Genomic DNA, 140030 nt, shown 5'->3' with positions numbered 1-140030 from the left:
CCAGGGCATTGAGGGGGTCCGTTTTGGCAACCTCAGAATCGGGTCTGTTAGTGTCGTCAGGCCGTGATCTTCAGCTCTCATTGTAGCGGTTCATTGTAGTCGAGTGTGAAGCGGCTGGGATGAGAATCAGCACCTCCAAATCCGAGACCATGGTCCTTAGCTGGAAAAGGGTGGAATACCCTCTCCGGGTTGGGAATGAGATCCTTCCCTAAGTGGAGGAGTTCAAGTATGTCGGGGTCTTGTTCATGAGTGAGGGACAAATGGAGCAGGAGATTGACAGGCGGATCAGTAAGGTGTCAGCAGTGATGCGGGCTCTGCGTCGGCCTGTCGTGGTGAAGAAGGATCTGAGCCAGAAGGCGAAGCTCTCGATTCACCGCTCGATAGCTGCCGTGGAGTTTGGTGTAGAGACCAGGGGGTGCACACTTTTGAATATTAATATTTTGTTCTTGTCCTTTTGAAGAGTTTTGAAACATGTCTACTCAACGTCCATGTGTACATTTCACACTTCAGGGCCAACAGATGTGTTCTGGATTGGCTTGAACGATCAGAGGAACCAGATGCTGTTTGAGTGGTCTGATCACTCCCATGTCACCTTCACCCAGTGGCAGAGTGATGAGCCTTCTCATGCCACCAACTATCAGGAAGACTGTGTCATCATCAGTGGAAAGGTAACTCAGTTTTGTCCAAATGCAAAAAGACGGCCTTTTTTTTAAGCATAAAACACTTTCCTTTGTGGACACACTTGTTCTGCTCTCATAGTCTGTTCATCTTTTATGTAGGATGGGAAGTGGGCAGATCACATGTGTGAGAAGACATATGGGTATATCTGTAAGAAGAAGGCTTCCACCAAACCATCTGGAGGCACCCATGAGGAAGTCAACCCAGGATGTCAGCTTGTGAGTGATGTGCTTTACTGTAAATAGGATTGTAAGAATGAAAAAATGCATTTTTTAGATTTAGTCTTAAGTATTTTTTGTTTTTAGGGTTCCACAAGGTTTGAGTCATATTGTTATAACATTGGCACTGAGACAAAAACTTTTGAAGAGGCGAAGCAGGCCTGCTCGGAGGCTGGTGCTAACCTGGTGGACGTGGCTAACAGGTAACTAATTGTAGTTTTTAATTAAATTAATCAATCAATTCATTCAAGGCTTTATTTTGAAGTAATTTAAATTTTTTGCATTTTAATGCAGATATGAGAATGCTTTCCTGGTCAGTTTGATGGGTTTGAGACCAGAGAAGTATTTCTGGACAGGCTTTTCCAACACAGCGGACAGGCACAATTTTATATGGACAACGAAAAGAAAGGTCACCTTCACTCATTTCAATGTGGGCATGCCAGGTAGAGCACACATTTTTAAACTCTGTATATCTATCTATAAAAAAAACTTTTGCTTTATCTTTATGCAAGCTGCTTTTTATGTGCTATACAGTAAATATAGAGATGTCCTATATAATATCGTATACAATATTAATTAATTAATGAGAGTAATGAAACAATTCATTGAGGGGATATAATATAATATTATAATATAAAATATAAAATAAAAGTCAGTCAAGTGAGGAAGACTGGAGTTCAGGGACTTAGTATTAAATCTTTAATTAATCCATTTAGTGGCCTGAGCATTAGAATTTTCTTTGATTTTTAAAAGTAGACTGGATTAACAGATAATTAAGAAATATAAGATTTAATATCTGTTCAACCCTGTGGAGAAAGATGGGCTGCTGGAACTCTTGTTTTTTTCTTAATGTTCTTGTGTCATCTGAAGATTTAAATCAATTAATAAAAAAGTTCCAGCGAGATTTCTGGCATTTTAAAAGACTCAGATGCAATTAGTATGTAGTGCTGTTTAAGATGCTATGGGGCAAATAAAAAAAATTAACATGGTGAAGATTATACTTGTAAAATATCATCCCGTCTTTGTCAGTGGAGTGCAGCTAAACGGCTGTAGATGTGCCTTGCCTTTCAATGCCCCAAAATCATCATTTAGTCAATGACACTTTCCTCACTGTGTTTGATTGGTTGTAACATTTATTCCTCTTTTCTTTTTTTATTCTTTCTCTCAATGTGTTCAACAAAAGACAGAAAACAGGGGTGTGTTGCCATGACAACCGGGACCTTTGCTGGATTATGGGATGTTATCGCCTGCAGCAGAAAGGAGAAGTATATTTGCAAGAAGCAGGCAGAGGGTGTACAGCCAACAACACCTCCTCCCACCACCCCGGCCCTGAGCTGTGCTCCCGGTTGGAACCCCGTGGCCGAAAGAAATATCTGCTATAAAGTAGGTGACAAACTGACATGATCTTTGAAGTGAGCGCTTCTTATAAAAAAGAGCAAAAAAGTAACCCGTTTTTATCACAAATTAAAAAAAGACTTACAAAAAAAAAGATGAACTTAAGAAGACCTGGGACGACGCTCTGAACTTCTGCAAGGACATTGGTGGAGACCTGATGAGCATACACAGTGAGGAGGACCTGGAAATTTCCAGGTATGTTAGCTTGCACCAGCAGCTTGTACATAACATGAGTTCATATGAGGCAGTTCAAGTGATCATCAGTTATCTTGTTTTCTGCTCCCTTAAAGTCCTCATTTGTCAGAAACATTCTGGATCGGCCTCAGACTGCAGGGTCCCAATGAAGGTTTTGCCTGGAGTGATGGCTCGCCTGTATGTAGCTTCTCACTGCAATCACAAAATGATTTCCTCCCTGCTAATCCAAACCCTGACCTAATCATGTATTTGTCCAAAAACTGTGACATAGTATGGCTTTGAGAACTTCGACTTTGGGGAACCAAACAACCACAATGATAATGAACACTGCATTGAAGTCAAGTTTTACTACGGAAAGCACTGGAATGATCGGCACTGTGAGAGCTACAACAACTGGATCTGTCAGATACGTAAAGGTAAAAGCTCATTCGGATTAACTAAGGCCTATCCCTGCTGTTTAGATATGTGAGTCTGATTGTACTTCTATTTTCAGGTGCAACTCCCAAACCTGAGCCTGTCACAGTTCAAGTGGGTAGGTTTCAGCAGTGTTCTGTTTGTTTACTGCATTTCTTTTGCCAAACAATGTTGATCAGTCAGTCAATCAATCAATCACTTCGGCACCCTGTTTGAAATGTAGCAACAATACTTGAAGGGATTGCAGTGACGATTAAGCTTTATGATTGTGTCTTTATTTAGATTTAGATGAATATCAATATTTGAATATAATCTTTAACATAATTGGTTTCCGGTCTTGTGAAAAAGAAAGCACATCCTCTTCAGGACATAATAAAAGTCTTAAAATAAGATAAAGAAAGCTTCAGATGAACATAAAGGCCCGGTCACACATGTCCTCCACGGGCATATCGCGGCCGAATCACGGCCAAAACTGTCTGCCCGTGAAGCAGACGCTGTTGGACGCTTTGAGGTCGCGATTGAGACGCGATACAGCCGTACTTCACCCGTCGTTACACGCGGTAAGAAATTCACACGCGGTTGGCCGCGCGAAAAAGTTTTGGGCTGCCCAAAACTTTAGACCGCGGGTAATCGCGGGCGGTACACGTTGTACACACGCGGTAAAGACGCGGTACAGACGCGGAACGAACGTGCTGGGACGTGCTACGGCCGCGGTTAAGACGTGGTTACACGCGGTAGGATCAGCGGGTAATCGCGGGTGGAGCACGGTCATAACACGTTTGTTCCGCGTCTGTACCGCGTTGTTAGCGTGTGTACCGCGTGTAAGCACGGACAAACGCCTTTCTCCGCGATTTGCCGAGCATTCGTCAGTTGTGCTCCAGACGTCAAGGGGTGAACATGGATCCCCGTCACAGTAATGACCTCGTCTTGCTGCTCCAGCAGCATCAGAACCAAGTGTTACAGTGTTACAGCACTGGGCTGCCTTCATCTGCTGCCTTCGCCCTCGGCTTCTTGCTCGCACGCTGCTTCTTCTTCGGTGCCATCTTCACGGGACTGTGTCTTGAGCGGTTATGATTTCTACAGCCCGGTTCGGCTGCTTTATTATACCCGTGGTAGGCCGCGGTACCGCCGCGCTTCACCCGCGATAAGGACGCGGAACAGTCGCCGGCGTCTGTTCCGCGGGCATACCACAGGTAAACCGCGGGTAAGCCAATTTTGCACATTTTGCACAGCGTCTGCTTCACGGGCAGAAATTTTTGGCCGTGATTCGGCCGCGATATGCCCGTGGAGGGATGTGTGACCGGGCCTTAAAGAAATACTACACTCATTATTTATTGAACAAAACGTGAGACAAAATGCAGAAGCAGTGTGTCCACCACATGATTCAACAGTTTGTAGAACCATTATTAACAGCAGAAACTTGAAGTAATTTTTTTCTATACGATGTCAGACTTTTGTTTATAATAGCTCCCTTCAGGTTTTTTTTTTAGTCATTCTGATGTAGATTTGCTGCCTTGTTTGGGATAATTGCCCCGTTGCATGATCCACTTTGAGCCAACCTTTAGCTGTCACCGATCCTGCTGTGCATTATGACCAAACAGGTCCATTTAGGTTTGGTCTATCCAAAGGACATTGTTCCAGAAGTCTTGTGGTTTGTTCAGATGCAATTTTGCAAATCTAGCAGCTGTGCTGCCATGTTCTTTTTAGAGAGAAGAGGCTTTCTCCTGCAACCTATCAGGCCGGGACTCGAAACAGGACTCAGAAGCAGAGATAGATTAATGGCAGATGCCGACATTAATGAAATATCTAGATCAAAATCACTCTAAAGGGAGGAAAACAAAAACTCACTTAGAATAAAACGTAAAACAAGGTTCTAAGCAAAAACACGAAATCTCTCCTGACGGATGTAAACAAAAGATCATTCACGAGAAGGCAAAGGACAAATAAACAAACGATGCAACGATGACTACAGCTTGGTCAAGGTCTTGGAATACAGCTGGGGTGATCGATAGGACGAAAAACTCTGGCACAGGACAAAAGGAAGACGCAGACTATTTAAACACATGGGGTAATGGGGAACAGGTGGAAACAATCAGGAAAAAGAGAGGAGAGTTACTTTTCAAAATAAAACAGGAGACAAAAAATGGAACGAGACAAAACTTCACCATGGAGTGACACAACCCCTCAATACAAGTCATACTTGTTCAGTCTTTTTCTAATTGTAGAGTTAACACACATCTGAATGCTCCAGACCATCAAACTAACCAAACTTATGCTTTTATAGAGGTGCTAACACTGATGATCATTTAATCGAGTGCCTTTGATTAGCAGCACGTGGGTGCTACTTACACTCCTAATTTCTATGGAAGCAGTCAGAGTGAAGACAGTTTTTCACACATGTACTCACACTCTAATATGTCTTGTTTTGCTTTTCATCTGAGGTTATATTTATCTAATATAAGGGACCTGTTATGAAGCAGATTCAACATACAGTATCTAGAGTATCTTTAGGTGATCTGGTTTAACTAATGCTAACAACTAACAGAGTTCTTGCGCAGCAGTACTAAAATACTGGTTATTAATTCAGTGAGTCAACCCAGGTTTTCTGACATTGGATATATATGCGCGTTCAACTAAAAAAGGCGGAGCTGGCATCAAATGACCAATAACAACTCAAATTTTCAAGCTGATTGAGAAGCAACACAGGTGCTGTAAGAATAGCAAGAAGGAAAGCTGATCTCTTATCTCTGAACTTAACACGGTCCAGTTTTCAGCATAAGTTGCCACAGCGATACATCCTGGTAAGAAAAGTACGAGCTTTGAGAAACTGAAAATCCTGAACAGAACCTGAAGTCATCTTACTAAACCTTTTATCCTGCTTCGTAGTAACGACCTGATACATAAATCATGAGAATAGAAAGAGCTGTTTTGTAAGACTATGTACAGTGACCCTGAGATGCAAAACACCAAAGCAAGAGATGAACACGGTCAAATATGCACATGCACACACACACACAAAAAAAACAGCAAAACTGACCTGCAAAGGACGACACAATCAAAAACAAATCAATAAAGAGAAAAACAAAACTTTTCACAAATAACAAGAGAGAAAATGTAGAATTTCACAAAAGACAGCATAACCAAAAAGACAAAAAGACAAACAAGACTTTACAAAACACAACAACACAAAAATCCAGCAACAGATGATGATATCTCTGGCTCGAAGTACTCCAGCAGTTCTCACTGTTGTAGACTCTTTTTCTCTTTGCAGTATACAACACCACAGACGATGGATGGCTCATATACAATGACACTCACTACTACATCAACAAAGACAATTTAGCAATGGAAGAAGCCAGAGCTTACTGCAAAAGAAACTTTGGTGAACTTGCAGTCATCACGGGGGAGAGTGAGAGGAAGTTCCTCTGGAAACAAGTGAGAAATACATTTTATTACCAAATATAGAGGGTAAAAAGGGCACCATGTCAAATTCTTTCAGACTTCCTGACCTGCTTCTATAAATGTGTAAAAGTGTCCCTCTAATGCTTGTGTTTTAACAGATAGCACAGCTTTCTCAAACCCAGTACTACATTGGCTTGACAGTGAATTTGGATAAATCATTTAGGTAAATCAAACAACAATATTAAAGCAAAACACTTTGAATATTGGCTTTTTACTGGTGGCCTCATCAGCTCCTATGACTGGCATTTTCTTTCCTTCTTTCTGTTTCTAGCTGGCTGGATGGGACACCTGTAACTTACACTGCATGGGAACACAATGAGCCCAACTTCGCTAACAATGATGAAAACTGTGTGACTCTTTACAAAGGAATGGGTGAGTAATTTAGAAACACTCCATCCTTATCTAGTTTGGTAAATATTAGCTACTGGCGATTTCCACATGTGACTTTCCTCCCTAAATTCTGCATACATAGGCCACTGGAATGATATTAACTGTGGTACGGAGTTTCCCTCTATTTGCAAAAGAAGCGGTAGCTTTCTGAATACAACAATGGAACCAACTACAGTTCCTAAAGGAGGATGTGGACCTGAATGGGTTGCCTTCCAAGGAAAGGTAATTATGCATAACTACATATTACACAGATTATTTGTATGGTATATCAATTTTAACTCTGCTCACTCTGTAATTACTGTTTTTGCTGAATAATCACAGTTTTGCTCATCAGAGCAATACCTGTTTTTCTACTTATCTTATTCTGAATATCATTTTCCCAGTGAAGCACTAAAAAAGATTCTTCTTCTTTGTATCTTTAAGAGACGTGGATTACTCCCACTTCCAGAACTCTAATTAAACGATATCCAGTTGCATAAAAAAAAAAGCATAACACACATTTCTGACCAAGCTTGAATGAACATGGTCAGCTGTGAGCAAAATTATCTCGTTTACACAGTGCTACAAATTGAAGGGGAATGGGAGTAAGAACTGGCATGATGCCAGGACACACTGCCAACAAGAGGGAGGAAATCTGTTATCCATTGTCAGCGAGAAAGAGCAAGGTGAGCTACATCAGCCATGCTGCAACATTTTGCTAAAGATCAAAACCGCTTCTTTTTGTGTTTGAAAGTTTTAAATGTTCCATATAAGTGAAGGAATTATTGGGTCTTTCTTGTCAGCATTCCTCACAACACAGTTGTTGCTCTACAACAATGATTTGTGGATTGGCATGAATGATATCAACTGGGAGATGCACTTTATGTGGACAGACGGCAAACGCATTTCATACACCAACTGGGCCAAAGGGCACCCCACATCAAGGCATAATGGATACTACTTTACGGAAGAGGTTGTTACAAATGCAGCTTATATGTCTATAGCTTTCTTTCTTGCATTTACACCTCTAACATGCTCAAATACAATAAAATGACATAAAGCAACTAATCTGCATGCAAATAGCTTGAAAAGAAGCATAACATAATTGTTACAACTGAACTAACTTGATACCACTCGCATCTACTTTTAACCCTTTTTTTCTTTATCTCACTAATATTACCCAGCATAATAAACATATGAATGCAGCTGTAAAGAATATATATGAGCTCCTGTCTTAAAGTCAACAGTTAAAAGTTGGTCTTTAATTACCAAATCAATTTTTACTGAGAAAATTGTTCTTCTGATCCAACTACACGAACAGTAACAAAAGTAGATTTGCAGTTTTGATCATGTCATACCATTTCACTCCAGCGTATAGTTTTTCTTGGCTACACCGCAAAGAGAAATGTTCATCTTTTTAATTGGCTAGTTACAAATTACATTTCTGATTAAGAATAAGCCATTAAAAACATTAGATGAACTTGTGAATTGTGACACACTGTTACAGTTCAAATCATCTGACAATTTATAAAATAGTTAAAAATTTCTACTATCATTACCATTTATTGGTGTAATTGACTCTTGACCCTTCATTGCAGAGGTAATGCATACATTCTCCCCATTGGGATAAATACAGTTGTATTTGTAAGGTTGTAAGGGAAAAACACAGAGCTACCCTTAACCCTTTTAACCCTTTTCTGCCTTACAGCTGTTTGACTGTGTGATCATGGTAGGCAGCATCACCACACAAAAAGGACAGTGGAAGGTGGAGGACTGTAGCTCAAAACATGGCTTCATCTGTAAAAAAAATGTTGGTGAGTAACATTGTCAAAGCCATACAATCATAAAGAACACTGATACAGCGGCAATATAAATTTTGATAAAAATGTCTGTTATTTTTCACAGCTGGGTGTCAATAAACTGATTTCCCAATGGATTAAAGTTAATCATGCAACGTTGTTTTCAATGTTTAGTCAAGTGGATTATTTAATTTTTTTATCCAGGGTGAAAAGGGTGAGAAGCATCATGTAAAATTAGAGATTAACCAAACAAAAAGACTTTAAAGGTAGGGTAGGAGATCCTGGATTTTGAGTCCAGCGAAGCTGCATTTTGAAAATACACAGGTAAAAAGTCCCAACCCTTTTCTTCACTTTTCCCCCGAAGGCACGCCTCTAGAGTACATGAACGCGCACGAGCACGAAGGTGCACGAGCGCTGTTCTGACAGCAAGCATCGATCGTTGCCGTATTTAGTATTTAGTATATGCTAACTATATGTTTAATAATGCTAGGTGCTAGCCAAGCTGGCTCTAGTTTAGCTTCCTGCCAAGCTTCTGGACACGTAATTCGTTCACGGAGCAGGGTACGCGCACAGGGGGAAGGAGGGGGAGGGAGGAGCAGATTGCAGTTTGATAGACAGCATCAGAATCCAATCATCGTTAACGGTCCGTTCAGTATGATTGGATAGTGTTTTTCCTAGATTGTACGTTCTAGAGGCCACTAAAACTTTTCATATTTGTGTCAAAACTTTTAATTAATTGGTTGCAATGAGGGTGTGAAGAGTATTTCAAGCAATATGTAAAAAAATGCTCCAGAAAAAGATCCCCTACCCCACCTTTAAGTTATATTTATTTTTGTTATTTTAAGCTATTTGGTCACAGTCACTGCCAGAAAATGTCAAGTGATGAAATTTTCTCAAAATGTACCCTAACAATGAGCAGCTCTGGGCTCACTAGCTCCCTTGAACTCTGAAAATCCAAATAATTGATACTCATAAAGCAGGAAGGCTTGTCAAGTACCAACTAATATGTCTTGTCTATTCAGATTCTCAGATTGAAGTCCGACCCACCACTGTGTCACCAAAGACTTTTTATAATTTTGGCAATGACTCCTACAAACTGGTAGCCCAGAAGATGAGATGGGATGAGGCTAGGAGACAGTGCCAAGCGGATGATGCAGATCTGGCCAGCATCCTGGACCCTGTAATCCAGGCATACATGGCCTTGCAGACTGCCAAGCACAATGAGCCTGTATGGATTGGCCTCAATAGCAATGTGGTAAAGAGTCTACCTGTTACAGAATGATTTTAAGTTTAAACTTTCTTTTTGGTCTTACACAAAGGACTTTATATCTTTTCAGACTGGTGGCCGCTTTAAGTGGGTTGATAATTGGCTTCTCTCGTTTACCAAATGGGGGGAAAATGAGCCAAAAAACAACTATGGCTGTGTGTACATTGATGTCGACAACATGTGGAAGACAGAACCATGCACCAGTACCTACTATTCCATTTGCAAAAAGTCGTCAGGTCAGATGGTCTCTCAGTTACTTTATACACAAAAACTAAGGATGGTTCAATAACAGTTTCTGAGAACACATGGATTCTTGTGCCTTTTTTTCAGTCGTACCTCCCACTGAGCCGCCACAGCTTCCCGGCAACTGTCCGGAGTCAACGAAGCAAAGAACCTGGATACCTTTCAGAGGCCATTGTTATTCATTCCACAGTTCTCAGGTAGACAACTGGGCCCATGCCTCAGTTGAATGTCTGAAAATGGGTAAGTTATGAAGAATTTCACCAAGTAACTAATATATTATAATATTTGTGGGTTCTAACGTAATGCTATTGTGGTTGTCAGGTGCTTCTCTTGTGAGTATTGAGGACCCTAGTGAGGGGAAGTTCATTCAGCAGAACTTGGAGCTCCTACAGGATGGTGCCAAAAGCTTCTGGATTGGTCTTTACAAGTCACATGATGGTAGGGAATACTGGAACTGTTTTCAGCCAAAACATTTAACCGTAATCACTTCAACTCAGTTATCAACCATTCAGGTCTAAAATTTTAAATGTTATGATAAAAGGGAAAATGTCTCTCACAATAAGAGTTTCTGAAGAACCCTAACCCTAACCTCCAAGAATTTGTATTTTCCATGCACTACTGCAATTAACCAGGTTTTGTGTTTTCATGTTGGGAGCCCGTCCCGGAAAAGTGACCCTAACTCTAACCCTAACCCTATAAATGAAAGTATACCCTCTTTCTATTGTTGGGCTTCACTTATCAAGACATAATTAAAAAACTCATCTGGTTCTTACTAGGTTTTAAAATGAGGTAAATGTAATTTTCGATGAACAACAGAATTACATATTACACTGTGTCATTTTTTATTTAACAAAAATGAAGCCAAGATGCAGAAGCAGTGTTTGATAAATTAAGTATATCCTATGATTTAATAGCTTCAAAGTATGGCTTGTTTTAAAAAGTTGCAGGATAAAGTCTCTTCTCTCTCAAGGGAACATTGCAGCACAGCTGCACAGGCTTGAAATGTAGTAAATGAACAAACCAAATAAACTTCTGTTCTTTGGATTGACAAGATTATTGTGGAGATGTTTGGTCATAATGTCCAACAGCATGTTTGGAGAAAACCAAACACATCTTATTAGCACAATCACCTCCTACCAACTGTCAAGCACGGTGGTGGGGGGCTGATGATTTGGGCTAGTTAAATGTGTGGTCATCTATCTAGCAGCTAAAGCTTGGCAGAAACTGGATCATGCAACAGAACAATGATCCAAAGCACACCAACAAATCTGAAAAAGAAATGTTAAGACCTGGTAAGGACCAAATTATTTTCTATTATTCCCTATGAAATCATTAGAATAAATATATCAAAGTTGTAGTTTGACCTATATTTGATGGTATAAATGTTGCCATGCTGTCCATTAGTATCCTGATGACATAACAATTGATGAGTTAGTCTATTGTATTTGCAGTTTAGGTATTGTTAATATCATATTGTTATTGCAAGCAAACTAAAAAAAAACTGAAGAGTATGTTACAATATATTCATATATTCAGACCACAGAGTACCATACACAACTTATTTCATATTATATAACTATATAAAAAAGCTGAAGCATAATGAGTATAACTACAAGATATTTGTGCTAGTTTGAAGAGCCTTTAACCTTTAATAAAGCTTAATATCTTATGATAAGTAAATTAAGTATCCAGTACTGATCATATATAGTTTGTGTTTTACTTGTGAAAAGAAATAAAGTCGAAATGTACGATATAATAGCAACAGAAAGGGAAAGCTTCAGTACAAATACCTAAGAACTAAATCCAGATGAATGTGTTTTCTTCTACTGCATGTAACTTATCCCAAAAATTCCAAATAGTTTTTTTTTTAAATAATATACTGCTGTTTTGACAAAAGTAAAAAATCAGTTTGCAACACTTTAAGGAAATAGTTTTAATTATTTTCTGAAGATGCTGTTCCATCCTTACATTAAAATATTTCTAGTTTTTTTACTTTCTTTACGACCCTCCAGCAATATTGATTTTGTTCAAACACACAGTTATCCTCCTCAACTCTTACCAGCAAAATATATTTTTTAAAGTTACATTTTATCGTATGCCAAATGAGCAGCTTTTGGTCACTAAAGAGCCATTTCTCTGTTTCAGATAAGTGGATGTGGATCGATAACAGCGTTGTGGACTATTCCAACTGGAAAAACGAAATGCCAAAGTCAGACTCATGCGTTGAAATCCAGTCTGAAAGCGGGAAGTGGAGTACAACCAGCTGCAGACGATATAGATCTTATATCTGCAAAAGAATGAAAAGTAAGTTTAATCAGTTCTTCTTTCATTTCTAATTGACTTATCAGTCACTAAGACAGGGTATTTGTTATCTTTTTTTTTCCTCTAGTTATTCCACCCACAGAAAAGCCTCCATCTTTTGGTAAGTCAATAGAATCGACTTTAAATACATTCTGAGTAAAATGTTGCAAGCTTCATATGCATAACTGATAACCGACTTCTGTCTGTGTTGCCTCCTCAGTACATAGTGTTGAAGAACCTTCACATGGATCTGCTGGCATCACTGTGGCAACAGTACTGATTGTAATTGCCATAATTGGACTTGGTGCCTTCCTCCTCTTCCGTAAACGGATACCCCCACCTGTGCTGGGAGAGTGCACTTTTGACAATAAGTTATACTCAAACAATCCTAACCGAGTCCCCGTGGACACCAAAGGCCTTGTGGCCAACATAGAGCAGAATGAGCAGGCGTAGAAAGAACAAAGGTGGTTGGCAATAACATAATGATATGATCAGAGATTTGCATGCTTTATTTTGGATCATTTTAAAAGGAAGAGGATGTCAAAGAAATCTTCTAGTGATAACTGTCTCAAAGATTCTGATTATTGTCATTTTAAGTCCTTTGCAAGCACTGGTACCGCACTTATTAGGCACAAGATTATGTAAATAATAACAATCAAGCACGAATTAAATATGATCATGTGTTTCATGAAATGTGTAGAGATGTTTTAGATTTTTTTTTTTTTTTAAATCACTGTAACCAGGAATATTTACATGCTCTAAATCAAGAAAGGTGAATATGTTTTGAATGCAAACTGACAAATCTCCCTAAACTGGGGTGCTTGTTCATAATCCTCACTGGCTGTTGATCAGCTTGCTCCTTTTCTATGATAATGTAAATATGTACCAAATAAATGAAAATGTATAAAGCTGATTTAGCTTTTTTTTGTTGAAAAAAATCATCTTTTTGTCTAATAGTCCACATACATTTAATAGAATTATATAGAACTGTAAGATGCACCAAGCTTATATAAGAAAACCATAGCGGTTTTGAATCTGATCACAATCTACTATGGATGCAAGTTCAGGAACGTACATTTAGGCAAGATCGGCTATAATTGTCATAACAGTAAAGCTAACACTGCTTTTTAAAAGGTAAAGTATTTATTATTATGTGTTATATTTATGTTGCCTAGTCAGTATCAAATACTTCTGTGTTGCATCAAGTACAGCTGAGACTTACTGGACGTAAAGAAATAACAAAGGTTTTTACAATTCATCTTCTACTGAAATCCATCCAGTTGTTTTTGAGATATTTCACTTTTGATCAAACAATTTTCCACCAAAATCCAACAGCTTATTTATCCTTTGAGTTGGTACATGATTTTGTGGGAATCTTGTCCAAGAAGACTTTGAGAGGTGAGCTGAGGAACGAACCAGTACCCTTTCGATTTCAAGGCAGCCATCCTACCTCCATATGCATGCATTCCTGGATCTCCTAGATATCCTGTGCATTACTGTTAATGTACTGTAAGAAAATTATCTTAATTTAAGTCGTAGACAAATGCAGTCTAACAAAAAAAAAGAATTCTGTAATCCTTAGTGTTCATCAATCCAAACTAAGACAAACTATCAACGAATGCAGCATGACCTAATCTTTGTCGGAGTGGGTTTCCTTCAAAGACCACACTAAGAGGTTAACGTGCATCTAATTATTTCACCTAATCCTAAATTAGGTGGAATAAATATAATTAAAACGGCTAATCACATACTCTTTGTTAATGTGTTCATTATAAGAAAATTAATGACCAAAAGTGGCGTCCTTTAAAGTGTTCGGTGGACACATGGGAGGCACCAAACTTCAATCCAACTTTGAAGCATGGTGGAGGAAGCATCATGATTTGGGGTTGCTTTTCTTCCCAAGAGTCTTGATGCCTTGTAAGTGCTGAGGGAAAAAAATATTTAAATTCATATTATAAATGCACACAGGTAAATCAGAAAAATAATGAATAAAATATAAGAAACTTCCTGTTCCTGAAATAACCAAGTCATTTCAAACTATTTATTGTTCAGTTAAAACTGTAATGTTGATTAACTGAAACAGTTTTGTAAGGAGGAATGGTCCAGAATTCCTACTCATTGCTGTGCAGGTCTCATAAGCTGCTACAGCAAACAACTGATGGAGGTGCTGCTGCTAAAGGAGGCTTACTGTGAGGGATTACTGAGTGAGTTCAGTAAAGATGAGAAAAGTGGAACTGCTGGTGGGATATTTGTCTTGTCACATTTAGATTTTGTTTGATATAATTGTGACACAGATGGAGATAAGACAATATTTATTTGTAATGTTTTCAGAAATCCTGGGAATTTCAAAGGATTCACACCTATCATTGCTGGTGTCTGTTGCATAAATAAAACTTGCTATACCAACAATATAACAGAGCCTATAATAGATCAGTCAAAAAATAATTTAAAACTAAACCAAATATTTTTTGAGGGGAGGAGTTGGGGGATTGAAGATAAAATAGAGGGACTCAGACATCAAACGGAGTCAACACAACTTTGTTTTCAAACTTTTACTCTGTACCTCTACCAGAGCCTCGCCACCCCCATCACCTCATTGTTGAAACTGAGGCAGCATTCTCCATGGCAACCTCAGCCCTTTAAGGCTGTCGCAGCTAATCCTCAGGAGCTTACTCAACACTTATTTCTCATAAGAGGGTTTTACTAACAGCACCAATGCCGAAGAATTCCCCCCAGTCAACTGCTGGATCCTTTGTTTATCCAGTGAGGACAACCTTAACCTAAAGAGGAAATCAAACCTAGTTGCAGCAGCTGGGAGGGGCAGAGAGGAGACTGTAAGGCCTGGTTCATCTACTAAGCCTCTCATCTATTCAATGTCAGGTGTTACTGGAGCTTTCAGAATTTTTTAACTAAAACTATGTCCTCTTGTTACCAGGCTTATTTGATCTGCAGGTTGTCCAGTGTGGGAGGATGCTGGGATGCTCGGCATGTTTTGCTCTCATGTTTGATCCTTGATGACTAAGAGATCATGAAAAATAACAAAATGTTAGGTCTGAGCATCACTAAGGCTTTACGTATGGGTGCCTAACAGTACGCATGCCACATGTATTTATTCAAATCAGCTTCTTTATTTCTTTTTAACTTTTGATGCTTCTAAATGAGGAAACAGCAGAATGTTGTTCCATCAGACTGAAAAACAGTCAAAGCGTTTTTCTCATTTGAGGCAAAAACTAAAGAGGCATTCAACACTTCCAGTCACCTATATGGGACCTGTACATCACTTAAGGATCAGTATTTCTGGGCTGTTACTCTACATTAGTAGTAGTTTCTGCCTAGTCTCTAGCTTTTCCTGAGCACTAATTATTTTCTCCACAGTTCCCCCTCTCCATACCCACTTCTCCCTGCCCTGTGCTCTCTCTTACTTGCCTGCACTAATCCTTTTGTTGTTGACTGAGGGGCCCAGGCTTTGACTGACCATTCGGTACTGTAAGGACTGGTTCAGATGAAGGGTGCCCGCCGAGCCCTGCTGTCTTCCATCAGATCAGGCGTCCTATTATTAATGCCACTCTCAGCAAGAGCAAATCTCTGCTCCTCTGTTTCAGAAGCTTTCTATTCTTTCTTCAAATCTTTCTCTTGAATTCTCTTGTCCATTTTTTTCTGTCTGCCACTTTCTTGTCTACATTCCGTAGCCAGCCCTGGGAGCTCGACGGAGTCCGACAGCCCTGGATTGGAACATGCGCTTCAGGAGCACTGCTCCATGTTTCCTGCTCCTGCTGCATCTTTTTCTGTTGGGGAGAGCTCTTGAGGGGAAAAGGCAGAACCAGGGGTACCTGCTGGAGGCTGTCAGGGCCTTGGACCTGCCTCTGGGAAGTACCAGCGAGCCTCAGCTCCAGAAGAACAAAATCAGTGTCCTTATCGCCAAGCTGCTCCGCCATGTGCACTGTGCAGAGCGGACCGGTATCACTCAGGACATGTGCGAAAAGGTAAGGTCTGCACCTGTTTGAATGTTACCATGATTATGTCACTAAATAATAAACTAGGAAAGAAAAATAACTTTAGCCTCCCCTGTATTCTATCTACGCATACCATTCTTTACTAAACATGCTTGTTATGGCTGGAATGTGAGTGAAAGTGGAGACCTAAGCACTTGGCCTTTATGGGCCATTCATGCTGTCTGGCTTTTAACATCCATCAGTTTGACATAATAAACTCCATAGAGTGGATTTACAGGTACTACACAAGTTTGTTAAGGTGGACTGTTAATGCGTTAAAGAAATTCCGAGACCAGTGTCTGAAATAAGGTGCTCCTTCTAACTAGGAGAAGTGTTTCACTCATTCCCCTTACCTCTAGAATTTGTGAACTGATCTATTGAGCTTGTATTGAGTTCACAACAATGGCACAAAATTACCCCATTTCCTAGATATACAGTCCAGTGAGTTTAGGGAGAAAACAAGCAGACCCCTTTTTCATGTTGATTACTTCTATGATCTGGTATTTTACGACTTTCTGTTTTTAAGATCTGCCCAAACCTGCTCTGTTTTTCATGCTTGGTCTTATCCTTGTCACAGTGGCTGACACCAGACGTAGCCCTCTCTGTGTTAGGGGATGATGGGAAGGTTTATCTCACTGAGGAAGACTACCAGCGGATCTCAACTGTTCTGCTGTACTATGTAATTAACTTCCAAGATCTGTGTGTGTCAAATGGAGCTTCCCCTTCATCCCTTCCCTCCTCATCTGAGAACTTTCAGTTCTATCTTCTGGCCCTCACCAATCTACATCCAGCTGAGAACAACAGCTTCCTGTCACCCAGTGAAACAGAAAGCATTCTGCAGCTCATCAACCAGCACTACCACCCCTCCAATGAAAACACTTCCTCTGATTTGCAAGTAAGGAATATTTTCTGACAAATGTGTCTTTTCGCAAATATGCATACATTTAACCTCTGATTCCACAGTGTATTGATGCAGCTCACCTCCTAGAAGATGTTGACATTGAAGGAAATCCAGGTGCTGCAGTGACTACTGTGCCCAGACTAGCAGCAGCCATCATCAGCCATATCCTGCAAGGCCACTGTTTCAGACGGAGGAACCTCCCATCGCCTGCTTTCTTTACAGACTACATCTTTCAGTCTCTAAATTGCACAAGTAACCTGCAGATTATGGGTAAGTTCACAAGGTAATCTACGTGTGTTTTGTACTTCATTAAATACTTTTGAAACATATGCACTTCTGATAGTGATTTCACACTGACTACAACTACATAAAGACCTGAAACTCAGGTTGCTTTACAATTCTCTTATTAATAAACAATTTAAAGAACAAAGATTGAGAATGTCCCCTCATGTAGCAAAAATTTTCCAAAAAATACCAGGACAATCTAAGCTGCATTTTCAAGTATGCATGTCAACAGGATTTTTTTCTAATCTGATCCAGAAGGCTTTGTCCACTTATATCACCTCATCTTGACCAAATATGAACAAGTTTTAGTTGGTGAGACAGCAAAGATAAATAAACCCTGTATATGAAATGGCATACGTTTATTTTTACTGTGATGGATCACAAAAAATACACCTTTGTTTTTGCGCTGATGGACACAAATTCTGGTGGGTTTTTCTTGTTTTCACCCATTTTTCTGTGCAATCAATCCAGAACTTTAAAGTTCACATCTAATATATACAGAGCAATATTGGCCATTATCAAATCTTGCCTCAGTTTCAGAGTAGCATGCGTTTGTTGTCTGAGAAAACTAACTGACGCTAAATTTAACGATGTTCACAAGCAGGCAGCTAAAAGTGAACTGATACACAAAAAATATGTTCTGGAAATCCACGAGAGCTAAAAGAGGCTGTAACAGACACTGATGATAATTCTCTATGCGTTTGTCACGACAAGTGAAAGCTTTTGCACTAAATCCCATATAGCGGAGAAGTTTGAACTTTTCTATCCACACGACTGTGAAGAGTGACTCATTTGCCTCTAATATTCTTGTTGGTGTGTTAGAGGATAGATGATCAAACATTGTGTCTAAAGCTATTCCACTCTTCCTTGTAAATTTTATTTGAAAAAAAGGTCAAACTATTAACTGTTGTGAAAAAATTCTTAATTTCTTCATGTTGAATAATAATGACCATTCTTTCAGGTGTACATCACAGGTATGTGTCGCCTGTTTCGCTCGTGTGACAGAGCGGTAGTTGTCCAACTGGCCTTGTCAAGGTTAATGAAGATGTTATAAAAGACCCCTAAACTGTTACACTGTATTCCTCCATCTTGCCTGGATGAATTTGCACATTTGTGACCATCTTTTGCATTATTGTGAAACTGTTTAGCACTGCAAATAAAGAAATCCTGACACAAAACAGTGACGAATTAAACCTGATGCTATTTTGTGGCCATTGTATTTGCTTAGACCTGCAGGAGCTGCTTCGTCGGTTGGGTGTAGGACGCGAAGGAGCAGCGCACTCTCAAGCCAGGAAGAGGCGAAGCATCACAGTAAGTTCACCGAATGTAGCTGCGCATTCGCAAAACAGCTGCAACCACGAAACTGAGGGAATAAGCAGAGCTTGGGCACAGGTGAGGACAAGAGGATTATTCTATTAAGTTTTGGAGATAAAAAGTTATAATTGTGCGCTGAGAATCACTAAATACTGTGTGGCAGGATTGCTTGAATTTACATGCAGTTGCTATGAAACCTGAGTTGAACTGCTTCCTGCCCATCTCCCAATTTGTTTCTTCTTTTGAACCAAATCAGGCATGTTTTTCAGCCAATCAGCTGGTGGATATTTTTGCACTGGAGCCGCATTTGCCCATTTCCAAGGAGCATTTCAGACAAATTTGCCCTGCCATCATTCAGCAGTTGCTAGGCAATGCCTGTGGGACTACAGAGCAGAAAACAAGAGGGTCTCTGCCAACTGCCATCGAGAGTAAGACATTTCATATCTAATCGTTTCTCTCTGAAAACCACCTTCATTTTAAAAACACAGTGAGTTGGATTTGATGACTTTGCTCACTAAATTGAAATCAAAACTTTGAGTCTTGGTTACCAGTTGGACTTTGAATAAGTAAAAGGGTTATGACGTAAAGTAGTTTCATGTATTGTTCAAACAAAAAGAATATCAACAGAATTAAAGTATTAGACAAGTATCTCCATGCAACAGTTTTAAATTAATGCAATTTAGGTTTCAATTCTATTCTGCTTATATTTCTATCATTTATTTAACTTTGAGGATTCTCACAATCTCTTACATTAATCTGCTAAAAAAGAAATAGATATTTATATATTCAAAGTCCTTTCCCTCCTGCAGAGTATGGCTACAGCACAGCTGCTGTCCTGCTCATCACGGTTGGCTCCATGTTCGGTATCTGCCTCATCTTCTTCAACTCCTGCCAGGAGACCTTCACACTCATCCTGCAGCTGTTTGTCGGCCTGGCAGTGGGAACCCTCTCAGGAGATGCTCTCCTGCACCTCATACCACAGGTTGAAGCTACTGTAGCACTATAAGCGATCACATACGTGTCCTGATTCTGGATCAAACTCTTTCATTTTTGGGCCTCTTCAGATCCTTGGCCTCCATGACAGCACTCACAGTCACGATGACGAGCACTTTACTGAAGAAAAGGAGTATCTGTGGAAAATTCTGGGCCTGATTGCTGGGATTTACGGCTTTTTTCTTATTGAAAGAATATTCTCACTTTTAGTCCCATCTCACAGCCACGTAAGGCTTTTGTCAATCTAATACTCAAATCATAATGTATTATGGGAAAGAACCCGAAACTGTGGTCGATTTTATTTATCTGGCTTTTGGAGTGTGAGAGTTTCACAAAGACAAATACTTTTGTCATGACTGTGCATGTTGAGAAACAATGGTCCCCTGACTTTCCTCCATCTGCAGGGTCACTCCAGTGACCTTCCCTTAGAGCTGAACTGCAACAGTGAGTCACAGCGGGGGAAGTCCATCTCCACCATCCAGCTGGTGAGTCCCTTAACAACTCTCACTGAACTGTCGTTTTTTTTTAAAAAAAGCATTGTTGGCAGTAAATCCTCATTCCTCTTATCGTCACCTTTGTTTAGTTGGTGATAGAACAAATGATAGTTACCACGACGAGGCAGCTTTTGGGAATGAAGGAGCTAAACATCCAAATGCTGCCAAATGTCAAGAACAGAGAAAAAAAGAGATCAAATAAAAGAAACAAAAAAGCCAGATAACTACCTCTGGATTTTCAGACTCAATATTTCATTGAACATGGTACAAATAAAGCATATTTTAGATTTGATGCCAGCAACATGACAAACAAGCTGTGTACTGTATTGCTTTATCAAAACTTATCAGGCAACAGGTCGGTGAAAGATGATTGTGCATAAAAGAGTAATTCAGAAGTAAAAGGACTCTGTGAAAGTGTGTTCTCCTTTAAGCTCCTTTAAGATGGACTGAGGTGAAACGTAAAACTATCCTCTGGACTGGCAAATCAAATTTCAAAGTTATTTTGATAAATTACGATGCGCTGATTCCACTCTAGAAAGGAGAAGGATTATATGGCTTGTTATCAGCAGTTTAAAGCGGTCATCCATGTGGAATGGGAGTGCACTGGTGCATGCTACACAAATTACTTGCACATTTGTGAAGCCAGACTTAATCCTGTAATGACACATACAGGTTTTGGAGCAACATGGTTTTGCTTAATTCAGCAAACTATTTTGCTGAGTACAGAACTAATGCAACTTAAGACGACTTGCAGCTGAACTTTTCGATCAAGCACGAAGCCGAAGCTCTTTCAATGTGTCAGAAGAGGTGAAAATACACAGATTTTTTTTACAGGTTCTCACATATGGTTGTGACAAAATAACTCAACAGCAACTCCTAGAAAGAGCAAAACAGTCCCCAGGAATCCTCAACCGGAGTGAAATTTGGTACACAGATGAAACTTCCCAATAACTACAAAAAAGATAATTTGGATCTCAAACCAAATCCAGAAGGACTTTTTAAATTTACTTTTAATCTACTATTGTTTTGACACCACAAATGATGTAAAGATGAATTCTGGAGTAGTGGTCTTGTTAATTTATATTACATCATGTAGTATCTTTAGAATCTGGATATTTTAAGTATTTATCACTTAAAATATTAATTTCTGGTCATTTTGTTTTACACTAAATAATAAACCTGCTTTCATACTTGCTTTTATATTGGCTCTAAAAACTGAGGCAACTGTTGTTCTAGTTACGTCAGCTGTTGATAAAACATTTTGTATCATTGAAGTTTTATTCAAGTAAATATAATTTCATTCACCTCCATGTTCACTTCACTGCAACAATCCTCCACCCGAGCATCAGGAAAAACACAAACTGATGTGCCTGTGGGCTCTGTTTCCCAAACGAGTTTAGGGCCGAAGCAGCACATTCGCACCATTCTGACCCCATCGTCAGCTATCACTTCTTTCAGAACACATTTGCCATTAGTAACTCACTACATCCATGTAAAACAAAATGTACTGAAATTCAATGAAATCCATGCTGCACTGCTCTTATATAACAGGAAACGAGGAGTGGTGTGGGAGGGAGTAAAGAAACACAGCATGTAGGATGTTGGAGAATGAGAAGTATTGAGTAATTCACAAAGTACTTTATGCTTGTGTTGAGTTGTGTACATACAGTTGAATGCCTGCCTCATAACCGGAATATACTGGACAGAGAAGGGTCCCCAAAATATCCTCTTTTGGTTAACCTGTCTCACCCAGTTCTCTTTGTTTAACTATGACAACTCAGATTTGAATCAGAGGTTAAGAAAGTTGAAATAATTGTCTCTTTCCTGCAGGGACCGGTGGACGACTTAGAGTGTACAGAAATGTCTCCTGAACATACAGACACGAGCAGTCCTCCACGTCAGAGTAAGCTAAACGACTCCTTCAAAACGAGCTGCATACTCTCACCCAGATTAATGTGCTGTACTCTGTAATTAGTCGTCTGGCACGGCAGACCAATCACCACGGTCTGAGGATGAGCTTCAATAACAGACTCTCTTTGTGTTCCCAGGACAAGGGGTTCCTCTGCTGGCTGTGATGGTAATCGTGGGAGACAGTCTTCATAACTTTGCTGATGGCCTGGTTGTGGGAGCAGCTTTCTCCTCTTCAGCAGAGACCGGCATGGCGACCACTGTGGCCATCCTGTGCCACGAGATCCCGCACGAGATGGGTGAGAGGTCACTGTGATTAATTTCTGAACACTTGGCGACTCCAGATAACACTATGACCAACATGCTGCTGCTTTTTTTTTTTTATCTTTAAGGTGATTTTGCAGTGTTGCTCAGCTCTGGACTCTCAGTGAAGACTGCTGTGATGATGAACTTCCTCAGCGCTCTAACGGCCTTCATGGGCCTCTACATCGGACTCTTTGTTTCCTCAGAGGCAGAAGTTCAGCAGTGGATCTTCTCTGTCACTGCTGGGATATTTCTCTATTTGTCGCTGGTAGAAATGGTAAGGCAGTCTCTTAAAGGGATGGTCAAATGTTTATTACATTTTCAATGAAAAAACAAAAACAAACAAACGAATGTCAGCCCTAGAAAATGTCTCGGTTGCCCATTTTAAACTGGGAAAATTTGGGTCCCACCATTAAATCATAGTAGCAGCCCTGAACCAAAGGTGCTGACCTCACCTCCAAATGAAATGTCAGAGCAAACCTGATACACAGAGGCCTCACACTCCAGCCCAGAGGACCTAAAAGAACCTTCTACCGAGATCCTACCACAGAACACCCCAAAAATCTTGTATTAACAGATCAGAGGAGGGCCTACACAGCATTAGACAGGTGGTTTTAATGATGTGGCTGATTGGTGGATATGAGAGAAAAGCCCTGCTAGTCACTGTAGAGCCATGGATCTGAAAGCAGTGTACACTTCAACTCCTCTTCTCAGAGATTCACAGATTTTATGTAAAATATCAAGAACGTGGTAGCACAGACATGTAATCGGAGAACATAGCCGATTGGATTAGTGTTTCAAACTGCCACGTTTTTTCGTAGTTCTCGACTCACAATGTAATTGGTATTGAGTCTGCATCTATACACACCAGACAAGTGTTCAACCCAAAAACACTGTGCGAACAACAAAATAAAATGATGCCCTTATTTTGGCCTTACTTATCTAGTGCCATCAACAAAACAAAGAAGAAACTCCCCTGAACTTCATGGCAAAATACCTGCATAAATTTGGTGGTGAACATGGTAATCATTTGCCCTACACATGCTGACATGTTAAGTGCAATGTGGGCATGCTGAATTAAGCATCCATCTCGAAGCGCTGCTCTGCTTTAGTACAGATTATGATAATGATTTACTGTGTGTCTGTAGCAGGAAGCAATGGGACTGACAGGGTAGAGAACAGGAAAGTACTGAGAGATGTGCGAATGTATTGCTGATTTTTGTCTTTTCATTGGATGTCTTATCATAACTTATTATACTTTATTTTCTTTTTATCATCAGCTTCCAGAGATGAGTCGAGTGAAAACCAACAGACCGTGTCTCATGTTCCTCCTGCAGAACCTCGGCCTCCTGATGGGTTGGGCCTGCCTTTTGCTGCTGGCACTCTTTGAACATGAACTCAAATTCTGAATGCAGTGCGCGACTCTTCAAACAGAGGCGAGGAGAAGTAAACGTTGACTTTTCTACTTTTCATTGACTTGTTAATTATCATCTCCCGCTCTTCACAAATGCAGGTGTTAGCGCGTGCAGACGGTGTGTTTTAGTAGGTCAGTAATGCTACATGACGTCATAGTCTCGGCACTGGATCAAAATTTCATGGTATATTTCTAGGGGTTGGTCATCTTATTTTTTATTTTTTACACTTGATCATCTATTTTTCTAATTCGGGTGCTCATGAATCTGGATGCTATGTGGCTCGTTTGATTTGACTTGGCAGATGTGCACATCTGTTGTTCTATGCGATATTCTTGTTGCATCAAGACAATCCAATCATTTGATTTTTAAATCATATCTCATTACCAAGAAATAAAGTATTGCAGATTTGCCTTTTTTTTCTTCTTCCTCTATCTTTAAACGGATGGAAAAGGAAATCTGAGAATCCTCGAGTTAACATGGAGGTTTTAGTACGGATTTTGTTGTCCTTTAATTTTGTATTTTCACAAAAGACAAGTAAAATTTAACACCATTTAAAAGGACAACTGAGACAGTTTTAAAATACTACATTATTTAGCAGCAGGGTGAATTTTTTATGTAAATTAAGTGAGTATGTAAATGAGCTTTCAAGGATATGATTATTTTCTAATATCATTTGGCAAGTTTGGAAAAAGATCCAAAGCCTATATGGCTTAATAAAAACTCTGTTATTAGTTATGAAATAAGCCTAGAGGCTCTTTGTCAGGCTTAAGCTGCTCTCAGACACAGTTATTTATGAAGCCCTGTTTGGAAAAACGTTGCTCTCTATATATCTGCTTCTCATCTCCGAGGTATTGTTCTTTGTTTTTTGAGGCCTCACTGTGATCCAACGAGGGCATTTCCACCCACCTGAGCTTACTTGTTCTCTTCATCCACCAACCTGGATGACTAATGCTCGCTGCCGAAACAGACAGAAACTCCGACCCACACAGTGCACATGCTCTTTGGTGGTCAAAGTGGGCCAGCAGAAGGAGGCGGAAGAACACAGTATGATGAACGCTTCAGAACAATAAAATAAATGAAACACAATAAATCAACTTATTTCTTGGGGGAAAAAATGGATTTGTGATACTGGTTATTTGTGATGTAGTTTTTTTTTTTAAATTTTCTAATCAGCTTGCTGCGATTAAATTCTCGTCGTCTCAACAGCGATGTTTATGTAAAATTTGAGCAAACAACTACCAATCGCTTATGCCATTTGAACCAGGGATTAGATTCATTGTTTAGTTTTCCACGGTGGTTATGTGAATGTTCCCTTCTAGGCTCGTTATCAAACTGCTAAGTCAGTTCTATCGACAGATTCGTGGGATTATTTGTCTATCATGTCAGAAAAAGCTGATACCATTTACTGAGACTTCCCGAGAAATGTTCAAACAATAGAAGGAAGTCCACCGCATTTTCTCTTATTCCAGCAAATTTGCTGTTATTTTAGAAATGCCAACCCTTTTGGCATTTCCAGGAAAGCATCGACCTTACTCGCATTTGTGTAAATCGGCTTTTTAGCAGCACAGAGGTATTTTTTTGGCATGTGTGTGACTTTTCCCGCAACTGCTGCCAGGATTGAGGAAGGAAGCGCTTTTATCTGGGGCATGTTGGTGTGTACACACGGAGTAATCCCACTTGCTCAGCAGAGACCTGTCAGTAGAAAAGTTCGGCTCAAGAGGTCACCGGGGCAGAAGAACACTCGCAAACAAGCTACGAGAGAGACACTGAACAGGAAACATAAAAATGTTTTCCTATTGATTGGAAAGGAGCTGACTTTAAAATAATAACTAACAAGGTAACTCACTGTTATCACCTTTTAAACTCTATGACTTTTGTGCTCTGCTAAAACTGTCTCCCTTTTGTTTAACAAGTTTAAATCTGGCAGGAACCAAAAAATATAAAGAACAATCACAGACACCAATGAAACGTAAAAAAAACATACATCCTATCAACTTAAAAGAGACACGTTTATGAGGGTGCAGAGAAGTCTAATCAGATCTTCCAATGATGTGTACTTTTTGATGCCACTATGGCACCCTGTCTATTAGTCCGCACATCTGTAGACTTTCTTCATGGAAACCATGATTCAAAGCAAAGCTTGTCATCTACATGGTTGTTCTTCCTCTCTCAAAGTAAATGCAAACCAGTCATAGAAGATGTACGGAAACTTTACATTTCACTATCACTGTTCAGTGTAGCCAGAGGGTACACTGAAATATACCCTCTGGCTCTCCCTACTTTTTTTCTATATATATTGTCTTTTTGTTTGTTTGTTACCAGGCAACATGTGTTGGCACAATAATGTGTCTCATTCCTCCTTCATTATGATATTTCAAACCTTTATCAGCTCAAACAGTGACTCATTACAGCTATGAAGTCAAGCATGTCTGTGAGGGTTTGGTGATTAGCAACTTGGGGTCGCGATAGGGATCAAGCCATACTGTGGGAACAACCCAAATACACACAAACCAGCTCTTTCAACTGGTTTCTGCAGTTTGTCTCTACATTATATATAATCATATGATCCCTAATCATGTAGCACTCCAGATGGCAAATTTGCCAGATCCGGAAAGTTCTATTTGTGTTTGGTTAATGCCCACGTCTCTGAAATGCCACAGTATTGTGTTATAAATCTGAGGTAACCTTGATGACATCACTATGACACTATCAGGATCAATTTGGCAGACTTTAAAACAGCTCAGAGCCACCAGTGTCATTATATAACTGTTACCACAGGCTGACCAGTAATTCAACACCAATGGGAGGAATCAGAGTGCCTATTTAACATGCAAATGCACACAAAGCCACTAGAGGGCAACAATTGATAAGAAAAGCTTCCGAGCAGTGGTTTCAACTTGCTTGATGAGCAACTCTTTATTTACTTGTCCATCACAGCTCATCTCATACAGGAGCACAACAGACCAGGTGAACCTTTCCCTCACCTCAAACCAGCAGTAAAAGTTTGTATATTAGTCAAAAAGACTCACATTCTATAGCTGCTTTTTTTGCTCAAATGCAAAGATTTGTTGCTGTTCTCTGTTTTATACACTTTTAAACAGAATATATTTGTTTTTTGACACCAAAACGAGATATATGGAGACTTTAACTTGAGCTCTCCCTCAGATCCATTTTTTTTTTTTACAAGAATTAAGAAAATCAATCATTTTTAGAGAGATAAAATCAATACTATCTAAAGTCATTTCTATGCATTCATTTCTACGAGAAGGTTCCTCACAACAAATTCAAGTTGCAGTTTTAAACAGCCCAAAGTACAGGTGTTTCATCTCACTAAGGAGTTACAGCTCCTTAATAAAACCTTTTTGTTTGCTTAAATGTGGACTGGACATTTGGCTAAAAAGCTGTTTAATGCATTGGTTTTGGCAACAGTTTACCTTCTCCATTTAAAGATCAGTGAAGCGGGTCAGAGCAGTGTAGGTGGTTTCAAGTGTGCATTAACATTTGGAAGCTGTGCACAGGACCCACAACTCACTGTCAAAGAGGCTCTCAATTCAAGATAGATAGGCCATCATTAGTCTGAAGAAATGGAAAAAAATTCATCAGAGAGACGGCTAGAGACATTAGGAGTGGTCAAATCAACAGGTTGATGCATTCTAAGGAAAAGGAAAAAACAAGGGCGAGCACAGGGTTTAAAAATTTGAAGAAGACAACACGGATGATCAGCCAGAAAACATATAGCAAAAGCAACCGAGGAGTTTAGAAGGTAAAGAAGCGGAATATTCTGCAGCGATCACGTGATCTCTACCCAACAGATCCACATTTCACTTGCTGAAAGGAGTAGTTTGTGTGTTTGTTTATGTTGTTAATTTGTCCCGTTATATTTGAGAACCTGAACATTTCTAAAGGTTTCACAGACTGTTGTTCAACTGCTCCGTTTTTGCACTTTGATAATTTCATTGCAAATTTACTGCAATTAAACTACTACCACGATAAAAATGATGTTTCAATATAAATGTTTTAAGAGCTATGTGTTGCCTGTCCCCGCTCGTCGTTTCTATGAGGTGTTCACTTTCAGCCGCATCGTTCCACTTTGCCTTCCTCTGACTTCAGGTAAAAAAGGTCTATGACCTGTTGCCTGGACAACTCGACCGTGTCAGCGGAAGATAATGGATGCATGGATGGATGGAATTGCTTTTTTTTTAACTTGGTGTATGCCTCTGAGTGCTGTGTAAGTCATCCATTTTCAAGTCCCCCCCCGTCAAAGATACCACATTTTTGTCAGTGCAAGACAGGCATAGGGAGAGATGGAGCCACCACAGTTTTTGGACTAAAGGAGGAAGCCAAAGTACCAAGAGAGAACACTGGTACTACTGCTAACCACCACACCACTGTACTGCCTCCTCGATTCTTATACTGATCTTTACCCCCTGATGTCAAGAAGCATCGTGTATGTGACTGTTTGCTATTTACTATTGGCCCATCTTCGGCTTTTTGAGTAAAACAGCGTGGGGGTGCTTTGCCAGCTAAAATGCTTAAAAAAAAGTCTAAACAATTCAGAGTGTGCCCACTTCTCTGGACACCATAGAAATACAGCAGGAGACTTTGAGCTTTCTTTTTCACGACATGGTTTCAAAGTCCATCAACCCCAAAACTGATCTGAGGAAAATGTCTAAATGTCTGTGTACTCTAAACTTTTGCATTTTAATCATTGTTATCCTTTTTTTTTTTTTTTTTTGCTGGAATGCTGTTCATTTTCATCCTTTGATGCTGTGAGGAGGTGTTGGCGTTGGATGAGAGGAGCATGGAGCAGGAGAGCTCTCAGCCAGTGTGGGTAGGAGTGAACTGATGCGGAGGCTACATGATGCTGAAGGCTATAATATCCGAGAATTCACATCATCATCATCATCGGAATTTGAGAGAAACTGCAAACCTCTTCCGCACAATTGTGCCTCCTTTGGGAGTCAAAGCCCCTCCTTTGACTCCAGCTCAAACTTGAAGATTGGCGGTAGCAGCAGCAGCAGCATTTAACCACTCAGCTTACCTGTAAAAACATGTGCTTGAGTCTCTTTCTCGTCCACGAACGGGGCTTCTATCCAAGCCGAGACGTTTTGTTGAATATTTGCTTTTTCAAAGGGTGTAATGGTCGTCCATAATAGCCCAAAGACGAGGGAAGAAACACCTCCGGACAAACACATGGAGACTCTAGAATACCCAGTGTTGCAAGTAAGTTAATTTAAATAAAATGTCACCTTTAATATCTATTTAACAAACAGCCTGTTTGTTTTTTTGTTTGTTTGTTTCTAGCACGTTAAAAGATATCAAATGAACAGCTCACCTGTTCACTTCCCTCGTGCCCTTTGTGGCCACAACAGCTCAAATTAAGTTCTGCTAACGTAAACCTCGAGGAAAGCGTCGCGTGAGTGCGGAAATGTGTCATTTCTAACGGTTGATATTGTTCCAAAAAGACGTAGCCTACTGTTCGTTAATTTTCTGCTAATTAACTGGTGTGAGTAAGGTTGGTGTATCAGCATCTGCCGCCAGGATGGAGAATGTTTTTAGATATCTTGTTTTTTAGTTTTATACTGAGATATTTGTCTATCTAATGTCAGCCACGTTTTAAAGTGAATCCAGATTTCCATAAGTGATCATGATTTTATCATTTATTTACACACGTTGCATCAGTGCAAAAACATTTTGAATGTAAAAACGTTTTGTGTGTATTGTGTAATCTTGATGTCCTGCAAGGAAGATACTGATGTTGCCCTATTTAACACCTTTATTGAGTGTTAGCTAGTTTGAATTGTTAAATATATATTTCTGAAAGTTTAGGGTATTTTAATACATTTCAGTAGCTTTCAGACATATTAAATCCAAATTTCCACCAGGATTATGGTTGTTTTGATATAATATATTGATAATCATGATATTACATTACTTTGCTCTCGTGTTAATTATACAATACAAAATACTGAAGAGTGGTTTGAGCAATAATTTTCCCATGCACTCAATTGCTTTTGTTTCTTTTAGATTGTACAAAAGCTCAAACTACATGACTGGTTCTTGAAAAACAGTCAGAATGACCCTTTGCGTTCTAGTTTTATATGCATTATTAACATGTCCCGAGGGAGTGGGCAGGAATTAAAGGCATACTGGAAATGTATTTCTGGTTTACAGTTGCCATTGGCAACATATGCTGTATGAATGCTTGTGCATAACTTTTCCAGCCCATCATCATCATCATCAGCTGACAAAGTAGACCACCCACATAATTGATATCACCTGCCATAATGTTACACCTTAAACAGAACACTAATAATTTAACCAACAGCGGAGCGGGCATTTATGTTACGCATGAGAGGTAAAATAATGCATTTCTTTTAAAACTCTGAGAGAGTTTTGATCCATTTGCCTCCCGTTGATTAGATGAGGGACAACGTTTAAACTCCTTGTGCTTTGTAAAATTGCATTTTAAAGTTCAACTGAATCTCTATGAATCTTTATGAAGCTTTTCAGTATAAAATTCACTTGTGTTGTCACTCCATTGTAGGTCAGCCTGGAACAGAGTCTGTGCAAAGACAAGCGCCATAATGTTGGAAGTATAGTCGAACCAGTTTGTGAAATAACTGGCCAAGGCTTTGTTTATAGACCAACTTGATAAGCTAGTTGTAGTTGTAGTAGTCTAAATTGTTCACAAAAACTGCACCTATACTGTGGTTGCAGCTGAGTATTAGCTGCATTAGATCACCTCGGAAGATAAGGGTTTTGGGTAGTGAACGCACTTTGGACATGAGCCCTATTTGCTATTGTCTGACATTTTACTAATATTTATTCAATAATGAAACAGTTGCAGTCCGAGTTAGATACTTAATAATAGAATAAAATAATTATAACTCAGGCTACTAAATCTGATTATTTTCAGCTAAACTGTAATGCATTTTTGTACATGTGATTTTTCTTCTTTAATCTCCCAAACTGGAACTGGAAGAGACCTCATGATGGGTAGCATGAATAGAAGAGACAATGACGGCAATAGAATATTAGCTTATAGAACAGCTTTGATGTGCGTATGGTTCTTCAAGTTTTGAATGAAAATAGGCTTGAAAAGATGTGAACTTATTCAATGATTTATTCATTTTTTCCCCCATAAAGTCTCAAGGCAAAGGAGCTCGGAGAAAAGGGCGGTTTAAGGGTTCAGATGGCAGCACTTCCTCGGACACCACAACCAACAGTCTTGTCCGCCAGGTAAGGATGAAACTAAAGTTGTAATTTAACTTAAACTTTTAAACTGTATTCCTTTTTTCCAGTTTGAATCTGCTAGAGATCTTTGTTGCATGCCCTTCCCTCCATCCTCCTCCCGTAATGTTTTGTTAGCTTTCTTCTACCAGTTCTTTCGAAGCGGAAAATAAATTATACATACATCATCATTTGCCAAGGTGCATACAGTTCTGTCATTTGAGAATGTAACACTTGTTTGTGTGTATCTCAGTTGTTGTAAATAGCTGACAGTAAATGCAAACTAGCACAGAACTTCACCCCCAGTCATCATCATCCATCAGGGATAAGATGTGCATTGCAGTGAAAGCCCTTTGTAAACACTTCTGGGTACAGTATGTTAAGTGGAAGCCTCTCTTCTGTGCTGCATCCTCAGTGCTTTGAGTGCAGCTTCAACACAGTGGCCTGTTTTACAGCAGACCCTGCAAGGAAAACACTGGATAGGTCTGGTTTTTGTTGAGCAGACCTGCAAAGGAACAGGATGGGCCGGGTTAAGGACGCACACTCCAGCCTAAATGTTTCTGCCTTTTTTGGAGGAGGCACAGATCACTTTGTCTTTGGCACAGCAGCGGCAGAGCGACGGGAAACTGGAGGAGATAAGAACAAAATGGCACCTCTAGACACTTGTCTGCTTCATCTCACGGACAAAGAGAACCTCTCAACAGACTGTTACTCCTCAGCTGGAGCTGCTTAGTGACAAATTGCCAGATCTTACCATCACCCTTGGGAGATTATGCCCATTCCCACAGTCTTGTCCCCAAATGACGTTTTCCTCTGCAGTCAGAGTCATCGCTCAACTGAGCTCAGCGTGACCATCATAGTGCAATGTAACGTCACATCCTACAGAAACGAGAAGCCATTCAACCAGGAGATGGGGAAGGGTTGTCCAGAGTAGGAATGATGATGTTTAGGGTCATGGAGGACCATGTGCTGTATGTTGAGCAAAAAATACTCTTTTTAGATATTTGCAAGACAGTCCCAGAAATAGCAGACCAGAGACTTCTCTTTTGTTTGGATGATAAAGTAAATTGATACAACTGAATAATGGTAGATTATTCAGTTGGGTTAGCAGAACAGCAGTTTTGATCTGGCCTTATTTTCCTCTTGCTTGTGCTGACTCATACTGATTGTGATAATGTTTAGTTTTCCCACCAAGAAAAGGATTTGATATTAAAATTGCTAAACTAACACCCTCCCATAAAGGTACCGTATGTAATCTAAGTCCTCACTATAAAGAGTCAAAGCTGCATGACTGAGTTTTGAAATAAGGTATTCTATATTTTCTCATGCTCATCCTCCTGTCTGATCTGCTGGTTTTATGCCTCCTAGTCCTCTCAGTCTTGTAGGTGTCTTAAGAACATCTCTTCAGGGTTTTTATGTGATCGATCCAAGACAGGCTTCCAGTAACTTCTCATAAACAGCGCCTTAAAGGCAGAGTTACTCATTTTCCTACAGTTAGAGAGGGCAGAGGGCAGACAGAGACTCGGCTGCGAGAGAAAGGATGAGAGATGCTCCCTGCGGTCATGGCCTGATGCCCGGGGGGAGTGTGGAGGAGGAGGCTGGGAGGGCTGGAGGTCCAGGCCATACCAGCCCGCCCAGCCGTGGGAGAAGAAAGGTCAGTATTTAACTCGAGCTTAGTACTCCAATGAGAAAGAAGAGAGGGAGATTTGTCACAGATATGTTTGCAAACTTGAACATCCTTTGGTGGATAGTTGATTTATATTTGCATGGAGGTGGTGTTCTTCAGAATAAGCAAAGACGCGATCCTACTAATGGCAGAGTGTGTGATTTTCTTTCACATGCTTCTTGGTCATGATAAAAAATATAGAACTTACAGTCGTGGACTATAGATCATTGCTTGGGCTTAGTGGAAAGAATAGGTTTTTTTTTTTTCAAAATGTACGTATTGGCAAGGCAATTAACCCTCTTAGACAAGCTTCCTTGTAATTTCTTTAAGTAGTCTTCAGGAATAGTTCTCCAGGCTTCTTGAAGGACATCCCAAAGCTCTTCTTTGGATGTCGGCTACCTTTTGTTCCGTTCTCTGTCAAGATGATCCCACACTGCTTCAATAATGTTAAATTCCGGGCTCTGGGGAGGACTCCAAAAAAACTCTTGCTACAAATTTTTAGACCACTTCTTGTGTCATTTGGCATAGCTCAGCCTTTTCTCCCTGTTTCCCTTCCTTAAGAATGGCTTCTTGACAGCCACCCTCCCATGGAGACCATTTCTGATGAGGCTTCAGTGAACAGCAGATGGATCAACTGATTTTGACTTTTGTCAGGTCTATGCTGGATTTTTTTCACTTTCAGATACGGTTCATCTGCTGTAGATAGTTTTTTAGGCCTGACACTTCTTCTTTTGTCCTTCACTTGTCTAGTTTCCACAAAAGTTTTAAGAAGACACTGCACACCATGCTGAGATATGCCAAGTTTTCAGCAAATAAGTTTTGGGAATCACTTTATTGGTGCAAAAATACAATTTCATGGCTGTCAAATGTGGTTATCTTTGGCATTTTTCAGAGATACAACAAAAGAAATGAGAACAAATTAAGTTGTGCTGCTGGTAACAAAGTGCCTAAAGATACAATTAAAACTGGTTCTTTGCTAAGTTGTCTGTTATGTGTAGACACAAAACTGGTTCATCCATCGAGTTAGGAGCCTCTTTATGCCTGAATTAGTAATAGGTCAGAGTTAAGTAGCTTTACAAACAAAAAAACACATTCCTCTGAAAATGGTCAGGAACAGGGACTAAACTGAAACCGAGTGAAAAGCGGCTAATGTACACCGATTGCTCAAGACCACTTTAAATGTTTCTTCAAATTGCTTATAAGGAAGATTTAAAGAAATGAGGGGTGGATCAAGACTTTTGCAGAGTCCAATACAGTACAATTATTCAACTTGCCTATAAAGCCATCCAGCCAGCTGTTTCGCCTTTTTCCTGATATGTAGGCCAAGCTAAAAGTAGCTGTTTGTGGCATCAGAGTTGTCTCAATGTTGTCATTCAATCCAGTTTTGTTTTTGTTCCTTTGTACTACCTGTGTTAGCTATTCTGTCATTAAATATCATGTAGCTGTGATATGATGTGGCTTACATTCATCTCTACAATTCAATTTACTGGATTACGGCATTGATGGCTTGATAGCTTCTGTCTTTTCACATATTTACATGTCATGTCTTTATGTTTTTCTCTAAATTAGAAAATAAGTCTCACTAAGTATCCTTTCTGTCTGTCACCTAGCACTTTGATCAGAGTGTCTGCTATTGCCTAATGCACCCTGGGAAATGATCCAGTCCTCGTGACCCTGAATAATAATAAACTTTCTTTATATAGCACCTCTCCAAAAACAGAGTTAACAAATTGCTTTACAGAGAGTGAAAAACAAAGTGCAGAACAAACAACAGGATTAAACACACGGGGATGGATTGCTTAAAAGGAAGCTAATAAAAGTCTTTCCTTAGCAGCAAATTGAATTAAGTCTCTGACTTTGTAAGGAAGGATTTCTCCTGACGGGTTCTTTCAAACTCTAAAACCTCTGTTGAACACTGGGAAACTGTCAGACGAGCTTCACCTGAGGATGTCAGGCTGCTCTTTGGCTTTTGTTGGAAATAATACTGTAGGTACCAGGTTTAGATGGTCTTAAGACCCACTGACCGGTCTGTATTCACATAACTTTCTGTAAACAGACAGAAAAGCGCTCGCTCATCGGGAAAACCTTGAAAGAAAACGAGTGTTGGTCAGTAGTTCAAATGGCGATTTGCGTAACTCACAGAGCATTATGTAACAATTAACCTCCTGCTGCTTCCCACACTCGTTATGTTTATGTAAATGGTTGCACCAGACTGCCCACTTCCCCTCCGTGTCACCCGCCTCCTTCTGTCTCTTTCACCTCCATCTGTACATACGCATCTCAGGAGGTCTCTCATTACAGGAGCATACATTGTTATAGTTAAACTCTGTCTGTACATTCAGGTTTGTGAGATGCATTTGCTGATGAAAGGCCGTCCAATAAAACCCTTTCCCATTTCCTCAGTGATTGTGAGCATTTTTCCTTCTCATTATTCCCTAGATTATTTTTTTTTTACTTAACAGTAGAGAGGCGATGACGCAAAAGGCTAGTTATTCCTTTGATGCTTATCAAATCTGGCAACCCTTGTGTTTTTATGTAATGGATATGGTGCATACACTCAGCAGTGGTATGGAGGGGCTGCCACTGCCAGTCTTGGAAGGTTGAAGTGAAACGTTAACCCTGCATACCTTTTTTTGAACTTTAAACAACTAATGTCAAGATTTTTCCAATAGTACATATTTCCAGCTATCCATATGTGATTGCTGGCATCAGCTTGCTGTATTTATGCCTCGGGTAAAATACTGTTCTTTATGTGCAAATCTAGAGTCAAGAGACACAGCTGGAAGTTACTACTGCTGCTTAGTGGCACTAGGCTGCCATCTTGTGGTCAGAATTATTGTTGTGAGTATTTAACGTGAATATGGTCATGCAGTACAATTGTTTATCATTGTGAAGGATCTTTTTCTCACAGTCCTACAAGATTAATCTATTGCAACTAAATTTTTTTTGCGACATACAGAAAAATAAACATTTTAGTTTATTTATGAATCGAAAACGGCTGAACATGTCATCTATTTCAGTGTTTTAAATCATCCTGAGTCTTGCTTGGCTAATGCTGACAGTTTTAGCTTAGATGTTCACACCTGCTCTTTTAATTGCTGTAGAATAGCCTGGATTCTTTCCCTTTTAACTAATGTTATGGTGCCATACAGAGTCTGCACCCTATCCTGCATTTGACTTGGATTGCATCGGCTCCAGTTGGCAGCAGCTCTGACTTTTTCAGCTTTGGACCACCGTGATCCTCCATAAGCCCTGTGGCCATCTTAGGGGGATTCTGGAAGAGAAGGGTCTTTTAACTCTAAAGAGCCCTATGGGGTATATCTGTAGCTGCCTTGTTGTTCAGTTTCACAGCCTCCCTCTTCTCCTCACCCTGTTCCCCTACTCCTTTCCCACTTTTTAGCATTTTTAAAGATAATGTAGTGGGTGACGTTAAGTCACACTTTTAAAGACATCTGAGCAGAGCAAGGCCAGCTTTTTCTCAGTCTCATCACTCATCCTTTCCTGCTGTGTGTCAGCAAAGGCTAAATTATTTTGGGTTATGTTTATGCACTATGTGGACACAGTTACTAATTGCTATTAATATGAGTCATTGAAGTCTTCCAGTTAGATAATGTCCAGTAAATCCATTGTATTATATCATAAGGAAACATGTAGGATTTCACAGAGTAAGGAGAAAAATATAAACTGACCAGTTACACTTCACACATTTGTAGGGATTATCTTATTGTTTCGTAGTTACTGGACTTGATTTCTTGTGCCATGAATGGAAGAGTGCTTCCCTCGGTTGTTTCGTTCATAAAGCTGGAACATTGTTATTTTAGTTTCTGATTATTCTTCTACTGTTCTTGACTAATGCTTCAGTCTGTTCAATTTCAGAAAGTTCAAGACTGTATGTTCAAACTTGAAATTAGAAGTAGTCCATATAAAAAAAAAATGAAGATGTCCTCTTGAATGCGATAGAAGAGGGACCTACTGTTTTTTGTTGTTTCGTTCATGAGATGGATTAATTTAATTATCTTGCTCTTATGCCTTGAAAGCTCGCTCTTGCTGCTCCTGTGATTGATTTAGGCTGTCTTCTGGGTAGTGATGGAGATAAAGGGGAAGAAAAAACACATCTTTCACTGTTTTATTACTTGCATCACCACACTGGGCTTCTACCTGATTAAATGTAATGAGCTAAACTTAAAGCAGGTCTTAGTCTAGCTTCTTCATTGAATTACTTTGATTTTGGAGGGTGCACAGTGACAGTATTACGTAGTGCAGATATGGTCACTTACCGTATTATTTGCGGCTTTGGCAAGTGAGTGATGACTATTTCTCAAGGGGAACAGCCTCTGCCAAGTTATCTGATACATAGCTTTCCCTTCTCATTGTAAGGTCCTCAGTTCTGTTTATAATGACGCTTTTCCATCACAGCTGACACATCCCAGCCTGTGACATATCGGCTGTACAATGAAGAAGCTTCAGCGCGGATGAAAGACTCTGTCAGCTTTATGCTGGGCTGAGTGTTTGTGAGGCCTCAGGAGATGTATACTGATAATATCATTGATATGCACAAAGCTTTACAATAGACTGCACACACTCTGTTCAGTGTCGTGTCCTCAAATTGTATATACTCACCAAAGCAGCAATTTTCCTTGTATGGAAAGTCCTGTGAGCATGTACAGTATCAGTCAACATGAATGAGTAGGTGTGTCTAAACTTTAAATTGGCATCGACAATGTTTTTTCTACAGTCTATTAGAGTTGGCGGACTGACTGACAGACATCTGTTGTGGACATCTGCCATGCACAGTTTTTTTGTTTGTTTGTTTTCCTTTAAGGAAAACTGCATTTTTCAGTTTCTTTCCAGTCATTATGCATAACGACTGGAAAGAGAAATGCTGGTTGGTGGATTTTATCACCTTTGAACAGGCTTGCTGTTTCCTCCCCAGTTTATGCTAACTCATTGTTTGTTTATTTTTATTTATTAAACAGATCTCCCTGCAAGAAATAAGCACAGTGCACATTTAATTTAAAAAAAAACAAACATTTTTTTTTCAACAATTTTACCTCAAATTATCTGACAATATATCTCAAATTTAAACTGCAAATTCACTATGACTAAAGGAAGGATGGCACATTGCTCCCCCATAGTCTCCTCAATATGCTTGTCAGTATGGGATGTTAGAGGAAAAGTGCTGCATATATAGGCTACACCTTGATATTGATAAGTGTTGTATGAGTATTTGTGAGAATGGCTGAGCGTGAAACACATTGTGAAGCACGTTTTAGAACCCAGACAGGGTTAAAAGAGGTGTCCCCTGTAAATGTGGACCATTTACTATTTCAGTAAAACAGTAGCTAAAAAGGTCCCTCAGCCGAATGAATCAGTTATCATGGACAGTTCCTAAAATGAGCCTCGGCACTTGAGATCTAATTTAGGCGTAGAATATATGTTTGGTAACACTAGACATTTTCATGAGCAGCTGCCTCTTGCTTATAGCACAATCACTTCTGATTTGTGGAGACAGAAACTCGGTTTGTCTTCATCTTGACACAGCATTATCTGACAGAAGAAATCATGTTGTTATTCTCCTGATAAACTACAGTCTGGGCCACTCCAGTCAGAGAAGCAACATTGCAATTGACTGATGATGTCTTCAGCATCTAAATGTGCCGTGCATAATAATAAGACAGAGCCCGATGTGCATGGGGATGAAACAGGGGGAAAATACCTGGACTAGGGGGATTTTCTGAGACATGACACATATGCTATTGAAAACAATAAGGTATTATTTATTTTAACCTCTGTGAAACTGTTTTCCTGAAGAACCTTTTTCCTCATATCAAATCACGAATACTTAAAGCATGTGCAACTGTTACCAGCTGTATTACCAGTATTGTTGAGTTGGTTTAAACAAGGCTTCACATTGATACTGAAGTCATATTAGTTTGTGGGTTGATTGCGTGCCATTGTGTGCTCACCAATTATTGGAAATCTCTGTAAATCGATACTTTTTTAACTGATGTCAACAAAATGGCAGCCTGAATTTATTTTGATATTGCCTCGTCCTTTGCAACTTACATGACACTGATGATTTCACTGACAGCGACTTTGTTAACCTGCTAAAATGTCGCTAAAATTTGTCACCACCTCTGTAACACCAGTGCACGTCTGTCATTTAACACTTAAGAGAAATTGTGAGTTCTCTAGCTAACACGGCAGTAACGGCGCGGCAGAGCGTCTGCATGTCTGGACTTAATCACCTGAGCGTAGTAAAGGACAAGCATGGAGAGCAGGTTTGTGATGAGGAGAAAAGAAACAGTCACACCACCCCTGCAGTCACTACTCGGCACACATGCATGACTGAAGTGTGCAGGTGACCGCCCTTTTGGAGCACCCCTCTTCACGGGTTACTTCAGCAACCAGTAGCTGCCTCAACGTCTGTCCTAAGCATTCATGCACGAATAGTATGTAGGAAGGGAAAAGCAATGCAAATGAAGATATGACACAGTAAAAAGGGAAACGTAAGCTTTTAAAGCACATTGGATAAAAGGAAAGAGCAGGGGGGGGGGTCCTCCATTAAGAGGCAGAGGACAGCGGTCAATAAAGGACATTCAGAACTACAACTCCTCCCCATGCTGAGAACTTGTGTGTGATGATGAGTGCATCTAAATCCACATGCAGCTGAACCAGCGTGCCAGCCTGCATCTGTACGTCTCTGCCACAGCACAGCAGTGCTGCAGAGGATTTGGCAGCGCAGAGGATCTGCCGGACCGTGTACAGATTTGGGGGTGGGGTAAACAGTTTCACCACACTGTGAGCTGGTGGGTACCCTGCTGCAACAGTCTGGAGATGGGAAGGAAAGGGGAGAACCTGACTTTCTGAATTCTCACAGTTTCTGAGTCAGAGGAAATAGGTGCATGCCTGGGAGGAATGGACAGAAGTAGGGGGCTGGTGTGGATACAGCAGTCCTCTACTCCCTCCGGTCACCCCTCCATCAAGGCTCTCTCCTGTCCTTGTCGCCTCCGCGTCTTTTGGTTATCCACAAGCTTGTTGAAAAAGTCTGCAGACATGGATCGGGGCTGAATACTGTCAATGCTGCTGCCTGACGGGGAGTCTGTGAGACGGCCGTCCGTTCCTCCCCTCCCTGGTCCCCTTCATGCCGTGCTGTGGGCTGGGCCAACGCCGGAGAGCAGAGCTTCCATATGTGAGTTTGTGGCTTTGATGCTGATTTATCAAAGAGGTCAGAGGATGGAGACTTTGAGTGCAAATGAGAGATTAAGGAGCTGATGAAGTCAAGGGTTGCCATCATGTGTGACCTAATGAGCTGAATGCATTTTTTATCATTATTTCTCGATGAGTTATTATGTATGAATAATTCAGATTATTTCTGCAGGTGTGGCTGCATAACTTTCTAAAATGTATGGGCTACTTCGACACACAAATCTGATTAGTCAGTGGACATGTGTCAGCTTTATTCCTCAATGTTGATCATTGTTCCCGGAAGCAGATTGCTATCCTGAAACTGTCTCATAGAACGCTACAGAATTCAGCTGAAATATTTCACTGAGCTGACACTATTCTGCAGAGCTGTTCTCACTGTTCATGCAGCCGGACACAATAAATCTTTTATTTCATATTCATTCCAGGCATTGCACAGAGAGCAATGATAGTAATGCTTTTGAATGCAGTGGGTTCACACTATAGTAACATGCTCAGTTGATGGTATGACTTTATTGGGCTTCACTGGTTTATTTCGCATGCTCTTTGTGTACTAAAGCCTGGAAATAGAAGTCTGCTGCTGTGGCTGTTTTGCGTATTAGAGAAGGAAGAAAAATGTGGGTGTTCTGCTAAATTTGATTATACATGCTTTTATTTTCCATACTGTTGTGTTTGTAATACTGCCACTCATCTGTGGCTGCTGTCTGTAATCTCCCTTTTTCTGCTTCCTCTACTCTCCATTACATTGCTCATCAGAAGAGCAATGCAGAAAATGAGGGTGTTTTTTTCCCCTTCCACACAAATCTCCAGTACTGCAGATAAAAATGATCCTCTCTAATTGACTTTACCACTAGATGGCCACGTTACACTTTGACTCTCACTTACTAATACACACTGTTAGTACACGAACACTTGAGTTCCACACAGAGAGAAAAGGATTACGATTTCATGACATTGAATTTCATTGTTTCATTCATTGTCTAAAATTAATTGAGAAGTCATCCATACATCATGGGGACACTGTTCTGAAGCCAAAACAGCTTTAGATAGACTAAAATGATGATAATAAAGCCCAAAATAAGTCTTTCTAAGTGTTGAGCATCCTCATCTATATGTGATATTAGTGTAAGATATTGCACTAGTGTTAGTGTTTAAAGGTAAATGTTTACCCATTTATTTCTTTAATGAAAAACTAGCATATCTGCTGTTTTTTTTCCTCTTAAGTTTTAAGATGCACTACTCACATATCTATTGGTTTGACGTTTTAAACAGACAATATGAGATATTTGAAAAAGTCATGTTGTGCCCTACGAGATTATGATTGTTCATTTCTCTGAGTCTGCATACATTTTTAAATAACAAATAATGGTTTAATAAATAAAAAAATAAAAAAACTGTAGTTTATGGAAATTAATGATGGGAATCACTTTATATATGCAGTTGTGATGAACACCATAATAACAACTGTTTCATCCCTATTCAGGACCAAAAGATGTGCATGTTACCTTTCCTGTGAGACTGTGTGCTCACCCAGAATGAAATTAATTACTACTTAGTGCAGTGAACAAATAAAGATCCTCTAAATACACCCAAAAATTGATCGGTTCACAATTCAAATACAGTGAGCAGGAAATTATAGACACATATAAAATATATAAAATATATATGTATAGTTGTGACCTTCAGGTTCTGCCAAAAGTGTGTCAGTCACACTTAAAGAAGCCTTTGAAAAGAAACCAAGACATGTGAGCCCACTATGACATATTCTGTCTAGAAATGTGGACCTTAAACAGTCCAGCCCCTGAACTGGAACAAAAACTTCATCCCAGATATTTTAGAGAGGGAAATATGCCAGTAGTCCCGTGCAATCTACTGTAGTTGGGTTACACAACTTTATTTTGTGTGACACACGTTGCAGTAGGCAGGAGCAACATTTACTGTACAACTGAGTAGGCTTTAATTTAACTGATGAGTGGATTAGTCTAGAACCAGCTGCTGAAATGCCACACCGGAGCGTTCAAGCCCCATGTGTAAGGTGTTTGTTTTGAAAACAAATGTTTGCTCTGGTGGAGCATCACTGGCAACATGTGGTTTGTTTAACAACTGGGCACAAAGGAAGCATGTTGAAAACAATGTGAAGAGTAGTGTTGCAGCTAGAGCTTTGGGCAGAGTGCAGGGCAGGGCTGAACTCGAGAGCACTCCAGCTGCCGTGACATGCTGCTCTTTCTATGACGCTCCTCTCACATGTTTCCAATATGGAGCACCAAACCGCCGTTTCACGTCTGAAATGGGGCGGAACACAATTGCGCTCTGGATGGAATGTGGAGCATGGAGACCCGGCCGGATGGGACTCCGTCTGACAGACTGAGTAGCCATTCCCAGACACTCCTCACGGAAACTCAGCTAATTGAAGACAGCAGGCCCTACTCCATTCCCCAATTTGTATTCTAGGCTTCCCTGCTTGCCATGATGCAGCAGCAGTAGCCAGTATCCAAATGAGTTAAGTCACACCGACATGGCAAAGAAGTGCAAGAAAGTTTTTTTTTCTGTCGTATGCCAATTGGTAAGCTTGTATTATAGTGCATTTTCTACTGTCAGTAATGAGTGGAATATGGCATGTGCATAAACTGAATTTACTATCACATATTAGTTATTGATATAATCTTTAAAAGAGCATAACTGAGTAAAGCTTGAGTGAGGCTTCACTTACGCACACTCTTGGCACAGCTTGAACTCGTTAATGCCTAACAAAACATTGAAGTTGATGCTGATTCAAATGTTGCATGTTTTGCAGATCAAAATGGCAAATAAATAAGTTGATCTGCCCACAGAGCAAGTTAAAGTGCTTTTGCAGAGGGCTAATCCTTTACAGATATCAATTTCTATTCACTCGTGATGCACATCGAAAGGGAACTTTTGAATAAACTAGGCTGCAAAATATCACCAGAAGGTGGCGTTATAGGTAATGTTGCTAGTAGCTGTTATTCAGTAGAAGAAGTAGTTATCCTAACCAGAAACACATGTCGAGGAGGAAAAACAAACAATGACCACGATAAATATCTGCAAGAGGAAAATGGCGAGAGCTCTTCTTCTGGGAAAATCTACGATATTATATCATAGCCCAGATTTTTGGCGCTTTAGAGGGAGTTTTATTGATATTTGGTTTCTGTACACCTTTTCTTATTCACACCTTCTCAATATGAATAAAAAATGGCAGAGAAAACCTGACTATTTATGTTGTTTGCTTTCAAAATAGAAGCTGGTGAGGCTGACCCTCTCCTCAAAAGCTTTGTCTGCTCTGATTGGTCAGGCCCCTCCTACTGTTCTCTATCAGCTCTGCTTAAATTTAGATTTTTTTTTTTAAAAAAAGCTTCTAATTGGAGGAAAAGTAGTATACACTCTTGAGTGCAGGACGAGTCATTATTTATTTATTGCCAATCCAGGTCCCGATTCTGGTGTATAAATGATGTCTTGTGCAACAGAGATCATATAAAAGCATCTAGATATCAAATTTGATGTCATAGGGAATCTCATCTTAAAAACAACAAGAATGTGTGAACCACATTTCACAGCGAGACAACAATCAATTGTTGAGACATTTCCCTAAAACCAGAAACTTGGATCTCACATTGGGATTAGAAGAAAAGTTGGGGGATCATCAAATCCATCAGTTTTCGAAACTCTCTCCCAATCCGTTCAGTAGTCACAGATGAGAAACTAATACAAGGAGCTTTTACCTGCTGGAGTTTTTCTGCCTCTTTTTAAAAGATTGAGAAAGGGAAACTCTTGAGTATTACACAGATGGGTTTAATTTTTCTCAGAAACTAAGGAGTTTGTGTGTGCAAGTGGTAAGCTAAGCTCCCATGGTAAAGTGTGACCTGGAATTCCCAGATTTCCAGGCACTGGGATGCATGCCCAGGGAGGAATGTCAGGCCAGCACAGAGTAGTCTGGAGCAGGGTTTCCTTGGCTGGAGCTGCACGTTCTTTCACTTGTCCAGAGAATATAGAAATTTCAGGAAAGTTAATTAGCCACACAGGCCCACAGGAATGTCTTGGATTTTTACTGCTTTTACATAATCTATCACGTCAGCACCGGACTGGAAAGTGTGATATATATCTGTGGAGGTCTATGTAGAGTATATAGCTCTACTCCAGCCTGGAAACACTGATGTCAGTGAGACCGTGTGCACTGACCATGGTTCAGTTACGACCAACAGTCTGAGTTTTAAAATTCTCATTGGTCTGGAAACAGTGAAGTCATGGGCGGGAAGATGTGCTTCAGTGTTTACAAAATGCACAGTTTTATGTGAAAGTGACTGATAAGGGTTTGACATCATTTTTTGGCTTTTGGTACATCATTGAATCACTGCAGACTGGCCTTGTTTGTCTGCTTAAAATGACTTTTCTGTGGCTTAGCTATGTGTGCCAAGAAGGTTTAGCTAAAAACTTTTTTTTTTAATCTATCTTGGTCTCGCCTGTAATAAGACAATAAAACAGTTTAAACACATCTTTAGTAATTAGAAATGTTAAGGAATATAAAAGAAGACATAAAATAGAGTAAAAGGCTGCAGTGCTGGTTGGTCCAAAAGGCTGTACCGTGATATACATAGAAAGTAGCTCTTTAAGCTAGTACAGCTGAATTAAGTGTGATTAGTTTTGCTAGTATTTAGTAATTAACTTAAGTGTTATGATAATATATGATGCTGAAAGAAGTGTGGGGCTTACAGAAAGCAAGTAAGGATATGACCAAAGCCTTTAGGATTTATGGCCTGAGCACCAATTTGCTGCTATATCGGCTATGTTCTTACGTGAATGTTCAACCACGCCACTGAAAAGGCACACATTAGTATAATTACATAAGTAATAGTCATAGTTATATGTTATAGAGAGTATACCACATTTTTACAGCTATTTACCAGTTTTGTTATTTCTTTTGTGATGACTCTTTTCAGAAAATTCTTAAACTGAGAATAAAATGAAAAAGATAATTACGTGTAGCCATTTCTTCAATCATACAGTCTTCTGAGGCTAACTATGGTACCAAGTAATCCAACCTATGATTTTTTTTTCATTTTTTAAGTCTGGCTCTCTGAACCAAATTTCCTTATTTTTGTTGTGGTAATGTAAACCAACGCTTAGCTAGAAATCACTAGATTTCAAGAAGTCAAGATGTAGGATTTTGGAAGTTCTTATAAACTTAGTAGAGGAGTTCATTTAACTCTTTATTTATTTATTTAACTTTTTATTTCTTTCTTTATTTATTTTTATTTATTTCTTTATTTCTTTTTATTTCTTTGTGTATTACATTTTTTTAAGCATTATTACAAGAAAATCAGTAACATTAATAAGGAGTGTCAGGTGAGCAGGACATGAAATGACACTGTGTGCTTAGCCTTTGTATCCTAATGCTGACCGGTGTCATTTTGTTGCTGAAACACTTACAGATATAATGAAATCTGCAGAAAAATGGAGTCATTCTGACGATAGACTGATGGAGTTAGAGGCTCAGCTTGTACCTCAGACAGGCAGGGCGCTCAGGTCAATCAGAGCATCATTTAAAGCAGGAGCAGATGTTCTTTGAGGCCAATTAACAACAGAAAGAAGCGGACAACCATGTGCACCCAAGGAGGGCTGCTGGCCCATATGGACACTAGAAAATTAATTAGACAGAGAGACATTAAAAATGAATCAGGAGCTGTGTAGGTCTTGTTTCAAAGTGAGAGTTTTAATTATGTGTTATGTGTAAGTTGGTGTTTTATGATTTTTTAAATTTATCATTCTCAGATTGTTTTGATGAGTCTGTTCCCCGTTAACACTTTTTACACACAATAAAAACAAGATATGTGATTGAAAAATATCATGTACAGCTATACTCTGAAGCTGCAGATTAAATGAGTGAGCCTCAAATACTCTTATGTCAAAAGGCACAGCTACTGCCATTGATTTATCGGCCAACTGAGTTATTTTCTAACACAAATAGTAAACATTGTTTTGTTCCAGCAGCTCAAAATGTGAGGATGTGCAGCTCTTTAGCATGACGAATTGTTTTTGGCTTTTTAAAAAACAAAGCAATTATAAAAGCATTTGAGCTGCACTCAAAGTTAAATGTTATATTTTCATGTGTTATTAAGTACTGTGAATATTAGCCAAAATGTTGGTTATTCAAATGAATAATAATGATATCATCTTAGTGTTTAACTTTATAAATGAATTGTAGTTTTAAATTAAATATCTTTAACAACATAAGTTTATGTAAAAAAAAAAAAAAGAAACTAACAAACTGAGTGACACAAAATGGCAACTAACTGAAAAAGCTATAGAATACGTTTTAAAGAGCATCAAGTTTCAATTTTTTTTTTTAAAGTTTTTATTCCAGTTTAAGCACTCGTTCTGGTCTTTTATGCATAAGCTGAAACCTTTTCTGCCATAACTGATCCAGAGAGCAGTGGCTCAATTTCACTTGAGTGCAGCCACTCAAATCAGCATTTTTAGTATTTGCTGATCTTTTACAAGTAATCTGTATCGTCTTGTACCAAAAGAATGAGAGAACTGTGGAGCTCATTGATAAGAAGGAGGAAGCTGTGACAGAAGCGAGTTAGGCTGCAGAAGTAGAGCTTTTCCCCCAGAGGGGAGAAGGTCTGGGTAACATAGAGTCAAAATTGTTGTTAGGCAAAAGAGATTTATAGCTGGGTCAGAGAGCAATGGCTGAATAAGATCAAATGCTTAGTTGCTGCACATTTCCTTGCTGTCTGTCAGGGCTCTTAGCGAAGAGACACCATGACAACAGGTACCAGCCAGGCGAGAGGACGCACCCCAGAGAGATGGAGGGAGGAGGGGAATGGTGTAGAGAAGGTGAAGAGCAAGAGAGTGGGGATGAAACAGAAACGAGAGGAACGAGAGAATAAGGCACCTTCAGTAGATGAGGACAGGGTCAATTACTTTTAGGGTTGTGCTGTTGCACCCTGTTTATTTACTCTGATACGTTCATCCCAATACTTCTATAAACTCACCCTCGGGAGCAGGCCACCACGATCTCTTCTGCGATTGGGCACACACTGTGGCACAGCAGGGCGGGGTTAAACCTGCGCGGATGTTTCATATTCATACTAAGCTTGAATACATAATCAGTGCATCGGGTCACGGTGTGCTGTCGGCAGGAAGAGACTCTTTGAGTTTTGTTGGCTATTTCTTGCGTGATCTTGACTTTTTTGCCTCTTCAAGTTGCCTTGAAAACCTCGCAAACTTTGCCTTCACTCCTCCTCTGCGCGTAGTGCGGTGGGATCCGCCTTCACTGATGCTGGATTCAGTCACAGCAGGCGTTCTGGGCTCGCAGGTTTGCAGGGCAGATGATGACCTATGGCTGAGCTCGACATGCCCCCGGCCGTCACCCCGATCCCGCTCAGACCTGCACACGCAACAGGCTGTGGGGCTGAAATCTGCTGAGGAGGGGGCTCCCCTCGCCACGTTACTGCCCTGCTTTCGTTGCCATGATCAAACAAAACAAGAATAAAAATGTCTCATGGGTAAGTGAGGTGTGTTTGTATGGGAGCAGTTTTCTTCCTCCGTGCGTGTTTTTCGCATCTGTTCTGTAGTTGCTTCAAAACAACTGAAAGCTACCCTATGTGACATTTTGCATCACAATTGATAAGATTCTCTGGTTCAGCAGATTAAGTTGATAGTATTACAGTGCATTATCATTGATTTTTAATGCTTCTGTGCCCACTGGCTCTTCCAAAAAGAAGCTTAGAGATTTAGATATTATATAACTATGAGCTACGACATGCCCAGTTTATAAAATCTGGTTATCAGTCTTCCAACCTGGCCTGTGTTAGAAGAAATAGGGCAGATGCTGATTGGTTACAATCATATATGAAGGCAACTCAAGGCTGAATGTCCAAGAAAGTGATAACTGTGATAATAACAGCAGGTGAACCAGCATTTTCTGTCCCAAGTTTTTAACGCGTGTGTGTTTGATATCTGATTCTTTACCAGCGCAGACGGATCAGGGGAGATTATAGTGAGAGTGGGATTTGCCGGGATGAAATCAGCTACTTGGGAAAAGGGGGGTGGGGCAGGGAAAAGAGAGTAAGGGATGGAGGTTTACGGTTTACAACTGAATCCACTTTCTGTCTGTCTGTGGACATTCTCTCGATCGGATTTTGCAGTCGCTCCACCTCCAGCCACTCAGCTCAGTCTCTTCTTATGCAATTAAGAAACTCTTGCTGCGGTTACCTATTGTTAGGTACACTGTAATTGTGTGCTGATCCTGGGGCTAAATTGCCTATATACACACCTTATGTAGTCCAGGCGTTTGTGTTTGACACTGCGTGCTTATCATTTTTGTTGACTATAGTGTACAAGGGCGTGTGTGCATAAATAGAGATGTAATTATGTGTTTTCCTCCGGAGGGAAACACTGCTCCACTTTCCCTCTACCCATCCATATGGCACATATGTCATGCTGCAGCTTTCTGCAGCCCCACTCAGTGTCCTCACACTGAACCTGACCGTTCCTACACAAACAGAGCTGAAAAGTTAAGTACATCAAACCTTTTGAAAAAATGTCACAGTGCTGTCTGTTAGTATCACTGGAATCCGAAGACGACCTCTTAACAAGTTGTTGCTTTAATAATATATTTTCTTTTCTTTTTTGAGAGATTTCATGGATAGCTGCATGAAGTGAATATATCGACTTTAGAAGACACAGTTAAAGTTGGCATATTTCTATTAAGAGTTTAGTTTTGGGATTTGGGGAAACCTATTGTGTCGGTTTATTCTAAATTTTGTGCAACATGTGTTCACTAAGGGAGCCATAGCATTGTGGATCCTAACATTTTAGCAATTTAGTATTTCTTTGTTTCATCATCTAATTTGCTGTTTTCACAGACTCACTTGTTCAGTTATCAGTTAGATTCTTTTGCACTTGGTGTTCGTGGTTGCGTTTTCTCCAAAGAACACCTAGCTTTGCTAGTTTAGGCCCCAAAGAATATTTTTGTTTTTAATTAGGATTGATGTTTCCGCCCATCAGACACATGTTGAGCAAAGTTTGAAGTTATCTAAACCCTTAATGATATGAGGAATTGGATGTGCAAAGTTCAAATTTGTTCCGCAGCAGAGAAACACTCCTCTGAGGATGGTGTACCTTTTTACGATAAGGTTCATTGACATCTGGCAAAATGTGCGTATTTTAGCCTAATGATATGTTCAAGAGAAAAAGAACAGGGTTAGATAATCAAAATCTTTAAGAGAGTCCTCTGAAAACGGTTCAAATACTCAGAGGTATCACATAAAATTCCAGCCATTAGTTTCCAAACCATAACGTTTTATTTAATCAAGTGACAGGACACATTTTGAACGGACGGTAGCATCAGATTAAAGCTTACAGGGTCAACAAAAACCAACCGTCCTCTAAAGACTCTAAATGCACTTGTCAAAGTGCATGACAATACTCCCTAGAAGATTAAGATAGAGTATAGATTACAACATTAATGAAAAATAAAATGAAATGTAACAAAAGATAATTTGGTGTTCGATGAGGCATATTAAATAGATATACTGTAGTATGTTTGTTTACTTGGGCTATTTGTTGGTTGAGTTTGAAGTTGACTGTCATTAGTAATTAATTGTTGTCAGAATGTATACAAATATTGGTAATGGCTTCATTGAGCAAACATGCTGTAGGCTGGTAAAAGAAATGCAAGTTTGTAGCCCCTCTCTGACAAGTTTTTGATGCTGTGGGATAAACTGACAGACTAAGAGTCGACTTTTGTTTTTTTTTGATGCAACTGCAGCACCTCTGCAGTGCCCTGATCCTGTGTATCCACTTTTCTGTCCAATAAGCTTAATGACGTTGAGGCCACAATCATAATCGCAGGGGTGGGCCGTGCCGGGCGGATTAGAACTCCAGATGGTGCTGTTACTGCCTGACTGTCTGTCTGGCAACGGATGTACATCTGCAGGAGGTCACATGTTTTACAACAGTGGTCAGCTCTGCCCCCGCAGCTCAGCTGCTCATCACCACAGTGACACTAAAGCTGACTTTCACTGCTAACTGTTGAGTTTCCTGGGAGTATTAAGGTATGTTTGTGTATGTGGAGCATGTTTGTGTTTCAAGCTGCCTTGTAAAGCTGCAGATAGTTGACTGGACCATGCAACAGATGTCGCACTATCAAATTAAAGCTTAATGCCCAGCCAGCTAAAGAAAAACACTTCAGGGCTAGCCATGACACCACAGAGCTTTAACACTTGAATGTGTGTGTGCGTGCGTGTCAGCTTGTGCCCATGATAGTGTGTGATCTGTCTCAGAGACTGTCTTCAGCCGGGTTCACTCCATGATGCATGACACTTGATGTTGGACGAGCTCTTGAGGATGACCGCATATCACCTCCTATCCTCTAGATTTCTCCAGATTTCAACTTTCCATGCGGCGCAGCAGTTACAGTTATCCCTTTTTGACTAAGGCAGATAGATTGGCTTTTTTTATGCCAGGCGTCAGCTGCTTGCACCCCTGGGTCATGGTACTCTGAACAAAAACCAGGGGATTTGCATAATTCATTGCAGTCGCTGCGGAACGCACAAGCGACACAGGTGTCCCGGGCATTGCCGGAGAACGAGCATGCCTAAGAAGCCAAAGGTAAAAAAAAAAAAAAAATTCTTAACTTGTCCTTGTTTTTGTGTAAATCTGCAGCTTATGTATTCCTCTATCCTGAGTTTGTACTATTAGTCTTGGTCCTGGTGTGTTTTTAGTTTTTGCGGAATCTTTGCCGTGTGCGGTTTTATTTGTGGCAGCATCAGGAGTGTTAGGACCTATTGCATAGTTTGTCTGTGAGGTGGAAACATGGGGATAGTCTGCAGAAATTGCACTACGCACACTTTAAGTAGAGCTTAGTTTTTTATCACGGATTGTTTCTGGGCTGTGTCTTCCCTTTAGCTCACAAGGCTTTTCTGTTGGTGAAAGACAATCTGCTGGGTCGTCTTTCTCTTTCCATTTGCAGCTAACTTGCACAGGTCAAGTGAAAGAGTCTGTTCACGCAGCTAGATCCTCTGTTTGCGCAATGATTCGGATAATGTAGGGAAGAATGATGTAATCTGACATTTTCCACAATGTAAGGTGCCGCTCCAAACCTTTTAACTTGTGAATCCTCACAATTCCATATAAGTAATGTCTGAAAATATTTGTTTTTTTTTGTGTGTTTAATTTCATGACATTTTAGGGCCAATAAATTAACTTGTCATTTATTCTGAACTCATGTTTGAAACCTTTTTTCTGATTTCATGGTAATTGAGAACTGAAGTTTTGAGTGTAATACTTTGAACTCAATCTTTAAAATAGTTTTCTATATTTCATTCGGTTTAATAAATCATTGTTGTGTAAATTAATTATTGATTGATGGTAAAAACAACCATTAGTTCCTATTTTTGCATGCATTCACTTGATAACAATCTGCTTCATACTTTTTTTAGTTGGTAAATTTTACTGTTTGTTACGAGCGACACTAAGCTCAGAAATGGTAAAAATATATGTAAAAATGCTCATGTCCTTGTGACATTAAATGGAAATTTGCTTATAAAAGCATTGCTCAAAAGCCTATCAGGGTTAAAGTCTCCAAAACACTGTCAGACAATATGTTCTAAAAACAACCTCAAGGCTGAGAAGCACTGTAGGTGACAGTCTTCCCTTTTTAACGTTGCTTTAAAGCTACGAGTCGTTCCGTGTTTTTATTAAAGGCAGCTTTTCACAGCTTCTAACTGTCTTTCATGACAGTCATTTCTTCTACTCTAAATCCTCGATAGGTTGAAAGGCCGAAGCAGATTTAAATCTCCTTACTGAGAGAAGCAATCATTACAAAGTGAGTCAGGGGATCAGCTGGACACAAGCAATCACCCCTGTGGGTGCTCTTGTGTGCTGCGTGGATTGTGTCCTCCCGACCGTAAAGACGATCAGTCTACAGAGGAGTATTTGTCTCACACTGATCAGCTCAAACAGGTTAACTGTAGTAAAGTCAGGTTCCTGTCAGCGATGTCACATGAGCGCACAAGTGGATATGCAGTGCTGAAGTGTATGGAAATGACTGAGGCAACACTGTATTTTTGTGTCGTGTGAGAGGAACCCAGATATGTCACGGTGTGTCCAGAATTTGAGTTCTGAACTGGGACTGGAAGCATATTTACTTTTAGTATTTAGAAATAATGACCTTTTCCTAACATAAACCAAGTCCGAGTGCAAATTATTGAGTATATGTTTTGGTTTGTTTGTTTTTTCCGGAGACTCTTTTGTATCATGAGTTTCTCATTTGAACTTATGATGTTATGTAATCTAGTTTCTGTTGCTCCAAACTTTTGAGGGAAGTCAATCAGTGAAGGTTTTGGTTCCTGAAAGTTTGGTAATTAAGGTCAAGCCAATGCAGTGTCTTCTTCACTGTCTAAAACTAGCTGAAGAACAGATGTTCTTATGTAACCTAAAACCCCCGTCATTGAATTAGCAGGTATCAGGTCGTACATTTAGTTAATTAAAAAAGACTGGGCCACAGCTTTGTGCCAAAACTGTTTATGTCATATGAGGGAGTGGTTGTCTCTTTGTTCATCTCATTTTGTCGCCGGAGTGCTTGTTCACAGTTATTGTGTTTGTGTTTGCATAAACAGTGTGTGTCACCCTCCGCCTGTGATGTCCTGACCTGTGCGTGACTGTATCGGTCACAACAGTACTCATTTGCCGGCTGACGAGTTTTCCTATGATTCCATGTGGAACAGCCGATGTGTTGATGTGCTCAGCGAGCGTGAAGTGACTCATTTAGCACCATACGCTGCAGTGCAACCTCTGCACACTGTTGGACATGTCAGCACTTCAGAATTCATCAAGTGTTTGCTCCCTTTAGCTGTCCAGAAACTCTGAGCTCATGATCTTCATTCCTTTAGGCATGCTTGACTGGCTTCCTTTGTCTCCACGAACAAGACACATCTTAGGAAGGGTAAGCTCGGGTCAACTTTTAACTTCAAACTTTGAGATTGTTTTGCTGCCGGAAGTCTCCCGTTTTTTGACTGAGAGGATCATATTCAAGCTTAGAACTGTACCTTCATGATGTGAAGTGTTCGCCACATTGTACTTCTCAGCTTTGGTGCACTTGCTGGTGGGATGCCCTTGAGTGGAGAGGAGGAAACAGAGGTTGAACTTTGAGGCAATGGGAAAGAAAAAACAGCTGTGGTTTCTGTATCTCTGTCTCATCCTCCACCTCTCTATTTTCCTCACTCCACTCTTTCTCACCCAATTTCTCTTCTCCTTTTGAATGCTTTGCTTTCCCTCATTGTCTGTAATTATAGATGGTGCTGGAGCTCAAGCGGCATGACATGTGTCGTAGCTAGGTAACATCAGTCTGATGCAGGCTGCCAACCCTGGGGCTTTCATTAGACGTGAATCACAGTCACATCAGTCCCAGCATGGATTCTCAAGATTAGAACAATCCTCTGATTTATCTATTTAGTATCTTTACTGGTGCAAATAGTAAAGAATAGTAAAGAAAATAGTAAAGTGCAAACTGGTGAATTAGTTACAGGTACTGAAAAAATATTTTTGCATGTAGAAATAATTTCATGGATGTGTTTTTTTAACAAAACCTTGCTGTCTTAACAAAAATAGTTTACAATAAAGAGATCTTTTTTGAAAAAATCTTTGCTATAACTTCTGTTTGATATAAAACAGCTGAAAATGAAGTTTTTATTTTTTCAGTGTCTGATCAAGTAGAAAGAAACTTAGATTAAATTACATTCGGTGAGAGCTTTATTTGAGAAAATATTACTTTAGGTCCAGAAAAATACGGCAGACTTTTTTAAAGCTTGCAGTTTAAACTATAAGAGAGAGAGCAGATGCGCACCGGTTGTGATTACTGGAAGATGGGCTGTCTGAATGCAGCACCATGCTGTTGTAACAGATTATGGTAAAAAACTAACATTGCATTCAATGACAGCTTTTGTGGTGGATTTTTTCCAGATAAAGAGAAGCTTTTTCCAGCAGCACTTGAAGGCCTCTTGGAGGGATTCATTTGTGTAATAGCATTCTTGGCAAGACTAAGCTCCTTTGGAGAGGCTCTTCTGATTTTTCCTCAGTGATCTAATTGTAGTGTACTTTAGCCCATTAGTGGTCTATTAAGTTTACAAAACATAATTTGTATGGCCTGTTATGATGGCACTTTTGACAGAAAACAAAACACTGTTGATAGTTTCACATAATGTCTCTGGCACTGGCAATATGCCTCTTCAAAATCAATCAGTTATTGTAAGTATCTTGTGTTGGTCCTTCGTAATGATATTTATTTGTTTTTTGTACTGATGTAACACCGATTAACTCATGATTCTAAGTGCTTTACCACTGGCTTGTGTGTTTGCCAGTGTTCAAGGGTTTTGTTTTGTGCTGTGCATGTTAGCGGTTAGTGGGGGCCACTGTGGAGTCACACTAGCATGAAACTGTCCAACACCTGTGTGCACCTCTCATTTGGAACTAGGGCAGCCTGATTCCTCACGAGACTGAGAGTACACGGGTGTGATCCCTGTAGTGCTGTCATATGCAGGACAATGTAAACAGTGGTGTTTGCTGACTGTACGTGGCTCAGAGGTGTTAGTTTTGGTTTCTTTCCCCTGAGACTGAGGATGGAATTATGGATAGACTCTTGGTGGTGAATAATGAGCCAAACTGAATGTCCAGCTCTGAAGTGATTTAACTGAGTCTGAATCTACTATTCCCTTGAAGATGACTGAAGTGAAGGGCGGCTCATCAAGAAAAGAGGATTTTTAAGGATACTGTATGTCTGAAAAGCTTTACTGGTTCTCATATGCCTCATGCAGTTTTTTTTTTTTTTTTTAAATCAATTCAGAAAACCTCACTCAATTCAATCAGTAACAGCCCCACAATGATGAGGCCAAAATGAACAGCCACGGGCTGAATGAGTCATTTGGGATAATTTTTAAATACAACAAATCTTCATATTTTCATCCCAAAGTCAGAGTAAAACAAAACTGAGAAAAAAACCCAACAATAATTCAATTCAATTCAATTAATTTTTATTTATATAGCGCCAAATACAACAAATGTCATCTCAAGGCACTTAGATAATAAATCGATTAATTGTAATCATAATTATTCATAAAATAATCCAATTTGTTCATATAGAGCCAATTCAAAAACAATTTCCTAGCTAAGGAAACCAACAGATTGCACTGAAAACTTTTTCTTTTTTCGGTCCAATCTCCCGGCCTGAGCGTGCATGAGGCAACTGTGGAGAGAAACGACTCCCTTTTAACAGGAAGAAACCTCTGGCAGAACCAGACTCAGGAAGGGTGGCCATCCGCCTCGACCGTATTAGTGGAAGCGTTTTTTTTCTTCTGTGGTTGACACCCACAAGAAGAAAATGGAAAAAGCTCTCTTTCAGGAATTACTTCAATTTGAGAATATCTGGGATATTTCATCATATCTGGGAAGTCACATGAGTAACACGAGTTTATTGATTGAGACCGGAAACAGCTGTTAAGTCACTCATCTTAGTTTTTGTTAGGTCAGACTTGATTTCCAAAGCAGTTTTCATTCCCACTAGTGCATTTCAAGTCTTCTTTGAAACAGATAAAAACAACTTATAATCTATTGTGCGTATTAGTGGAAGCGTTATTATTTATTTTTTACCATTTCCATTCACCTTTTATTATTCACATCCTCTAAATGTGAATAAAAAAGGCAATGAAAACCTGGCTACTGAGCGTGCTACACTGTTCAACTTTAAAAAGATGACAGTGGGTTCGACAAATGTCCTTTTAATTTATCTGGACTATTGCTTGTTTTTAAATTCATTTAAATGTTTTCAATTGTTTCTATTTATATTCTTTTATGTATTTTTAATGATTCTTCTGCTGCAATGCTTTTATTTTATGTAAAGCACTTTGAATTGTTTTGTACATGAAATGTGCTATACAAATAAATTTGATTTGATTTTTTAGGCTGAACTCCAGATTGTAGAGGGTTATAGAGTGTTAATGGGTTCTCTATGTATATATTTAAATTGGTACATAGTGTGTATGGTAAGAAATTAATGAAAATGTCTCACCTGAAACACTTGATTGTTATTTCGCATATCCAATAGCCTAAAACACTCAGCACATAACATATTGTATTTGGAATAGTGACAGGCACGATAGAGACGCTCTGCTTGTCTGACACCACACATTTAAAAGGAACTAATTCAGATGGGATGTTCATACTCTATCTAAATCATTTCCATTATTTGTAAAACAACATATTGTTCAAATGAAAGTAAATCCACGCAAAAAATCATTTATTAAACCCTTGAATAGTTCATTCACGAAACTTGTTAAAGCAGGCATTTTCAGTGAAACGTGTCAGTGTCTTAACCCTAACCCTCCTGTCCAAGGTAACTTTGGAGGAGCTATTGTATGTAATGCAGGGGGAGACTACTGTTGGCAGTGTTGTTTTTCCATGGGACAGTTACATTAATTCCCCCCCATGGTCCAATTACTCCGTGCTGGTTTTGTAAGCTATCCATGTTGGCTTTTGTGTGCTTGTCAGTGTGAATGGCTGCTGACGTCACTGTGTGCATGTACACTGATCGATAAGCCAAAGGCAGTGCCAGAACTAATTTCCCAGCTCCAGCAGAACTGGAGGACATTGATCTGTCAAAGCCCATTTAGAGAGCTCATTCCGAGAGAGCTGATAATTATATTTGCAGTGAAGAACGCTGCTATATGTTGTGCTCTATTTATATCATAGTAAGATAAAGAAACCGATCTGGGCTGTAAGATGAAACAGACTCCTGGCTGTGAGTAAACATCCTGTCTTTTCTTTCACTTCGCATTAGTTTAGTTCAGCAGCATCTTCGAAATTTTGATCAAAACCTCACTTGATTTTTTTTTCCGTCGCTATGATCTTCTGACAGAGTGTGGCAACATTCATTCACATAAATCTTTTAGCGTGCATTCAGAGACATACATCAAGTTACAACTCCAGATGAAAAAGCTATCATCCTCAGCATGTTAAGGCTTTGGCTTCCAGGGCTGAAATTAATTAGGGTCTGCATTAGCCTACAACTTTATTTACATCGATCTTGTGCTTCCACAAAGAGGCATGGGGAGCACTACAGCAGCACTTGGATAGACACGTAACACTGTGCAAACGTTTTTTTGCGCTTTAGATGATTCATGTGCAGCACGACAGCAACTCTAAACATACAAGCGCGATAAAGATTTTGAATGACAAGAAGAGCAGGGAGACAAATGAAGCAATCTACCTGCCATACAACCTATAAACAGACAGTGCACACAACTGTCATGTAGAACTGTTGAGGAAGAGAAACAGAGGGTTCCACCATCAACTGATTTTATTTGTTTTTTCTTGCACTTTGATTAATGTTGGCTGTAAAATAAAAGCTAACCGTGCAATTATTTTTGAAAACCTGCCTTCAGTGGTACATTGTGTAATTCCATGCTTAATGTATAGAGCAAGAACCTTTTTTGGCAAGTCAAATGTGTTTTTTGACATTCTGTTGAAGAAAGAATGAATACATGAATCTGCAGATCGACTGATAGTGACAGCCCTGGAGATAATGGTCTATACAACATCGGTTACAGAAGCAGTTCAACATTTTGGGATATAAATTTGCTGTTAGTTGTTGAGGACTGGCAAAGGCCCAATACGATTCTTTGTGTGGATCCAGGCCACTGTCTTTAAAACTGAAAAAAAGGGGCATGAGCACTAGTTGATTGCCCCTCTAGTTTTATATAAAGTTAAAGTTGGTCGCTGGAAAAATGAACTGAACACTTATGTTGTATAAGACTGCATTGAAGTTTGGCTCCAGACAAATGCACCAGGACTTGAAACACATCATCATGGAGAAATGAGGATAATCATCCCTTTGTCACATGCTGAAAACACACCATGGATGATAATCCTCAGAATGGGGTTAACCCTGATCAAACACAATATAATCTAGGATTTAGTCCGAGCTGCACAGAAAACATTTTTTCTTACTAGAAAAAAATACAAATCTGGGTTTTAACAAAATTGTGAATAAAGCTCAGAGCATCTGTGACCTTACAGGTTGGACATATTATAGCACCATTCTCATCTGTGCCAGACAGTTTGTGTGTTTTTCCAAGGACTTATCTGCATTCCTCAGTTGTTGCTCCTGTTTTATGACAGGGACATTTTGATTAGTTACGGTTTCATTTTGGGAACTCATGACTAAGCTTTTAACTCGTACTTTACTTCCATTTGAATATTTAACTTGTGAGCCTGCATTCACTCTGAGAAGAGTGATTACAAAGCACACAGCAGTCACTCTGATGTCAGATCATAAAGAGATGGATCTGCTTTGAGTTTCTTTTAAGTAACCGCTACAGCTTTTAGATGCATCCCAGCTGCTTTGTCACTTGATACTTCACAAGCTTTTACTGTATATGGCTTTACTTTTCTCAGATGTAACACTTTATGATGTCTTATGTACTTCTATGCTGGCTAAGAAACTTAATTTTGGGTGTAAAGCCAAACACAAGCATGATAATGTGCCATCAAATGACCAAACGGAAAGTTTTACTGCTTTTCAACCCATTGGTGATGAAAGCAAATATGGCATTTTGTCGATGTAGTGGAGATAATTACTTCCTGACATTTTGGTCTCAGCAGCATGTGTTGAGACGATACAGTGAGTTCAGATCATTCAGCCTTCCTCTCTGCCAAGTGTAACCTCTTGAAAGCAAAGTGGAACACATGTAAACTCCTCAGATCACACGCTCGCACACAGACATAAAAAGCCTCTGCAGCTGCTTTTGGTGCTTTCTGGAATTTTCAGGCCGGCCCCGTTGGCCGGAGATCTTACTTCCTAACTAGCTGTGTGTGTGTCAGGGAGAGTGTGTATGTGGGAGGGGAGAGGGGCAAGGGGCTTGTTTTTGGGACTGGAGGACGGTCGCAGTGCTCTGAAGGAGTGCTCTCCCAGCGTGGGAAAGACGTTTGACTTTACTCTGCCTCTCAGGGACTAAAGTAGGCCAAAGAAGGACTCAGAGGAGCCAACTTTCTTCCCCGGCTGCAACTGTCTTTGCACAGGCTACATAGGCAGAGATATTCCTCTGTGGAGCGGGGACAAGGAGGTTTGTTGGAGCGGAGCAGTCTGGCCGTTTGGAGTTCTTGTACTCCGAGAAAAGATGGGCAGCAGCTGAGGAGATTTTCTCCCAGCCTGGCTGAACAGCACAGCGTCTATAGGGCAGAAATGTTTCACTCTACCAGTGAGGAGTCAGATCTGGTAAGTTTGTATAAACATGTGCTCTGCAGCTCAAACTCTAAAACTTTTCTGAGCCCAACTCCTCTATCGTTTGAACAAAGAGGGAGGGCTTGGAGTGCAGGAGAATGGAGGGTATTAATGCAGGATTTAAAGGGGCATAACCATACAAGTTCTGTTTTTCTTCCTGTTACTTTCGTGGAAAGATAGCGAGTCTTTCTCAAGATGCACTCTTTAACACTGTAGCAGCATGCTTTTTTGAGACAAAGGTACCCAGTATGAGTTTGTGAGCACCGCGGGATGACCACTACGGGCTTAAAGTAAGGAGCTAGGACGCTGGTTAACAAATGAGACCGGGGGGGAAAAAAAGAAACAGCCGAAATGAGTTTGGTTTTTATGTTCATAGACCAGTAGAGATCATAAAACCTGGCTTAGCCATACAGTTTTGTCTCAGTCAGAACAGAGACTCTCTGTACTTTTACCTTCCTTTTTGCATCACTTTAGTGCAGAATCTTAGCACTGTGAGCTTAAATGAGTAGATGTCATGTCCACAGAGGTTTTTAGAAAGTATTTCAGATATTTCCCAGGTTGCTTGTATAAATGACACTGTGGCGACCACCTTTAGTCCAAATATTTCCAAATGACATTGCCATCAGCTGCCCCATGTTATTAATCAACCTTAAAAAGCAAATTACAACTACTGAGTGTAGTCCGTAGTAACCCCAACAAACATAGTCAGAAAAATACCTCAAATGATTTTTGTAGAGTTACACAACTTTTCAATGTATTAGGCTGACTTTTAGGATATCTGTATTAAATGCATTTTCACTGTCTGTAATGGTTCAGCCATAAAATCTGCTGTATGTTCAGTTTTAATTTCCCAGTGTAAACCTCATATAGTGTTAATGAGAAGTTGGAGCAAGATCACACAAAATATAACGAAACAGTCAGATTCTGCGTTAAGAAGGAACCTTTAAGTCGTTTAAGGCAAAAATGAAGATGTTAACATAAAGGTAAAGTGGAGTAAAACTAGTAGTCATACATAATTCAGCGATGTACTGTGCTACGCATGTTCTCTATAGCTGCTTTGTATTTGTGGCTGTATGAGATCTACCACCTACTTAATCTATAACTGGTAGCTCTTCATTAGGTCCTAAAGAATCAGTCTTTCACAAACAGAATCACTTGTCTGATTATATTTAGCCTGTGTTCATGAGTTGCCGTTTAAAGTCTCCATGTGTCTTCTTCTGTGTGCTGAAGTGTTACTGTGTGAAGATTGCGCTGTCACTGAGAGCTGTGAAAGAGTGGGTTTACATAGCTGATTGAAAAGTGGTGCTTGGGAGATAAAACACAAGTCAGACACGTGATTCGAGACACTGGACCAAAAACTAGTTTCCATCAACACTATAAACGCATATATTCGATTTTATTTTATTATATTTTACAAAGACCTTTATTTACAAGAGAGTGGAGAAAGGAAGTTTCCTCTTGTTTTAGAAAATGCACTTATAGCTACTGTATATAAAACATGTGAAAAATGTTGTGAAAACAATTAAGTTGACATGGAGATACAGTTACTGTTTTTTTTCCACATTCTACATGTATTGCGTTGTGTTTGTTTAGTAATTTAACAGACGTACTGAGGACAGGGTAAACATCAAGGTCCTCTCATGAGTGTTCATTAGCATTTCTGAATTTTATGTAGTTAGAATTTATACTTTGACAGTCAACATAAATTACATGCGTGGACTTTCTTTTCCAAGCTGTAATTAGAATACAGTCTTCTAAAACTTGGCATATTTAGAGGGAGAGGGAATACTGGGGAAATCCCCATTTCTCTTTTGGCATCGAGATCAGTTTTTTTAAAACCATAGATATGCACAGAAATAGGGCCAGACTAAGTAATTTATCAAAGTACAGAGAAAAACAAATGAGGGTGAAACCCTTTGAGTCGTGCACAGTCCCAGTTGCAGGATGGTTTGTTTTGTCCCAGTGATGATGGTTGGAAGCTTGTTCTGCTCTCTGAGCCAGTTCTCATCAATCATCCACCGCCTGCTTCGTATACCAGGAAACTGCCTGAATATTGATGACGCAAGCATAAAACAGCAGCATAGAGCGGTCTCTGGTCTTTTTTACTGTATCGCCTTGATCAGCCCTCATCCTAATATGGTGCTGTGTTTCCACAAAGGAACCTGAGTGGGAAGGAATAGTTAGATCAACTGTTTCTCACATTGGGGGGATTTTCCGTTAATTAAAGCAACGCAAACACAAATTGATCTAGTTTTAGGCTTTAGCGATGGCAAGGTCAGATACTTCTTAATATATCAATTTTATACGGAATGAAAACATTTTGACAGCTTTTGTAAAAAGATAGCCATGAAAACAATGATGATTAGATCTATATGGTCCTCAGAGAATAGATTCCCATTACTTTGTCTTTCCAAACCTTTTATTTGGCATTACAAAGAAAGTAATACATTAAATAGTGAAAATGTGTAGTTTATATTGGATTAATTGCACATTTTTGCAACAAGCATAAAAACTTCTGACAGTTTCTCCACATAGCTATTCATCTTAAGGAGAACCAAGAAGATTGCTCTTCAGCATATCGATAGACATGTGACGAAGCAATGAAGTTTCTTGATATATTTCATCATACATCATGCCACAGGTGTCGCAACCTGTCACATTTTTACTGTGATGTGCACAGAGCTGTTACAGTTATCTTTACTCCACTGACTGCACGATATTTTCACGGATTTCTCACATGTTGTGAAGCTGCTAACACAATGTCAGAATTTTCTTGTTCTGCTGCCAAGCAACCAGCATTTATTTTCCTCTTCATTTTGTAGCTTCTTTTTTCAAATTTCCAATGATATACTTACATATTTACACCTGCTGTTTACACTTACAAAAATGTGCTCTTTATTAAAAAATACTAAGTTAAAAATGTGTATTTTGCTACAAAGCTTGGGTATATGCTAGCAGTATCGCAGCATTTACCTGGAGTGTTGATGCTATTCCGCTATCTCTCTTGTTGTTGTCATGGGTGTGTCTATGTTTACTTTCATTACGTTTAATCATTCAACATTACGTAAGTGGTCCATAGTTAGCACACTAAGCATGAAACCTGATGAATGTAGAATGGTTGTACTGCCATTGTAACTATGTTAGCTATGTTGATACCTTTGGGATGAATAGAATATTTTTTATTTCATTTCAGTAACATGTTAGCATGGTGGTATAGATGAAAATAACACATAAACATGCAATTTGAAAATGTCCCATTGTGCATATCTATCTTCCAATTCAATACAAATGGTGGTCCGGCTGCATCAAGAATCTTCACTCTGTAAATGAGGTGCCCCATGATTCATGATACAGAATAATTAGGTTTGATACAATTTGATTCTTTAACATCGATATTTATTTTCCATTATAAATGAGAAATTTATATAAATGTGGCATTGGTTAGTTAGCTTTAATGAGATAAGTAAATATTTATATTAAATTATATATGTATAATAGAAGTTAATAAAAGTCCAGAGAATGACAATATTTTTGTTACTTCGTGGTACTACGAAAAATGCATTTGATAGCTCTTGTTTTACTTCTTTGTTTATTTTCCTATAGTCTGACGCTCATTTGACATTGTAATTATGGTGTCTTTCACCACAGCTCAAATGTGTAGTATCATGTTACCATCAACAGCAGTCACTCTCAACCACATTTTAACATTTTAAATATGCAAGCAATAAATCAGACAATGAAGGCTCTAATTACCTTTAACTTTTGCCAAGTTGTGGTTGGGAAAAGTGTTCATTATCCTTTTGTTTATCTGTTGTTGTATTAGCTGTATTAACTCTGAGGGATTTACCATGACATCTCACCACATGAGTGTTCAGGCCTGTGCTACTGGTGCACTTTATTATGAACAGTAAACCGCGTTAAGGTTGGTCATCAGACATGTTTTGTATTTACCTCTCAAGCAATGATAGGTGTGTATAGGACACTTTCACTGTAAGATCTGAGCAGGCAGGCCAGCTGTTACACTGATTTAATACTATGCAGGCTCCCCTCACTCAGCGTGGTAGGGTTGTACACCCACTCTAACGTTTGACTCTTTGCAGCAAATCTTATTTAACCAGATTTGAATTGTAGAATTGGGTCATCGATCAGATTATGACACATTATATTCAATCAAGGGGTCTGCGTACTGATGTAACAACATTTCAAAGTTTTTAAATCGGGTTCTAGGTCGTAAAGGTTCATCTTTACAACCGCGAGTATGAAGCTTTTTTCTAGTTTCTTGATGGATTTATTTGTAAAATTAACTCAAAAACTACTTGACATTTACTGATAAAGAAAATATATGGTGATTGTTTCATTGTTTCACTTATCTTCTGAATATTAAATTATGTTATCATCATATTATAAAGTTGTAGGAAAAAAATTGTAAGCCTTTATAGTTTCCGTGTTTATTTTCATTTTTTAATTGCATGATTTTGAATTTTGCTGCTTTCTACATCTGAATTTATGTTTGCAGTAAAAGAGCTATGGCTTGTAAATTATACATAGCTTTTATATATCGTCCTGTCTGCTTTTGACTAAGTTTGTAGCTATCCTTTAACTATGGTGCAGTCGAGGATCCTGTCATGTGACTGACAGCCTGTGGGTCCATCAGTTCGATGGGATGATGCTCTTATCTAATGTACTGGCTCATGGAATGCTGGGTAAACACTTTTTGCAAAAGCCCGTCAGTGTCACCTTGATGTCCATGCAGCCTGTCCCTCTTTTATCATGCCAGTGGGATCATTACTCCTCCCATCTACGTCCCTTCTCATTTCTTTGTCCGTCACTTTCTTTTTTTTTTCTTTTACAGATGTGCTGACAGTCTGTTTCTCTTTCACTTTCTTGTTCACTTGGTCTTCATTCACCTTTCTCTTTGTCGAATGTTATTAACCACTTCTTGTAGCAGTCACACATTTCTGACACTTGGCTGTCAAGACTGCAGCCATTGTCTCCTTTTGACGAAGGAGACGCTGTTTGTGGAACAGTGATTTAATTGACTATTTGTTCCATCGACTGAAGTGGCAGTGATGGACAGATGGCTGGGAAAAAAAACGCTTTGGTTCTAGCCAGTAATGAGTCACGTCAAGTCTGAATCTGCTTGCACACTCACTCAGCCCATTGTCAGCTCGCTGCAGTCAGCTACAGTCCATCAGCCAGAACTGTAGATGGCTTGGCACAAGCAGTAACGTTCATTCTTCAGTCATGATGCGGGATGCAAGCTATACTGTGGACTCTAACCACACTGCCTCATTAATTTCACTGCTATTTGTAGTTGATTTTAAGGAGGAAAGTTCACTGTGTTTTAGATTTTAGCTTGGTATTGCTACTAGGTAAAGTTAACACTGTACAGTACAGGAAACTGTTGATTATTTATGACATGTCAATTGTTTCAATCATTTTTCTCCATTTAAAAACTGGACAGCGACATGCCAGTTTTTGCTGACTCACAAATGCCTGAACCATTAAGTTAATAAGTTAGGTGTGGGACACATTAGTCAGTTCTTTCTGCTAAATTTGGTTTAAAGTGAGTAATCTATGCATGACACAGTTATTTCAGGCGCAGTGAGCACAACTTGATTCATTTTGTTTCAGAAGAAAATCAAACTCTTTTTACAGACTCAGCTTGACTGAATGAGAGGCAAAGCAGAGAAGACAGGGTGGGACATAAAATACGTGGCTAAATGTGTAAACATCTTCCCCATCCCATGCAAAACCACAGTGTCAAGAAAGCCAGAGCCACTGGGAATGTTGGGAGAGAAGAGAGATGAAAGAAGCAGAGTGGGAGGAGAGAATGAACACTGGCAGGAATGGAAAAAGGTGACGTGCAAACAGGAACAAGGGAGATAACACTTGAGGAACTAGAAGGACAGGAGAGAGCCTGTTAGGGAAAACCGACTTACCTAAAAGCCATGAGAACTCTCCATAGAGCAAAAACCCAACCCTAATTTTCTGCATGACTACGGTTCTCCACATTTGTAGTGGACATATAGTCGTAGTAGTGGTTAAATGTGAAAATGGACGCTTTCAGAGCAAATTCCCTGGTAAGAGTACTTCTTCCACTATAGGTGATTCTCTCAGATATAGGAGGCAGCATCAGCTGACTCAGAGCCTCTTCTTTCACTGTGGCTGTTACCGCTGTGATTTGTATGTACTAATGTAATGACCACCGTGCCATCGCTGCTTGTAGAGGTCACTGGTGGTCTTGCAGCAAGGACCTGTGCTTAATAAATCAATAAAGGTGTTGGAAGACCAAAGGACTATTGCCCTTTTAAATCCTCCTTCATCTTTCTTTCTTTGATGCCACCCATTATGTGTATCTCTGTGTCTTTGCTTGCAAGACCCAAATTGGATCCATCCTTTCATCTTTTCAGTTAGCTTAGTTGTCTCTCCTTATGTTTCTCTATTTCCACAGACATATAGTATAAGAATAAGAATAGTAGGTGCTGTTGGGGTGGTCGGTGGGGTAGTGGGTTAAGCAGACGCCCCATGTACAGAAGCTACAGTCCTCGCTGCAGCTGGACCCGGTTCAAGTCCTGCATGTCTTTACCCCTTTCTCTGCCCCCTGCTCCCTGTCTCTCTTGAACTGTCCTGTCCATTAAAGGCATAAAAAAAAAAAGCCCAGGAAAAAGAATAGTAGGTGCTGTTCAGTGAGAGTAAAAGCCATGTTTGTGGGGCTGTATTTAGGGTTGGCACAGCTCTTCTTCGAGCCATGGTAAATGCTTATGTTTGTATAAAAACACTGACAAATCCGAGAATAATTAATTCAGTGTGTGGAACAAAAATATCTTTTTATTTTACTGGCAAATCAACTGAAACTTGCTGAATTCATTTTACTCAGAAGCACAAATGTCAGCCTCATTTTAGCACCAGATGAAATGTCACTAGATCACAGGATCCATTTAGTAGATGTCGAGATAATTCACAGCAAAAGTGACAAAGTTGATCTGGTGGGGAGGCTACAAGCAATGGACCAATATTATCATCACCATAGCTATTCAGATCGTGCTGAATTGTCTGATGTCAGTTCTTTGTTGCACATATGTGATGTGACTTGTGGCTTTTCCAGGTCATCCAGGATTGAAAAAGTTGGTAGGAAGAGCTCATTGTAAACAGATCCTATTTAAGCTTTCCATTAATTAAATTAACCAAGATTTCTTTTAGCAGAACACTGCATTTTAAACAGTTGGGTGAGCCCAAAGGAGAAGTACCTATGCGAAGTACCTAGGCGAAGACGTGGCATCATGGTGCTGTTAGATTATTATTAGTGGTCTTTGTGTGGGGGACACCGTGCTGTCAGTATCAGTGCAGCAGCAGGTCTAGAGGTCGGATGTGTCAGGCAGCCTGAAGCTTTTTCTGTCGTTATGAGTTTTTGTCTGTGTTGCCATCAGAGTGCAGCCTTCACAGCTCCACCAGTTTCCTCTCTGGTTTCCACAGCTTCACGTTCAGAGCATCTGTGCCCTGACCTCGGAGCTCTGGAGGCTACTGTCAACCCACAGTATGGAAGCATATGTGACCATTGCACAATGGTGTTGATTTGTGGACTGTTTTCAGAGGTGTTGTTGGGGTGGGTGATTATACAAATTTTCTCAAATAATCTGTTTATTTAGCTCCACTTCTGACTATTGAGTGACCTCTTCAGTAATTACATCACATTGTAATTTTCTCTTGTCTGCCATTCCCATTCATGTTCAAAACACAATCTACCTCAGATAATCACCTTCCTCATTATGCTAATTCTTTTTAATGGTTTGAAAATAAAAGTATTTTCTCCCAGCCTTTTCTTTCATGTAGGATATGATGTTAAAAAGATGTGTCCTGTTGAAAAGATCCTCGGCAACATAGTGCCGGATCATTGATTGTTCACGTCTAGCACTCTTGATTAGCATGTCATCCTTTGATGTACAGTTTGAGATTCATGATTTCTGCCTCCGCTTGTGCACCAGGCCTGTGTGACATAAATTCTGTCATCTGCTCCAGTCCACAAGTGTCTCCAGTGTCCCTCCGCAGCCAACTGTGTGCGGCCCAAAATTGTGTAACTGTGCAGACAGAGCAAGCCCGCTACACATGCGCCAGGATTAAACTCCCATTCAGAAAAAGTGACACCGTACAAAGCAGGAAACCAGCAAAAAACAACATGGAGGTTTGGTTTTTGGAGACACTTTGCAGGAGAATCACCATCATCCACAGATCTACAATTTACTTTAGACTAAATACAGCCTTAAGTCTCAAGAGTCTCAATCAGTTTGCGGACACAGAACCATGTTCCTGACTTTAAAACTCCTTGGGAAATCTTTGCTTGTTATCAACTAGCGAGCCCATTTCAACAGCTGGTCCCACGGAGTGACTCCAGACTCCAGACACAATGGGTCAGAGGAGCACCATCAGGCAGCAATGCAAAAGAAAAAAACAAAAACCCACAATGAATAATCTCCCCGACTGTGCTCAACTTCAGACTGTCCTAAATGGGAAATTTTTCATTAATGCTCTAATGATTTTAATTTGTCTCACTTGTAATGAATCAGCAGTAATCTAACAGGAGAGGATTTAGAGCAGCTTTGACCTCAGATTCCCTTTTGCAGAGACCAAAGTGAAGAGTACACAATTAAAAAAAAGAAAAGATATTGCATGTTTTAACTTATTTCAGACTTCATCTGTCTTGCACATACATGCGTATGTATAGAATTCCCTGCTGAATGTTAAACTCACTTAGTCTTACTCTTTGCTTGCCTTTTATTATAAAATGTCTGGTGGCATATCCAAATCTGTCATGTGATGAAGAACTAGAGGGGTTAGTTGAATAATCAAATAGTCTGTAGACAGCAAAACCTAATTTGTAGATTTACTCATAGATTACACAAAAATATGAAACATTCAAAAGTTATTTTCTTCTCAAATGTGAGGATTTAGCATCTTTCTCTGTGTACATCACATCTTTGTGAAGTGTGAATCATAGATTTTACGATGCCAAATTGGATTTTTGGGCAACGCAGTCAAATCCAAAAGATAAGTAACCCTATTTCATATTCAATGTTTCTTTGCGAGCATCATTGGGCATTTTGCCTGTGCACAAAATCAACTACCATGTGGTGTTTTGAATACGTCTCAGCTTGCTTTTGTTTTCCCCAAAACTACATGATTTACTTTTTCCAAAGTAATTATCGAAAATAATAGTTGATCATTAATGCAGACTAAGGGATGGTTCTAAAATTTAGAGGTGATAGAAACATTAAGAACAGTAAATGTACAATGTAAATCTACATGTACAAACAGGTGTGTTTATGTGTAAGAGAGACCAAAACTGTATGCACCATGAACAGTGTTCATATAGCACATGTTCTGTCCAGAAATGATTGCTGCAGAGACTAAATGAGCAGATGGACTGACTGTGAGGGGTAAGAGAGGAAAAAGAAGAGGGTAGTGCCAGAGGAGAAGGAGGAGGAGACATGGGTAGAGGCAAAGATAGAGAGGCAGAATCACTGAAGTAGCACAGGAGAGAATGTGTAAAGGAGTAAGCAGGGCAAGCACTGACAGGCTGAGACACAGAGTGAGAAAGGGAGCACTTACAGCAGCTTCTTTAGCATCAGGAGGAGAGTCAGACATGCAGCCACACCGGGACTCTCGTAGATAAACCGTTACACACCGCTTGCAGAGCTGCACAGGGATCCAACGGTGGAGGAGGAAAACAAGGCTGCAACGAAAGCTTGAGGGACAGGATGAGAAGCATCGCAGCCACCTGACTCACAACGGGTGTCAGCCTCAGCACCTGCAGCGGCAGACTGAGCATTCTGGCTATCAAGGAGACTGGGGCAGTCGGGGGAGAGAGCTGCTGAGATTATGCGTGGGGCAGAGAGCTCCAGTGGATTCCCCATCTTTGGCAATAACAGCAGCAGCAGGGGGAGCAGGAGCTTTGACTCTACAGACAGCGGCAGAGTCAGCTGGAGCTGCAGCAAAAGGAGGAGCTCAGACTCCAAAGCTTTCTATCTATCCACAGATGAATGTAGCATTTACAGCCAAGGTGTAAGAGGAACCAGCTGTCGATGTAGCTACTATATTGAATGTACCTGTAGCCAAAGCAGTCACAGTAGCTGCAGCACTAGTGCAAAGGTGACCACAGCAGTGCAGTTAAGCGTAGTTGTAGTAGCAGGGGGGGGCAGTGGCTCAGGACACTGAATGACCAGTGTGGCTGATGAAGGCCACCTGGATCCGCTTGCTGAAACGAACCAAAGGAGGTCGAGTCAAGAGCTCCGATGCCTGTGTAAGAGGATTTTTGAATGTGTTTACATCATGGGAGTTGGTGTGGCTTGTGTGCATGCACTTGTGTTTCATGCATTAGTTCTATGTTTCCCTGGTGTGTCCATCATCAGTGTTTGGGTCAGTGTGGCACAGCTGTGTATTACTTGGTGATGATGAGAAGTTGGGTGTTGTAATCAGTTATGGCTGTCAGATTCTGGGCAGAGCTCCATATCACCTCCGTCTGACCCACTGGCACGGTGTTCTCAATCACGCCTCATCTTTAACCATGACGCGATGGAAAAAATCACAGCAGGCCAAATATGTTCACCTGCATTTTCGAGGACAGATATAACTAATGAGGCGGAGGCTAATGTGCAGTGAATTGCCACTTCATGATTTTTTTTATCCTCATTTTGAGGTGCTACATAAGAACCTTTAGAAGCATTCGAAGAATCCTCAAGATGTTTAGTATAGGTGTTTGCTGATGCCTTGAAAGTCATTTAGAGGGTTGAATCATTGCCATGATTGTTATGACAACACAAGCAGCTCATGGATAGTTAATGAGCTCGCTTGCAAAATCGTTATTCATCTCAGGTACAAGGTGGGAATGATGTGGGACACGATTGATGAGCAGCAGGGCTTTGTGTAAGACTGAGGACATAACTATAAACAGCCTGTATTATCTACAACAACAACACTCCTGTCGTCTCTTTACATAAGTCAGGTACCGTAAGTGGAGAGGAGGGAGTGGTATGATCCTCCTTTGTATGTATGTGATGGCTGGGTAATTCTAATCAGGGACGGAGTGAGCAGGGCTATTTTTAACTCAGAAAGCAGAGTGTGATGGTGCAGTGAGATGAATGAAAGACCTTGTGTTGGTGGCATAGTAGCGTGCAGGTAAGGATAAGAAGCACTCCAACTCCACTTAATCAAAAAGCCCTGTTTTTATTCTCTGTCCCTGATTATCGACTCGTGTAAACTGATGACGTGTGTGCTGAGGAGGCTTTAATTTGTCCTTGTTGATAATTACTCTTAAGATCCACAAATTAGACAGGTGTTTTTGCGTGTTTGCAAGTATTTCTTTGTATTTCAGTGTTTAAGTCACAGAACCGAAATGAGCAAAAATTCAAATATTTGATCAAAATGTATTCAAGATCAAAATGAAGCATTACAAAAAAAAAAAAAAAAAGATTCTCTTTTGCTTGCAGAGCTTGTTGGACAGCCAAAGCCAGCTGAATATATTTAATCAGCCTTATTGTTTCTTCTGAGAAAAATACAAGTTTTTATCATGTAGCACCTCCTTAATTTTGTATGTAATCTGCATTTGTGAGGTAATGGTTACACTAATTCTGATAGTCGTGAATTGATATTGCAATATTTGTTATGCTCGAGATTACCATTTGCTATTTAGCCTAGCTTTGATTTAGCTTTGATTAAGAGCAACCCTCTGATCTTCAAATAAGAGACTTCAATTACAGCTCTCATTGAATGAACCCTGTATCACATAGGATTCACTTGGGATCTTTCCTTAAACTCACTTTATACTAAATATGTTTGTGCTAATAATATGGACTATGATAAATGAATAATAATCCTACCTCCCTCAGTGCAACTTAGACTGACTTGTATTTCATCACATTTGTGATTATCTTGATCCAATGTTATCCAACTTGTCTGTTTTAAGTAGAAGACTGATTTCTTTCAACTTTTAGCCTTAAATGAACTGTTTCCATTGAGGTGAAGGACTTTATACTGCAATAAAGATAAACAAAAGACAGACAAAATATGACTGGATTGAAAACGCCAAAGCACCTATGATGTTTTTTTTGTAATTATTATTATTATAATTTTTCTTTCACTTGATCTCAGTTGATGTAAATAGTTTGAGCAACCATTAGATTCATTTTCATTTACCTGTGTAAACAGCTAGATATTTCATGGTTACACTTTAGTGGCAAAGCCAAACACCACAGCATCACTTTTGGCCCATTTCGGTCTTAGTCACAATAAAAAACAAGTGTCCAGTAACAGGGAAGGGGAAAGACATTTTGGGGGATTTGAAGCAAGAAGGTGGTGGTCAAAGACTTTAATGGACAAAAAAACAATCATTGATTAAATTTCATATCCATGGCAGCTCAGATTTCTAAGTGTGCAAGTCTTCGCCTGTATCGGCAGACGATCATAAATGATTTGACGTATTATGCCTATTTCACGTGTTGACGCAGTCTTTCTGAAATCTCTCTTTTTCTTCAACATAGACACTATAACTGGTATAACAGTAACTTGAAAGTATTACTTTTTCTACCTCAGCAATTATTTATATCTGTGTATTTTTGTTCAGCGTGTTTTCTTATATGTTGGTGTATATGCAGTGTTGTGCACCAATGAACTGTGCTCCGGAGTGTGTGCAGTGCAGCAATCTTATGTGTGTTGGTATGTGTGAGTCTGGATGTTCACGAGTTAATTCATCACGACTACATATCACATCAAGACAAACTGGAATCTGGTGTTCGTCAACATTTCCCCTGTGTTTGTCACAGGGTGCTCAACTCTGCAGGCGAGCAGCTGAAAGAGGGCTAAGGATAGACAAAGAGCTGCCAGTGATGTAATGACATGAAAGACAGTTTCTGTCCTTTGGCACCCTTTCTCAGAGAAAGAGCATGTGTCCATGATTTGTTATAGATTTAATCAGCACTTGTGATGTCCTCAAGTTGCTGCATCAATGGTTGAATAGAATACCAGTTATTTTATCGAGCACAGCCTTTGTGTTCATTATTTAATGAAAATAACCGAGATTTCTTTCTTTCATCTTTCATGAGTTCTAACACTACAGACCGTGTAAGGGTGTTTGCACATTTGTTAGTTGCACAACCCAGGAAGTTCAACATTTCTTTGAAGCGGGAGGGCAATGAAAAGCTAATTAAGTTTTCTCAAGTGACTTCAAGATGCTGCGAGATCCACTGCTTTTGGTCTAGCACTGAGATGTTACCGTCTGTGTCTCCACAGGGTTCGGCCGACTCCTACACCAGCCGTCCATCAGACTCCGATGTGTCCCTTGAGGAGGATAAGGAGGCAGTGCGCAGAGAGGCAGAGCGACAGGCTCAGGCACAGCTTGACAAGGCCAAGGTTTGTATCCTAAACTCAGCCACACTATGGTCACTTTGCTCTGTTCCACCCTCTGGGCTGGTTAGGTACCCTGTGGAGTTGTTGACCTCGTGTAATGGTACAGAACAATGTTTAAATGAGTGTTTGGCCTTTTATTTTTAACAGGGGCTTGGGGACAGTTATATATGTAATGCTTAGGATATGGATTAGAGGCACTAGCGAATGTCCCCGCAAGTGCAGAAATAGAAATGTGACTTTGCACAGACAAAAACTGGTTTATTTTGCTTGAATAAGTGTTGGCAGGCATCACTCAAATTGTAACGTAAACTTTACACTGGTCTGTTTATTGTTGAAAAGCAGAGTCTGCTTCCTTTTTAGTTTTTTTTTTCCTCCATCTTTTTCCTACTTTCATAATAGCAAGCATCGTTCCGAGTCTGGGAGGGGAGGGGGGGGGGGGCACCATTCAAAGTTCAGTGTGGTGGTAGGACTTTATGTGGTAGAAACACAGAGAAGACCAATGTGTCCAAGTTTCTGTGTAAAGTTGTAGTAGCTTCACTGAGAGCACTGTAACTTCATCTCTCAGAATTTACGACTTTTACATGATAATTAGAAGTCAGAGGGTGGTTTGGTAATCCTTTCATAGACTTGCAGAAAGTGCTGCTGGACTCACTCCAACTCTATGAGAGAAGCAGGATATTAGAGCTGATTTCAGCTGGTTTCTCACATGAAGGAGGGCTGATGGAGGCCACCGATGTGAGGGGTTAGGGGCCTCGGAGGGCTCAGCTTCACTGTTTATCAGAGCCAAGCCAACCCTCGCCTGTTCTGCTCTTGGCCACAATTAGCAGCACATAAACAAACACACACACATGACAGAGCAGGGTTGGCTTTGCGCGACAGGAATTGCAATCAGGGCTCGCTTCCACAGTATCAGTAAAATCGCTGGCAATGTTAAGATTTATGCCTTTGATCTGTGAAATAATTCTGCTATCTTCAGTGTGCATTCTGTTCTCTTCCTGTTTTACAGCTCATTGGATAGCTCATTGTGTTCCTTTTTTCATGTTAGTTGAAGCAGGTGGCTGAAAATGGGCTTATTGTCTTTCATTGAGTGTTTAGTGTCTATAACAGCTAGTTTCTTCATTAGCCGTGAGCTTTGAGCCCATAGCTGTCCATCCATTCGAGCAGACATTTCCTCCTGTGCTATGTCTCAGAGAAGCTTATAGCTGGCGAAGACAGATCATTCCAGCAGATATATGTTGTTATTTTCCAGAGTCACCCTCTCCAGCACACAAATTAAAAAGATAAGTTGACTTTATAGATAACCTGGCATAGATTACCCCTGCTGGCATTTTACATGACAGATGACGAGTAAAAAATAGCCTCTCAGTGATCTGGTCACCAGAAAGAGAGCAGGCCGGGGTCAGAGGAAGTGCAGACTCTCTGACTGTGAGCCTTTATGGGCACTAAGTCACAGTCACTTCCCTTAGATCACTGCCAAACAAGTACTCCAAAGAGGCACAGTACCTCTGATATATATATTTTTCACACTTATTTATAGACATTAACATATACGAATGTGCAAACAAAGGACCGTCTGTCTGTCTCCAGTTAGAGCGAAGTGGGCACTCCACTTATTTCAAGTATAAAAATCTGTGTAATCAATCACCAAGAGTGGTACCAGTCAGCCAGTAAAAACAGTTGTTTGATATCTCTGGAAGGAGCTGAGTACAAAACACACAAACACTGCCATACGGGCTGTCTTTATTTAGCTTAGAGACTCGCAATATGTAATCTTTGATTGTAAATGTTAGATATACTAACTAATAAAGTACTTGAAAATATAATGCACAGCAATATTACAAAAATGAGTCATGGTCTCCACTCACAGTAACATCTGCTGGACAGGTTACGAGTATACTTTCAGGACCAGAGACGATCCTTTTCAATTCAATTCAATTCAATTCAATTCAGTTTATTTATATAGCGCCAAATTACAACAAATGTCATCTCAAGGCACTTAAATAGTATAGTCCAATTCAAGCCAATTGGAGTTCAATTCATTGTAATCATAATTATTTTCAAAATAATCCAATTAATTTGTCACAGAGTTCGACTAAAATCTGTCAAGCATTTGCACGTCATTAAGTGAGTGCATTGTTTCAGTTTTCATGGTGTTGTCAGTCGCAGCAGGCAGCTTTTCAAAGCCCACTGTTCAAGACCTGCTCAGCGTTAAATGGCAGGAAAACAAAGCCAGAGACTGATGAACAAAAGAGCTGATGAACAAAAGAGGAGCATTCAGAGCTAAATAACCATATATTTCCTATATAAGTTGGTAAATAAAGACCAAAACTGAGCCAAAAGGGAAGTTTAAAAAAAAGTGTGCTTAAAGCTTGTGAGCACTGACTCCAAGTTACCAAAGAAGAAAAGTGTTTCTTCTTGTGATTTGAAATCTCACATTTGGCTTCACTGCAACATTACATTTCAGGTAAATGGAAAGGTCGAGCAGCTGCAGGGTGAGGTTGTTCAGTAGTTCCTCAGTTTTTTCTTGATCCTGTTCAGGATTATCGTCACTCAAACGTTTCTTTGCACTTTTCTTATTGCCACTGGGTAAATATGATGAGTTGGGGCAGGGGTCAGTGGTTGACATGTCACTTCAAAGAAAAATATTAACTCACGTTGAGCTTTTCATACCCAAAGAGATACACTAAAGTCTCAGAAAAATGTGCTCTACTAAATGATAGAGCAGGACATTAAAAGGTTAAAAAGGTTGAGCGAAACATCAACAAAGGGTGCAGAATGTATTTTGAATTAGTGGACACATCCGAGCACAAATGATGTTGATAAGATCCAATGTTTGCTTACAAAACAAAATCTCGCTGTAACTATATTGCACAGGGAAAATAGAGTAAATAACTGGCAGCCGCAGTGGCTAAGTCAATATGCGCAAGCAACCTTGGTTAATAATAGAAAGATCCTTCCATTATAAATTAATAAAAGTTTTTGTGATACCCTATAATAGTAAATTTTGCAGGCTCTCAGTACAGCCTAAGGCCAGTGTGCAGGGGGCTGAGAGGAATTCATTTCAAATCGATCTATAGACTTCAAGGGGAAACAATGTGGGAATCTTGATTTATAGCATGAGGCCCAGAGTGCGTGCTGCTAATGGAAAGGCTGTGACATGTTACGTGGCAAATCAGCAGCAGCAAGGGCAGGTGTTCACTCAGTCACTATAAAAGCAGAGGAGACTGAGAGGTATTATCTAATGAAATATGCACGATGTGATGTGATATTGTTACAAGTATCGTTGGTTGTTAATTGGCTGTGGTCCATGGTGGTGCTATAGGGTTCACAGTTACAGACAGGGTCCCTCCTTAGTCGGTTATTATGTATCTCACTCTCAGTCTGCCTCCTCCGTCTCTCACTTCCCGTCTTCTCTTGTTTTTACACTGCTGGCTCTTCTCTTTTGCTACCCTCAGTCTGTAACTCACTGCCTATCCTTCTCCCTCACTCACTGCAGTCAATACGGCATCCATAATGAAGGCCTGTGTTACATAAGAAGCAGCACGGGCTCAACCTGGAGATGAAGAGGCACTGTACAGAGGCGTAAAGGTGCCATTATGTGCAGATCTTTCATTCACCAGTGATGTAAGGTGGCATGCCAAGACATGTATGTGTGGGAGATTGCCTTCGGGGCTGTGAAACGTCATTAAGGTCATAGAAAGTCTCAGCTGACAGGCAGCTATGATGGATAAAGGCAAGCAGGGCTGCAGGAAGGGAGGAAAGAGGTAGCCTTCTATGAGAAAAGTCAGAAAGTACACAAGTGTATAAATGTATAATGGGCTGCATACCTTTGCGCAGTCATGTGACTTTGTGTTTGCAAACCCCAAGGACTCTCTGTCCTCTGTGGGTCCCAGCACAACACACACTGGGATGGTTGCTCTCCTCAGTGGAGATATCCCACACATGCACACATACATCACCATCACTCCACTGAGTATTTACCATGGTTTGCTTTCATGCATTATTTCCACATTCCCTCATTGTCGCTCGTCATCATTTCACACCTGTTGTATTTCAGGAAGGCATCACTGGCTGCCTGTAAAACCCTTACTGAGGGGGAATTACTCCTGCACTGAGCACTGAGCTACCTGTTTGAAAGAATGCATCCTTTAATGTCATTTCATCCTTTTGGAGACAGAAGACACAATTTAAGTGTTGTTGTCTCTTAAAGGTAGGGTAGGAGATCCTGGATTTTGAGTCCAGCGAAGCTGCATTTTGAAAATACACCGGTAAAAAGTCCCAACCCTTTTCTTCACTTTTCTTCCGAAGGCACGCCTCTAGAGTACATGAACGCGCACAAGCAAGAAGGTGCACGAGCGCTGTTCTGACAGCAAGCATCCATCGTTGCCGTATTTAGTATTTAGTTTATGCTAACTATACGTTTAATAATGCTAGGTGCTAGCCAAGCTGGCTCTAGTTTAGTTTCCTGCCAAGCTTCGTTCACGGAGCAGGGTACGCGCACAGGGGGAAGGAGGGGGAAGGAGGGGGAGGGGGGAGGGGGAGGGAGGAGCAGATTGCAGTTTGATAGACGGCATCAGAATCCAATCATTGTGAACGGTCCGTTCACAATGATTGGATACTGTTTTTCCTAGATTGTACGTTCTAGAGGCCACTAAAACTTTTCATATTTGTGTCAGAACTTTTAAGTAATTGGTTGCAATGGGGGTGTGAAGAGTATTTCAAGCAATATGTAAAAAAATGTTCCAGAAAAAGATCCCCTACCCTGCCTTTAAAGTAATTTCAAGTCATGTATTTGTTCAGCTGGTTCACTGCAAGTCCAGTTTCGACTTTCCCTTAGTTTTGTTTTTTTGTTTCCAAAATACTCCACTCTATCCATCATCCCGTCACTAACCTGATCGTTCTTTTAGCTCACTGTTTTGATTGCACAGCCATCTCTTTGGTTAACACTCGAGTAGCACGCATCTTAAGTGTTAACGGAGGCTCAAATTAAGTGAAAAGAAGAGTTGATAGTTGGTTTATCTAGATAAACACATGGTCTGATAACTTTTGATACTTCACAGCACAGCAGCTCTTGTCTGACTTTGTTTTTTACTTTGACAGACTGGTAGTGCACTCGCTTGTCTGTGAAATACTGTCTTAGCAGGCATCTTTTACCACGGCTTTAATGTGTGCAAAGTATCATGTCACCGAAGCGGTCACACTCACCCAGACTGTAAGGTCGTAATTGTTTGGCAGTAAATCTTGGTGCTGTGATAACCTTTGACCCCACCAAGCTGTGTCTAAATTGTGTTGGAGGTCCTCAACGTTTGTGTCTTAATCCAGCGTGTTTTTTTTTTTTTTTTTGCTTGTTTTAGCTTTATTAGCATCCAGGGATTCATCAGGACGTCTCAACAGATGAGTGTTCAAATCTGTCATGTAACCCCCCGTTCATGCTCTACGGACCTTTCCCTCCTCACAAAATCAAAATTATTTATTAATAATAATAATAATAATAATAATAATAATAATAATATTTCCAGATATTAGATTTGATGATGCATTGTAAACCGCCTCAGGACTGGTTAGCGGCTGTCAGATATGTTCTATTTAGGTTCACCACACATGCAACAAAGGTGCTGTTGTTGATGCAGAAATCTCACTCTGTATCCGTGTAACATCCACAGGAAAACTTGAATCAGCTGGATTTTAACCACAGAATCGGCGCACTGACCGGTTTATGGTTTTTTTCACCCCGGGTGTTGTTGTACTGATGTAATTATATCTTTCTAATTAAAATCGGGTTCTGATGTTTTTTCAGGTAATCATTACACCCTCCCTAATGGACTTTGCTGATACAGCCAAAAACACAGCAAATAAATCAATAACCACATTGTTTTTCTTCCTCAGATTATGGACATTGTGCTAACAGTAAAGTGTAGGTCAAGACTTCCAGTGAATCAACTTTACAAGTGATAGTAACATAGCTGAAAAAAATATTCTGCTTTAAATAGCACATTATGAACCTGTTTCTGTTCTAAATCAGAACGAATTAAGAGTATCTACTTTTCCTCTTACATGTATCATGCAGACCTGAAACTGCTGTGGACATTACCTCACTCTGTTGGTACTTTTTATATTTGGGTTGCTAAAATAAAATCAGATTGTGCTCCTTCTATGATGAAACCACAACAGCAGGCCAGATTTGAGTGCCCTTTGAAAAGCGTTTCTCAGAATCTGTATAAGTCCGACTGCATCATAAGTATCAAAGCTCTGATCTACAGGGTTCATTTTGGGTCCCAACCAAATACACACCGTTTCTCTCTTTTTTACGCTCCTTTATTTGCAGTTAAATATTTATCATTTGAGTTTATGTGGGGGAGATTAGTCTAAGCCACATCCTTGTGCATTCATTTTGGCTGTTCAGTTGACTTCTGTCGGGCTTGTCACTCCGTCAAAGGCAGAGCAAATGTAATCTGGTCCAGGGCATGACCAAACTGCCAAATGTTGCAGCCACTGCTGCCAAACTGGCTCCAAGATTATGTCCAAAAGCATTTCATGTAATTCTTAAAAGGATCTGTGTCTTTACTGGATCTCCTGCCCTTGCAACTCAAATCCAGAAACTAGTTATTGTCCCTTCACATTTATTTTGAGATGTAACCCTGTTTTATAGAAATTGAATGCCACTGTAGGCAGAGGAGATGTACTCTGTTTCTGCTTGGTGCAGAAATATTAGGGTTTAAACACAAAAAGTTACTGTTTGAAACAGTGTGAATAGTTCATGTGACAGATAGCTATATCACACCCTGCTGAGATATATTTCTTTCAGTTTTTGCTTTATCTCAATAACTGTTTGTCCTAAAGAGGAAGGGCGGCAGTTATCAACAGGAAGGTCAGTATTGATTCTGCCATCGTAAAGATTGTTGGACTGATTTACACGAGTGCTGCTTGTGCTTCTTATGAACAAGTGCAAGACAAGAGTCTTGTTTTACTCAAGGTGTTGAAGCAGTTACCTCTAAAGATGCTGACATGTTGCACCTGAATTGAAACAGGTAAATGCTTTAATGTGTTGTAGACATGCAGCACAGTAGCTAAATCATTTGTGGAAGGAAGAACAGGTCTGCATGAGTCAGAGCCTGCATGTTTCTGTCACCCAAAGTTATTTTCACATCTCTGACAAAGACAAGAATCACAGCTAGGGGTGGCAATCTTTGGGCACCTCACGATTCGACTACGATTACGATTCAGGGGCTAAGATTTGATTATAAAACGATTATTGATGGGTCTTTAATTTATATATATGTTGATGCACTTTTTCACAACATTTCTTTTTGTCTCACTGAATAAGCATTCATAACTTGCCATTTTGAAAAACAGTGCATTTGTAATAAGAAACCGGAGTTGAATTCATTTCCATTATATTTTATTAAACTAATGGAAATGCGTGAAAACTGGAAGGTTATATCGGGTGGAATCGAGTTAACCCTTAAATTCCATCAAATGCTTGTGTGTTGCACTCCGGCTGATACGTTTCAATTCTAATTAATGACTGTGCTTCCACCGGCTCCGTCACAGCTGCGGCGCTCCGGAGCAACGCACCAGCACAGAGCAGATCGTGCGGGACAGGAAGTCGAGCGCAGAAACAACACATCTGGTTAATTTTCTAAATAAAAGACAAAGTGTTCACAGGGGATCATATTTCCCTGCACTACACCTTGAAAACATCATAATAACGTGGCTCTTGTCCAGTTCGCTTCCGACGTTGCTTCTTAGTTCCGCATTTTAGAACCGTCTGTATTACTTTATTTAGATAATCGAAATTTTGACGTTTGTGAATCGATTTAGAATCCTCCATGTCCGAATAGCAATGCAGCTAAGGATCGGAAATTTCCCCCCACCTGTGATAAACCAAATTATCTAACTTTAAACATATAGTAATGTCTCCCCTCTCATTCTGAAGCTATTTAACTTCTTTTGTTTTTTGTTTTGTTCCTTTTAGAGTCATTTAAATCTTCTGCACTGTCTGACATTTTCATTTCTCCTCCTGTTTTTCTGCCTTCTGCTAGACCAAACCAGTTGCATTTGCTGTTCGCACAAATGTCAACTACAGCCCGAACCATGATGACGATGTCCCCGTACCAGGCATGGCAATTTCCTTTGAGGCGAAAGACTTCCTCCACGTCAAAGAGGTAAGTGATTGACTTCCCTTTTAGTGTTCATATTCAAGAGAGTGATGCTCACAAGGAAGATGCTCCTGATAACTGTCTTGTATTATTTTGCGTAGAAATTCAACAATGACTGGTGGATAGGACGCCTGGTGAAAGAAGGCTGTGAAATCGGCTTCATCCCCAGTCCAGTGAAGCTTGAAAACACTCGCATCCTCCAGGAGCAGAGAGCCAAACAGGGCAAGTTCCACTCCAGGTAGGAAGCGTTGTCTGCACCAAAGTCCTTCACCTTGGCTTTTCGATTATTTAAAATGGATTTGGACTTGTTTGGTTTGGTTTGTTGATCTCACATGCCAAACACCCTCTCTTGTTTCAGTAAACTGGGAGCCAACTCATCATCTAGTTTGGGTGAAGTTGTTCCTAACTCACGGAAATCTACTCCTCCTTCGTCTGGTAAGTAGCTTCAGAGGCAAATTCTAAAGATTTGAACTTCACACTTATTTAAGTCTTTAGTCCTTTACACCAACTTTTAACTTTTAACTTTTGACCAACATGTAGCTTCACTACATTCTTCCAATTTTCAGTTAAGCAGAGATTAATCTTGCCATAAATGTACCTTTACATGTTTCATTTTTCTCTGTGTGTTATCTACATTCTGTGGTATTATTGATGTGAAATGTTCCCCATTACCTGTGGTCACCTGTGTTCACCTGCGTGTGATGATGCTCTTGTCTGTCTGTGTGGGTAGCCATTGACATAGATGCCACAGGCTTAGACCCCGAGGACAATGAGCTTCCAGTCAACCTGCGCTCCCCTAAAGCCAGTCCAAACACTGTCATATCACCCCTAGCAAAAGAGAAACGAATGCCCTTCTTTAAGAAGGTAAACTCTTGAACAACCCATCGTCTCTTCCTCTCTGTCAGCTGGCACGGCTCGGACTTAAATGCCTGTGGCCGCTCGGCCTCACTCAGCGCCCGTCCTGTTTGTCAACACCATTGTCCTTGTCCTTTCGGCGTGCACGCCGCTATTAGCATGCATGTCTCTTCTTAACCTCTCTCTCTTTCCTCTTCCGTCTCACCACAGCTAAGCAGAAGCAGAAGTCGGTAAGTATTGGTGTGCGGAGCAGCAGCCTCCTTGATCTAAGCTGTACAAACCCTACATTTCCTAAATAAGAGATCCCGCCCTTTTACTGACGTCACACCCACTTCATTATTCCTGCGAACTTCTGTGTCGTCTTGGTCTTGTGAGTGTGACTTAGTGAGACCTCAGTGTGAGCAGCTCTTTTTATTTGCTTTATTGCTCAGAGCAGGGTAAGAATGGCAATGTTTGATTAACAGTGGTGTAGAAGTAAAAACACCCTCATTTAATGATAACATGTAATGAATCATAACATTTAAAAAATCATCTGGTCCTTACCAGTTTTTATTATTAGGTCAATTTAACTCAGGTGAGCAACAACGCAACATGTTACACTGCGTTGTTGTTTATTTAACAAAATCTGAGCCAAAATGCAGAAGCAGAGTGTGAAAACGAAGTACGCCCCATGATTCAGCAGCTTGTAGAGTCGTCTTTACCAGCAATCAGTTGAAGTAACCGTTTTCTGTGGGACGTAACCAGTCTCTCACGTCATCTTCTTTATGATCATTGAGTTTTTCGGAAATTTATTCACACACAGCTCTCATATGGTCCCACAAGATGCATTTCAATCAGGTTGAGGTCTGGGCTTTGACTGGCCTAACACACACCTGAATGCTCCAGACAAGAAAAACTGACAAAAACTTTTATAGAGGTGCTCACACTTACTGATGTTACCAGTTAAACAAGTGCATTTAATTAGCAGCAACTGACCGAAACTTAAGATACAGTAAGACTGCACTCAGATTTTCACACACTGCTTCTGTATTTCTTATGAAAGGACTATTACAAAGTGTGATATGTCATGTGTTGTTTTTCATCTGAAGTTATGTCAACCTCATTTTTAAGACCTGGTAAGGAGCAGATGATTTATTAATATGTCTTGATGTGTAAAATCTGAAGATGGAAAGCGGGTATTTTCCATTTCACATGACTATATATAAAGCTACAATAAGAAGCTTTGAACAAAAACTGCAAATGGGTTAACGGCCTGTCCAGCATAAAACTCTCCTAACAGCCAAGAAATTGCTTGGCAAATTAAAGCCTCATCATTTTGCCCTTGAGCTTTTTTTTTATGGCTAAATCAAAGAAGATAATGAGCGTTAAAGCTGCTGGCTCCGACTCCTTATTTAGAAGGCAGACGTGTAGAGGTGAAGAATCAAACTTCTCACCTAAAACTCAGCAAAAATTAAGTATTTTTCACGTCATATCAGACTTTCCCTTTAACTCTATATACATGACCGTAAACTGTAAATGTTTGTCATTAAGAGCTGATGTAAGTACTTCCTGTTACAATATGTTGTATTTATATATGTTACGATCATATAAATCAGGCCAACAACATTCAAAGTCTTTTTTTTCTAAAATGACAAAAATGTTGCAAACTTACACAGAAATCTTTCAGGCAAACACAGGATGATATTAAGCCTTGTTTAGCTTATTTACAGTGTAATCCAAGAGTTAACTGTGGCTAGCAAAAGTATTTGGGCAGGACCACATTGTTCATTAATACCCTTATGTTACTCGGCAGCAGTGAGCCTCAGTTCCCACAACATCCCTGGGGAAGCTCAATGACGACAGCAAACGTTAGGCAGAAAGAGAAGCGGAGCAGTGAGTAAGAGCTGGTGATAGACTGCAAGAAGTGAGTCAAAATAAATCCTCTGAAACACAAATTGAGTGAGCAGCTTGAGCGTCAGGGTAGATAAGAAGTGACTAAGAAAATAACATTGTGGTGAATGATATAATCCAAAGTCCCTCCAGACCTGCTCTCTGCTTCACAGGCGTCTGCCCTCCTTGGTGCTTCAAGTTAGATCGCGTGCTGTTTTTGTTTAAAAAAAATGAATTATTTAAATGCTCCTCCAGTGGGATGACGTTTTCATGTATTTTTTAAACACGCTCCATCAGATGCCTGGGACAAGCAGCAGCAACAATTTCATTCCCAGTCAGATTCAAACAGAAGTGCTCTTGTTCATCGAAGATACAAGTAAAAAGTTTTCATTGAGAATGAAAATTTCAGTAACAAGTATTCCATCTGAAGCTTCTACCGAAAAATTATTGTGTATTCAAAGTATATTCAGTTTGGCCAAACATTTAAAGAAATAAATCATCACTGTGAGCTCAGTTTGGGTTTTCCTTGATGAAACCGTGAAATGAAAAAAACATTTCATTCTGAAACTACAGGCTTCCATTGAGAATTTGTTTTTCAAGATTAAAGCACAAAATATTTACTGGGAAATCCAGGAGCTGCAGTTTATGTCACTTTGCATTGAATTTTGAGTAATTTGGTGTGTTTATGTGCCATATTGTAAGGATCCAGCTGGCACAGAGGCTGCCCTTTTTTTGCCAGGTCCCTGCATGATAACACCTTGAGCGTCATGTTTTGATGCACGCTAAGACTGCTGGCCTCTAAAATCATGTCAAGAAAAAAAAGAAACTTGTTTTTAAAGTGTTTCAAGATTATTTTCGTGACTTGGAAATCCCACTGACTATCACTTCACAGAAAGAACAGCTTAATGTTTTATGAGCCAAAACGCTGGCTTTTTAAAGGTATTAGATTTCTGCCCAACACCTGGTTGTTAAGAGCAGATCTGACACACAATCCCTGCAAAAGTGATCCAGAGCTTATCTTTCTTTTGTAACTTTTAAAACTCACGCATAAATGCATCAACTCAGAATAAAAGAATTTGTTTGCCATGTGCAGGAAACTGACAGTAATCCAGCCGGCCCAGACCTAAAGATCTATATTGTTTATGTTGCTATTTGCAGCGTGATTGACTTTCTCTCAATGTGGTCCATTTCCAATATCGATAGCTCCCTCCTTTTTTTTTAAAAAAAAAACCCTGGCAGATGCTGATAAGAGGAGAGCGTTCCTCACGAGATGCTGCTCGCCTTCTACCTTCACAGAATTGAATTGCTGTAAATAAGATATTATATATTTAGTTAAGTTGCATACTGAATCATAATTAGTTTATGAACAGATTTTCTGAAATTTAGTAAATGTACTCTATACAGAAATTTAAGATTAAGAAACTTTCCCTCCAGATAACATGAAAACAAATTTCATCTGGACTTTAGCTATCGTGTGAAAATGCTTCAGACTTCACAGGTAACCAGTTTGTTTTCACAGGCCACAACAAAAAAAAGCCAGCAAATGCTCTCATTTTGGCTCTGGAACATGTTAAAGTCAATATTCACTCTTCCCTGAATTTAAAATCTGTAAACCTGAACACGGAAAAACGATTGGGACCAGCTTTATGCATAAAGTAACATGAGGCCAAGAGTCACCGTGGCACGAAAACGGAAAGACTAAACATCTGACTTTCATCTGACGAAAAGATATCCAAACTTTTACCTTTTGTTGTGGACGTCCCAACACGGTCGACAGTTTATTTAACATCAAGAATTTTTGTCCTATTTCTTTCTATTGTTTTCAAACACATAGTTTTTTAAAGGGCGACGCTTATAAGAATTATCATCTGTCTGACATTTAGAATATAACCATGTTATGTGCAATAATCACTTAATGGACTGAGCCGCTCCACTAAATTTAGTTAGTGTCTGCGCTGATATCGGTCAGGCGTCTGCAATAGGTCGAAATGTTGATGTCAACTGAGGCTGTTCCACAAACTGAGGTCCCACTTTGTCCTGACAGCAGCGAGCATGTTTCTGCAACTATGGCCCAAAGTTTTTCGGTCCTAGCCTCTGTTGATCTGCTGTCCTTCTCCCCCCTTTCTGACTAACCTTTCCTGTAATTTGGGTTTTTGTTTTGTTTTTCTTTTGGGTTTCCAAAAGCCATGAGACAAGATGTAAGGTCTGAAATATTATTGTTTACCCTAGCACCTTTGAAATATAACATCAGTAAACATAAAAAATAACATCAAAATTTGTAGAGCAAGTCTTATTATACATCAAAGCTCGCTTGTGTTGTGTCGGGCCCGCTCAGACATCTCGTTTCATGGTTCAAAAATGTCAGCGCTTTTAGATTGTCTATTTCCCTGTTGCTCCAACCCTTCATGTGATTTGTGACGGTGTTAACTTTGTCTTCATGAATGTGTAACTGTTTTCCTGCTTCCTGTATCCTTCAAAGACGGAACACATTCCTCCATATGACGTTGTGCCTTCCATGCGGCCCGTGGTTCTGGTTGGACCGTCACTGAAGGGCTACGAGGTGCGTCGACAAGTTGACGTTTCAAACACAACGACTTGGTTCCTCATTGTAAAAAAAAAAAATTTGTGGTCTTTATTCGTCTTGTCTCCTGAATCTTCTGTCCGCAGGTGACAGATATGATGCAAAAAGCCCTCTTTGACTTTTTGAAACACAGATTTGAAGGAAGGTAAGTTCCAAGTGACCTTTTAAAAAGCAGGCTCTCATCCCGCTTCCTTCCTCATTCTTCCTCTCTCCACATCCATCGGCTGGTATTTATCTGTCCCCTGAGGTTAGCAGAGGGAGTGTGTAACAAGTTTGTTTGGCCTGGAGATGTGTGCTGCTGCTTTAAATAGGCCTTCTACATGTCCTTAATAGGCTATAGTGGGCCCTGGAGCAGAGCCGGATTCTCCTTATTCAAAGTTGAGGCCATGAAGTTACACAACACCAAGATCCACTTAGACCATCAGAAGCTGCAGAGAATACTATTTCTTTGATTAGAAAAATAAAACTGGTTTGTCTTTAATTTGGTGTTAGTTTCTCTTACTTTTTCTCAAGATATTCATGAATAATTATCAAATACAACACTCACTTTCTCTGAGTATCCTCAGACATCATGGCATATCTGCCTTTGTTTAAGGATGTGCATAAGACTCGTTTTCCATCAATATACAGTGAAATATTGGAGTTAAGTTTCAAAATATCCCAAAAAAGTTCATTTTGGTTGGTATTATAAGGTCAAAAAATATTTGGTCTCTCATGAATCGTTAGTAGTTGAGCTTCAAATACATGTCCAGACTCAACAGTTTGTGAATATGCGGCAGGTAAAAGCCAGAGAGGGGTAACCAAACCAAACACCAAAGTGAGACAGACGTGCAGAGATGGCAAAGTTGCAGACATGCATACAAACTCCACAACAATGTCTCATGAAAAGTCCCAAATCCCATTATGACTACTTTCGTGTAGGAACTATTTTCTTTCTTCTGAATCACAGCCCGATATCTGCATAAAACCAGTAACTTACCCTGAACAGTTATGATGGCCTGCACAGTGTAAAATGATGGGATTTCTCTTCATGATTCGAAACCTGCAGTGGTGTTTAAAAAACAGATTTGCTCGAGCAACAGAGAAACGACGACCAGATTATGCCTTTCTTTTTACATTTCAAGTCCATTTTTTTGGTAGTAAGCTAATTGATTCTCTCTTCTCTTGTGTCAGAATATCGATCACTCGTGTCACGGCTGACATCTCTCTCGCCAAGCGCTCAGTCCTTAACAATCCCAGCAAGCACGCCATCATCGAACGCTCCAACACGCGCTCAAACCTGGGTAAGTTGGTTCTAAATCGCCGAAACCTCTGGAAACATCTGGTGTTTTGATTCATAATGTTTTCAAGGAGACCGGTTTACGTGGGGAAGGAAGGAAACAATTAAAGAAACTCTTGACAACAGCAACGATAACTCCCGAAGGCTCTGACTGGCCTTGTCTGGCCTCTTTTGTTGGGAATGAAAGATAGCAGCATAGAAGCATAAACGCACGATAACAAGATCAAGAACCGCTCTGATTTGACCGAGGTTGATGGGAGTTTAGATGTGATTGCAATGAAAGAGATTCCTGAGTCAAACAGAGGTGATGGGGATAATCTGTGCTATATATCAGCAGAAGCATCGGTCAGCAGCCACAGCTGAGTTACAAATCCCTGCAGATGTGTTTAAAGGAAGCAAAACACGTCTCGTATTTAAATATTTATCATCCCGCCATCATTGAGCTAATACCTTTATAACTTGATGATTTGACCTTTTTCCACTTCTTTTTTTTTAAAGCCCCATTTTCTAATGATGAACCGAAGAGTGAGACAGATTTACCCTCTCTGTCTGACCCAAAGCTTCTCGTATTTAGTGATTCCCACACACAGCCGGCTTAGTTTTTTTTTTACTTCATCAGACTTCCATCCCTCAGCAAGATGTCGTGTAATCTTTGCCGTCCATTTGTTTCCTGTTTAAATCTAATTTTATTTTATGAAGTTCATTTCAGAAAAAGTGATTTAGGCTGGCAGCTAATTTACTTTCAGGGGAAAATGAATTATTTGAGCTAAATTCAGCACTGGAAACTAGTGAAATTGTTTTACCACACTGGCCTATTTTCCTCAAATAATTCTACTTTGACTAAGCTGAGACTCCAATGTTTTGTCACTTCAGACTTTGCCATGACTGGTCGTCACGAAGCGTTGCTGTGATTTCCTTCTATTTGTTGGACTTGGCTTTTGCAGGAAAAATCTTTCAAAGAGTGGGTTGTGTGTTTTAGCAGTCAGTATTTGTTAAAGGTAACATCACATGACTCGAAGCTCCCTTCAGAGCTATTAGTGTCTACAGAAAGCCTTATATCATGATGTCTTTTAAATATTTCAGCCTCCATGGTGCAGGAAGATGGAGGTCTAGCACTGAATCAATGATGCATTTCAGTCATATTTTTCATGTCATGAAAAAACAAGAAAAAAACCTGAAGGTGCCTGTTTCTCTGTGTAATAAGAATAAATATTTGATAACAGTTTTTCTACCCAGCCGGCACCATAGGGGGTATCTCAACAACTTTTGGATCGATTGTTAAACCTGAGTTGTTGAACCTGGTTGTGAAAGCCATGAGATCATTTTAAGTCCATTGTTTTTATATAAAGAACAAAATGACAGTCTAAAATTGATTTCAAGTGTGTATCTATTTTGTATTATTTGTAAGAATAAAACACTAATTAGATTCATATAATGTTTGGAAGCTTTGAAAACAGCGGTAAAATATATTTATTATGTCATCACAGCTGGATGATTTAAAATATAACATCCTTGCTGCTTTTAATCTGCGCAGCACTTTGGTCAACCCTGGTTGTTTTAAATGTGCTCTATAAATAAAGTTTGAGTTGAGTTGAGTTTTAGGTCAGCTGTGTTGAAGCTTCCCATGTGTGGGCTTTTAATCAGTCTACACTACATTTTAGAGTTGTGGATAACAGCAAATCTCCTGTAAAGTCTTTCCTTTAAATAAGTGTCGATGTTGCTTTCCTGCCTGTCAACTTTATCTGGTATATATTTTTTTATGAATGGGAGCTTGATCCAGGTGTATAGTTAGCAAGCTCAGGCCATGTTATACTAAAGTATATCTTTCTTTTAACCTTTTTTGTCTATATCACAATATAGCAAATACATAAGAAAAAAAAATACATGTAGAACAATAAACAAGATGAAGATCAAGCTTGTGTATAAAATGTGAAACCCAAGCTTAAATGACACAAAACGTCTCCACTGGAAAACTATAAATCATGACAACGATTTTGCTGCAGCTGCAGTAAAAAGTTTTTTCTTTTAAATCAGAACCTCTGCTTCTCCCTTCAGCTGAAGTCCAGAGTGAGATCGAGCGGATTTTCGAGCTGGCCCGAACGCTACAGCTGGTGGTTCTGGACGCTGACACCATCAACCACCCGTCACAGCTGGGGAAGACTTCCCTCGCTCCCATCATTGTCTACGTCAAGATCACCTCTCCCAAGGTGAGAAACATTACAAGAGGGCAGTGCAAATATCCTGCGTACATATGCAGTGACGAAAAACAAGGACAAGGCGATGAATGAAGACGACGTTGCATCCACTCTCGTAGATTAGGTTTCAGTCACGTCAGGCGGTTTATTGTGGTTGTGTCTTGTCACGGCCCGTGTGGTTCATTCTGGGACTGAGCTCTCTCACTGGCTGCGATTTTAAATCCAGCTTCTCAGACGTGACTGCTGGTTTGAGAGCCAGAAAACGCAAGAGAGGCCTGATTCATCGTTCTGACCTTCGGCAAGTGTAAAAAAAACAAGGCTCATGATTCACAGATCAATAAAAAAAACAGCCATTTGAGTAACACACAAAATGAGAGAAGGCACCGCTAAAAAGACACGAGAGGCAGGCTTTAAATCAGAGTGTCAGCAGAGTGAATCACTCTCACAGCGGGATCACATAAATTGCTCTTTATCATCTGTCCCCTCAGTCGCACCCAGCTGCCACTTCATACATACACTGAAGGGATAATGACAGTATTTTTGTAGGCTTTAATTTAATTCTGCGAAGAAGTATTTAATTAGGTGGAAGCACAGAAAAGTAAAATCAGGTAAACGCGTCTGAGGCATCAACAGAAATAGTTCATCCTCTTCAGATTACCTCCGTACTGTGCTTTTAGACATTGTTTTATTGATCTAGTGTATCTCTGCACGGGTCTTTGGTATTACGGTGAGAAAAAGTTGGAATAGATATTTTCAGGCTCACACATAGAGCAGCATGAAGTCTGGGACCTAAAACATTTGTTCATATTCAACAATATGAGGGTTTTATGCCTTCTGGTCACAGAAGATTTTAGTCAAAGACTGGAGACTTTTCAAAGATTGCGGCGGTGCGGGGTCGCTACTCACAAGACTTTAGCTAAATTCCTTTTGAGATTTTTCTCATCATGCTCCCGGTGGAAATATACTGGAGTATAAACTGTTGAAAAATGGATCATAAAAAAGAGAGGCAGACTTTGGCTACAGCTGCCTTTCTGTGTGTGGTTTGGTCAGAAAAAAAAAAACTGCCAAAAAGAAGAAGAGGAGACACTGCACGATGCCGCGGGCCTGGCTTAGGACAGGGTCAGTATGGTCTGTCCATCCTACAAAAGTGATTGAAGATAAGATGTTATAAGTAGCGAATCATTTTGTGGCGTTCTCAGGAGTCTGTTGTAATACAAAATAAAAGAGCTCACTAAAGACTCACTCTTGTTCACACTATAACACACTATAACAGTTTCTCCTCAGTCCAGGAGAACAGAGGCTTATTATCACTCCTGCTCCTCCCTGGGCTCCCCTCCATGTTTACTGCCCGACTCGCTGCTTGCTCCCCGTGTGGGGCTGGAAGTGGCTATTGATATCTTTGGAGTAATTGAACCTCACAGATTGTGTGACACAAGACTAAAGACTTCTGACGACTATTAAACACATTTTATTTTTATTGGAACGTAAAAGTCCGACCTTGAGACCGCTCTGAGTTTTAGGACCACCTAACACAAAATGATGGAGATAACTGGCGCCAAAACGTTTTGTGCTTGTATAATTGTTTGGCGTAAGGTCAGCAGAAACTTTGGATTGGATTCGATGACAATTCACAGTGAAAGGCCGCAAGCCAAAAGGCTAGATGGCAGAGAGTTGCTTGTAACCTCAAATTCCTTTATTATTCACTTCATTGTTCAGTCATTTTTTTCCCCTCTTTTTGAGAAGAATAAAGTTACATTAATTTTTTTTTTTTGGTGAAAAACAGCCATGATTGTGTTGCCCTCTGTCTCCTTTCCCTTTAGGTGCTGCAGCGGCTCATCAAGTCGAGAGGCAAGTCTCAGGCCAAACACCTCAATGTTCAGATGGTGGCCGCCGACAAGCTGGCTCAGTGCCCTCCCGTGAGTGTCCACAGACCCATGTTACTTCTGATGGAAATCCAGAATTTATAATAACCCAGAGTTTTGTCCTTTTTGGCTCTGAGTTTCAGTTTTGCATATTTGAAGTCCTTCTTTTTTTTCCTCCCCTTCTTTTGCTGAAAGCTACATCGCTCTTGCCAGTTCTATTTCCATTCCTCGATAATCTTCTTAGTTATTATTTTAGAAAATGAAGCAAGCACCCCCAGCATGTGAAAGTGCAGCCTAATTTAATTCAAATAGCAGTCAATATCTTGAGGGAATTACACTTTGAGATTTTCTGAGAATTAATTGGTAATGCTTTGGTATTTATTTCTGTGGGCTGTATGTTTAACTAAATTCTGGCATTTTGTTTCTATTTTCATTTTTGATTGTAGTGTTTTTCAGAACTGGCCTAGAATCAGTCCTCCAGTGAAGTTGTGTAACTTAACCGTCTGGCTTTCTCGACCTTGTCATGTCTCCATTTCATTTCCTTAAACTGGGACCGTCTTGCTTTTCCCAGGAGATGTTTGACATCATCCTCGATGAGAACCAGCTGGAGGATGCATGTGAGCACATGGCTGATTACCTGGAGGCCTACTGGAAGAGCACTCACCCCACCAGCTGCAGCCCTCCTAACCCACTGCTAACAAAGCTGGCCACAGCTACCCTGCCCTCCAGCCCGACGCTGGCCTCCGGTGTGCAGGTACAGTTGCTGAGCAGAGTCAGTCCCCACCACAAGACGGTGGCAGTGCTGGACGAGGCCTACAATGGGCCTGTGTTCAGCAAAACTTTGAAGCATCATATTTAAGAAAGCTGTGAAGAAATTACTTCAATTAATCGCATGGTTAATCAGAACAGTTGAGCCAGTTAGAGGGAAAGCTTTGCCTTACATTTGCTATTTTATCTGTCAAAAACAAGATATTTTATTACCGGGGTGCACAAGTATGGCTGAGATTAAACAAACAGGTTGAAAATTCAGCTGCTTTTAGTGGAGGTACGTCAGAGAAATCATGAGGTATCACAAGGAGAGATTAGTACAAATGGAGGTATAAATTCAAGCTTTGTCCATTTTAAAGTAGCACTTGATGGTCCGTTACAGCTGCAGGATGTAACACAGCTGTTGTAAAAACACATATCCGTCAGAAGCCACCGATCATGTCAATGCAAAGTGGTGTAATCATAAAGAAGGGCCTAACAAGCATAAGACTGCATGTTTTTAAAAACTATGATATATGTGATGAACAAAAACATTTTTTCTGTTTATGTGTGATATAGTTTACTTTTTTACGATTTACACTTTTGAAGGATGTGCAACATAATGTGCATATTACAGTGCGAGATAGCAGAGGACATTTTGAAAGGCTGCAAACTTCCGAGATTGTGACGGTAAATTTGCTAAAACTTACCAACCTTTTTACATGAGAAGAATTTATTTCCTTGTTAGTCTAAAACAGAACTTAGGTGCCAACTGAGGCTTCATCAGATACTAACAATGATGTTGCAACGTGTGTTTCAATCTCTGATAAATGTTATCAGAAATGTTCTAATCTTTTTAAGAGACCTGTGGACCTGAAGCAGTGAAAACAAAAATCTTAACTATATCTTACGACTAAACAGGATATTTAGTCGTAGATGATTTAACAACCAACCCCTTCGTTGGTCATTTGACTAGTTTGTAAATGTTTTGTAAGTCCTCACCTCTACCTTTTCTCCATCCACTGCCATCACAATGGAAATGTAAGGCTGAGAATGAGGACAATGCTGATATTGATGAGGAGCAGGAGTGAGCTTGTATTTGCTGGTGTGGTAAGTTTGACAATGCCGTGTGATGAAGGTTGATACTGAGGTGTGCAACATGCAAGCAAACCCTCGGTGGAATTGAAAAGCAAGTGTGTGCTCAAGTGTGAGTTAATGTTTTCAATTGTGTGTGTGTGTGTCTGTGCAGGAGGGGGCGGGGGGGTGAGTATTGGTTTGTGTGTGTTTGCAGTGAGGATTCCTGTTTTTTTTTACATCCTGCTGACAGATGTGTGTCACTGATTTCAGGGCAACAGTGCAGAGCAAAAAGGAGAAAAGGCGTTAGTCGAGAGCAAAGGCTCCAAAGAGGAGTACCAGCACCATCATCATCACCACCACCACCATCACCACCACCAGAACCCGGACCAGGCTGATGCAGACGCAGAGGCAGAGGGGGAGGGGGAGGAAGAGGAAGAGGAGAGGCCCCTTAGGACAGAGTCCTCCAAGAGACCTCAACACATCCACCACAGATCATCTTCTACCAGGACTGAGCACCACAACCACCACCACCACCACCACCACAATAAAGCCAGGGGCCTCTCCCGGCAGGAGACTTTGGACTCTGAGACCCCCGAGAGCCGAGAGAGCAAAGACTCAGCTTACATAGAGCCGCGGGCTCAGCTCCACCACCAGGACGAGGAGGACGAGGAGGACGAGGAGGATGAGATTGACGAGGATCTAGGGGAGGGACACCCCCAGCAGCAGCAGCGCTATGAGCCGCTGCCCCACCGGGACCACAACCATCACCACCGCCACCATCACCGCAGCGGGGCGGACGAGGCCGGCCACAGCACGGGACACCACCGCTCCAAGGAGCGCGAGCAGGACCATAACGAGCGGAACAAGCAGCGCTCTCACCACCACCACCGGCCGGCACGTGACCACCACCACCACTACTACGACCGGGACAGAGAGAGGGACCGAGAGGGGGAGGTGGCTCCCAAAAAGAGGGGTGAAGCAGGGGAGTGGGGCAGAGACTCGTACATCCACCAGTGACAGAGCGAACCCCTGCTGAGGCTCCTCCGGATTCCGTTCTGTTCTCCCATCATGCTGCTAAACCCTGAAACCACAGCATCCTATTTATGTACACTTCTTTGTAAATTCTCTGCATCTTTTGCAGGATTTTGATTACATAGATACAAATATAAATATATGAATATATGTATGTGTGTATCTATGCATAGACATTGTTTATGTGTGGATATGCATGAATATTCTCAAATATGCATATTTTAAACCTGTGTTTGATAAAGCATGACACGAAAGCAGAATTTTTTTCTGTACTGAGCTGTGCTTTCTGTGATTAGCATTATAATTTTTATTATTTCTATTATTAATAATTTTTATTGCTTGCTACCACTTGAATATTTTGTTCCTTCAGACTACTGCAAGGGTTGACCAGCCAACATAGTTTTATGCTGTAACTGCGGATGAGTTTGGCAATTTGGGAAATTTGCTTGTGTCTACTTGAACCCGGTTTTCAGTTTATTGGGGTCACCAAGCTGAAATTAATGCACTCTAATGCAACAGTCCGGCTATAAATCTTCCCCTCATGAAGGTTGAAGCTGCTTTAGAGAGATGTAGGTTAAACTTTACAATAACTTTGACTTGCTTTGCATTAATACAGTGTTCCTTTTTGTAAGGTTTGTCCACGAACTGCAGCTTTAGAAATAGTCATAAAGTTGAATCAAAACCTCAGCGACACCTTCGCGATTTGGTGCAGGACCTTTGTATTAGACTGTATTAGGTTTAGTGAGGGACCGCTGGGATAGGCTCCAGCTCCCCTGCGACCCGACCGACGGATTAAGCGGGTATAGAAAATGGGTGGATGGATGGAGGTTTAGTGAGGTGTGCCGAACACACTGAGCACATCAACACCGTTCTGCCGTTGATACACTGATCAGCCAATACATTAAAACCCCAAACAGGTTAAGTGAGTCACACGGCTCATCTTGTTACAACACAATGTTCTGCTGGGAAAACCTGCATCCTAGCTTTGACACGGGTGTGTGTCACCTACCTAAACGTTTTTACGGACCAGTAACACACCCACCCCCGAATATGGCGACAGCTGCAGCTGCACCCAGCAGGACAACATTGGGCTCCACATAAAACTGCTTATGAAGGGCTCAAAGAAAACAAAAAACAGTCAGAGCTGTCTTCCCAGATACCAATCTGATGGGATCTGTGGGGCAGTCCGATCCACAAAGACCCACAGAGCCCAAAGGCTCTATTGGTAACATCCCAGTACCAGACACTCCAGGACAGGTGATCATAATGTCATGGCTGATCAGCGTATGTATTACCTATTAGTTAAAGAGCCAGCAGCAGGTTGCTGAATTTAGCACACAGACTGTAGAAAAGATGGTGAATAATCAATCGTACTGTGTCTATGTAAAAAAAAAGAAAAAAAAAAAGGATTTACAACACAGATGATCTGGAGCTGCTTCAGTTGGTCGGGTCCGGGTTCAGCAACACGTGCCCAAAAAAGGACGAGGTCAGCTGACCCTCTGAATATACTGAATGGCCAGGTTCTGAGACATCACTCTCATGGATTGGCCACCATAGAGTCCAGACCCGAAGAACATTGAGAATCTTTGGGATGTGCTGGGGGAAACTTTACGCAGCGCTCCGATTCCCCCATCACGAGAACAAGATCTAAGCCAAAAATGAAAGCAACTCCAGATAAAAATGAATGTTGTGACATTGTGTTAACTAATCGACATGGTGCCACTGTGAAAGTGTGCCATAATCCCAGCTAAAGGTGATCCTACAAAATATTAGTGATTTTTTTTTTCTTTTCTTTTTTTAGTTCTACAGTGTCTGGTTTGTTTAATCTGCAAAAGAAAACATGAAAATAACAACTTGAGGTGTTACTGAAGGGTGTAGCTGACTTTAGGTAAGGAGCTGCTGGCTTCATATTTAACACCCATTCGGAGGTGTTCCCTGTCAAATTGAGAAGGAAAACGTTTTTCCCAAAGTGTCAGACAGCTCTTTGGATTTCATGTTTTACTTATATCCCCTCAGCTTCTTCTTTTACTCTGCGTCCACAGTTTCAAACACTTACCGTAGTTTTAACATATTGTTGCCTCCTTTGAGGCGCACCTTAGTCTTACCTTACGAGACGAACAAGCTCAACGATAACTTCCTCTCTAACATGCAGTACTGTTCTTTGTATGGGTCCAGAAACATTTTATAACATTGGTACACCCTTTATTCTGCACTTTTACTGACTCACACTGGTTTCAAGTGAAAGCGATTTGATATGTCTCTCAACTCTCTGTAGGTCGATTAGCGAAACTCCATTCTGGTTCATCTTTTATCAAGTCTGACCCCTTTTCTAATGAATGTTGTTTAATTCCCACTTGAGCTCCCACTTCTTATACAAAGAATGTTAATTACAGGACATTTTCTTCAGTGTGTTGTACACTTAAAATATGCATTTACAAGACAAACTCGAATAATTCCAAATGTTTACCAGATAAGTTGTCTTTTCTTTCTTTTTTGTTTAATCTTTCTGCCATTTGTCACTTCCCTGACTGATACACAGGATCTATTCAAAGCAAATCAATGCCGTTTGGGATACTTTAAGAGCTTCCACCTGCCCAGTGTGCTGAATGATTTCATGTACTAATTCATGATACTAACTACTTCTACTGACCTTACGTTTGAGTCCATGAGCCTCTGTTTACACACAATCCCCCATGACAAATGTAATTACAAATCCCCATTTCTATGCTACGTTTGTAGCGCTACAGATTTTATAAAAGTGTACATGTGTAAGTACAGAATGCATAAATATGAAGAATAAAGTTGGCAACAAAGAACCGACACGACAGGACAAGATTTCAATGTGTGCTTTGTCAGAGGATCCAGACACAGGAGGGGTGCGGCGTCTATAAATAGTCACAAGAAACTCTGCTGAAAAATTGAGGTAGACTCACCGGCCTGCCTCCCGTGTCGTCATGACAACCTCGACATGAATGGCAATACAGAGGGGATGCGTCTAAAATAAGACGGCGCTTCTTCACACACAGCTGCCGCCAAAGCTGACAAACAGAGATGCAGCCGTTCGATAAGAGAGATTTTATGTTGGAACGGAGAAAAGAGCAGCTGTTTCAGTCAATAATACGATCCTGTTCACGTTAAAATGCAGGTGGGAGAGGTGCACTGCGGACAGATGTGTGCACGGACTCTGGGAGACAGACTGAGCAGAAGTCGGCGTGAATATCCTGAAAACGTTGCACAACATAAATATACACACATTACCCTAGGAGGGCAAAATACCTCAAAATAGCAAACTGTCACACTGGACCCATTAAATATTTGACATTTTTGCTTTAAAAACACGTTTTTATAACTGTATATCACCAATAAATCATTGCAGGTTTCGTGTTGACATGTAATTAATAATATTTTGTTTTGAAGAAAAAAAGTTCCATTTGATATGACCACACAGGATAATCTTTTATTGTTGATAAATACAGCACAGTTATAAAAATAAAATAAAAATGTCCTCATATGTTCTAGTAACTGCATTATGGTGTCTTCGACAGCACGGATTAAATATTCATGTTGAACTTACAAATGTTAAACAGAGGGGACTTGAGGTTATTTGTATTCAGACAACAGAGTGCGCTGACAGACATAAAGCTCCCTTTAAGTAAGGTGTATTCTAAACAAATGGGTCTTCCGTCTGGTGATGGCGGCAGACTCCAGAGTCAGACGACTGATCAGACGTCCCGGTTGTCTCCAGCACCACTGAAGACGGTAAATTATTAATACCTCTCACAGCGTCTCCCTGCGCGTAACTTCCTGGTCTACACTCGCAGATCCAGCGAATCCGCTGTCACCATGGCAGCTGTGTCGTCACTGTTGTTATGGCGACACTAGCACTGCTGCATTTGCCAGCACTCATTCAGTCTCCATCCCTCCCTCCTCCCCCCCCTCTGTGTTTATAAAGCTTATCCGTATATGGCCCGCAGTTTTGGAGAGCAGCTGTTGAGAGGCAGATGTTGTAAACGGCAGTGAGCTCTTTGTCAACACGGCCCGTCTTCGCACACACAGTGTCGTAATGTAAACACTATTGTTCCCGCCTTGTGGTCTCATGTCGGCACTGCGTGAGAAAACGCGCCCTCGGGTCAGTTTTTCAGAAACTTGGCGATAAAAAAGCCGATGGTGTCCCTGTCGGCTCTGCAGGGGAGGGGGGTTGTAGTTTCTGTCTGGTCCCAGCTCAGCTCAGGACTGAACCGCTGGAGGAGGCGCAGCTGCTCCGGTGACAGGCCGGCTCCCAGCATGCCCTCTGAGCCGATGTGAGGATCCTGAGAAAGGCGGGAAAAAGACTTAGTGATGTCACTTTGTATCTCTGGGTGGAGTGATGAGTATGTACGTGTGGCGGAGGTGTACCTGAGGCTGCAGTGTGAGGCAGGGGAAGGTGTCTAGGGCCCAGGCCACCTGCTCCTCATTCTCAGCCAGAGTCACGGTGCAGGTGCTGTACACCAAAACCCCGCCTTTCTTCAACAAGCGCACCGCCTGCAGCAGCACAAACATGAACATTTTTAAAAGAAAGCTGCTGCAGTCAATGTTTTCATAGTCATGGTGTGAAATTTTCTGTTTGTAGTGATGAAGCTATTCTTGGCTTTAAAGAGCCTTGCAGCGACTTTCAGCGCATCATTTTGTTTTCCTAGTCCGCAACTTTACTCTGCTGGTTCACTCACTAGTACTAACTATGCAACATTTTGTAACTGAGGTGGGACAATCAGCCAAAGATGATGCCAAAGAAACTTAAAGTAAAATGAACGACAGTTTGAAAACACTCAAAGGTATCAATCTCAAAACTTTTACTGCTGTTCATAAAGCGTGTTATCAAGCATGGATTGGGCTCGTTTTGCCTTTTGTGGCCACTGCGGGGAAAACACCTTGAACTGCAGATCTGCAAGTGTGTGTTTGTTGTTCTACCTCCAGGAGGCGGTAGTGAGCCCAGTGCAGTTTTGTGCTAAAACAATAAAAGCAAAGAACACTGTGAATAAAACCCCACAGTGAAGCCCATTATAAGCCCATTTTCAACACTGTATCCAGGGCAAAAATAGGTGAAGCAAGTTACTGGAAGGAGTGCAAACATAAAGGAAAATACAGTATTTTAGGCAGAATCAGGGTTTGTACAATTCTAATGAGTCAACATTTGGTATGGGCACTTTAATTCTTCAGCAAAGTCTGAAGCCTCTTCAACAAGCATGATAATCACCTTGTTGCTGCAAAAAAATACCTTTATGTCTCTCGAACTGTGTCATCTGTGAAGTTTTTCATAGATGCAACTAAAGAAATTGGAACAAATGATGTGTCTTTGTGACAGGCTGCTAGTAACAAAGTACCTGAAGATACCATTTAAAACTGGTCCTTTGTTAGGTTGTCTGTTACGTGAAGACAAAACCCTGGTTGATCCCCTGTGTTAGGTGCCTTTTTTATGCTTAAATGATGCACAGATCTGTGTTAAGTGGCCTGATAGTTACAAATGTCCAGTGTCCACTTTGAAAAACCGAGATTAAAGTAAAATAAAATAAAATATAGCTTGGCTGCCTGGAAGAAAATATAAAGAATTATTATTCTTATTTTTCCTTCACAGTGCAGAAAGTAGCTTCCATAGGCACAGTTTCTTGATTTTGTGCTCATTAGTATTTCCCACACTCACATCGCCCACCATCACTAAACTTCCATGGTCTAAAATCTCATGTACGAGATGACCTTGTTTGCCGTTGGAGGTGCCAAAATCAGCTGTCCTAAAAATTTCCCTGGAGCAGCATAGCCCCCACACAGCAGGCATGCAAAGTGAACATACTGTAGCACAGCATTAAGCAGCTAAACAGCCTGATATTAACCTCTGAAGTGGAGACAAAAACTGTGCAAAAAGAGAATGAAAACTGCACTCCCGTTCACCAGGTGATGATAATTTACTAAAAACTCCACATGTTGCGCCATGACTACAGAATTTTATCAGTTGTCCATAGATTGTGTTGGTTCAGGTGGACGAAAAAAAGAAAAGAATCACAGGTCCAACTCTCACTTGTCACATAATTCAGATTCTGGCAGCATGTGTTGCACAGCAGCATTTATCTTCAGAGGAGCCATCTTTCCTCAGAGTAACCTTGAGGAGATACTGTGGACACTGATGGAGAACTATGTGTTACTGGGATAAATGATTCCACCCAGAAGCCATCCTTTAGGCAAAATATTCACCCTAAAAATCCTTCACATTTCACAGCGAGTAAGAGAGAAATCTATCACAGATCGTAGCCCTCTCTGAAAAACACAGTACCAGGACGATTTCACTGAAGTGTTTGAACTATTTCTTTTCTGTTAGTCACAGTCTGGAGCAGATTTGTCAGAAGAAAAAGGAACAATCTGAGGACTAACTTCTGTAAAAATCAGTCTGAGGTGGATTTTTTCCTTTAAGATGTGAATTGCATCTCGTTGCAGTTTAACTTGCCCAATGCTGCCATCTACAGGCCAAAATTAGTTACTGTAATGGAAACAGTCAACAGGGAGGCAGGGGAAGACGTAGAGGTTTGTGAGAAGTGTGAAGTAAAACCTACAGCCTGAAACAGCTTGCGCTGCAGCGGCGGGTAGGAGCAGATCTCTTTGAGGCTCCAGGTGTTGGCCATGTTTGGCCTCTGCCCGAGGCCGCTGCAGGGGGCGTCCAGCAGAACCCGGTCAAAACTCTCAGGAGGGAAGGGAGGCCCTGGAGTGTGCGCACAAACAGAGCTGCTGGTTATCTATTGTGTTCCGTCACAAAGAGAGAGATGCTGTGCGGTACCTTCGGTCTCCTGCGCTGGGTCAGTGCTCGCGGCCCGAGTGCTGTTGAAGCAGTAAGCTTTGATACTTTGCAAATGCAGCATCTGGGCGTTCTGACGAATGCGGTCAATCTTGTTTCTGATTCTGTCCAAGGCCACAACCTCTCCCTGTGTGGGGAAAAAAAAGAAAAAAGTTTACAAGGCAAGAAAAGCACCAGTTAAGCAGGAGTGGAGGATGCAATCAAACACTTTAAACTAGTAAAAGTACCAATATTACAGTGTAAAATACTCTGTTCAAATAAAAGGACCGTTTTACATTTAATACGGAAAGTAAGGAGTTAATAAAGTAGATAAATACACTGCACATGCTGTACAGTTACCTTATGAAGGTATCTGAGCAAAAACACACAGTTTAAGCTCAAGTGGACCGTGAAGGAGGATTTTTTTAATCCACATTAGATCCAATAGGATGTGCACTGCAGATATAAATGTCTACATGATACAATTAATCCAAAACAACAGCAGCAGAAGAGGCTTAAAGCAGAGGGAAATTTCATAAAGTAACATCGCTGAGGCAACCAGATGGAGTTTTGTGCAAATATGAATTAATACCCCATATAAATCCTTTTTTTTTTTTTTTTACATGAGGCTCCCTAAAGTGAAACGACACCAGTACCTGATCGCCCATGAGCGCAGCGATGTGGCAGGTCTTCCCTCCCGGTGCAGCACACATATCCAAGATTCGTTCTCCAGGCTGAGGCCCGAGCACGTGTCCCACAACCACAGAGGGGAGGTTCTGGGCGGTGATGTTTCCAGATCAGTTACAGGTCACAACAGACTCAGAATTTGCCATTTACAAGAGAGTCGATTCAATAAAAGTCCAACTCTGTCAAGGTTTACCAGCCGAACGGTTCAGCATTCTGGCTTTAACAGAAATACCTGCAGGAACGCCAGGCTGGGAAGGACGCCATCGAAGGAGGGACTCCGGTAAAGCGGCTCCACCATCCGAACCCCTACACCTCTGAAACCAAACCGCCACCATTATATATTTATGAGTTTAACTGTGCAGCCGCAGTTATGGAAACTTCTGTGCCTTGTTGAAGCAGCACCCTCGACATGAACCTTTGTTGTGGATCTGAGCATCAGAATTACATGTTTGTTATGTTTATATTACATTCCATGTTTTGTTTCCATACTAAGAAAGCATGGCATCTCCTTCCACTGTTATGCGGATGACAGCCAGATTTATGTCCCACTGAATAAGAAAGACGCTTATTCTGTGAAACCCCTACTCAGGTGTCTGGACGACATAAAGGCCTGGATGAGTATAAACTTTTTAAATTTTGATGAGAAAAAGACAGAGGTGAGGGTTTTTGGTGGCACTACTGGGGCCCCCTTTGTAGATCTGGGCTCCTTGTCCCCGTTCATTAAGCCAACTGTCACTAACTTTGGGGTGAAAGTGGATACTGATCTCAAGCTCGACTGTCAGGTAAATTCGGTTGTTAAATCGAGTTTCTTTCACTTGAGGCACCTTACAAAAATAAAACCTATTCTTTCAAAGCAACACTTTGAAACAGTAATTCACGCCTTTGTAACCACTAGGCTGGATTACTGTAATGCTCTTTATGTGGGGGTTAGTGGGTCCTCCATCGCCCGTCTTCAGATGGTGCAAAATGCTGCCGCACGTCTTTTAACTGGCACACGTAAATACGAGCATATTTCCCCCATTTTAACCTCACTTCACTGGCTGCCCATACATTTTAGGATCAGTTTTAAAATTCTTTTATTTACTTTTAAATCCCTCAATGGTCTCGCACCATCCTACCTCTCTGAGCTGCTACAGCCCTAAGCTTTATAAATAAAATTGGATCGGATTGGATTGTTAACCCTTGAAAAAACAAAATGGCAACTAAAAGCAGAAAAACGTAAATGAAATGGGTCCAAAAAATCTTTTTAACAATGCATCATTTTGTCCAGATCTTGAAAGAAAACTTCTGAGGATTCATTCATTTCTTCATTCACTGCCAAAAGCTTCGTTTTGCACCTCTGACAGAGTTTTTCTTAACATCGGTTTCACGTTTGTTTTGAGAAATGGTGTTGCTAACTTTGAGGAGTTGATTTTCTGCTCATTTACATGTTTATAATTTCATTTTTGGGATATACTAGAAAAAGTACAAGATGCTTTAAAGCTCAACCCCTCCCCCCTCAAAAAAAACATGCTGTAAATTGCTTTAGCACTTCTTGTCTCAGGCGGTTTTAAATGCTGTGCCGCATTTGCACCTGATCTAAGGACTATGCCCAACAGTGTTCAATGTAAGGAAATGCATTTCTTTTCAGATGTATGAAAATATACTTCATTACATCACACATATGTTCCCTTCTTCATTTATCCAACTTCTTGGAACGTAGTGCACTTTATGGCGGCAAAGGTTGAAAGTTTTCAACAAACTTAAGTCAAATTCCCAAGGAGAGAATTCTGAACTCTTATGGAAATTTACAGATTTCAGGATGACTCACATGCAAACAAACATGTGTGTGAAAGAGTATGTTCAGCTCTGACTGATCCACAATAAAACATGAACTTTGAATTTCAGTAAAATCTTAAATGAAGGCTTTTTAATCAATTGTTTATTCATTTTATTAAATGAAAAAAAAAAAAAAAAGTGTTTAACTACCTGGCTGCTTTATCTGTGCAGAAGATGCTTGAGCGACCCATTTCAGCAACTCCATTTCCCACGAACGCCTTGTTCCCCTGAAAGCTGGTGGCTCCTCGAGTACACCTGCCCTGCAGGTCGGAGAAGACGGACACTCTGTCCCCCACCTTCATGTCTGAGGACAGAAACGCAAAGCAAAGACTACTGGGCATACATGATTGACACAGTGATGAAAGAGGATCTGGAACTGTGGATAAACACAGATAAATGCCTTGTGAGCCCACTGCGTGTCTTTGAGTCTTACATTTAGGGCTGGCGACGATCCCTGGGGCGAAGACATGAGCTCCTCTCAGTACGGCACTGCCACACTGAGCGCCCACCACCACCTCCGAGCTGAGCTGCGTCACCGGTCTGAGGACACAGGAGGACACATGCATGCACGGTGACTGACTCGTAACCCCGTCCTTCTCTTTGCTCCAGTGGAAGCCGTCAGGAACGTGAGGGGGATTTTGTTTGTGTCACAGCATTCCTCACATACCTCGGGCCGTCCACAGGAAGAAGTAGCACATCTGAAACTTGCGGGTGTGAAAGAATCTGAACCGACGCCTCCTCCGCTGACGGGCCGCAGATCTGCTGCTTCAACAACAACAAAAACAACAACACACTCAGTGACTCCAGTGAACACATCCTCCGCTGCGGGGGCGGCAACAAAACGGTCCTCTTTGCTCACCTTCTTCAGCTCCTCTCGCAGGCTGTGCCGGACCTCTTCCAGGGTCGCCAGATGAGTGCTGGCTCGCACACACGTGTATGAGGGCGGGTGAGACAGACATGTGAGCAGCATCTGGAAACGACGGTCCGCCTCCTGATGACCCACAGCCGCCAACACCTGAACGTATCAGAAGCCAAAGCTGCTTAGGCTACTGGATCGAGGCCCAAACGGGCATTTTTATAGCAGCTAAACGGGTAAAAGCATGAAGAATGAGCAACAACAAAGGCTCAGTAACTACTGAATAATTATCTGCAACTTTAATTTAGGATATCAAGTGTCATTTATTTTTGTTTTCAACTTTTTGAAAAAAGTTCCTTTCCCTGCACCTCAAAAAACAAAAACAAATGTATAGATAAAGGGTTTACACGGAGATTCGTTTTTATGACAGCGGTTACATCCCACAACGGCGGCAGAGCAAAATAAAACCATAACAGCCACATTCTCCAGTGATGCTTTAAACACCTTTGCCTAAAACAAACGGCTGACTAACTTCTTCTCGTAGCTTGTGTTAGCCTCTTATTTCTTTAGTTCCTCTCTTATGTCTCTAACACATAAGACATAAACGATGTTAACAAGGTTAAAAACTACATTTTTTACTGGAGTGGTACTTTAGCCAAAATAAAGGGCTGCACCTACCAACAAAAGGATGTTTAGATTACTGTCTTTGTGTGTGTTGGTGCGCTATATTTGCAGCAAACTTATCTTTTATCGACACATGAAAAGTAGACTTTCAGGTTTTATCAGATAAAACTGTAACATGACAGGCAGCAGGCCCACCAGAAACTATTGATCTGCATCCTAGCATTAGATTTTTATCTATTAATAACTCACTGTATGCTTTTTGATTTTATTGTCCTGCCTTTTTACGATTAAACCGACCACATGCTTCTCTATCGCTTGTCTTTTCAGTACCATAACACCAATAAACAGGTATTGTTTTGGTATTCCTCAGAGGCCGTGTTATGAAATGAGACTGTTTTACAGCCAGTGGACTTTCAGGTTATGATGAGGGGACATGGCATGGACAGAAAACATTATTCAACACTTCAACGAAAGCCTAACTTGACCTCAAAGGAGCAGTATTCACAAAATCTCCTCCAACAAAGTTCTTACCTCCTTGTTCAAAAAGACGCTCTTGAGATACTCGGTTACGTCAGGCTTCAGGGAGATTCTTGGGAAAACTGACATCTTTTCTGCGTTCAGTCCAAAGAGAAGCTGCCGACCAAAGCAAAGTGTTAAAACTCTGAACTGAGCGAAGATCACGTATCCTGGCGGATAACCACAGAAAAGGGCGGCTGTCATTTCCTGCATAACAGGGGTATTGTAAAAAAAGCTGTGAGCAGAATTATTTCTTTGGGGCACAACATGAGTCATTGGTGACATCGGTTTTTAAAACAAGCCCAAACTAAAAGAGTGACACAGTCGTGACTGATCCTGTTTTTTGGCTGAAACATAATAGTGTAAATGTTTGTAATTCATTAGTTTTATATACAGTTTGCATCTTGTTCTTATTTGTGTATTTTAAAGAACATCCGGTCCATGTTTGTTTTCCTGGTTTATAAGTCACTTTACAAAAGGACCTTGTACCTCTCAAATCGATCAACACGTCACAAAAAAAAAAAATCTAACCAACAAGTTAGCTGTCGCCTTAATTATTCAGGTGCGATTGAAGAAAACGAGACATTTTTAGTCCTTTTCTTTTCTCCACTCTTTTATTTTTGTGAGCTGATAGCAAAAAGAGAACAAACAGTAAACAAGTGCCTCCATACAATATGAATACTGACAAGTTATTCTAAGAATGAATAGTGCAAAATTTTCAGAGATGGTCATCAATACATTTTTAAAAGCAGTCCAGCGATAGCAGATTGTTGACCTGGAGAGCAATAATCAAATCTGAATACATCTTTAAGAAAATAAACATCTTTCAACACATGCTGAAACAACACAGCACAAAAAACAGCATTCATGGGTGATCACTCCGCTTTAACACAACCCAACAAGTGGGTTAACATGAGTGTAATTCACAAAGACAACATATACAAAGAAAACAAAAAGGCAAAGCATTCAGCTTTTAGTGGTAAGACTCATGAATTACACTTTTTGTTCAGGCACTGTGCTAAACCCTCCTGATTTAGAGGCTCAGAGCCTTTCTTCTATACATAAAGATTATCTGGGGTATCCACTGTTAGTCGATAATTACAAAGTAGCCTCAGTGTTATCGTATTAAGCCTCAAACTAACAGCCAAATCTCCTATGGTAGTTTAAACTGAATTTCTGCCCTAATGACTACATCTCAAACCTCGTTTAAACATTCAAAGCTCAAGTTCAGCTGCTCTCTGAGCTCCAGTTCAAACCTTTTAGAAACCAAAACAAAAAGCTCAAACGGGAATTGGTTGTGAGACAAGAAGTCATTATTAAAGCTTTAATTTATCATGAAGGATGCAGGTGAGCCGCTTAAAGCACACACCAGGGGCTGCGCGTCTGGTCTGTTGCTGCCGCTGAAGCGCAAACTTCCAGAGGATTTCACATTTTGCACATTGCGCGTGGAGGCCTGGTACGTTTGAAAAATCAGTCCAGGGGTCGTCCATCCTCTTAAGAAGTCGCTTTTACATCCAGAAAAGTTGGACGCACAGGACTGCGATGCTCACAAAAGTCCCAATACCTGCCCCGGCGGCAAGGCTATTCCCAGCGTTCCCAGTGTTCCCGGCTTTGCACTGTGGAATGGCAGACCACTTGCTGTTTATGTCGCATGTCACGGTAGATGGCCCCTCCAGTGTGTATCCTTTGTTACACTTGAAATTTAAAAAAGCCCCCCTTCCATATGGAGGCCGAGAACCCTCGGTCACTTCCCCATTTTTAAACTGGAGATCTTCACACTCAACCCGAACGCATTTTGGAGGAGCAGGACGGAAACTTCCGTCTTCGGCACACTTTAACTGACTCGCTCCCTTGAGAGTGTAGTCGCCCTCACAGGAGTATATCACAACTTGACTATAGTCGTAGCTCTCCTTCTCAGGATTGTACTCGGCATTTGCAACCGCTGGTGGAGGAAGGCAACTCACCACTTCGCACACAGGTGGCCTGCCAGACCATCCTTGTTCACCACAACTCAGCTCTTTACTTCCAATTAAATTGAAGCCAATTTTACATTTGATCACAGCTTTGGCACCCAACTCAGTCCCGTTAACGTACTCAACAAATCCGTTCCCTACTTCGGGAGAAACGGGGCCACAGTTGTTCAGCGCTGTGACGGCAACGCCCAGGCTCAGCAGAATGAAAGCGATGGCACCCATGACCGGACCGGAACCGCTGATATGAAGACAACAAGAACGGCGTATAATGTCCCTTTCTCTGGTAGGTTCGACCAGAAAAAGAAAAGATCCGGACGTGTCCAACCTCTGTATAAAAAGGAATCGAAGAATCGCAAAAGCAGAAGCTGATTGGACTCTCTCCAGATGCAACTGTTTCTTAGAGGTGAGATCAGGCAGGACTATGTGGCTCTGAGCTCAGGCAAACCAGAGTGGTGAGGCAAACAAGCGTGTCAACACGTGACGTGCACGTCATATCCGGTATTGCGTACCATGTAATACGTCTGAAGTAATTTCCTGTCCCACGCCCCTCATTGTCGATAAGTCTCAGCACTTTACGCAACTATCCCCATGAGCGGTTAGAAGTAATATACGCGCTCGGTAATATGAAAAAAAAAAAGGAATAAATAAGGGTCAACTATCAGGTATTCCCAGCAGCTTATGAGGAGACAGACCAGGAAGAAAAACAAACAGAAAACGAAAAGAAAACTAGAACAAGAAATATTTATTTATCTGTTTTTCCAAATTTATGTGGAGGGAAATGATCTCTGTAAAGCATTTTCCAATAGCAGCATACGATAATCTGACAATCGAAGGGGTCAATATCACATCTCAACAGAAAGGAGACGTGAAGGGATACTAAACCATAAACTGTGTTCAGTTTTAACAAAGGTCAAAATTGTAATGAATTTGGTGAATCTTTTTAATAGTTCTGTTTGGTATGTTTAAAGTATATGCTGGATAAATGAATCCATTTTCATTAACAGCACTCTCCCATTTATTGAAATAGTCTCACTGAAGCCAATATGTGTTTAAATATGTGTTGTTGTTTTTTTGTTTTTTTTTTTAATTATGCAAAACAGGTTGAAAATTAATGTTTTACTAATTGTTTTACTTAAACATTTGACCGGAATATTATGAATGAAAGTTCATATATTATTATGGATTTCTAAAATCTCCCATTTTCTAAAATTCAGATGTTGCCCTGATGCATCCGAGAAAAGGGACACAGCTTTTAATGCATCTGAAGAGCATCCTTTAAAAACAATGCTGCACCATCTGCTAACTGTGTAATAACTAACAAAGTGGCCATAATATTTAAAAGTCTGATATTATCATTATTTTTAATGATGTGTTTTGCTAACAGCTCAGTTCCCAATATGAAAAGAAGAGGGCTAATTGGGTCTCTCTGCCGAATATCTATTTTTTACATCAAATTGCCTTGTAGATCTTGGATGAAGTAAGAGGGCAATTGTTATATGTTCACACAACATTGAGACAATATTTTAACATTTGGAGGGATGTTTAAGCTCGTCAAAAGCTGTAAAGAAATCTAAAAATAATGCTTGTTCAGGAAAACTGCAGTTTTAAACCTGGAAAAAGATTTGTTTTGGTCCCTCTAACCAAATCCTTTGTGTCTCATTTTACTGTTGCAGAGATCCATTGTAGATTCTTCTTTAGCTCTCTATGCAAATATTTGCACGTTTTCTATGAACCCAGGGGGTCCTCGGAAATATGCTCCCTTCTTTTTAACAGTGACTGCTGAGTTCTTCTCAAATTGATTGATTTTTTTTTTTTGTCATTTATCATTGTTATTATTATTATTATTATTATTATTAGTTAGTAGTAGTATTTTCATTAGAATTGGTATCATTATTATTGTTGTTGTTAATATACAATCATTGTAAATATTAATAGTTCTTTGAGCTAGTTGACTAATTTGAATTTCCCCCATTGGGGGATGAATAAAGTATTTTTCTATTCTATTTTCTATTCTGTTCTATTCTTCTTATCCCTTGCCTCGTCGTTCTTTGGCCACAGCTTCTCTCTTGCAGCTTTGACTTCCTGTGTCGAAACTTCTGCATATCTGATGCCAGCTTGTTTACATGCACCACAGTCTTTGGAAGCTGTCTTTCTTGACTAACTGGATGATGATTTGCCTCGTATAATTGTAAGTTCTTTCTTTCCAACACGTCTACAGTCCATGGCACACCTGGAGCGATCTCGGAGAGAAGAGAGATCACTGGTATCTTCCTTTTCTTTCTCTCTCAGACCTTTCACTCAAAGATTCCACCTTCTTTTGTATCTTTCCTGTTCCACGCGTTTTTCCTTTGGCACTTTTATATCTTCAGTTAGTTTGCAAACTTGTTGCTCCGTCTCAACTGTTTTTTTTTCCTTCTGGTTATCAGTTACCTCTTTGTGGAGGACAGCAACTCGGCTACAGTTTTCCACCATTTTCCTATTAAGTTCTTCCATTCTTCTTTCTTGGATATCTAATCTTTCCGCTAACTTATTGACCGCTTCTAATATTGTCTTATTGGTTGTGACAACCTCCTGTGGTTCTTTGTCTTCAACTGGTCTGTTCTTTTTTTGTGTGTGTTTTGTGCCTTCTTTGGAGTAGTTGGTGGCGCCCCGCGGTTGTTCACCTTCGGAGTCTTGTCACTTACTAACGTACAGATTGGACTCTTTTATGAAAAAAGAAAATAATAACACCCGTATTCCTTTTTTGGGAAGATAAATGGTCTTACAGACATACTTCTTGGGAAAGAAATGACGCTTAATCCCAGCGTTGACTATCTTTTGAGGGACCAAATTATGAGCTGAGCAGCCGTACAGTCTTGCTGCTCAGAGCGCCGTCTTGCCGGAAGTCCCGTACTTTGCCAGTTTGGGCCGGAAGTACGTACATCCGGGAACGCGAGGACGCAGTACGGCTCAGCATTTTATATGGAAAGTAGAGGAACTAACACCTCAACTAATTTGATTCAGGAAAGGTAGAGGAACCATGGACCCAGTTTTTTTTTTTGTTGGAAACCGAGGTAACGAAAGCACAAGTTAATAAACAAATCTGTTATGACAGTCTTTTTTATGTCAAAAAGGCATATGATATGGTCTGGAAGGAGAGATTAATGATCACATTAAATATGAAGGGAGTAGCAGGTAGACCATATAACTTGATTAAAGACTTTTTATTCAAGTTACAATTGGGACATTTGTATCAAAAAAGTATATGGTAGATAATGGCATTCCACGGGTGTGGCATTAGCCCAATATTATTTTCTATTATGATAAATTATGTGTTTTTCTTTTAACTCAGTGGTGATGGACAATCCTTATTTTCTGATGATGGAGCTTTCTGAAGAGGAAAGAATATAAAGCATAATATGACAAAAATGCTGGAAGCAATTAATGTTGTGGGGAAAATGGTCATTTTCATGGGGATTCAAATTTTCAGTAGGAAAAACCAAAACTCTAATGTTTAGAAGGAAAAGAGATATTGACAGCCAGATAAGTGCTTAAAGGGCATAGTGAGGGCAGCTAATAGGAGCACCAAAGAGGAAAATATTTTAACCAGGCTGACGTACAGAATGAGACTTTACATTTACTAATAAAAAACAGCAATCAGGGTTATTTGATTACTGCAATATAGAGGAATCAGCGGAATGTGTGCTGTATAAATACTCAGAAGGACAAGAAAAGTTAAAGAAGGATCTGTCAGCATGGAGTGGAAGAATTGAATCTCAAGAATTTATTTACCATTGGGATAGGGAATCTGTTTCAGTATTTAGAGCAAACTGGGATGATCAAAGGAATTTAGTATTAATTCTGGTTCACACTCCAATACATAAGGTGTCGGCAATGTAACTTAAAGGTAGTTGCAACACGCAAATAAAGCAAAATAGAAGAAGATGCAGTACGGTTATTTTGCAGATAAACTCGGCTATCATGTAACTTCACGTTTTTCTCCACAATGATATTGTCAATAAAATGTCAGCAACTGTGGTTGTGTTTTAGACGCATTACATTTAATAATCAATATTACTAATATCTAATATATCTCTGAAATCGTCAAACGCCCATTTCTAAATAGACTTTAACTGCATGCATTGACCTCATATTTGAAGTTTAAACAACTAAATTACAACCTAAAATTATTCTAATACACAGTCCATACATTTTAATACTTCGAAAATCAGAACTTACAGTGCTATCTTTACTTCGTCTGAAGTGTTGTCTTCTCTAGCATGCAGCGCTACTACTTCCGTGTACGTCACTGGTGAGTCACATGACAGATGATGAATTCACAAATCAAGGATTTGTTTTCTTCAAAATGCAGGGAATAAAAAAAACACTAAATTATTATCAATTTACATAAAGACAATTAAAAAACATATATAAAAAAATACAAAGAAAGCACAACGTCAATAACAAAAGCACCAAAACAATGACAGGATTTTTAAAATGAGTAAAAAATGCTTTCAGCAGCTAATTAACAATTAATCAGTGTCACTTTTTGTTGTCTTTAAATAGAACAAAAACACAGTAGATTAAAAAAATGATTAAAGGAAGGTTTTCAAATATAGCTCTGAGAATAGGGAAAAAAAATCTAACGAACGTGTTCAACGTCATCACGTAACCGGAAGATAGTGAGCAGTCGGGGTTACTTACTTTTCAACTGTACCACTGGCAGCAGCTAACGGGCAGAAGAAGCCGTTACCAGCAGTAGGAGTTCGACGTTGCGCTCTATTGCCCGTGTTTGCACGATTTGCAGAGGATTTAACTGCACTCGATATTGACTTATTTCGTTACCACATATGTGCTTACGGTAGCTTCATTTTAGTTTATATCGTGACGTATGGAGTCTGCGTTTAAAAGCTTGGGGCTATATTTTGCGGACAAAAAATCGTCCAGCTAATGTTAGCCAGCCGCAGCCGGCCACGGACTGCACGGTGCGGAGAAAGAGCGGAGAAGCTCAGAGCTGCTGGTCGCTCTACTGACGGGACGCACATCGATATTGATCCAAACAATGGGCCTCATATTCGCCAAACTGTGGAGCTTCTTTTGTAACCAAGGTGGGTGTTGGAGATTTTTTTTGTGACGGCTCACCAACCACCCGCGAGCTGCTCAACCGTTGATAATGTGAACTGTTAGCACGTTAACGTAAAGTGAGCAGCGAGAGCCACAACAACAGATGAGGGGGCGAACTATCTCGGTACACATCTCTTTGACTTCAACGCTGTTTTGTCTGCCGAAGTCTCTTTGTTCGACATGCATGACAAAACAACCGCTTAAACTCGTGTTTTATCCACCGCATCCACCTCTGTCGTGGTTAATCTGTTAGTCAACCAACATGATTACATTAAGTCAGCGTGAGCCTGTGAGAGCGTATTCATGCAGTTGTCAATCAGCTTTGGCTCACTATCCAGGACACATCGTATTGCATAACTTGTGGACTTTCTGGAAAAGTTGTTTACAGTAGTACTTTTCGCCCTGATCCACCTTTCTGTGCTTCGGTTTGCTTCATCATGATTATTTAAAACACAGGGACAGCATTTAACGATTATTTCAGAAGTCTTCTGCTCCTCTTTGGCCGCTTTAACTGTGTGAATGTAAGGTGATTTGAATATCCACCTGAGTGTGGAGGGACTGGAAAAAAGGGAATTTTATAGTTTGAATTGCATTGGCCTGTGCGTTCTTGCTGCCTGTCTTAGACAGGCACCTAGTTTAATACCCTAATTCTGGATTAAACTGTTCCCAGTGTCAGGTTTCACTCACTTGAGGAGATTACAGCGTGGTCTGAGCGGCAGCCAAATGCATCTAATCTACACTGTAATTAGAAAGGCACAAATGTAACGAACTAGAGAAGAGGTGCTGGTGGCTGCAGTTTGTTAAATGTGCTTAAAATATCTTGTTTTGATTAAAGAAAATGCTGTAAAGCCCCTTGGTGCATCCTAGAAGAACCAGTTGGTAAAGCAGTCTGTGTGAATATTGGCTTTTATGTTACCTTTATAAAACTGCAGAAGAATTTAACCTTCAGCCTAAAAATAATCTGCTAATTTAAATCTAACCATTTTTATCGGTAACAAATTTCTTCCGCTTGTGATCATCAACCGGGTAACCCCTCTTTGAGGAAGCAATGCACACGCATCATCCCTTCAAAACCCATCGCAGTTCACCCTAATCATCAGAAGTGCGAGTCCTCTGACCAGGGCTTCCTTCCTCTGAGGTGTCAGGAGGTCAGAAAAGTCAAAAAGTTTGCCACTGATGTTTTTCGCCTCTTGCTCTGACCCCGCGTTGAGTCTGTCGTGTTTGACTGCTTCACGGTCAATTCAGAGTCCTCACTGTTCTGTGTGATTTTTATGAATGGTCAGACACGAGGTCGGGGAGAGCTGGGCAGGGAGGGAACGTTCACCCTGTATGATTTTTGAATGTGCTGCTATGACTGGCGTGAACATTTTGTACAGACTGAAAGCTGACCTATTATCATAACCATTGCCACGTAGTGTTTTTTTCTTTTAGTTTTGTTTTTTTTACACTGAAAGCACAGTTCGTGCTCTGCTGCCAATTATGAAAATTGCTCAGCTAAAAGACTGTTTGTATTGCAGAGCACAAAGTGATCATTGTGGGACTTGACAATGCAGGGAAAACCACTATCCTCTACCAATTGTAAGCACTTTTGTGGTATAATCTAGTTTGAACCTTCTCAAATATTTCACTACATTTCTGGTCACTCGCTGACTTTTTAAAATATATATTTTTTAATGTCTTTAAATCAAGTCTGATGAACGAGGTGGTCCATACGTCGCCCACCATCGGAAGCAATGTGGAAGAAATAGTTGTTAAGAACACCCACTTCTTGATGTGGGACATTGGAGGCCAGGAGTCTCTCAGGTCTTCCTGGAACACCTACTACTCCAACACAGAGGTAAGAACATTCTTTAAGGTTTGTTTTTTTTTCTGCTCTTGAAGTTTTTGGCGTCTCCTATGCGGACGAGTGTTGCCCATCAGCGGGTTTTCTCCCCGAGCGCGGCAGCTGGCGTGTTTGTTCAGAGCACAGACGGCGACAGGGGCCGCCCCAAGTCAGAGGTCAGCCTTCTCACAAAGGCTTGTGTCGGAGGAGCGAAGCTGGGGTCAGGAGAGGCAGATGTGTGCGAGAACTTGAACAAATTTTCACAGCCGAACCACATAAATGTAACGGAAACCTTCACACGAAATAGGATATTGTACAGATGTTCAACTTTGGCCAGTCATTCATGCCACAGATTCAGGTTTTTACCTATTTGTGAGCGAGAAAAAAAACAAAAGCAGTTGAAAGAAGTCCGTTGTTTTTATAGAACCACTACGAAACCAACAGATTATGTATCAACCCTTAATTTTACTGAGACTTGATCTAACTTGATCTAACTAATTAATGTTTTCTGCCTTATTTTTGCATGTAATTTTTATTGAATTTAAACTAACTTAAACATTTAAGTGTTAGATAAACATGTGCCATGTGAAGTTTGTGGAGACTGTTTTATATAGCTTTAGTTTACAGATATCCCCCAAACACCTGACATGCAGGTAGTTGGCTGTTGTAGAAGTTTAACACACACATATACGTTACTGTTTTGGAGAGAGGAGCAGAGCTAATGATAACAGGCATTTGCTAGATAATCGAGCTGAAACTGGTCTTGTTTTAGTTGCTTTCTTTGAGAGAACCGCAGGTAACCGGGTCGTACATAGCGAGAGCTGTTCATAGTTAGCCTAGCAAGCCAGACCCGTACAGCAAAAAGCTGTATGGAAGCTAATGGAAGGCAATATAGCTGTTATATAAGCCTGTTTTTTTTTTTTTACCTCTCTCTGGAACTACACACTGAAACGTCGCACCTCTGTCGTCACTAGGTAGCCCGGCCTCTGACCCCGCTCCTCACGATTTGATTGGCTCGATTAAGTTTTGATTTGGAACCTCGCAAAACGACCACAAGTGACTAGACTAGCCCCGGAGCAAATTCCATTTGCGGCCGCTAGGGGCGTCTAGATTTCTAGGCTAGTTCATAGTATCAGCACCCACATTTAACTGCAGTCAGTAACCCAACAGTGCTGCACGTCATCTGGACCCCAGTCATACACGCGGCGGGTCCAAGGTAGTCGAGTGAATGTTTGTGAAAAAAGTAAAGATCACACAAACGTGCGGACGCAGATTCATGCTGGTGCATTTCACCAGACTTGGAGGAACTGTGCAGTCTCTTGAATGACTTGCGTTCAACCTTTTCTTCCAAAGTCAGGTTGTCGCGTCAAACCCTGCTCATGATCTGGGTCACAACCATGTTTGGTAACGTGGTGTGACCCTTTCTGCTTCTTGAGTGGGTGATCTGGTTTCAATGTCCACCCTGAATGACAAAAGACCAAAGGAATGTTTGAAAGCATGTTACGCTCTTTCTTATTCAGAGGGCCCATTAGCTCAGCCGTCACCGCTGCTCATTGTGAGGGCTCTCGGCCCGGAAGTGCCCACCCGTTGTGTTGCATGCTGTAAATGTCTTTTGAAAAGAGGTCATTCAGTGGGGTTTTTTTGCCTCCCGCCCTGCAGTTCATCATTCTGGTGGTGGACAGCACAGACAGAGAGAGACTGGCCATCTCTAAAGAGGAGCTCTACAGGATGCTGGCTCATGAGGTAAAACTCCCATCATTACACTTCCCCGTGCGGAAACGGTCCGCACAGCACTGAGAATTGTGATGGTTGTTCTGACTCCACCGTAGTTTGACCTTTCCATTCAGCCACATTGTTGAAAGTTTGTGGGTCAGAAAGCGTGAAAGAGCAGCTTTGTGGTTTCATTGTTCTTTGTATTCTCCCTCAGGACCTGCGGAAAGCAGCTGTGTTGATATTTGCCAATAAACAGGACATGAAGGACTGCATGTGTGCGGCGGAGATCTCCAAATACCTCACCCTGAGCTCCATCAAAGACCACCCCTGGCACATACAGTCCTGCTGTGCACTAACAGGAGAGGGGTATGAGAGATATGCCTATTAAGTCCCTTCAAGGTTCCACCGTGTCCGACTTACAGATGTTTCTAACTGCTCTCCAGCTGGAAAACACAGCAGGGTAGTAAAAAAAATGTTTTTGTCCAGGAAGCTGAACACTGAACTTTTGTTTCAGAATACTGATTATGTTGAAAGGAAATACACGTACTGTTTTATTAATGATTTATTAACTGTCGCATCAACTCTTAAGGGTTATTGACCACATTTAAGGTTGAAATCTGACATAAGAAGCTGCTGCGACTCCTGCAACCACCAGATTTAGCTGTTTTCAGAGATTTATCTGCACATCAGTCACACCATTTGAAATAAATACGACCGATTGCGAACCAGGTAAAAAACAAAAAAAACAAAAGTGCATTAACAGGCACTGAAAAATTTTGTGAAAAGATTTATATTTTTTGTCCTGCTCTAGGTGCAGTGTGTTTTCAGTCATCTCTTTGATAGTTTGCCTTATTGTTTACATTCTGTTGTTAGAAAAAATCTCTGCTGAATCCGATATTTCCACCGTTGATCTTATCTTATCTTTTTTTTTTTTTTTTTTGGTTCCAGTTTGTGCCAAGGCCTCGAGTGGATGACCTCCAGAGCTGGACTCAGATAGCCCCTTCCTCCGCCACGGATGGCCTGACTACCTGCACCACCGATGAGGTGGCACATCATCTTGTCCTTACTGGCTTATTCTTAATTTTTTTTTGTTCTTTTTATTTAAAACTGAGACGACACAGAACGGCAGCATTCGCAGACGTGTGTAAACAGTCGTTCCAGTGGAGCCTGTGTTTCCCCCCTGACGATCAGATAATACTCAGAGGGACCTGGAGCGAGCAGAGCAGAGTATTATTTCAGAGGACTGTCCATATTTACACTACATACATATCATGTTGCATTTCTCCAAATCATATCAGAGTATGTTTAGACTCGTACACGGTGCAGCTCTGTTATTTTATTTTATATATATATATTTTTTTTTCCTCCGAGTTTGTTGGGGACAAACCGAGGGATTACACTCAGTATTGTAAAAGCAGCTTTCATGGGAAAAACGGTGGCACAAAGTTGTAACAACGCACATTGATTTTGTTTTTCTTTCCCTGTTCTCATTTCAGCACATCTGTTGATGTTTGTTACATAGAATTTCATTTATATAAGCTACACCGTCGGTGATTTCTCACACTTTCATAACTTGGCTGCCACATTGAAACGTGACAAAGTACAAAATGCTATTTTTTAAAAACTTTCAGCCTGTGTACGTTATAGATTTAGTTTTTTTTCAGCTCAGTGTTGGCATGTGACTTTGGAAGAAATGAAACTAACTCCGCGACGTCATTTCAGCTGCAAGTCAAAGCTCTGTTTTAACAACAGTATTTTTAAGTGGTGCATTATAAACCTATTTGATTTTGTTTTTCTGTTCAGGTTAGCATTTTGTGCTGTTTTGTACTGATATGGCATTATATTCATTTCCTGCTGCCGGTTGGGCACCATAATATTGACTCTTATAGATTTTGTACTTTTTAAACAAAGGGATCAGTGTAAGCCACTATCAAACAGGTGCCACGTGTTTATAGGAAGCGGTTGCTCTTGAATCACGGTTCAGTGGTTTGGTAGCTTAAAGATGAGCTTAGCTGTCATAGTACTTGATCCTCAGCCTTAACAGTTGTTCTGGGTGTTTGGAGGACCAAGTGTGGAAACCTGACAGTCTGCCTGTGATTTTTGACAAAAAGAAAATAGTTTCCTTCTTTAATCTGGTATATGAATTCAAACTTGCTATCAGATCTATGCACGTGTCACTTTGAAACCTTGTATAGCTTTTACAAGTTTTTAAGTGGCCAAAAAAAAAAGTTTCGGTGCGTCTCACTTAAAAGCTGGGGAGCGCCTCTCAGCGTCTGGTTATTCATCCTTGTTGACAGAAATCGGAAGGTGAACCCTGCTACCACCAGACTCGTTACAGCATTAAGGTTTACAACTTTTAGCTTGAGCAAACAAAGCAAGGAAACACATACTGTGGACATCTAGTTTGGATCATGTACTGTATGTTTTTCATTAAAGGTTTGTTTTAAACCTGTTTTTACTCATCCCTGTCGGTGCTTTTGTCGTCGTTTCTGGACACATTCAGCATTTATGCCACAGTGTCTGAAAACAAGACAGGAGCCGCTTTGGAAAGACCAATTTATTAACATCTGCAAAAATGTGGGCCAATCAAAAAGAAGCACAGGAGTCACTAAAACACATAACTCCACCTTTTTCTTTTGGAACAAAAGAAGCTTCTTGATTTCTAAAAGGTTCTCATCTGCTAAACTTTACTATACATTAATTTTTTTTCTTTAGATAAGCCTTTTAATGAGCAAATTAAAACACCAGGAAAACACATTCAAGAATTGAACATGTATGTCTAAATACATGTTTGCACTGGAACACACAAAAACGAAAACAGTAAAATGGTGAATGTTTGGTCTAAGCTGCGGAGTATTCTGCTCCAGACCAGCAGGGACATGAGCGTTAAAGAGCTACCATAAACTAGTTTCAGTAATAAAAGTAGGGTTTTTTTGTTTTTCAAAGGAAAAATTCACAGTAACATTACTGTCACATTTAAAACAAAACAAAACACAAAGGTAGCACACGATAAACAGATAAGCTTATAGCTGATGAGAGAGTCTCATCTGGTTGTTAAAGACTCGGCTCCGTGCCATGTTGGACTCAAACTGTTCACCTTTCATGGCTGCTGGTGTGTTTTGGAGACTCCTTTCAGTGTGTGCCAGAAATCCAACTTGCCGTCAGTCTCTTCTTCCCACACATTTGCATCAGAACCTTGTATTTAAGCGTCTATGAGGAGGTCTCTTTGGAGAAACCTGCATGTGTGCAGCTGATGATTGGAGCTCAGGGTTGAAACCTCACATTCTGTTAAATGAGTTTGATGCTGCTGTGAGGGGTCATCTTCACAGAGTCCACCGCCTCGTGGCGCACAGCTCGCCACAAACGAACTAAAAGCCGTCAAAACACGCATAAGTCTTAAGTGTGAAATGGCTCCGGATGAGGCGGATTAAAAGGAAATTAAAAAAGTATATGGAGCAGAGAGGAAAGATATGGATATTCTCTGGATGGGGCGCGTCCACAAGTTACACACACAGAGCTTTGGGACACCTGAAGGAGGAGAAGACAAATGTAAGCGGGTTGGGGTTTTTTTTTATTTTTTAGGGCAGACAAGAAAACCTGCTGTATGACGAGCAGTCTCACCTGTCTTCAGTGAAGCCGTCCATTTCTTCTTCGTCATCCAGCTCCATGTCCAGCTCGTTATCGAGACAATTGCGGCCATAGCCACTCAGGACGCTGCGTGTGTGAAAGATTTTCAAATGTTCAAACATCTCCCTGATCAGCTGGCAATGCAAATATCTTTCAGGCTCATCCGACTCCAGGATCAACAAATGGCACAAGCAATTGTTCATATTCAGCATTATTTAACAGCTCGTCATGGTTATTAGTAGCGTTGCTGTTGCTGACCTGACGGAGCGAAATGTGAAAAACACAATCCTCTTCAGCTTCTTGTTATAGAAGAAGTAGTTAAAGGACCAGAGGCTGCCCTCTTCCCCAAAAGGGTCCGAGTCCAGATCCGGGTTGTAGCTGAGAGCAGAAATAGAGATTATAACAGGTTCACTGACACTGAAGCGGGGGCGTTTCTGCAGCAAGGACAACCTCAACACCCACCTGTAAATGTCACAGCTCTGGAGGTTGATCTCATGGTCGACGGCGTCCCACAAGTCGGGCCCCAAAGAGTTGAACTCCTCTCCCACAGCTGAGAACAAGCTGCTGTTCACTGCATTAGCCACCTGCATAAGGAGAGAAAACACATGAAAATTATCACTCAGCCGTTTCAATTCGTCAATATGACTTTGCTGCAGAGCGGCAGGGATACTGACCCAGTTGAGACTGGGCTCTCGGCTGAACTCGTGAGCCCGTGCAGCGCTGAAGTCATAGTCCGGCCTGAAGGACTCGTTGAGCGTAGTGATGAGGTAGAAGAGAGTCTTCCTGCAACACTTGTCACTCAGGGGGTTTTCCCCATCCTCACTGCTCTTCCCCAGCCTGCACAATAAAGTTAGATAAAAACTTCAATGTAAACCGTCTCAACATGCCCGCCATCCCGTCCACTGATCAGGACTGCAGTACTCACTGTGAAGGGCTGGTGGCGCTAGTGGACTGAGGGGGAGAGAGCGCCTCCAGGACGTGCGGCTCCCCCTCCTGGCAGAACTGCTTGAACATGTGTTTATCGTCTCCTGCCATCTTGCACGAGTAGCTCTCGATCCTGCGGGGCACAAAGAGTAATAAAAAAAACATTCGTGTCCTAAACGAAATGTGTCCAAATAAACAACGGAAGAGCTAATGTGGGTGAAAATGTTGGCTGAATCACTTTAAATTACAGTTTCAGTCCATCAGACTCAATCATGCCCTTATGTAACCGACCACAGCCAGTTCAGGGCATTGAAACGCGTGTTTATCGACTTAATCTAAAGCCGTATCACCCGCTCTTTGATAACGTCACAAATAAATACTCAATGGGTGTACCAAATAGTTGCACTCATCTGTTCATTTCCTTTACTAACTGATACGTCTGTTCTATGAAACAAAAACAGAAAAGAAAAAAAAAGGTTCAATAAAAGGAAAAAAAAAAAAAAAAAACACAACAAAGGATCCAGCACATAAAACTAGACCTTGACACACGTTTATCTTATGAGTCCCTGACGAGTCTTCTGTGTTCATGTTTCTGGGTCAGACACCACTGGTACAGGAGTCATTTATTTTGCCCACACCCATGCAAAGGTTACACAAGGGCACATGGCAGTGCAGCTTGGGATTGACTGACTATCAAGACCCTTCCTGACCCTGCAAGGCTAACTATAGGAACATCAGAGGACAACACTGTGGAAATAGCAGCGCTCATATTTCCAACACAACACAGCTGACCTGCCAACAAAACTCTGCGGGTAACCAGATGACTGCAAGGACACAAGATCCACACAACATGCACACAATCTCTAATGACGGCTCTCACGTATTTATTCATCATGTATAAGCCATTTGCGTACCGTCTTTTATTAACATAAAACGGTGCTTCTAACAGCTAACTAGTGCATTCTGCAAAAACACTGTGCAACATAAAATTCAAATAAATGCAAAAAAGAAAAAAAGTAGAAAATTGTAGCAAATCTCTAGAGCTGGAGCCCACTCTTGGCTACAGCTGTACCACAATGATGAACCGCACTGCTAATCCACTAAGCAGCCCTGGCTGCAGCACTCAGTTATCATGTAACGTGTGTGTGTGCATGTACACACACACACACACATCACAGTCTTAACAACATCCTCCAAAATAACCACAGAGCGCTGTGAGAGGACACGGTGAACTGCGTCACTCTCGGTCACAACCAGCATAGCTCGGTTTCGCCACCCACTCGTCAAACTCTGCACTGACTGGGCAGCATAACTCTACAGCCCACCAGTATTTATGTAATGACACCAACACTGCATCTGTATCTTTGGACTCAGCTGGAGGGTTTACATAACCCAAAGCGCACCGATATACATTACAGTTTGCAGAGTCAATAAAAAGTATGGTCAGATAACTTTGTAGGTCTTTAGAGTAGTAAATTGCTCAGACATTGCATAACCCGCAGCTGGCTGCTTGCCCTACTACCCCGGTTGTGACAGCAAGAGTTATCTCTGCATCTTTACACTCCTTACACATCCAATCCCATGTTTCGTGAACTCGAGCCCCTGTACATGCCCATTACAGCGGCCTTGGTGTTATTTCACAGCCACAAAAATCAAGCATCCAACTTTTGTTTGCATTTAGAGCTCTAAGACAAGACTGTATGAATTTGTGCAGTTCATGTTTAAATGCCTAAAGATCCTGGATTGTGTCTGCTCAACTGAAACAACAGCAGTTAAACTAAAAACATCTCTAAAACGGCAGGCTTTTGCATGCAAAACCGAAATGCAAAACGCCCTAAATGCGATGAGATTAAATCCAAATGTATAAAAAAAAAAAAAAACATCTCCGTCAAAAAAAAAAAGGAGGAACACAGCTGAAGTCTGGTGTGACGCTCAAGTAAAGTAGAGTTTTGGCAGACCGTATGAGTCCATTATGCCTGCTATTACCTAAAAGATGATAATGTGTTGATGTAGAAGTGACTGCAAGTGCACCACTGTGGCATTCTCCTTACCTGCCAAATATGCGAGACTCCCCCGTTTCAACACACAGCCGGGAGCTGAGAGCTTCAAAGCTGGAGTTTTCCAACAGTTTCATGGCTGTCTGGAAATAAAGAGAACAGTTTGTTGACTTAAGTCACATTTGGACAATAGGCAGACCTTTACTCTACTTGGATTTGCCTCAATACTTTGCAACAAAAACAGAAGAGAAATAGACTAAGCATTCATAAATATATTTGGAGCGTTGACTTTTAAAATTGAACAACAAAATAAGCCTTTAACAGGAGGTAAACAGCCGTCAATGCAATTAATGAATGCCGTGTGGAAGCAGCGCCCCATGAGGACAGATTTGAGACCAAAACACCGTTTACGCGAACAGAAACCGCCGCCCCTCCCCCACCTTTCTGAACCCAGTGTGTCTTCCTGTTTCACTACGTCGATTTAATTCACTTACCGTCAAATATTTTCACCACAGGAAAACTGCAATGGTCTCAAAAGCCAAACAGTCCCCTTAACGGTCGGAGACTTGACCTCTGTAACAAACCGGTTGTCGAAGATTAACGTCCCGCTGTTGTTGTTCACCAGCTAATGCTAGTTGTTAGCTCGCAAATTATTTTGCTTCCGTCTTCTGCTCAGAGCCGCACTATTAATATGAACTTGAGCTTGAGTATCTTTCAGAAGGACTCGGTCGAGAATGAGTTATTCTGAGGCCTTTTAATTTTATAGAGAAACTGCTTTTCCCGATTAAATGCGATGAGATTAAATCCAAAGACTGTTGGCGTCCGTCGGAATCTATCTGCAGCGGCATCCCTTTCAACCTGATTTAACAAAGCAATCAATATTAGCAGGATCAAGTCGCTGTTTTTTAAGCGACTCGATCAGAAAAGCAGCGAATAGCTACCTAGCCTAATAACAAAAAATATAACTGGTTAATGTTGCTGCAATTTGTCGATTACTTCAAGAGCGGCCCTATTCTCATCAAAACAACGATACCTTCTGTACGAGACGGTCCAGCCCCTTTTTATTTATATACACTTCACTGACAGACCCGCCCTTTTTTGTAATTTTTGTTCATGCTCCATTGTGATTGGCCGTTTCAACCTGTCAATATAGATTGTGCCTGCCGTGATTGGCTACAACGTGTTCGATTCCACGCTAATGCTCTGTAATTGGAGAGCTCAAGTGCTGATACAAGAACAGATTCAGAGGGTTTAGTGCGATCAAGGGCATTTATAACCCATGATTTCAAGCCTTCAGATAGTCATGCTTTTTCGAATAAAGTATTGTATGATTCAACAATGGTTTTCTTCTGCAATATCAATGTTTCAATGGGATTTTTGTTGTCTGTTTGTTTTCATCGAAGAGACTTTTACAAAACAAGACAGAATACCCATAAAATCTAGTAATCAATCTGTTTTATTTATCCACTAAGTGGCCCGGTGGCCTAATGGATAAGGCATCAGCCTCCGGAGCTGGGGATTGTGGGTTCAAGTCCCACCTGGGTCGGCTAACGATTTAAATATTGGCACTAATAAATTAAAGAGTAAAATGGCATTAACTATATGTAAATTTTCAATTACAGCTGCAGTCTGCAGGATTTGTTGTTGTCATACGTAAAGTCCTAATCTTTGGCATTTTAAGAGTTTACATGATCTATCAGAACGCTTGAAGTTGAAAACGGTGACCTCCGTAGTCGCAAAATGCAAGAAATGCTTATTTTTTAATCGAAAAATAAAAAGTTATTCAACTTCCTGTCCCGCCCCATCAAAACACATGAGAACTCGTGCACGTCTGTGTGCACGCCAGATGCGTGTACACGACTCCTCATTCATCAACTCACCTGTCATTTGCGATCATGGAAGACACAGTAAGTAGACTAGCCCGTAATGAAGTTCAATAGTCTAGATAAATAAGCGTGGGGACGAACCTACCTTGTATCGCGCGTGCACAACCGGTGATTGACAGGCAACAGAGCCCAGCTCGTAACCTGATTGGTTACCTTTTACAGGTCCGGTCTGCAATTTTGTAAACAAACCTGCTGGCTTTGGAGGGACCTAGCGGGACATATAGGGGACCTAGAGAACTCATTTTTTTTTGTATTGGGGTATTTAATGTACTACTTTCAGAATCCCCGGACAGTTCCAGGCATTATGCTTGAAAAAGAGTTGCAGACTGCAGCTTTAATATTTGAAATATCTAGTAGACTTTCTTTCAACTACATATACTACCGAAATTCACATCTTCAAAATAAAACAATTTATTGGCATAAATACAAACAGAGCGCATCCATACAGTAGTTGTTGTTGTTGTTGTTGGTTAATCAGGTCTGGGTAATGTAGTCCAAAACATTCTCCAGGCCTGTGCACTCATTGTCCAAATACTCTATTATCAGATTACCCCCATTATGTAGGGGAGTTTCTGGATGAGCCAGCAGCGACAGCAGGTCGTCATCCATCTGGAGAGCCTCGCCTGTCTGAGGATGACAGAGCCGCAGCTTCTGAAAATGAAACAGAGACAGGCTCAATATGGAGACATGTAAAATACATCTCAAGTTTGGGGAAAAGTTGAATCATCCTCACCCGCATTAAATAATCAACACCTTCAATAGAATAATGAGAATCAGTGTATACATAAGGGAGGATCAAACTTTTATTTTGCGTGGAAGAGCACATGAAGTATCACTATAGGGAAATTATTTTCTATAGGGTAAATAGCTTCCTGTTAGAACAGAGCTCGCTTGCACCTGTGGGCAAAAAAAGTAGTTTCATAGAACACCAGCATTAACATGTGAGCGACAATCCATTCATACCTGTGGAGGAAACTGTTTTAAAGAACAAGATCAAGTAATAAGGCAAATCAAGAAAGAAGGAAGCTGATCAGCTGCTGTAGTGGTTGTTGTAAATGTGCTAATTATGTTTACTGTGATTATCATTAACGTTACCTTCGCTGTCAGTACATTATTGTTGTTCTTGAGGTCGGCTAGTGAGGCTGCATAATCCACCACTTTCCCCACACTCCATTTAGAGCAGAAGAACATGGGCTGGCTGCAGTCTTTGGCTTCTTTGGGAAGATACACCTGAAAATAGGTTCTTTCTGTCTAGAAAACCAAAAAAAAAAAAAAGAAAGTTGGTCAAAAACAATGACAGTTGCTCCACTAAATATATGCAACAGAAAATGTGAAATTTAAAACTTAAAGCCATAGGTGCTTGGTTTTACCTGTGGCAGCCCCTTGTCTCCTGCAGCATGCAGCTTCAGTTTCATCAGCGCTACCTTCGCTGCAGTTGCAGCATTCTTTGCTCCTCTGCGCCCTTTGCTTTTGGATCCACTCTTTGACTCTGAGCAGTCATAAAAGAGAGCCATAAAGGCATCTTTCAAATGTGTGAATTGGTCATAAAGGTCATTTAGTTTAATGCTGAGCCTATGTGGATCAAGGAGTGGCAGACAGAATAATGTCCTCACTGACCTACAATCTTCTGCACCAGTTCTTTGGTGGCTGCCATTCGAGGCTTTTGGACCTCCAACTTTTCACATTTGTGATCATCTTGATGACGATGGCTGTAAAGAAAGAAGAAAATAAACACTTTTCCCAACAGTGAAACATGTATATACAGTAAACCCTTGCTTTCTTTAAACCCCTCTGTTTGAAGACTACATGAGCATAGATCAGCTCAAAAAGATTGTTTTGCATTGTAAAACAGAGAATGAAAGAAATGAAAACAAGTCAACCTACGCTAAACAGAAGTGTTTTTCACATTGTGGACATATAACTGGAAGCAGCTCTTTTCCCTTGCAGTCTTCAAATGAGCAAGGATAGCTTTTGCTGCCACCTGCAGTCCGGGATTCCCTTTTGATTGGCTCCTGAGACAAAAAAAAAAAAAAAAGAAGATAAGCTTGTGAACAAAATTAAAAAAAATACACACAGTCTATATCTGGTTCACAGTTTGGGGAATTGTAACAGCAGCTGTGCTGATTCTATCAAAGAAAGACAGGCAGCACATGACAGTACGATCTACCTCTGAACAGGAGTGGGCCTCTCTGCTTCTGTGCTCAAGACTGTAGGAGTCAGAAGAAAACACACATTTCATCAAAAAGTGAAATTATCAGAGGTGAAAGGTAGCAAACAAAAGTTACTCAGTGCACCCACTGTCAATATTTCTTTACATCTGCCTCATTTCAGAACAAACATGCTGCTAATCTGAATAGGTCACCGTCAGTTTAAATGTGATTTTATACAAGACGAAGAGAGCTTATCTTCACAAATTAAATGCTCAGATCATTCTTTGGTATTTTATGCTTGAAAACTGTCACTAAACACTTAAAATAAAAAAGGTGCTGTACTTAGCTTTATATTTTATGTCAGATCAACCAGTAATATCAGTCATGCTCATGTATTAGTCAGACACATCTAGTTATGGATACATTTTCCAAAGAAAGTACATCAAATACTGAAGGTCTGAAGATTTTCAAGTAAACTTAACTGAGAGGAAGATTAAACTTACCAGTAAACACCACTACATGCATCACAAACAAATGGAAGAAAATCTAAAAGAACAACGTAGAAATGACATCATGTGATAGTCAAAACAGGGATAATTCACCAATAAATTGTACAAAGTTTATTGAACTGATTAAAACTTCATAATAAGGACTCAGAAGCTCTGACTTCACTGAGCTTGATTAACCTACATCTTTCTTCTTTAAAACATCTAACAAAAACCACCAAGTCACAGTACGGGTAAATGTTCCTCATGATAAAGATATTTGGTTTTGGAGGATGCAATGCTAACACACTGACTGTTGGCGTCACGAAGAGCAGCTTACCAAGTTAGCGGTTAGCCTGCGTGCTAATTAAGCTAACGTCTGCTAGCTGATGAACGAGCTATGCAAACGTTAGGCGTGTTTCATTTCATGAAAACAGAGAAAAAGTCACGCTTCAATATCTTTATTTCTTATAATTCGGATGAAACCTCAACAGACCTTTCAGATTGCAGGAATCGATCTGACAATGCTTCCCAATGTTTAATTCAGCCATTAGATAGCAGTGAGTCTGCCGATCACGTCAACACGAACTTTGACCCTCAACAGACAAGTCACGTGACAAAGTTTTTAAGAACTTCTTCTTTTTTAAAAAAAACAATCATTTAAACCTTCAACCTATATATTTTTTACACATAAGACATAATTTACATCGCTTTGTCGAGTGAAAGCAAATTCCAACTTTTTAGTACTTTTATTTTTCTTCATCGTTGCGAGTTTACACGCATTTATTAACTTTCTAAACACAATTATACATGGAACAAAAATGTTCTATTATTGATCACCTGAGTTAAAAAGTTTATCAGCCTATCTGGACCGAATTTCATAGTGGACAAAATAGGTCCGGATAGAAAGAGGGCGATGGGCGTCAGGTATCAATGCGTCACAGGTAATGGTGAAAGGTGCGCTCACTGGTTAGTTTGAACTGAATGCATAAAGTCGTCGAGCTGGAAAATCAACAACACACCCGCCTTTGTCGTAGGAAAGCTGCTCTCGGACTCGAAAGAGTTGTGAATGTTTTAAATATCCTCACAATTTACTGGCAAAGCCTCCAAAATGAGTAAAATCTCGAAGCTTTTCAAGGGGAGCTCGAGCTCGAGCTCGAGTTCGAGTTCGTCAAGCTCCTCAAAGTCCAAACACCACCGGTCGCGGGGAGGAGCGTCTCCTCAGGACGCCATTCACAGACTCCGGGAAACGGAGGAAATGCTGACGAAGAAGCAGGAGTACTTGGAGAATAGGATTCAACAAGAAATAACGATAGCCAAGAAGCATGGCACAAAGAACAAGAGGGGTATGTCCAAGGACTGTGCACCTGCTATCCAGCTCAGGCACTGACACAGTAGTTACACCTTCAGACAAGATTTTATCTTGTGCACTGTAGCCTAAAAGTGGATGTTTGACTTTTTTTCTTTTCTGTCAAAGTAAATCTCCTTAAATGCATTAAGGGCTTTCGTCGTTTTGGTTGACTTCCATTTGATTTAGCATTTAGTTATTTAATTCCTGTTTATGAAAACAACACATAAACTGGGGGCTTAAACTGAACTTGACACCTGTACCATTGTGTTTTATGACCTATTAATCAGTTTATTTCCAACGAAACATAGGGCATTGCTTTGATTTACGCATGACAGACTAAGTAGTATTTAAATGCATGTGCAAGGAGCTTGTAACAAATGAGCAACGTGGAAGTCTCCCTCCTTGTGCAGAGGGCTTACAGCACTGCCCAGTGTTGGCTGTTTTCTTAGCGGCATTGCTCAGTTAATCACCGAGACTTAAACATAAACCTCACCATGCAAAGGGAGGAACCACGTATCTTTTCTTTGCTCACGCCCAAAACTTCGACAGGATGAAGTTATCAGTGAGAACTGCACGCAAGTGACTTGTTTGACCTTTCTGTGCCAGCCGCCCTGCAGGCCCTGAAGAGGAAGAAGCGCTATGAGCAGCAGCTGACGCAGATCGACGGCACGCTCTCCACCATCGAGTTTCAGAGAGAAGCTCTGGAGAACTCACATACCAACACGGAGGTCCTGAAGAACATGGGCTACGCTGCCAAGGCCATGAAGCAGGTCCACCAGAACATGTAAGAACCTGGTCATACAAGAGAAGAAAGTGTTGAAGTGGTGCTTAAATAAACATTTTTTTGTAACCATTTGGAATGAGGGAAGCTGCTGAACATTTCAGTTATTCATATAGACAAAATGATAAGTTTAAACTTGATTTCAAGACTGAAATGTGTCTGTTTTTTCATCTCAGGGACATTGACAAGATAGAGGATATGATGCAGGATATCACAGAGCAACAGGACGTGGCCCAAGAGATCAGCCAAGCCATCTCTGGATCTTTCGGGGAGACGTTTGATGAGGTTTGCTTCCATTTTCCTCCCTTTTTTTTTTTTTTTTTTTTCTTGTGATCCAGATTTCAAAATATGTTAGGCACTTCCTGTGTCTCCCCCGTTGATCCGTTTCCTGCATGCGACGTGTTTTAGGACGAGCTGCTGGCAGAGCTGGAGGAGCTGCAGCAGGAGGAGCTGGAGAACAGTGTGGAGAGCATGGGCGGGCTGCCCAGCGTTCCCAGCTCCAAACTGCCCTCATCACGGCCCGGTCAGCGCGCAAGTGAGTCCTTCACACAGAACGGACATAAAACGCTGCATTTAGTCATAAGCAGTCAGACAATTTCACCTGCGAAATGTCGCTAGTGGGTAAAAGCAAGAAGTGTATATAATTAATCTTTAAAAATTTGTATTATTTTTAAAAAGAAAGAAAATGGGAAATTCCACCCTCTTCTTCTTTGTTTTTTTTCACTCAAAGAAAAATGTCCGATGGTGCACAAAAATAATATTTTAAGATCATTAATCCCAGAATAGCCACTATGATTATTTTTGCTCTCAATAATGGAGCTGATCAGCAACAAAAAGTTTGGACTTGTGATGATTTAACAGCAAGGTTATTAAATGTTTCTGCAATTATTATTATTTTTTTTTTTAACAGCTACCAAGAAAAGGGTCGAAGATGATGACGACATGCAAATGCTGGCATACTGGGCAACTTAAGACAGCCTCTAATGCCCACAAAAAAACACAGAAGACTTTAATCGGACCTCCTTTTGTCTCTTTATTTGACTTTTCATACTGCTGAAGGTTTTTAGGGAAATTAAGTTATGTAATTTTGGATTGATAAATGTTTTTTCTTGTCTTTTGGTGCTACTTTACTGTTTATATTTATCAAAACAATAAAAAAAAAAGTGAAGGAGTCAATAAGCTGTACCTTAGATTCATCTCCCTGTGTGTGTATTCTGTTTTCTTGTTTTTGTGATAATACTTAATTACAGACAAAACTACTTTTTATAGGCCTTAAGGATATAAGACCAAGGTTTTTTTTGTTTGTTCTTTCTTCTTCTTCATAGGACGGAACTGTATGTCATGCATCTGTAAAAAAATCATAGATTTTGCCTAAATGCTGTAAATATGTCGCTTTATTACTAAAACAATAAAGGACTAATGTGTCGGAGTGATTTGAAAAAGATGCTCCATGCATTTATCTTTCACTGTTTCAGGCCGTCTGCCTAACAGACGAATCGGACAGCTGCTCGATGAGTCCTCGCTAAGACCAGAAAAGTGGATCATATATTAAAAACTGCTGTTTGTCTTTAAAGCTTTAAAGGGTTTCACGTCATCCCTTACATCACAGATTTTCTGGTGCATTACAATTTTCAGGATCAGGTTTGCTTTCTGTCCCCAGACAAAAGGACTGTGTACTGAATTGATAAAAACAAACAATTAAACTAATACTGGGGGCTTAAGAACCGATAAACTGAGTACACACACTATCACATATAGATCTCATTTATCTTCAAGATTTGCTATGAGGAAACATTGGGGGTAGATGAAAGTCTAAGATCAAACCCACATGCCAAGAAGTGAAACTAGCTAAAATGAATGGATTAATAGAATAATGAATAACTAAAATTGAGTTGAGTAAAAACGATCTCTAATCATTTCATGTAGTTTAAATATAATATTCTCATGAGCTTTATCAACAGTTATAGAAAACTTAATGATAAAAACTGCTCTTGATCTCACTTGATTAATCGAGGGTTACATAAACATGGTCCACTACTCCACGAGAGTCATGCCTGCATTTAGAAATCATGAGAGACTAAAAAAAAAAAACTGTTTGCCCAACAGCTGCGCACAGGAAACATAATAATGCTGTTTAGTTTTTTGTGTCTCTCCAATGAAAGTGATGACCTCAATCTGGAGACCTCTATGAAAGTGTTCTGGCACTGAGCTTGACTTTGACGTTTGCGGTTTCTTTTACCGTTTATGAAAGTAAGCATTGACATTTAGCCTATTTGATGCCCTGCATCTGTAGTCCGTGATTTGTTCAGCACTTCCGGTTTTTCTGTTGTGCCCTTAATCTGAAGGTGATAACCGGAAGTAGCGTGTGTAGATTCCGGTTATCCGGTAACTTCTGTCATCAGAAGGAAGTTCTTCGAAAAACGACCCGCCCAAAGCGAATTAAGACCCCTAAATACATCGGCTCGAAATAAAACTAAACATGGAAGCGAATAAACCACTTCAGACGACAGGTGAGAAGGATTTTTTGTTATGCGGTTACTTTATAGACTGTAAAAAATGAATGGGCGTCTTTCTCGGCTGTTAAAACTAGCTTAAAGTTAGCAAACAGTTTCAGTTTAAACCACAGAACCGGATCTGAGCACGTTTCATATGTAGCTGATAGAAAACAGCTCGAACAATTGTTTTTCTACTTTATCCGACATTCTCTGAAACCATACACTGTCGCGTAGCTGGAGGTCATGTACATTTAATATTTCCCCTTTAATTAATTACATCATTGACATTTAATAGATAACTGACGTGTAAAGTGTGTTATTCGAAAAATTTTCATGAGTAAATCAACTTCCTTATTACATACACAAGTCGGTACAACACTTTTGACTTAATTGTAGGTCTCCAAAATCAAAATGCTGAGGACATGACCTTTTCGAAACTACACTTTACACACGATTATGCTTTAAACGGTATCAAATATCATCTGCATTATAGGAATTAAAACGCTCTCTTTGCCTTTTCCATATAAGGAAACGCTGAAAAATTTAGGCTGGGAGCAGCACAAGATTAAACCAATTGAAAAAGTGATCAGAAGTGAAGATATGGTCCTCTTCTGTGACATGGCAGTGCAGAGAGGGCTGAAAGATGATCAGAAAATAGGATCTTTTGTGAGCTCCACACTTTCTGAGAGCAAAGACATGTTAAACAAGACCAACCTAGAGGTTCAGAAATGTATAGATTTTCTTTTTCATGTGTACTGTGACAGTCATTTCCAAATTAAATTACAATAAAAAAAAAGACATTAAATAGCACAGGAGGATGGAAAACTTAGACATCATAAACCTATACGATTATGCAAATGAAGATGATGGAAAAGGACAATACAAAGGCCATATACATATATAGGCCTATATCCTTATATTTCCTGTTGTGTTTGAACACGTTTTTCCATTGTGGAATTTCACAAATAATTCAAGCAACGTCATACTTTAAAGGAGACCTATAATGCCCTCCTTTTTAAAAAAACAAACAAAAAAAAACAATTTGACACACTTTTCTGAGGTCTTATTCAGCTGTATTGGGCAAAACACCTGTTGGTTTAAGCACAGAGGCTCTGAGTGTGCAGTACAGCTGACATTTCCACCTCAAGATGGCTTCAGGTCTGGCAGGGTGGATGGGAGTGGGCGGGGCTCACAGGTGGAGACTTGGCAGAGACGGTGAAGTTAACTTAAGGAAGGACATACTTTGGAAATGAAAATCAGAGCGGGTCCTTGAATGAGGAACTTTCCAACAAAGAGGAACTAAAAGAAAAAAGAAAATGCCAGGGTTGTGTTTTTGGGGAGTTCTTCACTTGCAGGTCTGGTGTTAATTTGAACTCTTCATGTCTCATTCTTCATAAAGTAAAGTCTGATAACTGTTTGCTATGTGTACAAATGGTCATTTTGCAAGAAAATATTATAGAAAGTATAACAGCATTGACCTTCTTAGCAGCCAAACAAATCAAACAATGTAGCTCAAACTGTTTTGGTATAACTGGTATAAGGACTTCCTAAACTTGCTGAGTGCTTTTGGATGAAGCCTTTTGCATACTAACTAATATTTATGGACTTACTGACCTTAGCCGGAGATGCTTGTGCATTGGAGGAGGCCAGAAAGACGGCAGCTGCAGCCCAGGTGGTCAGCCATCTGCCAGAAATTCGTCTGGTGGTGGTGGGCTGGAGGTGGCCGGGGAAGAGCTTGACAGCCAACACCATCATTGGGAGGGAGGAGTTTCACTTGGAACGAGCGGCCGAGTTCTGCGTTACAAGGGAGACGGAGGTAGAGGGGCGGCAGGTGATTGTGGTGGACACTCCAGGCTGGTTCTCTGCCCAGGATACACCACCCTCTTATAAAAAGGAGCTTGTTAGAGGTGCCTCGCTTAGCCCTCCTGGTCCTCATGCCTTCCTGCTAGTCATCCCTGTAGGCATGTTCACAGAAGTGGACCGTGCACGCATTGAAGAGCATGTGAGCCTCTTTGGGGCGCATGTTTGGAGGCACACGATTGTGGTGTTCACCTGGGCGGAGGTGTTGCGGACCATTTCCATCGAGAGGTACATTCGCAGAGAGGGCAAAGAACTGCAGTGGGTGCTGGAGAAATGTAAGAAAAGATACTTTGTTGTTAACAACTCCATATTTGGGGAGAACCCTCAGGTGGGGCGCTTAATGGAGAGGGTGGAGAAGATGGTGGCAGAAGAGGAGGGGCACTACAATCCAGAGATGGAGCAAAGATCTCTGGATGAGAACCAGAATCCTGCCAGAGACGTGCAGGATCTCGGGGCCCGGCCCAAACAGAACTCTGGGCTGGATGTGTCCAAAGCCACGAATGTGGAGTCGCTTTCCAGTAAGTGATGAGTTTACGTTGTCTCTTTTACGAGGCATTTTTGTGAGTTAAAGATCCCACTGAAAGGATTTGAGTCATAACAGAAGCTATAATCAATATTTGTATTCCAAAAATGACTCATTTGACAGGTTGTGTATGAGTGCTAACACAGAATTATCCCCCGACTCTGCTGTTCCTCTAAACTCTACACTGCTTTGCCACTTTTGGCTTGTTAATATTTTCTGGCTAGCAATTTTACTGTTAGAGGTTCTTTCTCATCCGCACTGTATTCATCAGCTGGCCAGATTTAAAGTACACGTGCCGAAGTCTTGATCCGCCCCTCATTTCTTTATATTTAGCTTCCAAGCAGCCAGACTTTTTTTTAATCTTAGAAAGTGGTCTTACAGCACAGGTTCATTATAGTTCTCTGGGCTTTCTGAAGGAAAATCAGTGGCAATGGGTCTTATGGAGGGATGAATCCTCCTCAGACCCCAAACAGAAAGCAGCCAACACCCAAAGAAAAGCTTTAAAATGTCCTTCAAGAAGCCTGGAGAACTATTCCTGGAGACTACTTAAGGCTGAGTTATACTTCTTTTAACTGCCCTTGCGCTTGCGTCTTGCGCGTATGTTAATGGCTCGAGACGTTTATACTTCATTTTGCTTTGTCGGCGCTTGCGTGTGCTGCGTGGCGATTCACCGCCAGGACAGTAGGTGGAGTAGCGGGTTTTTTCAATGACAAGCCTACTATGATGAAAGCAAATTCACCGCCAGGACCTCTTCGAGTGGATTCATGCTTCTTCTTCTTGTAAATAGCCGGTATTTTGTCAGATTTTCAACACCTTGGGGGTCTAAACGTCTACTTTCTTGCCTGAAAATGTTTCAAATGTTGCTAAAGTTATATATTTACAGAGTTTATAGCTTAAGGGAAATCAGCTTTTCAGGCTGGCTGATTTGGGCTCGGACAGGAGTGAAGTGCACTGTGTGTAAACGCTCTGCATACTGTCAGATCGATGAGTATGCCGTTTTCAAGTAGTAGGCGGTTTCGAACACAGCCAGTGGCTTGTGCTTGCGTCTTGCGTAAAGTTTAGAAAATTGAGGTGACACACGCAAGCACGCAAGGGGGGGCTTGCAACCGCGCAAGGGCTTGCGTTGCGTCTTGCGTCTTGCGTTGCGTCTTGCGTTACCGACTATAAACCAGGCTTTAAAGAAATGACAAGAAAGCTTGTCTACGAGGGGTCAGGCTGTGTTTAGGAATAAAGGTGCTCAGACCAGATATGGATGTACAAACTCTGTTTTAGCCTTTTACGTTTGCACATATTTAAATAAATTGCTGCAAATATTTCCAATAATCACGACACAATAGAAAACAATCAGGGGTGGCTCAAGACTTTTGCACGGTACTCTACAACTCCAAATGAGGATGATGAAAACTGCAGAGTCATGACACTCCTCCGTGGGTTCGTCATGCCGAGCAGGCCGCACACTCATTTGATCCATTGTTTTTGGTCCGGGCTGCTTTAAGGAAGTAGCAGTATGAGAGATCAGCCTTGTGTTATCACTGCTTCATGGTAGGAGTGTTGCTCAGATCGAAGCAGAGATGGCTCATTATGTATCTAAGCATGTCGCCTTTCTTCATTGTAACTTCCTTCTCCTGTCTCCATAGCAACCCAAGAAACACAAACCTTGAAACAAAACTATAAGGGCACAGTAGATTATCAAAATGCATTAAAAAAAAAAAGCTTTTTTATGTGAACTGGAGTCTTGTTATAATGTTGTAATGCAGAGTGTATTTGGTGTGTTCCAGACTAATGAGTTGCCTTTGACTGACGGACCCTCCAAAGATGGCAGAGCTGCTTATGTGACGAGACAGAAAATGGTAAAAAACTGAAATGTTACTGAATGTATAAAGCGGTGTGATTTATCATATTTATTATAAAAGGTCAGACATGTTACTTTGTGCATTATTGATGATACACACCTTTTAACTGTCATGTGGTAAAGATTTGATCTCCTGTTTTATCCTTTTATGACATTTGGATGAATTTGGATGTTGGTCGTTGAATGTGAAGGTTGTGTGATGGATGCTTCTTTGTTTTTACTCTAAGCCCATCCGTACAGACGGTAGTCATCATTGTGTTTAGAACCTGTCACTCCTTTGTCTCAGCAAACACCAGAACTGCACTATTAAGTTATCGCTATGATTTTCTGTCTGACTGTCGAGTGAAATGATTTTCAAACCATTTGCTCTTGTTGTGACCAAACTGTAAATGCTTTTGTCATTCTGCTGTGTTTATTGTGTTGCAATGCACTAGAGCTGTCAGTGATGTCCTGGTAATTTGCCTGAAACTGATTGTTAAGGGTGTTTATTTTAGTTTGTGGCAGAGGGATACTTTTAAGGAAAGAATGTGCTACCATACAAATGATTAAATACTTTAATAAACTTATTGTCCAGTGAAAGATGTCAAATATTCACTAATTCCTCAGCTGTAAATTTGTGTTTTGTTTTCTTTGGGAGTGATGGTATGGTAAATTAAATCACTGGGTTTATACAACTTTACAGATTTTAAGGTGTCGTCTATATCTGTATGAGACTGAAATAAATTTTAGAAGCTTATTGATTAAAAAATGAACCTTTTATGAGCACTTTTGTACTCATGCAAAGGTTGATGCAGGAAAGAAAAATGGCCCTCAAACCGGCTTCTTGACTTTTGACTGAGTAAAAATATATACATATTTTAAACATTGGAAATGATGTCAACAAGGTGCACAGGGGCTTCAAGGAAAATAAATGTAAGTGCTACAAAGGTTAGCAATTCCTTATTATTAAGACACACTCTTTGGTGTGCACTTTAACTGCTTTTCTGCTATTTAAAGTCTGCATTGAGTATCTTTAAAAGAAGAGTTCCCGGCCTCTGATGGATGTGTCACAACTGGTTTAGTAGGATACTATAAGTTTCTCGGGACAACACTGGAATGGCAGCTTGTTAAGATAGTCTGAGACTTCCTGCCAGGAACAGCTGTTCACGGTCTGAGTTTTGAGGTTACTTCCACTTCGCATCAGAGTTTAATTTTCTGCGCGTTTGTTATTTTCCCCCTCAGTCTTTGTACTCCAGCGGCCTGTACTACGAAGCAGGTTCAATATATCCTGGTATCTTTTGGTCATCCGGTTCGACTTACCCTAACAATGGATATTTCACTAAGCGGTACCATGATGCTGGTTATTAACTCGGTAAAACCCAGGTTTTACAACCCTGGCTACGCGTGTGAAACAGGTGGAGTTGGCATCATTTGACCAATCACCGTTTTTAACTTGATCAGACTGAAGACGTCCAAATGTTCTTTGCACCGAAAGAACAAACGTAAAAGCTTTTTAAAACCGTCTTCAGTTATTTTCTGGTATTCAGGGTCTCAAATGCTGAACACACGGGTGTTTAACAGTCTAATGATTGTAGTTCATTTTAAAACAATTCATAAAATAAGTGTGAATATGATAAATGCTAGTTCTAAGTCTTTAAAAGTCAACAGGGACAAGCTTTAGAGCCATCAATCCCTGTTTTAGGGTACTTTCGCCTTTTAGCTGACACGTCTCCAATAAAAATGCTTCTGAGGGAAAATCTAACAACCTAATAGGTCTTTGACTCCGGTAGGAGTTGAACAGAGACTAGCTGTTAATGCATCAACGTCTATTTTAAATGTTCACTCTCTAAGGGAAGCGTTGGTAGCAGGGCGGTGCTTTTACATGTGTCGGTCTCTTATCTGGAAACCTAACCCGCTCTAATAATAATATATAAGTTTTATATAGCGCTTTTCCAAATGCTCAAAGACGCTTTACATAAGGAACAACCAGAAAGCAGAGACAAAAACAAGACAAGACCTGCTCTAGGGCAGGTAAGGTTTCACACAGAAGTGAACCAGCATCGTGATGCTGAGCCTGAGGCCACTCACCCTGCTTCGTACCGCAGACCCCAGGTTTCTCTTTGTTCAGAGCTGCGTCCTTTTCCTCGACGCCCTGTTTTGTCACGCCTTGCTCCCAGTTTGGTTTAGTTTAGTTGAACTCTGTTTGGATTTCTTTTTTTGTTCTCCTGGATATCGTGCTCTTGCAGCGCTTCTCGTCGTTTTCTGATAAAAATCGGTCTTCCTTCTCTGTGCCTGCATCCTGAGGGGAGTCTGCATTTGGGACCTACCACACAGACGCTGTGACACAGATATAAAGACGGTGCACAGAGACTTAGTGGTGACTTGTCTTCGATGCTGTGGCGTCCTTTAAACTGAGAGCAGAAGTGCCTGTGAGTTTTTCTGTGCACTAGTTATCCTGGTTGTGACTGAATTGTTGAGGGATCCTTGTTGTCTTTGCACATTTTATTCAGATTTTTCAATGCCATGGAAATGGTCTAAGCCTGTGGGATAATAAACCCCTCATTGAGGTCCCTGAGCTTTCTCTGCTGGCATAGATCATTGTCACTGAGATGGCAAGAGGTTAAAAAGGACTGAAGACCTGGCGACCACGTATTCTAAGATACGAAAACGTAGTTTCTCGTGTTTTATCTCACACCGTCTCTTGAATAATGATCATAACCAGTGGACTGAAAGACTCCAATGTTTATGTCACTCAAATGTATTTGCAACATTTCCCTGATTAAACATGTATGAACAAAGAAATGCCTGAATGTTTGTTTATAAGTGTTGCCAGAAAGTTCACATCCTTTGTTTTTTTTTTTTTCGTTTTACACATTTGAACCTCCTCTTAAAGTAAATTAAATTCAGATTTTCATCATCGGCCTGGAAGCAACTCTCCACATGACAAAGCAAACACAAACATTTTGGAATGTGTGATTGATTTATTGGAAAATAGGATGAAAATTTTCCATGAAGGGTTGTCACCAGTTACCACTTACATGTTTTCTTGGTGATGGGATTTGGGTCGTCTTTTGGTAAAACAACCTTCACCTCAGTCTGATTCAAATACTCTCTCACTTCTGTGTTTTCCTGCATCCACCTTTCCTTTAATCCTTACTTTACCATGTTTGACAGTATGAATGGTATCTATGAGGTGACTGAGTAGGGTTTTAGGGGCTCTGTCTCTTGGTAGTTCCAAACCTCTTGTAAAGACGTCTCAAAGGGTCTGAATACTGCTTATATGATTAACACATTTACCGGATTGTTTCGGGAACAGCATCAGGTGATCATTAGTTAGGATATAGCGGTATATTCTGAAAGGAGGTGTTCTGCACAAACACTTAGTGCTCATTTATGGATCACTGCACAGACATCCACGCCAGTCATGTAGTTGAAATGTTTGCTAATGAAAGGCTGCTTTCAGGCACCAACCACGATAAGCCACATATATAACCAATATATGTGGCTTATCGTGGTTGGTGCCTGAAAGCAGCCTTTGTATCTCTTTATGGAGTCCTTTTTATAGGGCCGAAAAGCAGCTCAAAGCATGAACGTGTACACACAGCATCAATTGCTTGCTTTGAATAATTTGCTACCAACAAAATAACTGCAGTCATGGTTCAGTTTAACTCCCTTTGGTTCTAGCAGAGCAACTATGAGTTCCAAAGCTGGAACTCTTTCCACCCGTCTTGCGTTAAATGTCACTCTTTTCCCTCGGGAGCTCAGGCTGCTGGTTTTCTTAATGCTCCATTAAATCTCAGTCCGTGCCCCCCC

The 140030-nt window shown here is 40.5% G+C and overlaps 10 protein-coding genes and 1 non-coding gene across 23 annotated transcripts in view; 7 read left to right on the top strand and 4 right to left on the bottom strand.

The window, feature by feature from the left end:
- The window catches only part of mrc1a (mannose receptor, C type 1a), a 17429-nt gene extending 4175 nt beyond the window's left edge, over positions 1-13254 (top strand). Inside the window, exons 8-30 of the mRNA XM_075452901.1 lie at positions 511-668; positions 780-896; positions 984-1099; positions 1191-1339; positions 2080-2279; positions 2371-2486; positions 2582-2663; positions 2758-2902; positions 2980-3018; positions 6172-6335; positions 6461-6525; positions 6634-6734; positions 6835-6974; positions 7312-7417; positions 7535-7704; positions 8440-8545; positions 9553-9785; positions 9868-10033; positions 10128-10280; positions 10362-10478; positions 12186-12344; positions 12430-12462; positions 12562-13254. Of these exons, the coding sequence (XP_075309016.1) occupies positions 511-668; positions 780-896; positions 984-1099; positions 1191-1339; positions 2080-2279; positions 2371-2486; positions 2582-2663; positions 2758-2902; positions 2980-3018; positions 6172-6335; positions 6461-6525; positions 6634-6734; positions 6835-6974; positions 7312-7417; positions 7535-7704; positions 8440-8545; positions 9553-9785; positions 9868-10033; positions 10128-10280; positions 10362-10478; positions 12186-12344; positions 12430-12462; positions 12562-12794 (3068 nt within the window). The 3' untranslated portion in view covers positions 12795-13254. The remainder of the gene's footprint in view (positions 1-510; positions 669-779; positions 897-983; positions 1100-1190; positions 1340-2079; positions 2280-2370; positions 2487-2581; positions 2664-2757; positions 2903-2979; positions 3019-6171; positions 6336-6460; positions 6526-6633; positions 6735-6834; positions 6975-7311; positions 7418-7534; positions 7705-8439; positions 8546-9552; positions 9786-9867; positions 10034-10127; positions 10281-10361; positions 10479-12185; positions 12345-12429; positions 12463-12561) is intronic.
- Positions 13255-15594: 2340 nt separating this feature from the next.
- LOC142369837 (zinc transporter ZIP12-like) lies at positions 15595-25045 on the top strand. Of its 2 annotated transcripts, none has more exons than XM_075452235.1 (12): positions 15595-16324; positions 16911-17228; positions 17297-17504; positions 18748-18830; positions 19090-19261; positions 19643-19815; positions 19898-20053; positions 20231-20311; positions 22151-22223; positions 22369-22527; positions 22621-22808; positions 23812-25045. In XM_075452235.1, the coding sequence occupies exons 1-12, from the start codon at positions 16076-16078 to the stop codon at positions 23938-23940; spliced, it is 1989 nt and encodes a 662-aa protein (XP_075308350.1). In that variant the 5' UTR covers positions 15595-16075; the 3' UTR covers positions 23941-25045. The 2 variants fall into 2 exon arrangements, with proteins under 2 accessions (XP_075308350.1, XP_075308349.1); XM_075452234.1 differs by having other exon boundaries at positions 18748-18911.
- A 3660-nt stretch (positions 25046-28705) lies between these two features.
- cacnb2a (calcium channel, voltage-dependent, beta 2a) lies at positions 28706-94841 on the top strand. Of its 7 annotated transcripts, none has more exons than XM_075452904.1 (14): positions 28706-29169; positions 31096-31188; positions 72627-72746; positions 80786-80908; positions 81004-81140; positions 81261-81337; positions 81633-81766; positions 86106-86186; positions 86294-86352; positions 87381-87490; positions 89542-89693; positions 91502-91597; positions 92115-92297; positions 93638-94841. In XM_075452904.1, exons 1-14 carry the CDS (start codon positions 29086-29088, stop codon positions 94382-94384), a joined length of 2196 nt encoding a protein of 731 aa, XP_075309019.1. In that variant the 5' UTR covers positions 28706-29085; the 3' UTR covers positions 94385-94841. The 7 variants fall into 7 exon arrangements, with proteins under 7 accessions (XP_075309019.1, XP_075309021.1, XP_075309022.1 ...); XM_075452906.1 differs by lacking the exon at positions 81633-81766 and adding an exon at positions 81968-81987 and having other exon boundaries at positions 28711-29169; XM_075452907.1 differs by lacking the exons at positions 28706-29169; positions 31096-31188 and adding an exon at positions 39811-40037.
- A 2971-nt stretch (positions 94842-97812) lies between these two features.
- Positions 97813-111963, bottom strand: nsun6 (NOP2/Sun RNA methyltransferase 6). 4 transcript variants are annotated; one of them, XM_075452694.1, is made up of 12 exons: positions 111888-111963; positions 105712-105813; positions 104560-104715; positions 104368-104465; positions 104134-104240; positions 103851-104004; positions 102115-102196; positions 101852-101971; positions 101199-101343; positions 100978-101123; positions 98795-98920; positions 97813-98709 (listed from the first exon to the last, which is right to left on the bottom strand). In XM_075452694.1, exons 2-12 carry the CDS (start codon positions 105784-105786, stop codon positions 98530-98532), a joined length of 1389 nt encoding a protein of 462 aa, XP_075308809.1. In that variant the 5' UTR covers positions 105787-105813; positions 111888-111963; the 3' UTR covers positions 97813-98529. The 4 variants fall into 4 exon arrangements, with proteins under 4 accessions (XP_075308809.1, XP_075308810.1, XP_075308807.1 ...); XM_075452695.1 differs by having other exon boundaries at positions 104368-104462; XM_075452692.1 differs by having other exon boundaries at positions 103851-104240.
- On the bottom strand, positions 106292-108141 carry LOC142369672 (membrane cofactor protein-like). The gene has a single exon (XM_075452000.1). It carries the CDS (start codon positions 107889-107891, stop codon positions 107205-107207), a length of 687 nt encoding a protein of 228 aa, XP_075308115.1. The 5' UTR covers positions 107892-108141; the 3' UTR covers positions 106292-107204.
- Positions 111964-112319: 356 nt separating the features above from the next.
- arl8 (ADP-ribosylation factor-like 8) lies at positions 112320-118759 on the top strand. The gene is made up of 6 exons (XM_075452928.1): positions 112320-112756; positions 114290-114350; positions 114462-114609; positions 116254-116337; positions 116522-116673; positions 117256-118759. The coding sequence occupies exons 1-6, from the start codon at positions 112711-112713 to the stop codon at positions 117302-117304; spliced, it is 540 nt and encodes a 179-aa protein (XP_075309043.1). The 5' UTR covers positions 112320-112710; the 3' UTR covers positions 117305-118759.
- A 90-nt stretch (positions 118760-118849) lies between these two features.
- On the bottom strand, positions 118850-123902 carry maf1b (MAF1 homolog, negative regulator of RNA polymerase III b). Of its 2 annotated transcripts, none has more exons than XM_075452926.1 (8): positions 123350-123902; positions 122910-122998; positions 120860-120991; positions 120609-120771; positions 120397-120518; positions 120193-120312; positions 119929-120021; positions 118850-119835 (listed from the first exon to the last, which is right to left on the bottom strand). In XM_075452926.1, exons 2-8 carry the CDS (start codon positions 122990-122992, stop codon positions 119811-119813), a joined length of 738 nt encoding a protein of 245 aa, XP_075309041.1. In that variant the 5' UTR covers positions 122993-122998; positions 123350-123902; the 3' UTR covers positions 118850-119810. The 2 variants fall into 2 exon arrangements, with proteins under 2 accessions (XP_075309041.1, XP_075309042.1); XM_075452927.1 differs by having other exon boundaries at positions 122910-122994.
- Positions 123903-124328: 426 nt separating this feature from the next.
- On the top strand, positions 124329-124401 carry trnar-ccg (transfer RNA arginine (anticodon CCG)). Its single transcript has one exon. It is a non-coding gene; the product is annotated as a tRNA-Arg (tRNA).
- A 735-nt stretch (positions 124402-125136) lies between these two features.
- zfand1 (zinc finger, AN1-type domain 1) lies at positions 125137-128000 on the bottom strand. The gene is made up of 8 exons (XM_075452514.1): positions 127873-128000; positions 127395-127437; positions 126909-126948; positions 126626-126753; positions 126359-126450; positions 126112-126230; positions 125837-125992; positions 125137-125392 (listed from the first exon to the last, which is right to left on the bottom strand). The coding sequence occupies exons 1-8, from the start codon at positions 127925-127927 to the stop codon at positions 125216-125218; spliced, it is 810 nt and encodes a 269-aa protein (XP_075308629.1). The 5' UTR covers positions 127928-128000; the 3' UTR covers positions 125137-125215.
- Positions 128001-128337: 337 nt separating this feature from the next.
- On the top strand, positions 128338-130950 carry chmp4c (charged multivesicular body protein 4C). The gene is made up of 5 exons (XM_075452515.1): positions 128338-128722; positions 129334-129511; positions 129685-129793; positions 129917-130043; positions 130419-130950. Exons 1-5 carry the CDS (start codon positions 128488-128490, stop codon positions 130478-130480), a joined length of 711 nt encoding a protein of 236 aa, XP_075308630.1. The 5' UTR covers positions 128338-128487; the 3' UTR covers positions 130481-130950.
- Positions 130951-131874: 924 nt separating this feature from the next.
- gimap4 (GTPase IMAP family member 4) lies at positions 131875-136917 on the top strand. 2 transcript variants are annotated; one of them, XM_075452448.1, is made up of 3 exons: positions 131875-132018; positions 133623-134381; positions 136165-136917. In XM_075452448.1, the coding sequence occupies exons 1-3, from the start codon at positions 131988-131990 to the stop codon at positions 136167-136169; spliced, it is 795 nt and encodes a 264-aa protein (XP_075308563.1). In that variant the 5' UTR covers positions 131875-131987; the 3' UTR covers positions 136170-136917. The 2 variants fall into 2 exon arrangements, with proteins under 2 accessions (XP_075308563.1, XP_075308562.1); XM_075452447.1 differs by lacking the exon at positions 136165-136917 and having other exon boundaries at positions 133623-134389.
- The last annotated feature ends 3113 nt before the right edge of the window (positions 136918-140030 follow it).

Source organism: Odontesthes bonariensis, chromosome 20 (assembly GCF_027942865.1).
Source record: "Odontesthes bonariensis isolate fOdoBon6 chromosome 20, fOdoBon6.hap1, whole genome shotgun sequence".
NCBI lineage: Eukaryota > Metazoa > Chordata > Actinopteri > Atheriniformes > Atherinopsidae > Odontesthes > Odontesthes bonariensis.
This window is presented reverse-complemented; position numbering and strand designations above follow the sequence as displayed.

Excerpts from the sequence above, each read along its gene's own strand:
- LOC142369837 (XM_075452234.1), top strand. The coding sequence starts at position 16,076 with ATGCGCTTCAGGAGCACTGCTCCATGTTTCCTGCTCCTGCTGCATCTT. Across the intron at positions 17,229-17,296 it reads ACACTTCCTCTGATTTGCAA|TGTATTGATGCAGCTCACCT; the intron begins GTAAGGAATATT and ends CTGATTCCACAG. Across the intron at positions 22,809-23,811 it reads ATTTGTCGCTGGTAGAAATG|CTTCCAGAGATGAGTCGAGT; the intron begins GTAAGGCAGTCT and ends TTTTATCATCAG.
- LOC142369672 (XM_075452000.1), bottom strand. The coding sequence starts at position 107,891 with ATGGGTGCCATCGCTTTCATTCTGCTGAGCCTGGGCGTTGCCGTCACA.
- chmp4c (XM_075452515.1), top strand. The coding sequence starts at position 128,488 with ATGAGTAAAATCTCGAAGCTTTTCAAGGGGAGCTCGAGCTCGAGCTCG. Across the intron at positions 129,512-129,684 it reads AAGCAGGTCCACCAGAACAT|GGACATTGACAAGATAGAGG; the intron begins GTAAGAACCTGG and ends TTTTCATCTCAG. Across the intron at positions 130,044-130,418 it reads ACGGCCCGGTCAGCGCGCAA|CTACCAAGAAAAGGGTCGAA; the intron begins GTGAGTCCTTCA and ends TTTTTTTAACAG.
- cacnb2a (XM_075452904.1), top strand. The coding sequence starts at position 29,086 with ATGGTCGTCCATAATAGCCCAAAGACGAGGGAAGAAACACCTCCGGAC. Across the intron at positions 80,909-81,003 it reads ACTTCCTCCACGTCAAAGAG|AAATTCAACAATGACTGGTG; the intron begins GTAAGTGATTGA and ends TATTTTGCGTAG. Across the intron at positions 86,353-87,380 it reads AAACACAGATTTGAAGGAAG|AATATCGATCACTCGTGTCA; the intron begins GTAAGTTCCAAG and ends CTCTTGTGTCAG.
- nsun6 (XM_075452692.1), bottom strand. The coding sequence starts at position 105,786 with ATGTCAGTTTTCCCAAGAATCTCCCTGAAGCCTGACGTAACCGAGTAT. Across the intron at positions 102,197-103,850 it reads TGCACAGATAAAGCAGCCAG|AGGTGTAGGGGTTCGGATGG; the intron begins GTAGTTAAACAC and ends GTTTGGTTTCAG. Across the intron at positions 101,344-101,851 it reads CTGCGCTCATGGGCGATCAG|GGAGAGGTTGTGGCCTTGGA; the intron begins GTACTGGTGTCG and ends TTCCCCACACAG.
- zfand1 (XM_075452514.1), bottom strand. The coding sequence starts at position 127,927 with ATGGCTGAATTAAACATTGGGAAGCATTGTCAGATCGATTCCTGCAAT. Across the intron at positions 126,949-127,394 it reads GCATGTAGTGGTGTTTACTG|TCTTGAGCACAGAAGCAGAG; the intron begins GTAAGTTTAATC and ends TGACTCCTACAG. Across the intron at positions 125,393-125,836 it reads ATAATGTACTGACAGCGAAG|AAGCTGCGGCTCTGTCATCC; the intron begins GTAACGTTAATG and ends TTTCATTTTCAG.
- arl8 (XM_075452928.1), top strand. The coding sequence starts at position 112,711 with ATGGGCCTCATATTCGCCAAACTGTGGAGCTTCTTTTGTAACCAAG. Across the intron at positions 116,338-116,521 it reads ACAGGATGCTGGCTCATGAG|GACCTGCGGAAAGCAGCTGT; the intron begins GTAAAACTCCCA and ends ATTCTCCCTCAG. Across the intron at positions 116,674-117,255 it reads TGTGCACTAACAGGAGAGGG|TTTGTGCCAAGGCCTCGAGT; the intron begins GTATGAGAGATA and ends TTTTGGTTCCAG.
- maf1b (XM_075452926.1), bottom strand. The coding sequence starts at position 122,992 with ATGAAACTGTTGGAAAACTCCAGCTTTGAAGCTCTCAGCTCCCGGCTG. Across the intron at positions 120,772-120,859 it reads AGCGCCACCAGCCCTTCACA|GCTGGGGAAGAGCAGTGAGG; the intron begins GTGAGTACTGCA and ends TTTATTGTGCAG. Across the intron at positions 120,519-120,608 it reads GAGAGCCCAGTCTCAACTGG|GTGGCTAATGCAGTGAACAG; the intron begins GTCAGTATCCCT and ends CTCCTTATGCAG.
- gimap4 (XM_075452447.1), top strand. The coding sequence starts at position 131,988 with ATGGAAGCGAATAAACCACTTCAGACGACAG. Across the intron at positions 132,019-133,622 it reads TAAACCACTTCAGACGACAG|CCGGAGATGCTTGTGCATTG; the intron begins GTGAGAAGGATT and ends TACTGACCTTAG.